Source organism: Ursus americanus, chromosome 8 (genome assembly GCF_024610735.1).
Source record: "Ursus americanus isolate L20-20 chromosome 8, mUrsAme1.1.p, whole genome shotgun sequence".
NCBI lineage: Eukaryota > Metazoa > Chordata > Mammalia > Carnivora > Ursidae > Ursus > Ursus americanus.
This window is the reverse complement of record NC_142134.1, coordinates 30558290-30702468: the sequence shown is the minus strand read 5'-3', so window position 1 is coordinate 30702468 and position 144179 is coordinate 30558290. Positions and strand designations below refer to the sequence as shown.

Here is a 144179-nt window from a genome sequence, read left to right as displayed (position 1 = left end):
CCGCACCCACATAAACAAAGCCTGAAACTGTTCCCTCATCAGCTCAGTAGCCTCTGCAGCCAACATCTGCCGTGACACCTATGTTTATAGTCATAGCAACCGCACCATGTCAAAAGGATTATTTCACTGTCACAATTCATTAAGGGCAAGTCTTGTTATGAAAAAATTCAGGCTTATATTTTTTTTCAACTTTATTGAGGTGTAAAATTCACCTTGCATAACTGAGAAGTAGGGACTGCTTCACAAATTTGTGTGTCATCCTTGGCAGGGCTCATGCTAACCTCTGCATGGATCCAATTTTTTAATATATGCTGCAGAAACAAGCACCAGGCTTGTTTGGATTTTTATTTGGAGTATTGTATTTTTTCAGTAATTGTTTTGACATTCCTTAGATCTGAAAAATCATCAAATCCAAAATTAATAAACTAATATGCTCTTTGAGAAAAACAGATTTTCACATTATTTTAATTGTTCCTTTACACTGAACAGAGTTGATTTTTTTCTTAAAACAGTGTGTGTTGTTTTAATTATTGCATAATTATTATTTTAATTTTCTGGCAATACTAGTTCTCTGTTCTAATTCTCTTCTTCAAATATTTCTCAGCAATTACCTTCTATATAGTCTTTCAGATAAAACTTTGAATCATTTCATCAAGCCCCCTCCGCCTTAGGATAAAACCTCTAATTTATTTCTCTCACCAAAATATATTCCAGATAGTCTTGAGTTAAATATAAATATGCAAGCCAGCACCAGAAATAATTAGAAGGAAACATAATTGTTTTCTCTTACCTCTAGGCAGAGAACTTTCTAGGCATAAAAAGCAAAGGAAGAAACACAAGATGAAAAGATTGATGGACTAGATCTCACTATTCTTAGCCTTCCCCCCTTTGCCTGGATTAGTTTTACTAGCTGGGTAATCTTGGGGAAGATACTTATCCTTTCTGTGTCCTTTGTGCCCACATCTATGTAGTTGAGAAATGAACTCAGTCATGGTGAGTTTATGGAACACCAACTGTATGGAATAGCATACATTAAAAACATGCTGAAGAAGCACATGGATAAAATGTAATCTTTAGAAGTAATGTGGTATAATCATAAGAATAGACTTTGGAATTGGACAAACCTGGCTTGTAAATTCTGCTTTTTCCACTTGAGTAGATCTGTGACTTAAATACGTTGATAGCAGTTTAAAGGGTTGCTTTGAGAGTTAAAAATAGTAGAGGCTAAAGTACCAAAATAATAATTTCATTGCCCAAAACAGTAAGCCAATCATTCAAATTCTAATACAATCCAAAAACCACCATTCGTGTCCCTAACTCAATCAGTTCCTCCCAGATCACTCATCTGTCTTTGTTTAATTTCTCCCCATAACAAGGTTATTAGCATCACAATCTACTCCTAAAAACCTGTAAACCAGATAAGAAAGTAACTTACAAAGAAGGAGAATATTTGCAATGCATATGACCAAGTGTTAACGCCTTTTATATTAAAAAAGACTCCTAAAAATCAAAATAAAAGATTAGTATGTTCGGTAGAAAAAAATGAGTAAGTAACTAGCAATTCATAGAAGATATACAAAGGATGAAGAGAAAGATGTTAGTTTCATTTGTAATTAAAAAATGCAAATTTGGGAAACCCGGGTGGCTCAGTCCTTTAAGTGTCTCCTTCAGCTCAGGTCATGATCTCAGGATCCTGGAATTGAGCCCCATATCAGGTTCCCTGCTCAGCGGGGAGTCTGCTTCTCCCTCTTCCTCTGCTCTTCCCCCCACCTGGTGCTTTCATGCTTGTTCTCTCTCAAATAAATAAATAAAATCTTAAGGAAAAAAATGCAAATTAAAATAAGAATATACTATTGTTTAGCAATCAGCATCAGGTATTAAAAAGTCTGATAATACTCAGTATTGCAGACAGTGAGGGTAAGTTTATAAACAGGTACAACTTTTTTGGAAGGTAATTTGATGATATATTAAAAAATCTATCTTAAAAACATAAGTTGTTTTTAGCCATACCACTTATAGGAATTCAACCTGAAAATAGCAGAGAGAAACATAAATATTTATATACATGAATGTTCATTAGGGCATTATTTTGTAATAACATAAAAAAATAACCTAAATTTCTGTCACTTGGGTGAATGGTTATATAAATATGTAATTTCCATCTGTTTGACTATAATACCACTGCTAAAAATCATGACCTGGAGGGCCATTTAAAGAATGAAGAAATTCTTATAACTAAGCCTTAGATGGAATAGAAAGCATATAAACTATATTTCTTAACACTATTCCAATCCCGAAAGTAAACCACTTGACTACACATACAAACACACACAGAAAAACAAACACAATAAAGTAATGTACATGAAGTTTAGATTTTTTTTCACTTCCGATTATCAGTATTGCCTGAAGTTTCTGCAATGAGAAGTTATTTACAATTTATAGGTTAAGAACAAGCACAGTTTCTTTTTCTTTCAAAAAAAAATGATTATTTCATATACACATGATTTTTTTCTTCTATTTTAATTCATTTTAATTTATTTTTTTCACATGCTTACAATCAATCAATAGATAAATAAGTGATAATTATTTTATTTCTAAGAAGACCTTGGTGATGAAACAATCCATTTTTGTAGCCTGAGTGCTGTAGTGTATTTAAAGACAGAATTTAGGACACGAGCACAATAAAAGGGCTTAATAACAAATCAACAAATGCAAAAATATTATATCAACAATACAGATGGATGATCTGGTTCCAGCTGGGTAAGCTTTTGTTTAGACTCAGGCTCAGGCAAAATCACCACTCTTACTAAAGTAAGCTGATGTACCAAGTCCTATCCTCCACCCGTCCAGACAAACAAACAGATAAAAAAAGGGTTTGGAATGGAAAGAGCAAGCCCAGTTTATTCACAGTATTAAGTACTGTTCAGTGAACTCTCTGCTCATTTAAATAATGCTAATTAGAGTAGGAAATGAGGTAGAGAGTCTAGGAACAACTTAAGGAAATGTGCAGGCCCTACACAACCAGGACGTACCAGCATTTCACCTCCTGGACCAAATAGTGAAATCACTCGTAAAATCAATACATCTATGGTTTTTCTCAATTCTTATAGTCTGTGATGTTATTTGTTGTGTCATAACAAATGAATTTGCATATATGCAGGAAAGCCCTGTATTCTCATTCCATTCTGAAAAATATTTGACCAAAGTGAAATTAATAGAGAAAAAACTTGTTGTTGACTAGTTATCATATAAAGACATAGCAAAACTGCTACCAGATTGTAATTTAAGTTGTGGTTCTTATGGGAAAAATTTCTTATTGTTACCCCACAATACTGCATGATGTTCTGTATGAGAGAAAACCCCAACGCAGGCAGCATGCAGCTCAGGCAACAGCACTCTCAAATCTAATTCTCAAGTGCTGAGTCAACAGCTTCGTGTTGATAAAATTTTCAAATTTGGTCTGTTGGTCCCAGCATGACAGCATTCAAACATTTTAACAATGTTCACATTAAAAACTGTGGTCACCTACATAATTGCTCTGGGAATTTGCATACTAATCGTACCGCTCTCTGAAGCAGTTGCGAAACTGTTGATGTATGTAGTTATTTTTTAAAAGCCGCAAGAGAGTAATTATAAGGATGGGTGGATGCATATAGTTTGGAATTTTAACTCAGAGATCCCTATCTAGAAATTCCCTGACGATGACACTTTGTCAGAGAGACAAATGCTTGTACATATACAGAAGAGATTCCAAAGCTTAGAGAAGAGAGGGTGTAGTCACCTCAAAAAGAATCAGGGTGATGTTTTGGTGGCAAAGCCCTGGGGCAGATGCTGAAAACTGGTATTCCTCTTTGGCTTTCCTCCCTTTGTTTTTAGTCTTCTAAATGCTGCACGGACTCATTCATAGTAAAGCCTGAAAATTTGAAATTCCCTGGGAATGAAATTGAAAAACTAATAGTTTATTGGGGTGCCTGGATGGCTCAGTTGGTTAAGCGTCTGACTCTTGGTTTCACTCAGGTCATGATCTCAGAGTGGTGGGATAGAGCCCCATGTAGAGCCCTGTGTCTTGCTCAGCAGGGAGTCTGCTTGTCCCTCTCTCTTTGCTCCCCCCCCCCCACACACTCACTTTCTCTCTCTCAAATAAATAAATAGAATCTTAAAAAAAAAAAGAAAAATTAACATTTTCATTTTCAGAAAGCAAAACATCTCATTTATATAGAGAAGAGGCAGTCATTTTTCAGTGGATTGGCAAAAGCTTTTTTCTTTTTTGTTGTTGTTGTAAATTTCCATGATTTATTATTTGTGTATAACACCCAGTGCACCATGCAATATGTGCCCTCCTTAATAAAGCATTTATTCTTACTTGGAAAAGACTTCTTAGACATTGTTTGGTCTTTTCTATTCTTTTAGGTAAAACAGTCAAAGTTTGTTGTGATTTAGACATCTTTTCCCCTGCCATTGGAGCTAATGTCATTGACTCATTTCTAAGAAAACACCATGAAACCCTCAGGTGAGAAGTCGCTAGCTATTATCAAGTTGAGCAAGTTTTAGAACTAGTAATGATGTGGTTTGAAGTGGTGGGGCTCTGAGCCAATGGCCAAGAAAGAATTCTTGAGACATCTTCAGTGCAAAAAGGTGGGTTTATGAAAGCACAGGGAAAGGACCCATAGATGGAAAGAGCTATATTATAAGTGGAGGGGTGACTGATTATATCTCTCAGAGTTGGGGGAAGTAAGGGCAAGGAAAATTTCCAAAAGGACTTTCATATGTAAAGAAGACTTACAGGATCCTAGAGGCCTGGCTATTATCAAGCTAAGGTTGTTTTTCCACTAGCAAAGCATTAAACTTAAGACAATTGGGAGTTTCCTGGAGAAATGTTATATTCTGCCTGCCTCAAGTATTTGTCATTGGGCTGCAGGTTATAAGGAAATTTAATTTTATCTACGTTTGCTTCTGCCTTCTCCCACATCAGTAACATGGAGAGAAAATTCCTGAAGTATGAGTCAATCTCGCTTGCTCTGAATGGGATTTAAACTGTGTAACTACTGTAAGTGCAGTCTAATACAAGGCAGAATGAAAAAAAACTGGCTTTATAGACCAACTAGTAAGCATTAAACTGGATAGAATAGAGCTTCTTCTAGTCGGATGTAACTATACGAGACCCTAACAGGTAGAAAACTCATTTGGAATGGAGTCATCCTTTGAATGATGAGTTCATGCTCAAGGATTCATCTAGACAAGGATTCATCCAGACTTTACCCTTTAAAAACTGATACGGTCCATAAAGTTCCTCAAATATGATTTAGTACCCATCTCTCCCCCTTGGTCTGTAGAGCCCAGCTCTTTGGAGGTTCTTCTCTACCCTGCAGACTAAATTAGACTTTTCCTTCTCCTAGCTCCCAGAGAACATCATAGATTCTTCTATTATAATCATAGTTAATACATACAGTGCTTACTATGTGCTAAGCATTATTCTAGGTTATTTAGATATATTAATTCATTTAAACTTCAAAGTAACTTTATGAGGAAGGTTCTAATATTATCCCCATTGAGCACACAAATGTTACTTCAAATGTCGTTCACCTAGTAAATTAAAGAGCTGGTTTTGAACCCAGGCAATCTGGCTTAAAAATCCAAGCAATTAACCATCACTGGATTTTAACAGTATTTTTACATGTTTAGGTCATTGTGATCTGATTTATAATAAGAAGTACATATTTGCTCTTCTTCCTCTTCCAGGCACAGAGCTCCTAAAACTCTTGGAATTTCCTAAGCGATGAGAGCCATAAATATGTCTTCTATTATGTTAATGAAGTGATTTCTGGAAAGTCCTGAAGTCCCATAAGGGTGGGGCTGGTTTTCAGGGGAACCAATGCTGTGAGTAGAGGTTTGGACCCTTCAGTCCCTCCTACTGACCTTCACAGAGGGGAGAGGGGCTGAAGATTGAGTCCAATCACCAATGGCTAGGGATTTAATCAGTCATGCTAAGTAATGAAACCCTTATTAAAACCCAAAAGGACAGAGTTTAGAGAACTTCCAAATTGCTGAACCAGTACACTTCCCTGTCGACTGTGCCTGGCTCCAAACTCCCCAGGGACAGAAGCTACTTTGTTCAGGACCATGCCCTATGTATCTCTTCTTCTGGCTATTACCCTTTGTAATTAACTACTAATCTAGTGACTAAATTGGTTTCCTGAGTTCTGTGAGCAGCTCCAGAAAATTAATCAAACCTGAGGAGAGGATCATGGGAATCTCTGATTTATATCCAGTCGGTCAGAAGCACAGGTAACGATGTGGACTTGTGATTGGCATCTGAAGTGAAAGGCAGTCTTGTGGGACTGAGCTCTTACCCTGTGGAATGTGATACTATCTATGAGTAGACAGTGTCAGAATTAAGTTGAGTTGCAGGACACCCAGCTGGTGTCTGAGACCTGCTCGGTAGTGTTTGGATTCAGGGAAGTTCCACTCTCAGATTCTTTGCTTACGGCCACGGGACAATGGAGAGTACATGAAAGATAGTGAAGGACATTTAAGAAGCCAGGTCTGGGAAGTGACACAAATGGCTTCTGTCCATGTTCTATTTACCACTTCATATGGCTGCAATCCAGCTGATCTGATTTCAGGAGACACTCTGAACTGTAGCCTTCCCATATGCCCAAAAGAAGGAAATAAGATTAGTGAGCATCTAGCCAGTCCTCCTTCCTGGCCACTTATTATCCCTTTATTCATCCTCCCACACATGAAACAGTCACTTCCATCACTAACTCAAAACCTTTAATCACTAACTGCATCAACTCAAAATCCACAGTGCCGTGCAGTCCTTCCCATCTGATCCAGATGTGATGCCCCAGGCTCTGGAGACCAATGAACTAAAAAGACAAGGAAGTCCTCCTCACCCAAACACATATCTAATTACAATGGTGGAGTAGGAACAAGATAACCACAATCAACGCATCCATTTAGGAGAATAAGAAACGCGGCAGCAACTGGTTTGAACCAATTTTGAAATCCCACTGGGCAGATACTGCCCTGGGGTAGGGGAAAATCTTGATTAGGCTCAATTATGTTTTCTGGGGAGAACTCCCATTATCCAATGTTCTCAACCTCTGGAAAGCTCTTCCTTGTCCAATATTTTCCTTGACTACATCTGGCATGGGTATTGGGCAGTAAGCCCTTTTTAGAGGATGTATAGATTGAAGAGTCTGTCTACTCCTGCAGGGTTGAGGATCTGCATATTGTTTTAAATCCTAACATCACAAATGTTTTTTATTGCACTTTCTTAGTTTCATTGGCAAAAACATTTCTTCAAAATTTTAATAGTTTCAATCTGTGGCCAATCAATTCCATATGCCAGTAGCCACACTAATAGTCTTTTTCTAGACATGATTCTGCAGTCTGATTTGTGTTGTGGCTTCACCCTATGACTTTCTTTTTACTTAATGGCAGCTACCTTGAATCTATCTTGAGCAAATTAAGGACATACTCATACTCATACTCTGTTCTCTCTTTCTTTCTTATCATTTCTACTTTTCAGTTGGCCAATTTTCTCCTGGAATCATCTCTTTTTTTAAACTATACTTTGACAAATGAGCAAATAGTCCTAAAAACACTGCTAACATTTGGTTTTCCAAACTCTTCCTATAGAGTTTACAAGCCCAGCTGGCACATGGTCTGCATTGTAAGGAAAAGCAGGTAACAAATTTACTGAAAATGTTGCTACCACATAACAGAACTATCCAGTAACTATTTCTTCACTCTCCAGAGCCAGTAGCTGAGCTAATGCCACATATTTTAGGTTTTTGTTATGGTAGTACCTCACTTCTGTTACCAATTACTGTGTCAAAATGAGTAAAGATCACTAGCAGCTTTAGCAATAAACCCTCATATCAGAGGAGCATAATACAACAGAAGTTTGTCTCCAGTTCATAATGTGGCCCAGGTAGCTCTTTCAGGTGACTCTACTCCAAGTGATGACTCAGTTTTGGATTCCTTCCTTGGTAAAGCTCTTCCATCACACTTTTAACCACTTGAACAGAAAGAGAATTTGAGATAACAGAAAATACATATATTGGACTCTGCCCCCAGTTCCTGGCAAAGAGCTCCGAAAACCCTTGTAATTTCTTAAGTGATAAGAATACTAGGAGCAACTCTTATTCTAATATTTGTCTTTGACCCCATCCCTGACACAAGGCTCCTAAAACTCTCATAAATTCCTAAGTGATAAGAACACTAGGAGGTTTTTTTTGTTCTAATGAGGCAACTCTGGGTGGACTCCTAGATGGCTTCCAGATGGTGGTTGATCATGGGGAAGAACAAGCCATGATTAGAAGCTTAGAATTTTCAGTTTCATCCCCTCCCATGCCCTCTTCTTTAGAGGGGGAGACGGGCTGGAAATTGAGTTACTTGGTCATGCCAATGTGAGGAAGCCTCCATAAAATTCTCATAGTGTGGGGTTCAGAAAGCTTCCAGGCTGGCAAAAACCACATGGGGGAATGATACACCCCAATCCATGGGGATAGAAGCTCCTGTGCTCAGACATGACATTCTCACACCGCACCCTATATATCTCTGCTTATACCCTTTATCATATCCTTTAATAAACTGGTAAACACAAGGAAGGTTTTTTCTGGGTTCTATGAACCGCCCTAGCAAATTAATCAAACCCGAGGAGAAGGGTGTTGGGACCCCTTATCTCTAGTGGGTTCGTCAGAAGCACAAGTAATAACCTGGGCTTGCAACCAGTATCTGAAAGGGTAGGTAGGGTGGGTGAGCCCTTAGCCTGTGGGATCTAATGCTGTCTCCACATGGGTAGAGTCAGAATTGAGTTAAATGGTAAGACACTTAGCTGGTGTCTCAGAGAATTTGCTTGGTTTTGGGAACTCTACACATTTGGTGACCAAAATGTCAGAAGTGAATGGTTCTATGTGAACAATAAAGGAGACTCATAAAAAAGAAATACACAAAGGGAAGAAATGGATTTTTCCTTACATATGGGAAAAAAAAAATCCCTTAGGTTTTCCCTTTAGAGAGTATGTACAAGATTGGGGAGACATTTTAGTGGCTAGCACTGGAAGTAGCAAACATCATGTTCACTCATTGTCCATAAACCAGTCACTTGGCCCCAGACTAATGACAAGAGAGGCTGTCAAATGTGAGCTTCCTGTGTGCTTAGTAAAATGAAAAAGTATTGTTCAGCGTGTAGCCGATGGATCTTTGCAAACTATGATGGGAAGAAAAAGCCCCAGACTTAGAGCAATTATATTTGAATCCCGACTCTTAGTTCTTACTAAATGTTTGATTTCAGCCAAGTTAATTAATATCTCGTAATCTTTGTTTCCTAATATGTAAACACTATTCATAAAATTATAAGGTTATAGAGATATGTAACTCGATTCTATATTTTATTGGTCAGGGTTATTTAACCAAGTAAAAGAAGCCAACTCTAATTTAGGCAAAAAAGTAATTTATTGAAAGGATTTTATGTAACTAAGAGAATTGCCAGAAAAGCTAGAGAACCACATTCTGAAACAGGGAAAGTACAAAGAATACTAGGCAACCAACCACAACTGAGACCATGGACCAAGGGCCATGAGGGTGCTGCTCCCACCACTGGTGAATGTTGGATGCCACCACTTGCACAGCCACCCACCTCTGGCACTGGACACCATCTGCCACACTGGGTGGGTGGGTGCAGCTAATTAGTTGAGCCCAGATCATGTTCCTGTGCCCTAGCTGAAAAGGAAGATGGGATATAGAGTACATGGGCTTTAGGGCTTCTGTCAAAGAGGCATATCGTGAAGAGTTCCCTAAGTATAAAAAGGGAATTTGCACTTGGGGCCAAGAGAACAACAAAAGATAAATATTTACTTCAGACACTTACTGAGCTATATCTGGCGATTTCTGGGTTCAAGGGACACAAGTCAATGAAATAGTTCCTGCCTCTAAAAAGCCGTGTATGGAAGTGTTTTATGAATTGGAAAGCCCTCAGAAATTGAAGATCCTGATGTTACTGTAATAATTTCAATATCCAGATTATACTAATAGATTCTGGAGATATTTTTATAGACTTACGTTGAAGTGCCCATCTAATTTCAACATTACCTTAATCTGTTCAGAGATATAAGAACCTCAAAATTTGACTTCATATGGACAATACTATTTTTAACTAATAGCTTTTGATGAAGATTAGCTGATAGCAACTCCAAAGTTAAAAAATACAGTATACATGAATGAGTTTTGTAATTTCTCTTTATCCGGTGAAACTGTAGTTCCTGATCTAGCTGAAGAATTGCCTGTATTTATATGGACTCATTTCAAACAACTTAGGGGAAAAAAGGCAAACAGAATAAAAACTAACGTTGCTCATCTTCTATTGTAAATAGAGACTTTGAAATTTCAGATGTTTCATTAAAGCACATTTTACTTTTCTACGTTAAGAGATAAAAGAACTGTGGATCTCTGAAGAGTATTTCTCCAAAAAGAGAACAAAGGAAATGCCTCTCTCCCAGAACTAAATTAGCAATTAACATTCAGTGAGTTGAATGAACTTGTAAAAGTAAGTACTGCAGTCATTCTTAGTTACCCTGCTTATTGTGGCAATGAACTAGGGAGTTCGCGACTTAGCCTGACCCAGAGGGATGGATCAAAATGGGGGGTTGAACCAAATCTCACAAACTCTACTTCTTTGGAAACAAATCATAAGGAGGAGGTAAAAACAATCAGCAACCAGCAGGCAAACGCTAAGCAAAATAAGCAGGAGCTTATAGGTCCAACATGATCAGGTCTGAAAGGGTAAGCTGGTTCATCTGTCTTTGGATTTCAAAATAGTCATTTTTGCAAAGTAAAATCATTTCAAAATACAATATGTATAAAAGTTTCCATGAAATAACCAGAAAAAATAAACACAATTATGATGAAAATAGAGAGGAAAGCAGCAGCAGTATCACACTTTACAGAGTGACTACAAACCAATTTACAATAATAATCAGTTTCATTAGGTAATATTTCTGAATCTATTCCTTCTCAATCCACCTAGTCAGAGAAATAACTAACCTAACCTTGTTCACTAGTTAGAAGATGAAAGAAACAGATGACAGCTGAATTGTAATCATCACTGAGTATATAAGTTTTTTCTTTCTCAAATAGTAATGTCTATATTTCCTCATCCCCCAAAACAAGCGCAGCTTTTTTATAAAAAGAACTTTTTGAAGCACTTTAATCAGCAGCCAAAGACATTCTTTAGATTCCCTTAGGTGCAAATTTGGCATTTTACCCCATAATGAACATTCACTCCACTATCAATTAAGGAGTAATCGGTGATATTAAAACACATTGAGTATAGTTAAATATTCTACATGGGAGCATAATATCCTCTTAGTCTTTACATTCAACAGTTAAGAAAATATTATTTCAGCCATTTCCTCTAATAAACTGTGCCGTATATTCAATTGCCTTCTGTTTCTTTTGTGTTTGTTTAAGGGAAACAAGACAGTAAGGATACAGAGCACAGGGTAAGTGCAAGACAAATAATTTTGAGAGGCACAGAGCTCCAAAGATAATCCTCTTCCAAGGTTATTAATGACAATTAAAGAAAGATAAAATGATAGCTTCGACTGAAATAATTCCTAGTGACAACACATTAAAATCTATTAGTGCAATATTAAGACTCACTTACACCAATTAACAAGATAACTACAAAGGAAATTCCACTTGAAAAAAAAATCACCCTATTTGTCATGGAAAATGATGACGATTATGAGGAATATGGTACATCATTTCCTTTTTCTTTTTGGAGTTTATTTATTTATTTGGGAGAAAGAGCATGAGCAAGGGGAGTGGCAGAGGGAGAGGGAGAAGCAGACTCCCCGCTAAGCTGGGACCCCAATGCGGGGCTCCATCCCAGGACCCTGGGATCATGACTTGAGCGGAAGGCAGACACTTAACCGACTGAGCCACCATGGTGTCCCCATTTCCTTTTTTCTGTTCTACTGTGTGTTATTATTTTTAGATTATCAGTTTCACAGAATGGAATTAATCACATTCTCCATTTCATTGCACATTATCAGCATCTGTGCGATGCTTTTTTTTTTTTACTTTCCAACTTTTACTATTTTTTCCATTCATCTACCATCTTTATCTCTCTGCCACCCTTGTGTATATAATATATGCCTTTCCAGTCAGTCATTTCTGTTTATTTAGACACATGCGTATCCTTAAAAATAAATGTAGTGTTGTTTTCTGGTTGTGAGCATTTGATCTCCTTAAAAGATATTCCCTTATAAATCTCATATTGTTTCTTTTTTTTTCCACTTGCCATGATATTTGAAGATTCACCTAGCTATGTATTAATATAGAACATTAATTCTGAGTGCTGCATATAACTTAATTATATGTCTGTCTCTCATTTCACTTCCCATTCCTTTCCTGATAGACATCTAGGCTTCCTCCATTCTTATTACCAAAAACAGTGCTGTAAAAAGTATTCTTAGTGACGACAGGTTCAAGAGACCTGGGATATAACTGCTACATCATATAGAGTGTATAAATGTGGTTAATTTACCAGTACTTTCAGGTTGCTCTCCGGAACGATTGCACCAGTTTACTCTCCCTAAAGCTGTATGGAAGGTTTCTTACTTCCCAACATCCTCACCATGACTTAATGCTATCAGACTTTCTAATTAGTGTCTTAATTTGCATTTTTGTAATTAGTGGTATGGGCAAATATCTTTTCAGTTGCTTATTACCCATTTGGGTTTTCCTGTTTGTTTTTATATCCTGTTACGACAGTAGAATGCAGATGTAATGGGTGCTGTTAGTTATTTGCATCTTCTTTCCTTCCCTGATTAGTGTGAACAGAAAATTATCTAATTAATCTTTTAAAAGAAAAACCAGCTCTGGATTTTTATAGCAATCCTTAGCACATAGATGCTCAATATATATCGAATGAATGATGAATAAAAGAATACATGACAAATGAATGTCTTTTCCTGGATAGTAAACACCTGATGGCTCAGTGACACAACATGGTTATGCAGACCGGTCTGTTGGAAGCTGTGGCTCTGCTGAGATCTACTGGGCTTGGCTCCAGCTTGCAGTTCGGTTGAGGTCTGTGATGAGGGGAAACTTTCCTTTAGATTTTAAAAATACTTTGCTTAATAGGTTCCAGGTTTAAAACTGCCTTTCCTTAAAATATAGGAGAGAAATGGTACAGAACATTTACGACCCAGGAAACCTAACAAAAAAACTTGCAAGCTGACTTTTCAGGAAAATATCTTGAATAGGATCATATTTGATTATTTTATCTTCTTTATTATAACTTAATATCCCCTACTTAAAGAGTCTGACTTCCAATGTAAAGAAGACTCCAATATTTCAAATTGTTTTACTACAGACTGTTTTAATCTCTCAGGAATATAACAGCTACGCAAGATGGGTCACAAAAAAAGGAAACAAGCAAAGCATGTTTCAGAAATTCCTGTGAAAGTTATCAAATGTGAAGGCATATTGCCGCTCTGCCAGCATACATGACCATACCAATTGTCAACATTTTGACGCAACTCCGTATCCACTGCTAAATCGGCTCTACCCTGAACCCCTACCCACTGCCTCTCCACTGCCCCAGCCTGTCCCAAATACATTCATAATCCCCACGGGGAAAACACAGCCAGAGCCTCCCAGAACACGCTCCAGCACTTTAGCTGGTGTCTGCTCTGATTGGTCAGTGCTCCATACCATACTAGATATATTTTAAATATCACCTCTGATTGTAGGAAATAGCGCATATTCACATGTACAACTTGAATTGTAAATAAATTCATGGTAGGGCTTTTTTGGCCTTTGTTCCTCCAGTAAATACACACATATACATATGACACATGTGACACACATGCTTACTCTATGAAATCTCTGGGGCAAAGAAAACAGTCCAGTCTTGTTTTTCCCTAAAGCTATTTGTTTTAAAGATGCCTCCAGCAGTTTCTGTTCCAAACACAATGCAAAGCTTTGCTTCTTCTGTACTTTCCACTCCCAGTTACCTTCTGAATTCATTCCTTTTCTTGATCAAACACTTCTTCCCACAGTATTTTCAAATATTTGCATCAGCCTTCTGAGGCCTTGTATGTCTTAAAATAACTTATTCAGCCTTACATACAATGAATTAGATAACAAATTCTAGCTTCTAAGTTCTCTTATTTTAACACTTTCTCTGTGCTCTTTCCATCTGGATACTATTATTCTTTAATCTTTCAAAATTCATAAGTCACTATGCCTTAACTTTTCTGTTTTTTAGTACAACTTTGTAACTTCCTAATTCCTTCTGGTAATGTTCACTGACCCGGTATTACAGCTTACTAATTTGTTTTTCAAGTGTATTCACTCTGATAAATAGTATCCACAATACAGTAAAAAGGTGTAGCCAACACTGTACTTACTGTGTTATTTCATCTAGTAGATTTTTCATATTCAGTATTTCCAATTAGTGCTTCATAACTGATTTTCCTGATTCATGTTTCCATTTTTTTTGCTTTAGTTCTAATATTATTTTTTATTCTTTTCAAAAATCCTTGTTGCGTCTGGTCCATTCATTTGGTTTCCTCTTTTAAAGATTTTTCAGTTTGCTTACTTTCTTTTCATAGTACTTTCATTCTTCTTTTGTTATTTTTTTCCTGTGTCTCTTAGGATCCGGAGTAATATCTAAATGATTTAATAACCAGATAGCATGGACACCAACTAATCCTAATAGAATGTTGAACATACTGGAATAGATAGATGCCCATGTAACTACCTGATATAGGCACTTTGCTGAACGACAGCCCAGTTTGGAGCTATCAGCTATCTTTACTGATATTAATAGATTAATATCTTTAGAATGCAAAGTTTCTTATACCAAAAATCTCTGCCAGTGACCCAATTCTGATGTTGATCTGTTATAAATCGGTTGGCAACATATTTTTGAAATCTTCTCCCTGAAACAATTGAAATATAATTCACATTTTATTATGAATATGATTTTTAAGATTATAAAATGTTTAAAATGTTAAAAGTTAAAATAAAACATTTTCAAGAAAAGACTGAGTTACAAATATTCTGTTTATCATCCCGGGGTATTCTTTTTATTTCCAATTAGATGACCTGACACAATATCCAATTATAATCATGGATTACTTTACATAGAGTTTTTATATCAAAATTTATCAAAACAGTGTTGAGCTTTATTTGATACTACAATACTTACTGTTCTCTTTTAAAATATTTGGCTCTTGGGGCTCCTGGGTGGCTCAGATGGTTAAGCGTCTGCCTTAGGCTCAGGTCATTATCAGGTCATGATCAGGTCATGATCCTGGGATTGAGCCCCGCATTGGGCTCCCTGCTCACGGGGAGCCTGCTTCTCCTTCTTCTTCTACTGCTCCCCCTAATTGTGCTCTCTTGCTCTGTCAAATAAGTAATAAAAATAAAATCTTAAAAAAAATAAAATAAAATATTTGGCTCTTAACATTCAAGTGTCAGGATATCTCTTCCTAGGAACTTGCCACTAGATGGAGAGTGATGACCACGTAAGGTCTTGTAACCAGTCCGCCTTTAAAGGGAGCTGTTGAAGGGTAATGCGTATGTTTAGAGCTTTGCCTTCATGCAGCAGAAGATTAATATTCTAGTTTTAAAGGCGAATTTAGACAAGTTTTTTTCCCCCTCTAAATCACTAAATATGAATAAAACAAGACTTCTTTTTAATTCCTCCTCTAAATCTTCCCATATTTATTTGGTTAGAAAAGGGGGAATTCTTAGCTCCAGGAATAGTAAGTAATTAAGTAAGTAATCAAATCAATCCGCACATCAGTTAATCTCTTAACATTTCAGTCTAGATGCTGAACATGCTGCCTGCCAGAAGAAAAAGACATACAAACTGTTGTCCTGACAGGCTGAGGATTCCCCCAGAATTCATCCAGCCATATTCATCAGGAAAGGACAGAGATTCCATCAGCAGATTCCATCAGCAGTTTCCAGCAGATGGAATGACAGCTGTCTGTTTGGACCTTTCAAACCTCCCTGAATCAAAGCGCTCTTTCTTACAGAGCTTTTCTCCTTCCAGGGCTCTTACTGTGAGGGGCAAGACATTCAGAGGCTGGACCCATATACAAGTAACCCACAGACCTCATAGAACTATACTGATAGATATGCAGACATTTATAATTCACATCTAGCATTTGCACCAAAATTGAAGTGGCTGCCTCATAATCAAGTTACATAATCTTACTTTTACGTTAAAGCCTACAGGCTCGACTAAGTTTCATTTTAGAGATAGTAAAAGAAGAAAGTTTCCTTAATCCTTATTTGAAAGACATACTATCTATGTACCAATACAGGGCTATGGTAAGAGGCCACTAGATCTTAAAGTTACTTATTTAACTAGCAACAAATATGTGTGGATGAACAAAACAAATGTTATATTTCTCATCATTTGAGATAATGAATAAACGCATTGTTGAGAAATATTGGGGGAATAGGTAAAGACTTGGCTGTAATTCACCTATGGTAAGAATTAAAATGTTCAAACTCACCAGCAAAAAAATTTCTTAGGGTTTTTTTGTTGTGTGTGTGTGTGTGTGTGTGTGTGTGTGTGTGTGTGTGTTTGTGTGTGTTTTAAGTAAGTTCTACTCCCAACATGGGGCTCCAATTCATGACCTCAAGATCAAGAGTCATGTGTTTCATCTACTGAGCCAGCCAGATGCCCCTGAAATTCTTAGTTGTTTTTTTTAATAAAATATTTTATTTTTTTATTTACCAGAGAGAGCGAGCGCGGTGCGCACAAGGAAGGGGAGCGGCAGGCAGAGGGAGAAGAAGGCTTCCTGCTGAGAAGGGAGCCTGACATGGGGCTTGATCCTAGGACCCTGGGATCATGACCTGAGCTGAAGTCAGATGCTTCACAGACTGAGCCACCCAGGTGTTCTGGAAATTCTTAGTTCTTAAATGATGTGTCATTTTCCTTTTTCTTTCTTTCCCTTTTTGTTTTGTTTTGTTTTGGAGAGAGAGAGAGTGTGCAGGGAGGAGGAGGTACAGAGGGAGAGAGAGAATCTCAAGCAGGCCCCACGCTCAGTGCAGAGCCCTACATGGGGCTCAATCTCATGACCCTGATATCATGACCTGAGCTGAAATCAAGAGTCAGATGCTGAACCAACTGAGCCACCCAGGCACCCTGTGTCATTTTCCTTTTTAAAAGTACAAATATGGGGCAACTGGGTGGCTCAGTCTGTTAGGCCCTCAGGCTCCCTGTTCAGTAGGGAATCTGCCTGAGATTCTCTCCTTCTCCCTCTGCCCTTCCCTCCCCCATCCCGGGTACGCTCTCTCTCTCTCAAATAAATAAATCGTTAAAAATAAATAAATAAAAAAGAAAATTACAAATGCGTTAATCATGATTGACAATATGGAACAGAGATGGCTGTAAAGAACATAAACTGTTGTAAATTTCCGAGAGGGCAATTTTGCAATAATTATAAAAAAAAAACTTGAACAGAATTCATATTGGTATACTCAGAGATTTCACTTATAGGAATTATAGGAATTCAATTTATAGGAATTTCACTTATAAGAATATAGGATTTCACTTACAGGAATTTAATTATTTATCATAGGGAAAGTATGTATCAATCTAAAATCAAAATTGAAAGAATGGTTAAATAAGTTATGATTCAATGCTCTACTTCCATATCAGTCTATTTCTAATATTCTTCCTGGCCTTTGAGGTTGGAAGGTAAAAACTACATTTACCAGATGCCTTCAGTGTTAGGGTGGTAGATGGGTTTGCGTCCCCCAGTGAGGGACACCAGGTTCGTGGAGGCAGGACTTGCAGCAGCGGCTGTTTTGGTTCTGTTGGTCACCACTGTGGTTTGATGACTTCGCAGGGGCAGTGCTGCCGCCAGAACGCGGAATAAGCAGGCCAGGGGAAGTTATCAGGAGTTCACTTAGTTCCTGCCATTCCAAGAAATTTACACCATCAAATACCCAGTAATAAATTTTTGCTTAAACTAGGTAGGACAGTCTGCAAGTGAACCCCATATCCAATAACTCATGTCATATGATGGAATATGACACATCAATTTAAAAATCACATTGTCGCAGGATTGTTGAGCTCACGGTGGTCAAGAAAGAACTCTTGAGACATTTTACGGTGCAACTTAGTATATTTAAGTAAAGACTGAGGACCGGATCTGCACTTTTGTTATATGAAGCTGGTGGTTATATACTTGATGTTCAAGGGGGAGGGGAGATGCAGGGAACATTAGATCATAAGTGTTTGCTTCAAATTTCTACTTGTAAAACTACTTTCGTAAGATTTTTCTGGTGCTTGTCATTCAGCTGCCTATTAGCTGTCCGTGCGATGTACAGAGAGTCATGAGACCCTTTCAGAATGTAGCAGCCAGCACGTATTTGATCCTTATCGGAATTATACAGGCTTAAGGTCAGCCTTCTGGGCTAAGGGTGAACATTTTTCTGCTTCTATCCTTCACCAACATTGTCAAAATTAAGATTTGATGATCTACAAGTGAATTTCTAACTTTTTTTTTGCTGGGTCAATTTATTTTCCACTGATTTATAATTTATCCATCATTACTTAGGCCAAAAACTGTTTTCTTAAAGGGCCTCTGTCTTTGAGAGCAAACACTTAAATACATGTAATAAGTTCAATCTGGTTGTAGGGAAAATTACGAATGATTTTTTAACTCAGAGCACTAAAATGATTTCCTTTCTGCTATTTACCTTAAGCCACGATTGCTGTTCTACCCAGTTTCCCTCAAAAGCATTTGTTTTTAGGAGTAATCCGGTTAATCATTTAGCCTGTCCTTCAATCTTCAAAGAAATCTGGCTCAAACTCACATAAATAGTATAAGTTCTGTATATCTCCTGCTTCCAATTGTTCAGCTAATTTTTGAGAAGAGATGGAAGGAAGGTGGGAGGGTGGCTTTGTTTCGGGTTTGTTTTTTTTTTTTTTTTGGTTGTTTTTTTTTTCCTGAACAGTTAATCTAGTGGTCTTCTGTTTGTTGTCCCCATTCTTTATAATAGGGTAAGGGAACAGTACAGAAATGTCTTTCCCTCTGATATAAATTACACTACTTTCCTTACCTGTGCCAAATTAATTAAAGAGGTCGTTAGACTGAGGTGGCTCTAAATGCCCTGTTGGCCCAGGTAAGCAAACCAAACCTTAAGCTTGTAAACGCCTCAATGTTACTACATCAAAAGCTAAAGACAACTAACCACAAACAGCTAACTAGGCTTTAAACTATAACCAATCAATAATTTCCTTACTTTGCTTCAGCTTTTTCTCTATAAAACTCTCTACCCAACTCCTAACTACTTCTGGTTTGGCACTACCCAATTTGCATTGATTTTTGCTCAAACTCAAAATTTTTAATATGCCTCAATTTATCTTTTTAATAGCAGATGGAAGGAGCACAGTCCATCTTAGTTTTAAATATGTTTTCTACCTCCATTCTACAAGATGACTCAGTCATCATTTTTTCATTTGAAAAACTTGTAAACCTGAGACCACACCAATATGTTCTGTATATGTTTGTAGACATCTTTGGGATAAAGACTATACAATGTAGATGAAAGATAAAGTATATCATTCAGAGGAAGGACTACAATACAGTTTATAAAAAATGCCGCTTTTTTTTTTTTTTCTTCAACCTCTAGAACTGACGGGAGTTAAGAGCTAATTTTATGAGTCTCCCTCTTACCCTACTTGGTCTTCCCAGGCTGCCCTGACTAGAAGGCAGTTTGGTACGTAGGCTCATATGGGATTTAAGATTGGTTAGTTCCGGGTTCAAGTTTGAGTTCCTCTACATACTTTCGTTTGGCCAAATATGTTAACCTGTTTCAGTGTCTTCGTCTTTAAAAATGGGGATATAAGAATTCCTTCCTCAAAAGGTTATTATGCAGATTCAGTGAGATAATGCATGCAATTAAATTTTATCATTTAAGAGTATAAGGTCCTGGGGGGATGTAAGTTGTGAAGAAATTGGAAGAAATTGACCCAAACTGGATTTACAGTCCTTCAATCCTGATTCCTCTTTTATAATCCTTATCTCTACTAATACATCTTTTAGATGCTTGTCAAGAACAGATATTATTTCCTTTTCTGAGCTAAGTATAATTTGGTTCTTTTAAAATAAGCAATGAGAAGAAAATTTCAGAGCAGCAATAATGGTAGAACATGTTACATAGGGATTAAATAAGAAAATGCATGGAAAGTGGAAAATAAACTAATAGTAACAAAATAAATCTCTGCCTATTTCTAGATAATGGAAGCAGTGAGAACTCTTCTCTCTTTTGAACTAATTAAGTATCTAGTCATGCCCCAAGAGCTTGACCACAAATTGTGGGGAAAACTTCATGTCCTACTCCTCTTCCCTCAAAAAAACAAAGTGTGGTAAAACTGCCACCAGTCATAACTGCAAGAACAACCCGCAGCGGTGCCTTCAGCTCAGATCATGATCCCAGGATCCTGGGATCGAGCCCGCATTGGGCTTCCTCCTCAGCGGGGAGCCTGGTTCTCCCTCTCCCTCTGCTGCTCCCCCTGCTGGTGTGCTCTCTCTCTCTCTCTCTCTCTCTCTCTCTCTCTCTGTCAAATAAGTAAAATCTTAAAAAACAAACAAAAAGCATCACCACCGGTAATACTAACAATAACTTCCATCTTTTGAGCACTTACTGCTGTGTGCCAGATACTTATGTGCTTTACTTTCTAAATGTGGCACAGTCGCTCTCTGAGCTAGGAATTTTGGTCCACATGTACCCCCGGAGATGAAGACACAGAGTAGAAAGAGGTTAATTTGGCCAATAGCTCCTAAATGTCAGAGTCTAGATTAGAAGAGAGAGCCTGATTCCAGAGTTCCTGAAGAGAAATAAAACTTGCAGAGTTGGGCAGCCCACAACCCAAATTACTAGATGCATAGAAGCTAATAGGCTTATTTTAAAATGTAAATCCAATCATGTTATTCTTTTGAATCATTTGAGATGCCAGTTAAAAGGGCAGATTACCAGGCCTATATCAAGCTTCTGAATCTGATCTCTAGGATTAGTACTAGGAATCTGAATTCTCAATAAATTTTCCTTAGGAATTTATACACAATACAAGATGTGACTTTGGAAACTCCAGATCAAGAGGATCAAATTCAAACTTTTTATTTTGGAACAAAATCCAATATCTTGAGCCTACCACAAAATAGATGTTTAATAAATGCTTGTGGGGAAAAAATATCCCAAGGAATCAGGGAGGGGAAGAGGTGGAGAAGGTAGGTCTGACTGCTTAAATTCTAGATAAAATTAAGGCTTAAGACAGAAATAAGAAGAATAGACTAGATACCCTACAGAAATTCTGCACATATTAATTCCAGTCTGCTTTCTGCTTTGTTTTTCTTTCTCCAAAATTGATATAGCCCTTGAAAAACAAATGCAATGATTAACTGTCAATTAACTATTTCACTTTTTATTTTTATTTTTATTTTAAAGATTTTCTTTATTTGAGAGAAAGAGAGAGAGAGAGAATATAAGCAGTGGGGAGGGGTAGAGGGAGAAGCAGACTCCACAGAGCAGGGAGCCTGATGCCAGGCTGGATCCCAGGACCCTGGAACATGACCTGAGCCGAAGGCTTAGAAGCTTAACCAACTGAGCCACCCAGGTGCCCGTTAGCTATTTCACTTTTTAATGCCTTTCATTCTTTCCCTCTTTTTATCACACCTTTCTCTGCTTACATTGGCATGTGAACTGGTTGTTCTGGTCAAATCGGTTTGGATGGAAGCATTAATTTATAGGAGCACAGCTTGCTTTGAGGTCCTTCAAAGCCATGCATAGTCACACATGAACAAAAGTAGTGGCTGTGGGGCGCCTGGGTGGTGCAGTCGTTAAGCATCTGCCTTCGGCTCAGGGCGTGATTCCAGCATTCTGGGATCGAGCCCCACATCAGGCTCTTCTGCTGGGAGCCTGCTTCTTCCTCTCCCACTCCCCCTGCCTGTGTTCCCTCTCTCACTGGCTGTCTCTGTCAAATAAATAAATAAAATCTTTAAAAAAAAAAAAAAAAGTAGTGGCTGCACATCTGTATTCCAGTTAGCCCACAGCATTTTTTAGATGTTCCTGGAAATTTAGCCTGAACACTGCTTCAGAAAGACTGGCACAATTTAAATCCAAACTTACCCAAGTAAGAAGTCTCCTAATGATGGTTTTTGAAGAGCAGTTTCAGACTCACAGTAAAATTGAGAGTAAGGTACAGAGATTTCCCATGTACCCCCTGCCCTCACACATGCAGAAAGCCTTCCTCATCAACATCCCCCACCAAAGCGGTACATTTGTTACAACTGATGAACCTATGTTGACATTATCACACAGAGTCCATAGTTTAGATAAGGGTTCATTTTTGGTATTGTACATTCTATGGGTTTGGACAAATGTACTTATCACTATAGTATCATATGGAGTAGTTTCACTGCCTTAAAAATCCCATGCTTCACCTATTCTCCCTTCTCCCACCTCTAACCCCTGGCAACCATGGACATCCAGATGGCTACCAGAATGAAAAGGTGCTCAACATCACTCATCATCAGGGAAATGCAAATCAAAACTATAATGAGCTAACAACTTACACTTGTCAGAATGGCTAAAATTAACAACACAGGAAACAACAGATGTTGGCAAGAATTTGGAGAAAGGGGAATCCTCTTACACTGTTGGTGGGGATGCAAACTGGTGTAGCCACTCTGGAAGACAGTATGGAGGTTCCTCAAAAAGTTAAAAATACAACTACCCTATGATCCAGCAACTGTACTACTAGGTATTTACCCAGCAACTGTACTACTAGGATACAAAAATACTTGAAGGGATACGTGCACCCCAATGTTTACAGCAGCATTATCAACAATAGCTAAATTATGTAAAGAGCCCAAATGTCCATTGGCCAATGAATGGATAAAGAAGAGGTGATATATACATATATTATGGAATATTACTCAGCCATAAAGAAGAATGAAATCTTACCATTTGCAATGACATGCTTCACCTATTCCTCCTTCTTCCACCTCTAACCCCTGGCAACCATGGATCTTTTTACTGTCTTCATACTTTTGCCTTTTCTAAATGTCTTCTTTGGAAAAATGTCTATTCATGTCTTCTGCCCATTTTTTAACTAGATTGCTTTTTTTTTTGAGTGTTGAGTTTTATAAGTTCTTTGTAGATTTTGGATAGCAACCCTTTCTCAGATACGTCATTTGCAAATATCTCCTCCCATTCCAAAAGATGCCTTTTAGTTTTGTTAATTGTTTCCTTCATTGTTCAGAAGATTTTTATCTTGATTAAGTCCCTATGGTTCATTTTTGCTTTTGTTTCCCTTGCCTCAGGAGACATATCTAGAGAGAAATTGCTATGGCTGATGTCAAAGAGGTTACTGCCTATGTTCTCCTCCAGGATTTTGATGGTTTCCTTTCTCATATTTAGGCCTTTCATCCATTTTGCATTTATTTTTGTGTATGGTGTAAGAAAGTGGTCCAGTTTCATTCTTCTGCATGTGGCTGTCCAGTTTTCCCAAAACCATTTGTTGAAGAGACGGTCTTTTTCCCATTGGATATTCTTTCCTGTTTTGTTGAAGAATAGTTGATCATATAGTTATGGGTCCACTTCAGAGTTTTCTCTTCTGTTCCATTGATCCATGTATCTGTTTTTGTGCCAGTACCATACTGTCTTGATGACCACAGCTTTTCAACATAACATGAAGTCCAGAATCATGATGTCTCCAGCTTTGCTTTTCTTTTTCAAGATTGCTTTGGCTATTCAGGGTCTTTTGTGGTTTTAGGATTGTTTGTTCTAGCTCTGTGCAAAATGCTGGTGGTATTTTGATAGGGATTTCATTAAATATCTAGATTGCTTTGAGTAGTATAGATATTTTAACAATATTTGTTCTTCCAATCCATGAACATGGAATGTTTTTCGATTTCTTTTTGTCTTCTTCAACTTATTTCATCAATGTTCTATATTTTTCAGAGTACAGATTTTTACCTCTTTTTTAGGTTTATTCCTAGGTATCTTATTATTTTTGATACAATTGTAAATGGGATCAATCCTTGGTTTCTCTTTCTGCTGCTTCATTATTGGTGTATAGAAATGCAACATGGGGCCTGGGTGGCTCACTCGGTTAAGCGTCTGCCTTCGGCTCAGGTCATGATCTAGGGGTCTTAGGACTGAGCCCCGCAATGGGCTCCCTGCTCAGCAGGGAGTCTGCTTCTCCTTCTCCCTCTCTCTTGTGATCTCTTTTGCTCTCACTCTAATAAATAAAAATAGAATCTTCAAAAAAAAAAAGAAAAGAAATGCAACAGATTTCTGTACATTGATTTTGTATCCTGCAACTTTGCTGAATTCATGTATCAGTTTTAGCAATTTTTTGGTGGTCTTTTGGGTTTTCTACATACAGTATCAAGTCATCTGCAAAAAAGTGGAAGTTTGACTTCTTTCTTGCCATTTTGGATGCCTTTTGTTTCCTTTTGTTGTCTGGTTGCTGAGGCAAGGACTTCCAGTACTATGTTAAGTAACAGTGGTAAGAGTGGACATCCCTGTCATGTTCCTGACCATAGGGGAAAAGTTCTCAATTTTTCCTCATTGAGGATGATATTAGCTATGGGTATTTTGTATATGGCCTTTATGATGTTGAGATATTTTCCCTCTATCCCAACTTTGTTGGGGGATTTTATCAAGAATGGATGCTGTATTTTGTTGAATGCTTTTTCTGCATTTATTGAGAGGATCATATGGTTCTTACTCTTTCTTTTATTAGTGTGGCATATCACACTGATTGATTTGCAAATATTGAAGCACCTCCGAAGCCCAGGAATAAATCCCACTTGATTGTGGTGAATGATTCTTTTAATGTACTGTTGGATTTGATTTGCTAGTATCTTGTTGAGAATTTTTGCATCCATGTTCATCAGGGATATTGGTCTGTACTTTTCTTTTATAGTGGGCTCTTTGGTTTTAAAATCAAGGTAATGCTGGAAGTTTGGAACTTTTCCTTCCATTTCTATTTTTGGGAACAGTTTGAGAAGAATAAGTATTAACTCTTCTTATTTTTAAAAAGATTTTGTTTATTTATTTATTTATTTATCTATTTATTTATTTGAGAGAGAGAGAGTTTGTGAGCAGGGGGGAGGAGCAGAGGGAGGAGGAGAGAATCTCAAGCAGACTCCCCACTGAGCATGGAGCTCAACGAGGAACTCGAACTCACAACCCTGAGATCATGACCTGACCCAAAATCAAGAGTCAGAGGCTTCATCAACTGAGCCATCCAGACACGCCAGTACTAAGTTTTTTTAAATGCTTGGTAGAATTCCCCTGTGAAGCCATCTGGCCCTGGACTTCTATTTTTGGGGAGATTTTTTTACTACTGATTAAATTTCTTTGCTGGTGATTGGTCTGTTCAAGTTTTCTATTTCTTCCTGTTTCAGTTTTGATAGTTTATATGTTTCTAGGAATTTATCCCTCTCTTCCAGATTGCCCAGTTTGTTGGCATATAATTTTTCACAGTATTCTCTTATAATTGTTTGTATTTCTGTGGTGTTGGTTATGATCGCTCCTTTCATTCATGATTTTATTTATTTGGATCCTTTCTCTTTTCTTCTGGATAGGTCTGGCTAGGGGCTCATCAATTTTATCAATTTCTTCAGAGAACCAGCTCCTGGTTTCATTGATCTGTTCTATGGGTTTTCTTTGGTTGTTGTTGTTTCTGTATCATTTATTTCTGTTCTAATCTCTATTATTTCCTTTCTTCTGCTGGCTTTAGGCTTCATTTGCTGTTCTTTTTCTAGCTCCTTTAGTTGTAAGGTTAGGTTGCATATTCGAGATTTTTCTTTCTTCTTGCAGTTGGCCTGCATTTCTATATACTTTGCCCTTATGACTGCTTTTTCTCCATCCCAAAGGTTTTGGACCATCAGGTTTTCATCTGATCTGCTGCTTGGTCCACACTATGGTCAAAAAATTATTAGCTTTAAATATTCATGTATTACTTATAGCTTCAGCCAAACAGAGAAAATGATTCCCAGTCTGATTCCTGAATTCCAAGTCCTGGGGGAGGTGACTTGGAACTTATTCCTATTCCTACTTCACTCTCCTTAGCTGTGGCCAGAAGATAACTGTAACATTATACAAAAATGGCTAGCAATAGCTGTGTATCTGAGGGGCGGTTAAGGGCAGTTGAGTGCTGGAGCAGTCATAATGACCTACAAGAGCCAATTGTTAGATTTTCAGAAATTCTGGAAGCTGGTTGTTAAATACAGGGATTATTAAAAATTAGATTTATATAAAGTGATAAGTATATTATATTAAAAACAAAAGTAACAAATTTCAAAACTGGTCACTTCCTAATTTTTTCAACCAAAATTTAATATCTATGTTCTTGAGTTTATCTACATTTACATCTATTACATCTGCAGAGTGGAAATAATATATATGTTACTGCATACTTCTCAACTCTGTATTCAGTATTGTGATGTCACATTTACAGCTTGAAATAGGTCATGGTGGGAGTATTAACACCAGAGAAATTGTCAAAAACTACAAAGAAGGTTTTTTTCCTTTTGGAGAACTGGTTGTTAAGTATTTACCAGCTCACCACTGGTTAAAGGAGTCAAAATACCCTTTACTCTACTACTTATTACTTCTGTAGTAGAAGATGAAGTTCCTTCAAACTGGCTATAACACAATTGATTCCAATACAATAGTTTCTTCTATGATTTTTGATATTCTACTCAAGTTACAAAAAAACTGAGTATGTACCCTGGTTAGCATGATTTAAATTTAATTGTTTATGAAGCTTCAAAGACACCCACATCCAAATGTATTCTTTATGGTAGAATTCATTCTTCAAATGATTGACTTACAACAATTTTTTAATATCATCAGTGGCAGTAAAGGATAGAGGTTAAGGGCACAGGTCCTGGAATCAGAAAAGGCAGGTTCAGACTCTAGTTCTGCAATATACTAGCCATGAGCTTCTATCTAGCAAACTGTAAAATAAAGGTTAAATGATAGTGCATGTAAAGCATTTTTTTATAGTGCTTGGCACCTAATCATTAGTAAATTTTGAATTGTTGTCTCAGGACAGTATTGTTCATGTATCAATTGTTTTCATATCTAGTTTCCCTAACACTCCCAACACACATGTACGTGTACAAAACTCTCACCCATGTACTACCCATAGCCTCGGTATAATGGGCCTGTACTCAGTTTAGATTTTCAAGTTAGAATCTCATTTACTGAAAAAAAAAAAAAAGCATTTTTGATTTTGTTTTCATGTTTGCATTCAACAAATAATGGTTGAACAGCTCCTTGTTTAGCACTATAGGAGGATAAAGCTGTCGATCACATAAGGATCATACTTTTCTAATTTTTCAAAAGATTTTAAAAATTGTTTACCATTTATTTTTATAAACACTTTATAAAGAACTATACCATTTTGGCACTTGAAGTAGATGCATCCCAATTTTGGTTCAAAAAATAAAAAGGTGGTTTTAAGGCTAAATTACTGCTCACCCAGAGGTGACTATGCGTTTGGATACAAGTAGCCACAAGGAGAACAGCAAGTGTCATAGGACTATAGAGCAGGCAGTTGTCACTTGAGGCAAACCGGGTGATATCTCAAAAAAAAAGTGATACTAAATAGTTTTTCTTTATACGAGGTATACATACTTAAAGAACATTTATTAAAATTAAAGAAAAGTATAAAGAATATGTCAGTTAGGAAGCATGATGGATTCCTTATACAGAGCACGGAGGTACCCAATACATAGACTTTTAGGCAAGTGCCACAAAAAATAAATAAATAAATAAACAACTGGAACATAATTTAGGATACAAAAAATAGCTCTGATTATTTCACAGGTTTTACTGACTTAATCACAAATACCTCTCAGAAGTGGAAATTACTTGTTTCCTTCTCTTAGAATCAATCCATCATTATGGGGAGTTAGGGTTGATTTTTTTTTTTTTTTTTTTTTTTTTTACTTTGACTCCTCTTCATCCCACAAACAGCATTTTTGCCTTCTGTTCTTGACCCCATTGTCTTTTTTTTTTTTTAATTCACGGCCTCTGGTTTATTTATCTGTTTCTGCCTACTTTACCGTTTTTTTTTTTAATTGAGATATAATTGACATATAACACTGTATTAGTTTTGGGAGTACAACATAATGATTTGATATATGTATATATTATGAAACGATTACCATAATAAATTGAGTTAACATCCATTACCACATATAGTTACAAATTTTTTCCTAGTGATGAGAACTTTTAAGCTCTCTCAGAAACTTTTAAAAATGCAATATGGTATTATTAAATATAGTCACCATGATGTATATTTCATTCCCAGGACTTATTTATCTTCTGACTGGAAGTTTTTACCTTTTAATTACCTATCCTTAGTTTGCCTAACCTCCCATGCCTTGCCTTTGGCAACCATCAATCTGCTTTCTATATTTATAAATTCAGCTTATAAATTTTTTTGAATTTTATTTTTATTTCTTTTATTTTTTATTTTTTTTTAAGTAGGCCCAGTGTGGAGCCTAACGTGAGGCTTGAATTCGTGACCCTGAGATCAAGACCTGAATTAAGTTCAAGAGTCAGATGCTTAACTGACTGAGCCACCCAGGTGCCTGGGGTTCAGCTTTTTTTTTAGATTCCACATATAAATGATATCATACAGTATTTGTCTTTCCCTGTCTGACTTATTTTATTTTAATTAGCATAATGTCCTAAAAGTCCAACCGTGTTGTTGTACATGGCAGGATTTTCTTTTATACAGCTGAATAATATTCCACTGTACACACACACACACACACACACACACACACACACACCATATTTTCTTTATCCATTCATTAATCCATGGACACTTTGGTTGTTTTTCCACCTTGGCTATTATAAATAATGCTGCAATGAACATAGAGGCACAGATATCTTTTCAAAATACTATTTTTATTTTTTTCAGATAAATAACTAGAAGTGGAATTGCAGGATCATATGGTAATATTAATTTAATTTTTTGAGGAACCTTCATACTGTTTTCCATAGTGGCTGCACCAGTTTGCATTCCCACCAACAGCGCACAGGGGTTCCCTTTTCTTCACATCTACCCAACACTTGTTATCTTTCTTTTTGATGATATCTGTTCTAACAGGTGTCATTGTAGTTTTGACTTGCTTTCCTGATGATCAATGACGCTGAACACATTTTCATGTACCTGTTGGCTATTTGTACATCTTCTTTTGGAAAAATGTGTGTTCAGTCCTCTGCCTATTTTTATTGGATTGCGTTTTCTTTCTTTTTTCTTTTTCTTTCTTTCTCTTTCTTTCTTTCTTCCTTTTTTCTTTCTTTTTTTTCTTTCCCTCTCTTTCTTTTTCTTTCTCTGCTCTTGAGTTGTATGAGTTTTTAAATATATTTTGAAGGTTAACTCCTTATCAGATATATGATTTTCCTATTCCATAGGTTGCCTTTCACTTTGTTGATAGTTTCCTTTACTGCACAGAAACTTTTTCAGTTTGATGTAGTCCCACTTGTTTTTGTTTTTGTTGCCAAATCCAAAAAGTCATCGTCAAGATGAATGTCAAGGAGCTTACCCCTATGTTTCTTCTAGGATTTTTATGGTTCGGGTCTTACATTCAAGTCTTTAATCCATTTTGAGTTGATTTTTGTGTATGGTGTAAAATAGGTGACCAGTTTCATTCTTTGGCACATGGATATCCAGTTTTCCTAGCACCATATATTAAAGACAGTATCCTTTCCCTGTTTTGTTGTTGTTGTTGTTTTGTTTTGTTTTTCTTTTTTAAGAGTAACAAATGTTTATTCAGAAATGGATAAATAACACAAAGTCTCCTTCCTTATTGCCTCTTCCTCTCCTTTTGAACAAAAGAGACACAGATGGGAAATGTAGGAGAGTGATAGGTAGAGAGGGACACAAGACAGACCACATTCTCTTCTCCGTTTCCCATGATGACATCCTGTTGAGCAGAGGAGAAAAACAAGCTTCAGCCCCCAATGTATCATACGGCTATCCAGAGGACAATGTCCAGATGGCCAGGCAGCTGCAGCTGGACTCAATGAAACTCTGTAATAAACAGAGTGGCCTGGCATGGGAATAGGATGGGGAAGGGAGGGTAAACCATGCAAGCAATGTATTCACTGTCCCTTCTTGAAACAAAATCCAAGCAGTGATCCAACTGCCCCCAATACCTGAGAGACCCGGTCTGACTGTTCTATGGGTGCTCTCTTTGGCCAAGAGGGGGAAAGAGTAGGAGGAATGTCTTCCAGCTGCTAAAGAGAACTAAATTTGTACCCATTCAAATGGGAAGAAGGGAATAAAGGGGCATTTTTTTTGTTTTTAAAGAACTAAAAAATAGAGCACCATCAGGCCCATTCCTTGGATTTCCCAGACCTGGGCAACCTCAGAGCTGGAGGACTGAGCTGGGATTAAATCCTGGGTCTTTTCTGCTTCACAGAATTAATTCTGTGGAAACATAAGTTTCTAGGTTTTTCTTTGCTGGGCTAGCCCAAGCAGGTCATGAGAGGCTCTTAGTACCTCAAGTCCCTTTTACTTTTAGGCTTCTGCCTTTCACAACACTTGCTACTGGTTTTGTAGCACTCCCTGAATCCTGCTCCCCAACTCGCTCCAGCTCTGCCAACCTGGATTCCCATTACAGCCCCAACAAACAAGCAGGAGACTGAGAATGACACTGGGGAATGACACTGGCATTCAGGGGCTGTCCTTGGGTTCTATAGGCTCTATCTCCAAGTACACTCTATGGAGCATTTGGGCTTCAACATAGGAGTTTGGGGGAACACAGTTCTACCCATAGCACTACATTAGGCTAGAATGAGCAAATTAAGGGTGGAGTTATCAGAAACCAGATAAGATATCTATATAGTGTTGACTGCTAGGAATTGGGGCCATGGATAGAGGGACAAAGCCAACCTCTGGTAATCCTATAGGGAGGGAATCATGAAAATCAACAGTTAACCCTCACTTTCTTCCTACTTTCAGATCTGCTTGTGCCTCCCATTGTTTGAACTCAACGAAAACCATGGAAGCGAATCAATTGGGCAGTCTATATGAATCAGCTTTCTAAGGTACAGAGCAGGGCAGAGAGTGTGAAAAATGGGTCAGGGCAGCCAGAGATATACAGCTCATTCCTATACCAAGATGCTATCAAGAGAAGGAAAAGGGGGGGGGGAAGCAAAAAAACCCTAAAAGACTAAGCATTTACTTAGAAGAAACTTACCTACTCGGTAAGATAAAGATAACAATAATGCCTCATGGGGTTGTTGGATGGATTAAGTTAGGTAAAATATAGCCAGCATGCAGATTACTTGCACAGTCAGTACTCTGTAAATGCCAGCTACTGGTATTATTGAGAAGTAACCAGAACAACTTTGGAAGCCCAGAATTCCTTAAATATCCTAGGAGTAGATAATTATTTTTTAAAAGCTCTGTTTTTTTTTAAATACTTATATTTTGAAAATCTGTTTCCTATTTCAAGAATTGAACCAATATAATTTTGTTAAAGGAGGCAAGGCTACCTTCTGTGGTACACAAAAAAAAATAAAGGAAACTTGATCCAGAAGAAAAGGTTCAGGTACCTGGTTTCAAATCATAAGATTAATACATTTCCAAATGTAAGAATACCCGGTAATATTTAAGTAGTATTCTTACTTTTAGTGACTTTTTTCAATTTAAAAATTTACTTATTGTTATAATAAATAGTTAACTCACAAGCTGAGTGGTGCAGAATACATTTTTAAATATGTTTAATGATTTCCATCAACGTATTTTTAGATCTTTATAAACCTACTTCAGATGGGTTCAGGACATTCCCTCTCTAACCTCTTGATTGTGTTATTTTATAAAAAGATCTCATCCTTGGGAGGCATGAATGAAGATTATTTTCAGTTACTGCTTAGCTCTGATAGGATAATCACGGATTAGGGAAAATGGCATTTTGATATCTCCTCATTTTTTGGGGGGGTGTTTCTCTTGCTCTTTCTCTAAAATTATTAAAGAAAATCTCAGATATATTTTTAAGAAAGTAGAGAGGAGAGTATGTCTGTCTATGTAGGTGTCACCCGTTTTCAACTTATAAGCAGGTGTGTTTCATAACTAACCCCCACATATAACCCCTGCTCTTATCTAGATTATTTTGAAGAAAATTCTAGATACCCTTTCATTTCATCTGTAAATACTTTAGTATGTGTCATGAAACTATAAGAATTCTTTTTTAAACATAACTTACAACTAAAAAAAATCAAAAGCAAGTTTTTAAAATCATCATTCACTCACTTTTTGAAGTTTGTTGATAGGTATATGTCAGTATGAGTATGTGTTTGTATGTGTACTCATGTATTCAAATAAGCATCTAAAGAAGGTCCAAGGTACTAGTTTCATAGAACTGCTATAACACAGTACTGCAGCTGACTTAAAGCAATAGAAATTTATTCTCATAGTTCCGGAGGCTAGAAGTCTGAAATCAAGGGGGTGGACAGTGTCATGCTCTTTCTGAAACCTGTAGGGGAGAATCTTTCTTTGGCTCTCTTAGCTTCTGGTTTTTGCCTATTATCCTTGGAGTTCCTTGGCTATATCACCCAACCTCTGTCTCTGTTGTCACAAGTTTCCTTGTGTGCCTCCATCACTATGTCTCTTTTCTTCTTGTAAGAACACCAGTCATACTGGGTTAAAGGCACACCCTACTTCACTATTACCTCATTTTAATGAATTACATATGAAACAACACTGTATCCAAATAAGATTATATTCTGAGGTGTTTCAGGTTAGGTCTTCAACATATTCTTTTGGGGACACAATTCACCCTATAACATCCATGTACTATAATTGGCTTATTTTTTTTACATTGCTTATACGTTTACTTTAATGTATAGATTATTCACTCCTGTAGTTTCCTACTGCCTGGCTTTTGCTAATGGTATTTGTATGGATTGCTTAAAATATTCACCTGTGCTTTGCCTATTTCCTAGAGCATGATTTTTCAGCATTAGCACTACTGGCATCTGGGTAAGACAGTTCTTTGTTGGTGGGTAGGGTGTACGTGTGTGGGGGGGTGCAGTTTTATAGACTTGTGTGCCTTATAGGATGTTTAACAGCATCCCTGGCCTCGACCCACTCTGAGCTACTCGTACTTCTGTTGGGCCAACCATAAATTTCTCCAAAAATTGCCAAATGTTCCCTGGGCACAGAATTATACCTGGTTGAAAACCACTGACAAACGTTTTCCTGGGTTTAGTGTTTTGGCAAGATTATTTCGTAGATAATGTTATGTATTTCCATCAACAGGCATATAAAATCTGATTGTCTTTCTGATACATAAATTAGCAGCCTTTAATAATGATTGCCTTGATCTGTATTTCATTAATAGCTGTAAAATGGCAATGTCCTAGTTTTATCATTACTTCACCCTGGCCATGTATTAGCTGGAATACTTCCATAGAGAAACTTTCCTTCAACAACTATTTGCTTTGTAACCCCAAGATACAGTTCTAATTGGAAAAACAAGATCAATGATGATTTCTCTGTTTACCAGTTTTCAAAATAACTTGTTCCCTAGCATCATCCAAAGAGGACTGATGGTTTTTTTTTTTTTTTTAACTATTATGGAATTTGTGGATTGAAACATAATCTAATGCAGTTTTCTCTTTACAGATGCTCAAAATGTCTCATATCTGGTTATTGGGAGCCACTTTAGTTAGCAACTCTTCTGAGTCATTTTGACAGGATCCTAGCATTCTTTCATCACCACTTTCTGATATGACAAGATGTCCTAGGTTCATATTGTATCTTTGCATTCCCTTTATCAATATTCTTCAAAATTTGGGACTGAGTCTTATTTACTCCTCACCCTATATAACCTTTCCAGGGAGAAAGATTCCAACTACCCTCCCCCCACAGTCCCCAGAATCCAGACAAATTTCAATCAGTAATATTTGCCAGGGTAAGGCAACTGAGAGGGGTGATGGAGGCCATGTCTCATCGAAAAATGTTAATCAAAGCATTACACTTCAACAAAAACACACAAACACAGTGTTGGTTCAAGATCAGCAGGCGCCAATTTGCAACCTGTATTATATAACCTAGCCTTGGCCTGATTTAATGTTGAATATTGTGGAAAATATGTTTCAGAGACTCCAGATTTTATTGTCGTCCTCTGAGGAGTGCTGATCACTTTGAACTTGTGTATGCTTGGTTTTACATTTCATAGGCATGAATCTTTAGAGAGGCCAAGGTGTTTTCCCTTCCTGTCCTACAGTGGGCTCAACCTCAAAATTCTGTCTCGTCTCAAGTATTGTACTGCTTTTGTTTCAGGCTAGGTCCTGATTATGCCCTTACTCCTAAGATATGGCCTGTTCTTCAAACACTATCTCAGTCATTTGTGCTCTCGTTATCTGGGCTCCAGATCATTGGCACTCTCCTTACATCCTTGACCATATCACGGCCTCTTTCTCCTTCAGAGCCTTTGTATGTGCTATTCTCTGTCTGGAAGACTCTTACCTCCAACTTTTACTAGGTATCAGTCTCAACTTCACCTCCTTAACAAGGCCTTCACTAGTTTTTCCACATAAAAAGCTCCCCTCCCCAATCCTGCCTCACCATAACAGCCTCTTACTTGTTTCTTTCATAGAATTCATCATGATTTTTAATTTGTTTACTTATGCCTTATCTCCCTAACTAAAATATAGAGTTGAACTCCTTGAAGAAACTAGATTCTATACTAAATGAATTTAACCCCAGAGCCTGTAATATATTTGGACTGAATAGGAATTTAATAAATATTAGCTGACTGAATTAATAAATGAGTAGAACATTATATAATGCTTTTCTTGATTCAGTCTTTTCTTACCTAACCATTGAATATCAACCTGAATCGAACCAGGGCGGCTCTACCACCTAGGACCTTTTTTTTTTTTCCTGAAAAACATCCTTCAACACACCGTCTTTGCCCTTTCTCCCTTTCACCTAGACTAATAATAGTCTTTCAGTTTTCAAGTAGGCTTAATTTTCCCTTCACCAGAAAGCTTTCTTTGACTCTATTCTGTACCCCACCCCCCAGTCTGAGTGATGTGCCCCTGAAAGTTCCAATTATATTCTGAGTTTATTTGAGGCACTATTATCAATTGGGTGGGGGCTGGGGGTAAATTGCCTGGGCTTGAGCCATGTTACTACTACTCATGACCTTGGGCACTTTAATTTTGTATTACTTCACTTTCCCTTTATGTAAAATAAATCTAGTAATATAATCTAATTGGTTTTTTGAAGATGAAATCAGATTGTATAGGTCAAATACTCAGAACAGTACCTGGCACACAGTAAAAACACGCAATTATCAGCTATTACTATTACACACGAATTTTCTGTTAATTTGTTCCTTCCATATATTATACTGGAAAATTCCTTAAAGGCAGAAATACTGCTGTTTACTCTTCATTCCTAAGCATCTGATACATAGCTGGGTTTTGTATTACCTGTTTTTCCTTCCTCTTTCTCCTGCAGGCCCTCCTTAAACTCTTTCCGCTGATTTTAGCTAGGTCTCAATTTGTTACAATGGCCAGCACACTCTAGACTATTTGTCTTTCTTTGAACATGCTGTTTTTTATATAACAATGTTACCTTTTCTTCCCTTCAAAATTTCCTTCCTTTTTAAACTCGGTTACCGAACAGTGAAGCAAAACGACATTTTCATTCCTTTGGACAATGAACTTTCTGAAAGTTTCCTTGCAGATTTTACCATATTGTGTAGTTAGTCACTTTTACATTTTTGGTCACTTCTGTAGTTGCAGTTTCTCAATACTCTGTTAATCAACTGTGTACCCCAGCGCCTCGATAAATGTTTAAACCAAATTTGCTGTTACATAAATTACAAAGCTATACTAAAATACAATTGAACTTCCCCAATTAACAACAAAACTAGTACGCTTTTGTGACAAGTGAGCGGGCTGCATCCTGCGATGCCTTTGGCTAAGCCTAGGGCACCAACTAAGAAAGGGTATCTGGCAACCAGTACAAAGTGGCGGCTGCAAAGGGACCGGCCCAGACTTATCCTAAATCTCCGGTTTCCAGAATCGGATTAGGAGTTCCACGGAACAACCGGAAGCATTTTTTTCGCTGAGGAAGGTCCGTCAGTAGGCTTTTCTGGCGAGAAAATAAGCTGTAACTTCCACGACCCAATCACTGAAAACGAGACTCACGCGGGGTACATCCGGGATGTGGGAGACGGAGCGACGTGCTGACGTTATCACGTTTCCCTTGACCGCCCCGCTTCCCCGCCCCGCTTCCCCGCCTCTCTCCGCACTGTGACGCTCCCAGGGAGGAACGGAGCGTAAACAGCGCAGGGCATTTCGGGAGCTGGATTGTTTCGCGCAGGAAGCGGGCTCCATTTTAGCGCCGCCCGCCGTCGCCATCTGTTTCCCTTCCCTCCCCTTACCCCCTCCCGTCCCCAAACCCCAACGGGAAGGCTGGGCCTAGGGCGCCAGAGGTTGCAGTGAAAGGAGGAAAGGAGAAAAGGGAGAAAGGGAAGAAGCGGGAAGAAAGAGCGTGAGTCGAGAAGGGTGAGCGGTAGAGGCCGAGGTGCGAAGCGCGCAGCCCAGCGGCCGGACTGACGGACGTGCCCGTGCTACGGCTGCCGCGGCTGCGGCGCCCGCGCGAGTCGCGTCGAAGCGGCGGCGGCGGCAGCAGCAGCAGCAGCAGCGGAAACAGGAGGGGAGCAATGGCGGCCGACAGCCGGGAGGAGAAAGGTTAGTGCGGAGAAAGGTGACGGGTGGAGGCGACACTTTGGAGTGGGTCGGTGGAGCCGTGGTCGTTGTTGCTGGGTGGGGGTTGGGGAGGTTAGCTCGTCCCGCGCGGAGCCGATCCTTCCCATCCGAGACACTGGACTCACTGGAAGAAACTAGGCCTGCCCTTGCGTCCTCGATCTCCGTTTGACCTAGCACTTCATCTCGCCTAGGGTTGGTTGGTTGGTTGGTTGGTTGGTTGTGTGTGTGTGTGTGTGTGTGTGTGTGTGTGTGTGTGTGTTTAATCCTATTCCCCTCTTCACTTTACGTTTAGCAGTCCTGGGCGCGGCTGAGAAGGCCCGTTCTGAGTGGCAGGCCCTTAGGTTTATTTCCTGGTAGGATTATGCGGATGTAATGCGTATTTTCAGAACGACTCCTTATTTTAGGCAAAATTTCGAAAACCATTAATGCCACCATCAAAACGATGGCAGTCTAGTAAGTGACCATATTTAAGAAGTTGTATCGGTGGATTAGTAATTTCGAGAAATATCTACAAGTAATTTATGGCTTTTCCTGTTAAATAGGCAAAGTGGCAAGAATTGCCCGTTTAGTTCCTCGAATACTTATTTTGGAAAACGTGTTTGAAAAGATACTTACATGATTTAGGATTGGCAAAAAAAATCCTGGCCACCATTCTGTTAGAAACACATTGTGCTAGTACCCAAAGGGTACAACCGGCAACAAACTGGTGTAATTTATAGAGAGCTGGAGGAATAACATTACAGCGAAATGCAGGAAGGAGTGATGTTGGCAGAATAGAAGGAATGTCATGTCTCTTGAAATGCCGCCCTCCCAGGCCCTACAGATACTAAAGAATATCCTGGATCAGTACCCGTCTGGAGAGTAGTCTAGATTAGATCCTGTCTTTAGGGTTTTCTCTCACTTCAAGATTACCATGATAGTTTCGGAAAGGTTATAGTTGATAAAAATATGGCACAGCTGCTGCTCTGTATCTCACAGATCTGTTCTTCTGTGTGGCTAATTAACTTGGAGGTGGGGATTTGTTAAATGGATTCTAGGGTCAAGTTGCATTAGGCCTATGATCTCTTTAATTTTTCTCTTTAAGAGAAAAAAGAGCCTTCATGCTTCAGTAAACTGCTCTAGGATAGGGACAAGCTTGGGAAGTGGTGTGTGTGGGAATATGTTTAAGATATTGCTGCTGTGTTAAAGCAATTCAACCATTAGGTTGTAGTTTGATTTACCTTCCTTAAATCTTAAAAACAAAACAAAACTCTCCCATTTTGAGAAGTGCTAAAGGGATGTAAACTTCAGGTTACATGGTGTTAGTGACAAAAAGAAACTGCTTTTAATTTGTAGTAAAGTCAGTTATTAAAATAGATGATTTTAATCAATAAAAATTAATTAAGTCAACATTTGATTGTATCAGAGTGTAAGCTGTGAGATGTGTGTATGGGAGTGAGTGGTGGGTGAAGTAAACCAAATTACAAAATGAGTAAAAGTCAAGTACTTTCCAAGAATTCATTGTTGAAATGAACATAGTTGTTAAGTCAGTAATAGACACAGTAATGTACATTGTGGAAGAAAAGTAGTTTATGTTTTAAAAATTGTTTTAGAAATGGATGTAGTGATGAAAGTGCAGTCCAAATACATAAACCTTGTAACTATTCTTAGGGACTTCTAATGCCACCTATTAGCAATACTTAGGATAAGTTGTCCAACTTTTGAAAGATCTCACATTTGTATAGTTTTAAAAAATTAACTTAATTTCCGTAGTTGAGTTTTTTAAAACCTCTGATATAAGTGTTTATTTTTACAGTTTAGATCAAAGATTGTGTCTAGCTTATGGGGAAAGCTAGCAAATACAAACCTAGTGGAATTGCTTGTGGTGTAATGAGATTTGTAGAATAATGCATTTTGCAAATAAGGAAACTGAGGTCCAGGGTGTCTCACTTACTTGATCGTTGTCACTCATCTAGAATAATAGCCAGAATTAGAATACCTAATTCCTTCTTCCTTTTCATACTTCAACAAGGAAAAGTGGGAAGTGGAGTACTTATTAGTTATATGAAACATTATGAACCTATGTAAATTGCCAACTCCCTCTGATTCCTGTGATTATATGTCCAAAAAGTGGATTTAAAAGATACTGGAATGTTGGTGGTGTTAACTAATGTTAGTTTTTCTATATGAGGAATACATATCTTTTCTATTTTAAACACTTTGTATTCATTTTATATTTTAAGCTCTTATGAAGTTCTCTCCGAAAAAGTGTGAAAGTTTAATATATCCAAAATGAGGGTAATGAATTACCACTTTCATAAGTACCATGTTTTCTACATTACCAGACTGAAAGCTCCATCAGGGCCAGGAGTGTGTGTCTCTTGTTCACCAGCTTCTTGGTGAACAGTTAATCATGACTCAGTGCCTTGAATAAAAGACTTCCAAGGTTGGACTTCATTGGTAACTAACTATGAGACATTTGCTTTTGCTGTTCAAAGCTAAAAGTTTTCTCAGTTTAAATTGTATGTGTACACACACATATAGGCAAGTACATATAAATATGTACACGCAGTTACATATACATACATGTATTATATGTACATAGTATAGCCCTCACTATAGTAAGTCCTTAGAAAAATGTTAACTTTCTTGGTCCATTCTAATGAGGGCTTTAGAAAGCATAGAGTATATATTTGATAATCCAGTCGATTTGTTTTACCCATAATAGAAATAGGATAAAGAATTAAATGTTCTCCTTAGACTTCAAATTGTATGCTTATTGGAGAGCCTCAAATTTGTGTGGGATGGGAAATGCAAGTCTCTACACTTCATTTAGGGGAATGACACTTTTGAATGACAAAACAGTAACTGAGACTGGTCTAATGTAAAATGTAACAGAAGGGGAGGTTCCAGAATTCTTGGTTCTTGTCAAAATCCATTAAAACTATATTAAATGAATTAAAATAAAAGATATAATGTACTTTGGTGTTCTGTTTTGTAAAACAACGTGTAGTATATTTACCTGCCCGGTTTTCTTTGTTTAAATATTCTAGGTCTTAGTTTGTTGCTGGACCTTCAAGTAAATACTTTGTATCTCTTGACCCAGAAGCTTTGGGGTCCTAAACAATGGAGTGTGTCTCAGATAAAGGTTAATTTTCTATACTGATATCCTGGGAGTTAAGGTTTGTGGCCTTCCTGGGCCAGGAATTTCAAGATTAAAGCATAATTCTGGTACAGTGCAAAGAGCACTAAAATTGGATTCATAGTTGTGAGATTTTAGTGAAGTCACTTCAATTCTGTGGGCTTCATTCTGTAATTCTTGTTATATACCTAACCTGATGGTTCAAGTACTTTGAAAGCTAGTTAGATTTCCAGTTTCCCATGATTATCTAAAACAAAAAAAAAATCCTCCAGTAGAACAATAAAAAACAAGTCTTGTTACTCCTAACATCTTGACAGTTTTTGAACAGGCTCTAAAGACAGTAATTCTTGTTTTTGCCTCCTGTACCCCGGATCTGTTCCTTTATTTCAAAACTCAGTTTGCTAATAGTTTGTGATGATAAATAAGATTGTGCTAGCTTACATCAGTGATGATAATGAAGTCCACGTACATTGTGGATCGTGAACAAAAAATATTTCACAGATTGCACTTCCACAGAGGAGTCAAGCTAGCAACAACCTGCATTTTTGTTTTGTTTTTGAGGCAGTGTTTAAGAAGCTAGTCAGTTCCAAATGAAAATCTGAGTTTGGGAGTCCTCTTGAAACTTTGGAAGATTGGACAACATGGTGCTTGAATTTTGTTAAGGCAGTTAATTCCCTAGAGTTGTGTAGGATTGTCCTCCTTACCATTTCTACTCTTGCACAAAGTACCATGCATACTAAACTTATTTGCAGTTATTTAATATTGTTATTCAGGAGTTACAGCTTACATGCATACTAGGGTCAGGCAGATAAAGTACTTGTTTAATAGTTAATGGTAGGTATTAAGTTAAAAAAAAGTAAAAGAGCAAGCATGGTCTGTGTGCAGGCAGTATTTGTAAATACACGTTTATCAGGCATAAACCCAGATTGTCTCTTGCAAAACCGTGACATGTATTACCTTCTGTGTACCAGGACTGCTCCCACTGGTTGCTTTCAGGTGAGAATTTGGTTCCTTAATGACCTAATAGTCCTTTTAAAAAATGCAAGGTGTGCATTTTTGTATTGAATCCATGGAGTTTTCACAACAGTGCCCGAGAGCTAGATTCATACTATAAATTGTTAGAGTATAACTTTTGGATTAATTTGAATTTTAGCTGTAAGTAGAAATACTGTTTAATGAATAATTTTGTGTTTCGTTTGAGCTAATTCATTGTGACAAAATTCATTTTGTTGTGGCATCTTAAACAGTTTGAGTTTTTAAAATAATTTTCAAAAAATACAGTATTTTTTATTTTATTTTATTTATTTGAGAGAGAGCGTGAGAGAAAGATCACGAGCAGGGGGCAGAGGGCAGAGGGAGAGGGAGAAGCAGAAGCAGACTCCCCGCTGAGCAGGGAGCCTGATATAGGACTTGATCTCAGGACCCTGGGATGATGACCTGAGCCAACCGCAGACACTTAACCAACCGACTGAGCCACCCAGGCACCCCAGTACTATATTCTTTATATAGACTTATCAAAAAACTACGTGAAGTGCTTTATCTCATAGAAGTAGTATGCTAGAGTTATTTTTGTAGTACATGAGTTGTATGTTCATAGAATTCTTCTTAATCTGTAATTTGCTAACCTTTGTTTTACTGTTAATATTCTTAGGTCGGGGTGCTGCTGTCAAGCTACTATGAAAGAATTGAATATATAAAATATACAGAATAATAATAAATGAATAATATACAGTGTTTATTTTTAGGACAAAGAGTGATTTAAAGCTCTATTAAAAATTAAGTTTATTTAAGAAAATAAAAATTAAAGTTATTAAGGTACTTTAAAGAAGGTCACTCTAGAGAACTAGTGGGTGTTATTTTATTTCTTAGAATTATTTTTTTTCCCAAAAGGGGTATGCCAGTGATGATTAGTCTTCAGCAGCAGTAGCGTCTGAGAATATTAATATCTACTTTCTTTATAATTCATTCTGGGTTGAAAAAATGAATTGAAATATGTACAAAGTACACTTTTTCTAGCCAATGAAAGAAGTGGTCAGAGAAAGCAGCATAAGTTAGGTTTATAACCCAGTCTGTAAACTCTCACATTTTAAAACCATATTTTAGTTTTTAAAAATACACCTTAACATTTGTAATTAAAACCCTTAAGTTTATGGGACACCTGGGTGACTCAGTCGGTTAAGTGTCTGCCTTCGGCTCAGGTCATGATCCCAGAGTTCTGGGATCGAGCCCCTTTCAGGCTCCCTGCTCGCTGGGGAGTCTACTTCTCCCTCTGCCCCTCACCCCACTTGTGCGCTCGCTCTCTTGCTCTCGTCTCGCTCTTGCTCTCTCAAATAAATAAAATCTTTAAAAAAATAAAATTCTTAAATTTAAACAAAACTAAATAGATGGTAATAGCTTTGAAAACACTACTAAGTATTTGACACTTCTTCCATCAATTAGGTAGAGTCTACATCTCCTCTGTTTGAACCTGAGTAGACTTTTGTGATTGCCTCTGAATAAAATACTGAACTGAGCTGCTGCCTGGCCTTTTCTTTTTTGGGATGTACATATTTTAGAGCCCTAAGCCACCATGTAAAAAGTCTGCCTACCCTGAAGCTGCCACGGTAGAGAGTGACCACAGAAAGAAATGCCCTGGAAGTCTCAGCTGTTTTGAATCTTCCCAGTGTAGGTGCCAGCCAGATATGTGAATGAACAACCTTCAGGTGATTCTAGCCCTACCCACCATCTGACTGGAGCCACATGAGAGACCTTATTTGAGCCCCAGAACCATAAACAATAATAATAAATCATGATACTGTTTTAGCCACTAAGTTTTGAGATGGCATGTTTTATAGCAATAGATAATTAGAACATGTATGTATTTATTCTGAAAAAAAAAAAAAAAGGATTTTTGTGTTCTGGATAAGATTTTGTATATCATGAACCCTAGTCATTAACACAAGGTTTGTGGCAGACAGGGTTTATTAGAATTTGATAGTGATAGGGAAAGGCTTATAGGTTAAAAACTCATCAGGAGATTCAGATAACTGCACTCCTGTTCCTTTCCCCAAACACTGATCTTTTTATTCTAAATGCCACTTAACCAGAAGTGAAGAAACTGGATCGCAGACTGGGACCTTCCTGAATATAACCTAGCTCTTAAACGATAACCTGGATTTTCTTCCAAATCCAGATCTTCTGTATATTACAGTAAATATATAAGGGGTTTCAGTAATGGAGAAAAGTAATTTAAAATGTCATTTATTTTAGGGGTTGACAAACTTTTTTTAAAGGTTCAGATAGTAAATAATATTTTAGGCTTTGTGGGCCACATAGGGTTTTGTCTTATGTTGTTCTTTGCTCCCGCTCTTCTCCCTTTTTAAACACAGCCTTTAAGATGCAGAAGCCATTCTTATCTTGCTGGTCAAATAAACCACAGGCTGAATTTGTTCTGTAGGTCTTTGTTTGCCACTATTGTGATAAAACCATAGTTAAGTTATTGACGTCATGAAATATAATATGGATAAAAATGTGTAGAACATCAAGTGAGGGTGTACTGTTTGATCTTAAATTTCAAGATGCTATAATGTCAGTCATACAGAGCTGTCGGGTGCATTAATTTGAAATTAACTAGTGTACCTGACTTTTTAATAATATTTTATATTTTTGTTGTTTCCTTATACTTTGTTTAAATGTTTTTCTAATGTTCCCCATCTAATTAACTCTAGATTTAGAAAACCTGAACTGTAGGCTTGTACTCATCTGTTTCTAGACACATGAATTTGGTCACCTTGTACTTTTGAGCTTCTGTTTATCTGTGAAGTAATGGAAGATAAAACATACTTTAGGTATTTCATATATATATATATATGGTGTATGTGAAAGTGGCAAAATGTTAAAAAAAAGTTAGCATTGGTTAATATTTATTGTTTTAAAAATTTATAGCTGCTTATTAAAACTGCAACCAGTCTCTGCGTTTGGCTAATACAATTATTTGTTAAGGCTTTTCTAAACAGTACCCCCTCCCTTTTTAAATAGGGAAACCATGATTTAAACAAGCATGAAATTTAGATTGATTTAAATTAACCCTCACAAATCCTTTATTCTGTGTTAGATTTAACACATATAAAGTGTATAATTTCATGTAAATATTCAAGCTTTTGGGTTGATATTTCTAATATAGAGCTAGTGATTTCATGAAAAGATTTGTGTAGCACTATGTTTACTTAATTGCCTATTTCGTTGTGGTAGGTTTTTTTGTTTTTGTTGTTTGGGTTTTTTTTGTTTATTTATTTATTTTTATTCAGAACTGTAGTTGATTCTGTGAAGATCTGTTGGTTCCACTTTTTACTGACTAGAGAGCTATAAGTAAAAAGAAAAACAATCCATATAGTATATATATTCATTTTAGAAAAACAGTAAAATAACACTGTTAACCACCTAAAGAAATCAATTGTTATGTCATTCCAGCATATGTAATTTTTGGTGTCCTTTTTTTTTTTTTTTTAAGATTTATTTATTTATTTGAGACAGAGATAGGGTGCATGCATGCGTTGTGTGAGAGAAGCAGAGGGAGAGAATCTTAAGCACACTCACAGCTCAGAGCCCAGCACAGGGCACAGTCCTGTGATCCATGAGATCGTGACCTGAGCTGAAACCAAGTGGGACTCTCAAAGGACTGAGCCACTCAGATGCTCCTAGATGTTCTTAAGCAGAAACTGTCTAACTCCAAACGCTGAGGAAGATGTGTTCTTAAATAGCAACTGTGTCTGACCCCAAATCCTAAGATGTTACTTTTTCTGTATCCTATGTAATCTTTTTTATACCTGCATTAAGTATTTTAGTTCTCTTCAGTTACTGATTTCTGTCCCCATTTGGAGATATTTTAGTCTCATTTATCCTGTTTATAGACCTCAGGTCAGGTTAATTAATAACCCTTGCTATAATTTTGAATGGGCTTTGCTTTTTGGCTGGAACCATAAATAAAATTGTCCTGTCTCCTCAAAGTTCGTGACTTTGTATTTCCCTTTACCACACTTTAAATTTGGAAAGATATTTTTGGTATGAGAATACTTAGTGTTCAAAGCATTTATCATTAGCTTTGTGTATTATTTTTTAAAAATCTTTTTTTTTTTTAATTTTTAAAAAATATTTTATTTATTTATTTGAGAGAGAGTTAGCAAGAGACCATGATCAGGGGCAAAGGGAGAGGGGAGAAGCAGACTCCCTGCTGAGCAGGGAGCCTGACAGGGGGCTCTGTCCCAGGACCCTGGGATCATGACCTGAGCCAAAGGCAGATGCTTAACTGACTGAGACACCCAGACACCCAGACACCCATATAAGAAAAAATCAGTTTAAAGTAGTGAATAATTGCATGTATTTCTAGGACTTATTTTGTCCTTTTGGATATAAGCGGGGGTAGGGATGCAGCGAGAAAACTGTTACAGGTTTTTGCAATCATTCAGTATGTCAATTACAGCCAACAGTTCTCTTGTCTGAATGAGTTAACATGTTTCATAGTTTATACCAGCGGCCTGAAATATTTTTGATTGTGTAGTACAGAAGTACTTTTTTTTTTTCTACTTTTAATGTTACTTTGATATTTTTTGGACAGAATAGCTATAAGAATAGTACAATTTTTTTCTTTTTCTTTTCTTTTTTTTTTTTGCCTTTCAACCACATTCCACAAATGTTAACATTTTACCACATTGTTGTTCTTGAATTCATTCTTCCTAAATTTCTCTGTGGACATAATGCATATGCAGACACACTTTTTTTCCTGAATCGTTTGTCAGTTGCAGACATGATACGTCTTTGTCCCTAAATACTTAAGTATGTCTTTCTTAAGAATTAGGACTTTTACTTAATGATAGTACTATCAAAATTCAGGAAATTAACAGCGATATTTACTATAACCTACAGACCTTATTATAATTTCACTAGCTTCCCAGTTATGTGCCTTTTTCAGTTATGTCTTTTTATTCTCCTTTAATCTGGAGTAATTTCTTACTGCTTGTAGTTCATGACCCTTCATTTTGGTTTATTTGATGTTTTCTCACATATAGGTTCAGAGTTTGTGTTTTGCATAGGAATATCACAGAATTGTTATGCCTCATGCCAAGTGGTCTTTGATATTGATTTGACTCACTGTGGTTAAGTTGGAATCATGTTTCTCCCCTGTAAAATTATTTTTTCTTGGTAGTAGGTATCACGCGGAGTACACAGTCCTTCGTGTGTGTGTGTGTTTATGTTACACATACGCATTTCTGTAATTTTTTGTGCACATTTTAAAGCAGTTAGAAAAATTAGAAATTAGAAGATGAGATACAGATATAGAAATTCTTACCTTTTTTTTTTTTTTTTTTTTGGTACTCCAGTATATCCTTTCATACCCTATGGGGTGGGTATATACTACTCCTGGTTTTGTAGACCAGAAGTCTGTAACATGGCTTTCACTTTGTATGGTTTTACAGAATTAATCTCGTGTCTTGATCCTGAAATAAAAGGTCTTTGAGGGTTATCTTCCTATATTTATGTAGACCCAATGTAGTAGTCAAAGATAAGTGCTTAGTGATAATGATTTTTCCCTGTTTTTAATTTTCTTGCTTTCAGATGGAGAACTTAATGTTCTAGATGATATTTTGACTGAAGTACCAGAACAGGATGATGAACTGTATAATCCAGAGAGTGAACAAGATAAAAACGAGAAAAAGGGTATGTAATGTTTTTAAACTTTTATTAAAATAAGTGTAAATAGAGATTTAATTTATTAAGAAAGCGGCTTTGTTTTTGTTCTTATTCTTTGAGTCTGTTAACACCAAAAGTACAATCATAACAAACTGCGGTACCCAATTCTATATGAAAAAAGTGATCTGTTTTTTTTTCAGATGTGTGAAATGTCTCATACATGAATTTATTCTGGTATTTGCAAGCTATGTTTATGATTAACATTTCAGAAGACATTTTAAAGAAATGAGCCTTTTTTTCCTCTTTGATACGTATTATCTGTTAATCTTTGGTGAAACAAATGGAATGTCTAAAAAACATTTATATTTCTTTAAATTGTATTTTTAAGGATCAAAAAGAAAAAGTGACCGAATGGAATCTACTGACATTAAGCGCCAGAAGCCTTCTGTTCATTCAAGACAGTTGATTTCTAAGCCACTGAGTTCATCTGTTAGCAATAACAAAAGAATAGTTAGTACTAAAGGAAAGTCAGTTGCAGAGTATAAAAATGAGGAATATCAAAGATCTGAAAGAACCAAGCGTCTGGAAGCTGATCGGAAGATTCGTTTGTCAAGCAGTGCTTCTAGAGAACCTTATAAGAGTCAACCTGAAAAAACTTGTCTCCGGAAAAGGGATCCTGAAAGGAGGACCAAATCCCCTACACCAGATGGTTCTGAGGTAGTAAATGTTATTGCAGATGTAAAACAAAGCAGTTCTTTTTGAGGCTTTAGAACTATTTATTCACTCTGACCTTGTCTGTTATATGACTGCTGATTCCCTTTTTCTTTAAACATCAGAGAATTGGGCTTGAAGTGGATAGACGTGCAAGCAGATCCAGCCAATCTTCTAAGGAAGAAGTGAACTCTGAAGAATATGGCTCTGACCATGAGACTGGCAGCAGTGGTTCTTCCGATGAGCAAGGCAACAATACTGAGAATGAGGAGGAAGGGGTGGAGGATGTGGAGGAAGATGAAGAGGTAGAAGAAGATGCAGAGGAAGATGAAGAAGTGGATGAAGATGGAGAAGAAGAGGAGGAGGAAGAGGAAGAGGAGGAGGAGGAGGAGGAGGAAGAAGAGGAGGAAGAAGAGGAATATGAACAGGATGAGAGAGACCAGAAGGAAGAGGGAAATGATTATGATACTCGAAGTGAAGCTAGCGACTCTGATTCTGAATCCGTTTCTTTCACAGATGGATCTGTCAGATCTGGTTCAGGCACAGATGGATCAGGTACTACTGTTTGTATTTATATAAGTTTGTCTTTAAAAAAAAAAAAGGCCTGATTTTATTTCTGAACATGCTTAAATTGAATTATAAAATATTTTTAGATGTGGGATGTTAATAAGATTGTCTTGGGATTTTTTTTCATAATTATATTCTTTTGAGTAATATAAATACATTTGAATGAGATTTATGTATCTTAGGAAGTGTGTTTCCCAGGTTCAGATTGATTGTATTCTAAATGAATACGAGTCTGATCATTTCTCTATATGGCAATGTATTTCAGGTTTTAATGTTATAAATTCTTAGATTTTCATACTAGTCAACAGCTTATTTAAATACCGATGTCTGATGTACTTAAAGTATATTGGTATAGAACCTGTCTACTAGGTATTACCGTATTTCTATTTTAAATGCCTGTAGACTGTAGATTTCTATCATATGGTAAGAGAAATCTTGACTTTTTCTCTTGGGAGTGCACACTGTTTTTCCAGTTCTGTACTTTTGGGTTGACTGACTTGGGCAGGATCTGGGTGTAAAAAGGCTGGGTGTAAAAAGTACAAGAGGTAGAAAATAAGAGTTTAAGATTCTTGTGGGGAGATAAGTTATAAAAGCTGTCTTGGGTTATTCCTTCAATACTACATGTCCTACCACTTTATCCCTATCTGATCTACGAGATGTAAATATAGGAATGGTAGGTAGTTCCAGTCACTAGGCTAAGGAGGGGGGAACCCTCTTTTGAGGGAAATTCAGAGTGTACAACAAGGAGAGATCAGGGTACTTAAAAGATCCATTGCCATTTTATGATGGTTATGCATACTGTCATGGCTGTCTTATGTCTGGATGCAGCCAGATCTGCTATGTATTCTTAACAACTAAACTTTGGAATAGTAAGAAAAATTCTATTGTTTTGTTATATAGGATCATTACAACTTTATTATTATAAAATTTTATTTTTATAGTACATTGTTAGTAAATCATATTCTCAAAATTGTATAAGTGACAGAGCAAATGGCCAGCTATTTTCTATTTTTTGGAGATTGGTAACTGAAGTGCTTTCAACCTTTTGCACACTGGAGTTCTAGGTTTGGGAGTTTAGAGAGGCTTTTAAAGGGGGTTAAAGAGAAACTGAGTAGATGAGTAAGTTGAGTTTGATATAAAACTTTGTGGAATCTTTTTTTTTTTTAAGATTTTATTTGAGAGAGAATAATCAAGAGAGAGCACAAGCAGGGGGTGGGGGCAGAGGGAGAGGGGAGAAGCAGACTCCCCCTGAGCAGGGGGGCTCAAAACCAGGACCCTGGGATCATGACGTGATCTGAAGGCAGAGACTTAACCAACTGAGCTAGCCTGGCGTCCCAAACTTTGTGGAATCTTTAATTGTACTTTCCCATCATACTTTTTGCAAACTGATGGGATTATATATCTTTTATAATTTATAGTAATGGATAGAGAATAAAAAGTGCATTGACAATATGAATGAATGTTCACTTACTGGATGAATGTGTGAAACATCCATGGGATAGGGGATAGTTTATTATAGGAATCTTCTTTTTGCTATCTATGTTAGAAACAATATTTCTTATTTGTCTTATTTAAGTCAAACAAGGGGGACTAATTTAAATGGATAGGACTTAAAATAATCTGCATTTTTAACAAGCTCCTAAATGATGCTGATACTGTAGCAAGGTACTTGATAATACTTCATATTTTTGTGGATAAGACGTTTCAGATTAAATGGCAGCCAGTAGTTTCATGAACCTGGATATCAGAACTGTTTATTGAAGAATTTATTGTTTTAAAAGAGATATCTGGAATTCTTATTTGCTTATTAAAGGAAACTGGATTTTCCTTGGAAGATCCCTTATGTGGAACATGTTTTAGAGACTGTGTTTAGTGTGCAAGAAGTTATTATTTTTAATCATGGAGTAGTTTTTCATAAAAATGTGTGAAAGAAAAATGGTGCATTTGGAACTCCTTAATAGATGTCTCTCTCTCTCTCTATATTTTTTTAAGATTTGTTTATTTTGAGAGCGCAAGCACGTGCAGGGGTGGGGGGGGTAGAGGGAGAATCTACCGCAGACTCCCTGCTTGAGTGTGGAGCCTGATGCAGGGCTAGATCTCATGACCGTGAGATCATGACCTGAGCCGAAATCAAGAGTTGGATGCTTAACCCACTGAGTCACCCAGTCGCCCCAGGAGATGTCAGTTTTTAAACACAAGGGATCATGGTTTAGTTTCTGTGTTATGAATTTTCTTGCTTCTAGTTTATTTTACCTTATTTTTTTTCTCAGAATTTTTAGTAACTTATTTATAAAAATGGCACACTTTGGTGGTCACTAAAAGTTTATGTGTTAGATGACTCTCATTGTTCTTTTGACCTGAGAATAATAGTTGGGAGAGGAGATCATAAACTTAAGAGCAGTGGGAGTTATTTATTAAAAAAACATGAAAAATCCTTGGAGATTTCTAGTGGTATTTATTTTAAAAGTTGAGGAAGTTTTCTCTTAAAAAAAAAAGTTGGGCAGGATCTTAACTTGGCTTCTTTTTTTTTCTGTATCATGTTAGCGAGAGATCCTTTTAGTACTTTAAACTATAAAATACTGTTTTTAATTATCAACAAAAGGTGTATTATTAGTGATCAATTCATAATGCTTTGATTCCTCCATGTTGAAAGAGAAAAGATGATAAACATGCTAGAATTTTTAAATAAAAAATTTAACAGGGTTTTACTTTTAATCTTTGTAAATGTCATATTCATTGATTGAATTGGGTTTCTGCTCAGTGCTAGGCACTAATATAGGAATGTGTAGTCAGGGAACAAAACACATGTATGAGAAAGAGATTTAGGACTTGACACAACCTCCTGTTTCTCATCTCTTTGGGTGAGGTTTTTCAGTCATTTTATACTAAAAGGCTTCAATCTATTCACTTGAAGTCTTTTATAGTTCACCCTGAGGAAAAGGGTTCTTAAAGCTTTTGAAAGTTCAGAGGTACCTGGTGGCTCAGTTGGTCATGCGTCTACCTTCGGCTCAAGTAATGATCTGGGGTCCTGGGATTGAGCCCCCTGTTGGGCTCCTTGCTTAGCAGGGAGTCTGTTTCTTTCTCTCCCTCTGTGATCTCTCTCCCTCTTGCTCTCTTAAGTAAATAAATAAAATCTTAAAAAAACTTCGAAAGTTCAGGTATTATTCAAAGCAAATGAGCCTGGGAATAAATACGTAGCTGGTTATTTGAGATATCATGGTTGCTAGCTTTAAATGGGCTTGGCTTTGTAATTGTGCCGATATATGCTTCCCTGCTCTTCTCTTTCAATTCTGTGTTAGGAAGATCAGCATCACTTACAAGCTGCTTGTTATGTCTATTTGAAGAGACAGCAGTATATAATAAAGGGAAAGATGCTTAAACTAAAAGAAAGGGAACGTAGAATGTCCTTGGAATTTTCCATCTTCAAACTAGTTAGACCTGGACTCCCCATTTAGGAATAATAATAAAATATCTTTTCTGTTTGCTTAATAAGAAGAGAGCTCAGGGCTTGTACTTTCACGACTTGCATTTGAAACTAGGTTCTGCCATCCAGGAACTGTGGGACCCTGGCCAAGTTGCCTAAACCACTCCTCTTTTCTATAAATGAGATTAATGTGTCTAAGTATTTCATGAGCTTGTTAGGATTAGGGAGATAATTTAGCTAAATCTTTTTAAATTGGTAGCTGTTTATAGTCCTATAATAGAAAATTGTATGCAGGATCATTTTTTCAGCTTTTCTGCTATATTGATAAAAATAAATGTGTGCATTTTCTTTTCATATTTATTCCTTCTTCTAGTTGAAAAGTAAAAGAATTTACAATGGTATAATTAAAATACCAATAAACAGAGACAGGAGAGCCTAATTCCATTTTAGGTGTTTGTTTGTATGCTTACAAAGTTCCAAATTAAGCTTGAAATTATTCTTAAATAACCGGTAATGCAAACCTCTTCTGTCCACCAAAGATTTTTTTAGTAGAAATACATAAGCTATTGGTAACATTTTAGGAATAAATTTTAAATTGAATTTGAAAAGAACAATAGTAATCCAAGAGGGAAATGGTCATGAAAAATGAAATTGAAGACACAAAAGCAAGCAGTGGCAACCAGAAAAGGAATCACTAACTTACTATAGGGTATTATTATTATTTTTTTTACAGTTGAAAAGCTTTGGGTTCTGGGATTTGTCAAGACATCTAAAAATCAGAGTTGGAACTGTAATGAAGAATGATAGTAATTAAGAATGATAGTATACTTTTTAGAGAGAGGACTTAGAACAGTGGTACCTCATACATAGAAAGAAACAGTATTTTTGACTGAAATAAAAGTTGTGTTTGCTTTGCAGATTTTTCTCCCTCTTGGAAAACTTTATTCAAGACTACCTTTATGTATAGGATAAGTGGTTCTCAGTTATGGCCATGTGTTTTTAATTTGATTGAAGTTGGTGGGAGAAGCAACATGTTTCTGTTTTTTTGAACAGTGTCTTTGAAATGGAACACCTTTTGAGGAAATTGAGGGATCAGGGGAGAGATTAGCAATGACTAGCACTTAGGGATTGTGCAAAAACCGGGCACGTGATATATTCTTGTTCGAGTACCTGTACCTATATTGTAATGTTTTTAAAAATTTTGTTTGAATTCTTTTTAGATGAGAAAAAGAAGGAAAGGAAGAGAGCTAGAGGAATCTCTCCAATTGTTTTTGATAGAAGTGGAAGCTCTGCATCAGAGTCCTATGCAGGTATCCTCATTTTACTTTTATTTGTGATCGTATCTGACTGATTCTGATGTAATTTGCTGTAGAAAGTGTGGAGGCTGTAGTTTAGTGTGAACTTGTTGATGTTCATTAGTATTGATTTTTGGCATGTTCAGTGTAATAATTCTGGAGGAAACTAAGCTTTTTCTTATTATTTTAATCCTGTTCTGTTACTGCTTAAGTGGAATTTCACTTTTTTTTCCTTGGAAGATGATGATTCAGTGACTAGTTTTCTGAGTGGGAAACTGTTCAAATATACATATTTTAAAAAAATCCAAACAACCCAAAAAACAAAACACTCGTACACATTGAGAAGTATTTTTTTTGTGTGTGTGGGTGCGCCAGGAAGAATAATTTGTCTTGAATGAGAACTTTATGTGACAAGACTGTAGAAATTTTGTCTTATCTCTATTAAAGCTCAATCTGAACAAATGTACTTTGGCTAAATACAGGTTCAGAAAAGAAGCATGAGAAATTATCATCTTCCGTTCGTGCTGTCCGAAAAGGTATCATTTAAATTTGAAATTGTTTTCATTGCATGCTGCATAAAGTCATTATTTTGCCTTATTAGTTCTCCATTAATGGTTGGTTTTAATGTAGTAATGTTCTGATATATTAAAGAAAAAAATGAATAATGTAGTCTTAAAAGGGACAGCTCCACATTTACTTCTTTACTGCATATCTTTTAGAACAATAGCAAACATCTCAGGATATTTTATAGTTTTGGACACAGTGGATGGTATATATATTTTTAATAGCATAATGATCTATTTAAGTGAATAATCTGGTAAAAGAAATTATGAAATAATCTGGTAAACTATTTTCATATTTAAATATGAATCTGATATATCGGAACATCACTAGATTAGGTTTAACTTCTTGCAGAATGCTGGTGCTTTTTCTTAGCTTTGCTCTATTACGTGTTGTGGCTTAGCTTTCCAGGTCGAATGGGTGATGAATTTTAAAAGTTTAGCTGGGTTGTGGAGGGCTAATTTCAGTACAGCTTACACCTCTGTGATAATGGCCTCTGGCTAATCAGTTTGGATTTTTTTTTTCAGATCAAACCAGTAAACTCAAATATGTCCTACAGGATGCAAGATTTTTTCTCATAAAGAGTAACAACCATGAGAATGTGTCTCTTGCCAAAGCTAAGGTATTAGCATCAGTTCTGTTGAAACTATCCCAATTGTGAAAATTTTAAATGGAAAGGTGGACTTGAGTATCTTGATTTTCATTAAAGCTTTAAAGATCCATAGCACAGTTGCCATTTTAGGGTCTGCTTTGTGGCTGGTTAGGCAACCTAATAGTAATTTGAGTTTGAATCTTTTAAAGATGATTTTAGAAGTCAAAATATTTGATATTGAAGAATATGTATTTTTATACTTTGTACCGTAAAAGAGTGTTTCTTTTGATTTTTGTGTTTCTATATATTCAGTTGCTAACTTACTGTACTAACACTTCTTTAAATGTTTCTGTAATTAACCTTTTTTTTGTTTTATATTCATGCTGGTTTTACACCTTGAGATCTTGAGAAGAAATCATTCTTTTACAGAGAGTTTCTTTTATTTTTAGAAGTAACATCACTTGACTTTAGAAGAAAAGGGAAAGAGTTAGCATAAAGGCCCACCCAAGGCTTTACAAAAATGTTATGTCCAGTTGCTGTAGGATGTTGTAAGATACTAATTTTCTGTTTATGTTTTTGCTACAAAAATACATCTGTTAACACCATTATAAAATTTTTCTTTTCTTGGTTTAAAATGAGTCATTACAGCTTCTACTGATTTTTAGAGTTAATTTTTCTAACCATATTTTTGTCAATGTTAATAGTTTAATGTTTCTCACATTAATGATTACCCATCAAACTTTATAAATGGAGGCTATATACCAAATAGCTGTGTAGTGGAAGTTTATTCTGTTCCTCCACTAGAGTGAATTTAGGGAGAAGCAATTAAGCACTTATTAATGAGTGAGATCTAGTTTGTATGAGCAGATTGAACTGAATTAGAGCTTCTGCCTTACTTTACCATGCTATTTCTTCTAATCTTTTCAGGAATAAGTAATAGATTAAAATGCTTTAGAAATTAGTAGCTTTGTTCTGGCTCTGTGTACAACACAGGGCTCTTAAACTATTAATGCATACAAATTTGAACTTACATAGAGAAAATGAGAAATGCTAGGAATTGGACAAATTCTTCGATGATGGGTTAACTAATAATTATTTAATTATTTTGGTTAGGCAGGTTTTTGAGGAGAAAAATGTAAATATTGTGATTCACCTTTAAACAACATGTTTTTACCACAGTAAATGGTTGTGATATTAAAATAATTGTAGGTGATTGTTTCTGTTATGTAGAATTCTAGCTTATAAGATTTGACACCCTCCCCACCCCAGGGTGTTTTCTAGTTGCTTTAATGATTTTGTTAAGGTTGGGAATTTTCTCCATATTTTTCCTGAGTTTTTAATAAATCAGTACGTTATTTTGTCAGTTGTTAAATAAGACCTTTCTTCCCTATAGCTTACTTTGAATTTAAAGTACAACAGTATCAGTAGCCTTGGTCTTTTGCAAATACAATTGCAGAGATGAAAGATTTGCATTAATCTCTGTCTGTGATCTTCATGTTATTTCTGTAGGGTGTTTGGTCCACGCTGCCTGTAAATGAGAAGAAATTAAATGCTGCATTCAGATCTGCAAGGAGTGTTATATTAATATTTTCTGTCAGAGAGAGTGGAAAATTTCAAGGTAAGAGTAAAAATAATTTGGATATATAAAAACATCATTTATATTAGCATCTATATTTTATATTGTGATTTCATTCCCTTAGGATTTGCAAGACTTTCTTCAGAATCACATCATGGAGGATCTCCTATACATTGGGTGCTGCCAGCAGGAATGAATGCTAAAATGTTGGGAGGAGTTTTTAAAATTGACTGGATTTGCAGGTAAATTATACATTAGTGGAGATAATGAAATTTGTCTTTGTTTTGAATAGACTACCTACCAGTTGGGAGTAATGTTAAAATTCTTTTAATTATTATTCTCTCTTTTTTTTTTGGTTTCATTCCTAAGCTGATATGGATGCAAAAAATTTAGCAGTGTTAAAGTAAAAATACATCAACATGTTTTGCTTGTCTTGTCCGCTGTCTTCATAAATACAGGATGTAAAGGGCAAAGGTTTATTTAGTCAAGAGCTTTTAATGTATTCATTTGTTCTCTATATTAGTAATACATTGATAAGTTTGTCATGAATTAGACAGTTGCCTGAGATGTTACCTGGATAGATCTATATGATTTTAGTGATTTAATATGTTATTTAGTAACTGGAGTAGGAAATTAATAGTCACTCTTTAACTTGGCTGACGTTTTGGAGGTGACTAATTCAGTTGTGAACAACTGCTGTTTCTTAAGGAAGTTAGCAAATCACGTTTAGTTGGCATTATGATGTTTTGAAACTGATGTAATTAAGATTTAAATATGTTTATTAGAAAAATAGACTCATTTTGAGCACTGAGTTATTACCACTATTTTTACATTCTTACTGAATGATTGTGCATTGTTAAAAAATGATTAAAGAAGTTAATTTAAGTGATATAAACTTCATTTAACACTTCATGAAATGGTCAGTGTCCTGTGGAGAACTGCAGAATGCGGCAGAAGGCAGAAAGCTCTTATAGGATAAAGAATAAAGAATAAGGAAGAGACAAATAGAAAATGTTTGGCTGGATAGGGCTACGTTGTCAACCTTGTTTGGGATGAGAAAGCCCATACTGGGGTGGGTTGGTGTTTGGGGATTGGCACTTACAGGGATACAGAAGTTAAATCTAAGCTTCAGTTTGCTGATATTGGCACCTTGGGCACAAGTGGTTACATCCTGGACATAGAAAGTTATTTTAACATAAAAAGTTATTTTAACATAGAACGGGTGCTTAACTGACTGTGCCACCCCCATGCTGAGTTGAGTGAACTTTATATGACATGCACACATTTATTGCCTATAAAATTAATTTCAGTAAAAAAAAAAATTACCTGCAACAGACCATATGTATTTCTTTTAAGTTAAAGTTAGCTTAGGTGTTGGACTTTGATGGAGATGGAGGAATTGGATAAGAATAATAAGAATGAAAACTACTATTCATATTCTGGAAGGCAAACTAGCTCAAAGAAGAGCATGGAAACAGACCATTGGGCTGAGGAGGTGGAAGGGTGGGGGGTATGTGAGTGGGATAGGGAGCCACCTTTTTTTATGAAGCAGATGATAAAGAGAACAAAAGACAAAGGTGAATAGTAATATGGGCCAGCCTAAGGAGTTAAACTTTTACTTATGGGACAGTGAAGGACTAATGAAGATACACGGGCAACAATACAGTTAAAAAGAGTGCATTAGGTTGATTGTTGATACTGTAGCAAACAGCTGTCTGCATGAAAATAATATCATTATTCCTCATCTCATCATTACTTTGTATAGGGAATAGGTTAAGTAAATTGTGGTTTGTTACTTAAATGTAGTATGCGGAAGTAACTATCCATGTAACAACGTGGAAAAACTTAACAAAAAAATTACATAATTATAATGTTGGAATGCAGTGTTAGGATAGTGAGACTATAGGTGATATTGCCCTCTCCATTGCACCCAGGGTTTTTAAATATAAATTTATGGTTTAGAAATTAAGGTTGTAATTAAGTTACACTTAAATTATAATCAAATTAAAATCATAAAATTAAAAAATCTGGTGGCACTTTATAGGGTAAACAGGGTGCTTACTATTTCTTGGCAGAGATAAACTGACATATTTATTTATTTGGATGACTATAATTGTAAAGGCCCAAGAAGTTTGTTAGTCTCTGGTTTTATGATTTGAAACATTGGTGTTACTGGAAAATATTTGGAGATGATGTCCTAGGATTAGGAGACAAAATAATTACCCAGTTTTAGACTTGTTGCAGCAAATTTTGTTTTGAATGTTATTCGGTTAACCTTCATTTCCAAATTCTTGATAAGGAAATTTGTTTATTTCAGGAGGTGAGCTTAATTTGTTCATATATTATTGTCTTTCTATTCCTTTTCATTGACTTATTGGCTGTTTACTAGTTTGAAATGTGTACACCAACAGAAGAGGTGCAAACCCAGAAGTCGATCCTACTAACATTTTGTATGAAATTTTGGGTAGTAAAGTTTCTTTATTGTATTTAAGTTAAGTTTTAGGTGTACCTGGAAAGAATATTCTTTTTTTTTCCTTTTTTATGATTGATTTATTTCAGAGAGCGCAAGAGTCAGGGGACAGAGGGAGAAGGGAAGAGAGAATCTCAAGTAGACTCTGTGCTGAGCACAGAGGCTGACATGGGGCTTGATCCCACAACTCTGAGGTCAAGACCTGAGCCGAAACTGAGAGTTGGGTGTCTAACTGACTGTGCCACCCCTGTGCTCTGAATGAATATTCTTTTTTTTTTTTTTTTAAGATTATTTATTTCAGAGAGGGAGCACGCACACATATGCAGGGGGAGGGGCAAAGGGAGAGGGAGAAGCGGATTCCCTGCTTGAGAGCAGGGAGCCAGAGGCCAGACTTGATCCCAGGATCCTGAACCAAAGTAAGATGCTTAACTGACTGTGCCACTTAGGTGCCCTCTGTAAAAATACTAATTATAACTTTAGTTTTTTTATATAACTTTAATTTTGAAAATACTCATCACTTATGTTCAAGAGTAGTTTTATAATACTTAAGAGTTCTGAGGGGCTTGTAATTATTTATTACATTGATCCTTCCTTGGGATAAGTCTCTTGTACTCTTTAAGTTTTTTATATAAACTGAGAATTACATTTGACTCAGTTAAAAGTATCAAACTTTATAAACAATTAAGGCTTTGCTATCAGTAACAGTAACTGCTATCAGTATTTTTCTTTTCAGATACAAAAGTTATGATAGACTTATTTAAGCACCCTTTGGATTTAATAATAATTAGACATAAGTTTCTTTGGGTGTGGTCCCTAGCTTACTTGCATCAGTAGTATCTGATTGTTAAAATTCAGAATCTTGAGATACTCTCCAAACTGATACATTTCTAATGGCTCAGGTATTTTGTAGACACACTGAAGTTCACGACCACATGGTGCCATGTTGGGCAGATAGGAGAGGAACCACAAAAAGTGACTTATTTAAGTTGTCACTGGGAGTTAGTTCAAAATAAGGTTGTACTCTATGAAATATCATTCATCCAGAATTAAATCTATTGACAATATTTTATGGTCCTCCCTTTAATGTCCATTCCAGATAACCCATTTTCTCTCTTTTTTTTTTTTAGAATTTTTCCATTATTCCTTTTAACTTTAATAACCTGACACTGTCCAGTACATAAGAACCTTTGTATGTTTTTTTTTTTTTTTAATTTGTTTCTACTTAACCAGGCCCCTTAAATCAGTGAGTTACTTCCATGTTCTCCAGAGTACCCACAGTAAAGCTAGGGCTTCATCATTACATGTGTCTGTTCAAAAGGTAACTTTTAGGATGCTTATTCTATAATTGTGATGACCATGGTCCTGCAGTTTCTCTTAACATATTCTGAGTCTTGTTTTGCTTAGGGCCTCACAGTTCTTGGTTTTTTTCTTGGTAGACATTTGTCAACACAGAAAAATATCTCTAGAATCTAGCTAGTTAGAACCAGTGCTACCACAGAAGATTAATCCCCAAGTGAATCAACCAGTTCAACATATGGTTTTATTTTGGACTTTCAGTATTCCATTGCTAATATTTAAATAACATAACTTTGTGCAGCAATAATTTGTCATTTTCCTATATTTTGGTGGGTTGTAGGTTATTTATTCCTTTCCTATATAACTGTTTTTTTAACTGGAAGTTTAGAGCGAAAATCTAAGAAAGTATTAAAGCACAAAGAATTGTTAACTAGATAGAGATTTCCCTCTGGATACTTTAGAGTTTGGTGTAGACTTATTAGTGATAGTCTTCTTTTTTTCTTTTAACTTCTGATAGTCTGAGAAGTTAAACAAAATCTGTATATATATTTTGTATATGTATACATTCTTGAATATTACACTAAGAATTCAAGCTCTTTAGTAATACGTAGTGGGCATTTCCATTACTGATAGGCCACTTCCCCTGTATGTTCACATCACCATCACCACAGAGCATGCCACCTTGTTACTTTGACTTTAGATATACATTTCTTTTTTTCCAAGGTTTAAAGAAGTTATAAAATTTGAGCATTCTGTATTCATCTTTAAGAAAATTTGTAAAAGATTAGAATAAATGCTTATGTAGCTTACTCACTGGATCAATTTCTTGTTTGTGTTTTTTCTTCTCCATTATACCTTTGCACAAGCTCTCTCATTGCTTCCCTTCCTTAGCTCCTGACATTTGGCTTTTCTTGGGTCACTTTTCTTTGAGGCATATTCCATATGCTACTTCTGGAAGCATTTTTTGATTATTTTCTTTCTATAAAATAGATATGGCCATCCATATTAAAAACAACAAAACTTGTCTGTTCTATTTGTGGTACCCATTCTTTTACCAAAATAATTGTGTGTGCTCGTTTTTTCTTTTTTGATAGCTGTGGAAGAAGACTTAGGAATGCAAGCAGCTCCTTTTTTTTTTTTTTCAAATAGACTCCATGCCCAGCATGGAGCCCAATGTGGGGCTTGAGCTCACGACACTGAGATCAAGACCTGAGCTAAGATCAAGAGTTGGCTGCTTAACTGATTGAGCCACCCAGGGACCCCTCAGGCAGCTCTTTATTTTACTCATCCTTGTATGTCTTTGGACTGAGCAGTTTTTATGTGTACCATAGATACAATAAATAGTTCTTTAAAGCATTTATTTAATTTGGCATTACTCACTTTAATGCACACATAGATAAAACCTTCTCAAATGCTGTTATTTGATTATTTCTTGACAAGTAGCAGGTATTTATTGCATGTCATGTTTGTATTCAGCATTGTGCTAGATTGATAAAGAATATAAAAATATAGGATATCTTTTTTATGTTGGTGAGACCATTTTGCCCTGTGGCTCAGAGCATAGAGCCAGGGTTTGTTTAAGTTATATAGGTACTGCACTGTAATGTAAGTGAAGTGCATAATTAATGTGTGCAGATAGATGAATTTATAAGTAAACATTCGTATTGTCAAGAGCCATTCCATGGGTAGTAGGGAATATTGCCTTACTGAAAGGGGGAGAGCTGAGGCCTCTGCTTCTCCCTCTGCCCCCCCCCCCCCCCCCCCGCTCATGCTCTAACTCTCTCAAATAAATTAAGATTTATTTTAAAAAAGGTGGAGGTGACATTTGAATCTGGGAGAGCAGGCCTGAACGACAGGTAGAGGACAGTTTAATTTGGTATTAATGGTCTGATTAAAGTTCAGCTCCGTGTTGATTAGTTAATAAAAACAGTTCTTTTGAGTACACAGAAGCAAGAGATAGCTAAACGTTTTATATATAGTTTCATTTGCACACTATTGAGAACAAGTATGAAGTATAGGTAGTGATACTGTTTATAAGCTGAAGAAACTTGGCCTCAGAAGTTAAGAGCTGGGATTTAAACCCAAACTGTCTTGGTTTCTAAGCTCATGTTCTTAAGTACTATATTATTTTGCTTTTTTTTGAGAACACTGGAGAATGTGGAAAGAACACATCTCTAAAGGGGCTACTCTTCTCTGGGGAATAAGTGCTACTAGTCTAAGTGATTCTTTAAATTTTAGTCACATTTAAATCAAGATTAACTGCTGAAGTTTAGTATAAGGTCCCTAAAGGATTCTGCAAAAGAATATAATTGACATTACTTTGTATTTAGGCGTGAATTACCCTTCACTAAGTCAGCTCATCTCACCAATCCTTGGAATGAACATAAACCAGTAAAAATTGGACGTGATGGACAGGTTTGTTGTTTTAATTGATTATTTAAAACACACACATTTAATCAATCTTTTTAGAGATTTTTATTGAAGGACATTTCTAAGCCATTTCTGAAAGAATTCATGTGACAGATTAAGGGGAAGTATTCTTATTTAGAATTCATTATTACTGTGATTTTGACCATTTAATAAGACCTCCATAAATGTTGAAAGACAGGCATCTTTATATGGTATTTTCATTAATACAATTGAAAAAACTTTTTGAAGAGAAATTCTGGTCCTAATTTTAAATTGTTTTTCATTATATTATTATTGCACTTTGTATTATTTTCGACATGCCATTATAACATCTTCATTGAAGTTTTCTGAATAGAAGGAAGCTGTATAAAAAGTATATATACTCAGGTTTTCAAGTCTGCAAATGAAATTAAAAGTGTGGTGGTTTAAAACAAACCCAAATCTTTGACCCTCATAGTTTCTACACATAACTTTGAACCAGAAATGGTGTGCTTTCATTGCTCATAAATGAAACTGTTGGTAGTTGAAAATAAAAACTCATTTAAAAAAGTCCAGACATTAGTATCTCTTTGTTAGTTAATCTAATGTATTTTAGTGTATGTAGCAGTTCCTAATTATCAAAGTTGTTGGCACACACTAACATGTTTTTCCTCTGCCGATATTTTTGTATTTGCCAAAGAAATATTCCTTTATTTGTAGAGGACAGTTGTCACGGAGTTTTAAGCAATTACATTGGCGTATTAAACTTTGGAGAGTCTACATTTGTAGTTTTTACCCTTATATAAATAAATGAAACACTTCGAAAAGGTTTTTTTCAAAACCTTTCAAGGAAGTTTTTGGAATCCTGTATGATCATCAGCCTTGAGAAGGAAGTTTCCAAGTCAGTCTGTTTTTGTTCTCATACTTAAGGAAAATACAACAAGTCTGTTGAAAGTTTCTCCTGTTTTCGTCTTGTAAATTACTACTTTCCTATTCTAGGAAATTGAACTTGAATGTGGAACCCAGCTTTGTCTTCTATTTCCCCCCGATGAAAGTATTGACTTGTATCAGGTCATTCATAAAATGCGTCACAAGAGAAGAATGCATTCTCAGCCCCGATCAAGAGGACGTCCATCCCGTCGAGAACCAGTCCGGGATGTGGGAAGGTTAGAAACGTTCTTTGGACTGATAATAGGCACATGTATCAGAATAACATGATGGAGGAATGTGATTCGTCAAAAGTTTGTCCTGCGGTAAAGAAGAAAGAGAAAATCCTCAAATCAAGCTGCATGGACTAGTTTGTGGCTTCATTGAGGATTTCACATGGTCACCTTGGTCTCAGTCATTTTTCAAGAGGAAAATGGGGATCTTTCCTTATGCAGAAAAAAATTATTTGCTAAAGAGTGATAACCAGTTTAAATTAGATAATATTCTGATTATACAATGTATACAATTGAAATTAGGTAGGCCTTTGTTGCTAAGAACAGGCTAGAAAGGAGGAAGAGGAGGAAGTCTTTATTTGCAAAAATTGTTAATATTTTGTAAAAAGCCTTTTCTTTCAGGTGTGTCTCTGGATAAGCCTTATCAGATATGGGACTTTTATAAAGGATCACTAATGTTTTTTCAGAAGATGACGCCTCATTTAGAGGATAAAGTATTTTAAGTTATCTTGATATTCAAGAGGAGCATTATTGGGACTGTTTCAAATTTTATCACCGTGATGTGTTAACCCCATTGCCAGATATTCTCTAACATGTACCCAGTGAATTCACACATCTTGCTGAGCTTCTGAAAACAATAGGTTCTTTCCAAAGGGGATCAAGTGGCCCTGGGAGACCCGGCAACAAACCGAAAAGAAGGGCTGTTGCTGTGTCTGTTTACAACTTTTCCAGATGCTGGCAGTACCTGTGGACTTAAAAGTGTTTTTTAGAGGATCGTCATGGTTCTTGATCACTACTTTATGAACTAAGCAGCATTTTCCAGGAAAAGGGGGTTTAACTTGTTACAGAATTGGAGAAGTCTTTGCAAAGGACTGATTTAAGCCCTTCCACCCAACACCTTTCCCTGTGTAGATTTGCATACAGCTAAACCTAAAATATTCTGCTAAAGACTGTTGGATGTATGGTTGATGGGATGAAACCTTTGGTTAAGTTTCCTTTTGGTGGAAACATCCTGTGGTAGGTACAGATAATCCAACAAGAGTCCCCATTTCTTTGAGCTTAAAAAGGACACTGTCGAGTAGGTAGGAGGAAACCTGGCAGAGCCCCCTTATTTTTGGCCTTAAAGGACTGAACACCAAGATGTCTTTTGAAGTTTTAAGCTAAGAGGTTTCCAGTGCAATACAATATATACAAGTGAAGTTTTTACCTCAGTTTTGCAATGGACTGCAAACTATACTTATTACACCACTACACCTTCTCTCAAGCCTGCCAGGGCCTCCATATATGTATGTGGCTTACAGCTTAAAGTCAGTAGTTGGACTACTATATGAACTGTTACTATCATGTTTTATACCGGTCGTAAATGCACTCCCCAAACTACAAGAAAGCGGTATGTTTATTTTTTAAACCAGCTTTTAATTTTCTTAGTCTTAATTATTGTAGATGCAAACTGTTTTTATTTTGTTGGGGGTTTGGGGTTATTGCGCTTTGCAGTTTGAGTGAACTTGTGTTGGAAAAGTTAATGAAAGCAGTTGATAAAGAAATAGCTGGAAAACTAGTGATGCCAGGTTGTTATAGAATTTTTATTTGACATTAAGGGTAAAGAGATATTTATTACCAAAAAAACTTGGAATTTTTGTTTTTATTTTGTGTAGTTCTTTATCAAATGCTAAATAAAATGAAGTGTATTTATGATGTATTACATTAACCATTGAGATTTATGGGAGACCGTAAAGAGCAGCCCTCTGTAGACAGTAAAATTTCACCTTCTAAAGAATATACTTTGAAATTGTTTTATGAACTCTGTTAAAACTGCCCCAATTACTTTCCAGTTTTATTTTAAGGCATTGTCTCTAGAAAAAAATTCCCTTAATTCTAAATGTTATTAACTATAGAAATTAGTTTTTCAAAGTAGTAAGATTTTCAAAACTTTCCTGTAAAGTCACTTTAATAAGTTATCATATTTTCTGTATGTTCATGTGAAAAGCATAATTTTGTGCAAAGCAAAAAGAAATAAGAAATTCTTAATTTTGTTTAGACTTCTTCTAAAATGGTATTAATAAGTTTGAATATATAGATTTAGAGTTACGTCTTGTGTATAATGATGATAGTTTTTTTTATTTCCTTGCTTTTTCACCTGAATGGAGACTTTATTTGGGAAAGTGTTTTGTTAAACTGGATATTTACATTAGTTTGAGGGCCGCTCATTTACTTTTGTTTAGAGTACTAAAATTTTATTTATTTTGAGCAAACTACTCTTTCCAAGTTTTTCATCATAGTATGAGGATTACAGAGAATATCTATTTCCAGCAATACATTCAAGGATTGATTTATAATAATTAGAGGAATTTAAAATTTAGAAATTTTAAGATTTGTTCCCCAGAAATTAGGATGTTACTTTAAAGGAAATAATGGGCTATTCTTTGTACTTACTTCTGTCAGAAACTCTTGCATTGCTGTTTGTTCTCCCAGCAGTTTTTGGTTTAATTTCTAATGTGTCTAATTTGTGTAGGCGTCGACCAGAAGATTATGATATTCATAACAGCAGAAAGAAACCAAGGATTGACTATGCCCCTGAGTTTCACCAGAGACCAGGTTAATATTTTATAATCCTGCAGATATTTGACTTAAAATTATGAAACAACAACACAAAAACATTTATTGTAATCCTGCAGTTCTAAAAGTGAGAAAACTTTAGAACATGACTTCTTAAGCCATAGGAAATTATCAGTAGTTGTCACATAAATTCTTCTGCTTTGTGAAGGCTATCTAATCCATTTTAGTGTGACTCATTATCATAATCTGTTAATTACCCAGTGTTGCTAATTTATAATTATTTCACAAATGGAAACTGCACAAATGTTTTAAGATTAAAAGTGGTTAGGGAAAGCTGTGATCTTACACTTTATTACGCTTTTTATTTCCTATTATACTTAGTATCTTATGTGGCATATAGCTTTAATTAGACACTGAAGTTATACTATATGGTTTTAGAGAGGAATGAGAAGTATTTGGTCTGTAATCTACACAACAGCTTTTCAGCTAGTCTTTCCTTTACACAATTAAAAAAGGCAAACTGTGTTTAAGAGAAGATACTTATTTAAAACAGCAATACACTTATAAAAATTAAGCAATTTGAGAATTGGTGTTAGCATTACAGCATTTTTACATAACAAGTGGCTTGATAAACCTCTTTCTTCTTCAAAATGGGATAGTCCAGAGAATGAAATTAGTTTTTCCCCAGTAACATGGCCACGCAAATGTTTTTACATTTTAATTTGCTGAGTCCTTATTAAAGAAGGGGAGAAAGAATATTTCTTTTTTCACCATGGTTCTTTCACTTAAAATGTATAATCTTCATTTTTGTGGCTTTTGCAGTTTTGTTTTTCTCCCCCTTAAGTCTTCTGCATTTTTTAAAACGATCTGGTTGACTTAGCAAAGCTTGTGTATACTTACGGTGGAAGGTAAACATTTGTTTTAAGGAAGTCCTTTTACAGTGTCCTCAAGATAATCCCTCTGCCCTTACTTTCCTTATGGTGCAGAATGAAGAAATTTTCTATCTAGAGAAAATTGGGGTGTGGATTTAGAAGATTCATATGAAAACCTCTCTAGCAGTTTATAATTCTGTGATATCAGTAAGTTATTTAGTTACTTCCTAGATTATTATGTAATCTGAGAAGAAAATCTGAAATGGAATAATACAATAATAGCATCACTTAATAGCATCACTGTGTTTCATGGGAAGAATTGAAATGAGTGGTAAGGAAGGTTTAATTATAATGCCATAATGAAAAATATAAATTTGATTTACTAAAATGCTTGATGTTTGAACAGGGTATTTAAAGGATCCACGATACCAGGAAGTAGACAGGTAAGTTGGGTTCACTCTTGCTTAGTTTTAAATTACATTCTTGGAACTAGTTTATGAATTACCTGAATTTAGTTTCACAAATCTTATTCCCAACAGACGATTTTCAGGAGTTCGCCGAGATGTGTTTTTAAATGGGGTAAGTATTTTATTTTATATGTTTAATGTTCATAAAACCAGGATCTATTTACTTTATAGTTCTGGGTTTGATTTTTATTATTGACATTAATATTTTTCATTTTAGTCCTACAATGATTATGTGAGGGAATTTCATAACATGGGACCACCACCACCTTGGCAAGGAATGGTTTGTATTCTTTTTTTGCAAATTGTTTAATTTCATTCGCAGTTTCATATATTTTGAATGCTTATTTGGAATTGGATTGTTACAGTTACCCATTAAGAGACTTAAAATATATTAATCTGCAGTGATAAATAGTTGGGAGGCTATTTTTAAAACTAAAGACTAATGAATAATTTGATTTGTGTTAATACAGGTTTAATTCATAAGTGTTATGGTTTATTATTATAGTGCCTAGTATTGCAAACTGCCTGGGTTCACATGGCTTCCCTTCTCAACTCTGTGACCTTGGATAAGTTTCATAATACGTTTCTTACTTTTTCTTATCTGTAAAACTCAGTGGGCATTTGTTCATTCTTTGGCTCATCAAATTAATAGTACCCATTCTGTGCAGGGCACTCTGCTTTACGCTGGGTTGGTGAATGAAATGGACATTGTGCCTGTCTTTGTATGGTTTGAAATTTAATGAATATCAATGTTGACCTTATGGGAGTGTGGAGAAGATAATTTACAAAATACGTGTGAAGTTTAGCATAGTGCTTGATCCCAATACTCATTAAATTCTTTCTATAAAATAAGGTTAGGGGCCCCTGGGTGGTACAGTCAGTTAGGCGTCTGACTCTTGGTTTCTGCTCAGGTCGTGATCTCCAGGTCATGAGATTGAGCCCCACATCAGGTTCCATGCTCTGCATGGAGTCTCCTTGGGATTCTTTCTTCCTCTCCCTCTTCCGCTTGTGCTTTCTCCTCTAAAATAAATAAATAAATCTTTAAAAAAAAATAAGGTTAATTAAATCTTGTACATGATTTTTTTTCCTGTGCATAATTTTTATTTTTTTTTCTTTCTGTAAGAAAACCGAATATTAGAGTATCTTTTAAGGTATTGAGGATAGCCGAAGCATTAATTCCTGAGAAATAAAAAACTTGGAAGTTTAAGTAGTACTTATTGTTCATTTTTTTTTTTTTTTAAATGCTGCCTGTAATGTGGTCTCTTCATCTGACTTATTTCACTTAAGGTACTGTATACAGATAGATGAATTATAAGATTGCTTTCCTTTAGATTCTGTGAAATTTTTAAAAAGTCAAGAGTATTATCTTGGTGCTAACTAGGAAAATAATCTTTGGTTTGCCTTTAACTCATTTTATAATGGTATTTAAAAATTCAGTAGGTCCTGGAGGATATTTTAAGGGTAGATGTTTGCATGGTGGTTAAGATGGTTGATTCTCGAGCTAGGATGCCTGATGCTGTGTCCCAGATCCACCTCTTTACTAGCAGTGTGATTTTAAGCAAATTACTTAACCAGTTGGTGGCTCAGTTTCCTCTTTCGTAAACCAGAAATACCGGTACCTATCTCATTGGGTTGCTGTGAGAATTACTTAAATAAGATGTATAAAGTGCTTAGGACAGTGCCTAGCTCATTGTAGGCATTGTATAACAGTTTGTTGTGTTCTATTAGTATTTAAGTGATATGGTATGAAAGTGTAAGCTGTTAAATCTTAAAGGATGTATAATTAGTTCATTATGCACACACCTTCAAGCACATAAAGAAGATATTTTGAAGAACCTGAATGTCATTAGAGTAAATGGATCGTAAGATTATTGAATTAATTGGGATAGGTCGTTTGGAAAGGAAAATTCTAAGAGTGGTTTATTTACAAGGATATTTGGTAGATGTTTATGGAAGTGGTTTTCTTTTTAGGCTCCTTATCCTGGAATGGAACAACCTCCACACCATCCTTACTATCAACACCATGCTCCACCTCCTCAAGCTCATCCCCCTTACTCAGGACATCACCCAGTACCACATGAAGCAAGATACAGAGATAAGCGAGTAGTAAGTGCACGAGAAGGCTCAAGTGTGAGGGAACTACTTTGAATTCTGTTGATAATTTAAATTTGGGGAGACTATATCATGTTGAATGGTGGACTGTTTCATGTTCTTACTGAATGCTGTTGTGAGTAATTCACAACTTGTTTTTATTAAAAATGACTAATCCCTTTGGATTATTTAAATAGACTATATTTCTTTTCACTGATCAAGTAGATTGCTCAAGTTGAGGCAACTTCTACTTGTAACTCTTAGGTAATATCATAGGGATATCGTATACTAGGATATTTTCTTTCCATACAGGGGTCTTCAATTATAACTAATTATTATTACAAATAGGTATTTCTAAGCTTTCTGTATATTTGGACTTTTCATAGGATAGATGGTGTGTATTATGTTAGTTAACAGGTCATCTCCAGTCTCATTTAGTTATTTGTTTCTCTGCCAGATTTTGACAGTTCACCTCTGATTCTTAAGACAATGCTAACAAATGACAAACAGATGTTAAGAAAGGCAGATGAATAATCGTCTTTTAGTAATTATTGGTTCTAATAATTTGATACGGTTGATATGAAAAGCTTTTTTTGGTCACTTTAGAACAGGATGAATAAAAGGCAGTCTCTAGTTTGAGGTTACTGGGTTTTCATTATACTGGTTAAATTGAGATTATTAAATGGTTGGTATTCATTTTTTTCCCCCAATAGTACTTTTAGTTTTTGAAACTGAAATTGTCTTCTTGTACTTGTTATTACAGTTCCTTTGTGTATAAATTTGATATTCCTAGAAAGGTAGTTTGGTTGTTAGAATGTACAGGTTGGACATCCCTGCCCTCCTCCCTGCCCCCATACTTGACATGATGAGTTTTTTGGCTGGACCAAATAAACATTCTTTATCTTCCCACTTAGTTGAAGAGCATGCATATTTGACAGGGCCAGTCAGAGTAGCCCAGCCTGTCTTTGAGATACTTTTATTTATTTTTTTATTCTTGTAAGGATACTAATTCTTCAAAATCAAATCATTTTAGGATCTTTAATATTCAATGAAACAGTTTAAGAATCCTAATTGACTAATAGACTTTTTTTTCAGTCACACAGGAAGAAATACATGGCCTATGTATGATGAAATCTTAGTTGGCTAGATGGGTTGTGGTGTTTTTAAAAATGCCTTTTATAAATAATAATTTTCAAAATAGGAATTCTTTATAAGATTCTTTTAGTAAAGGGTACTTGTCCTTTTTATGTAATTCTTCAGTTTATATATATAATGCTAATATAATATTCATGTATTCGTTGTATGTGAGAAGTAAGGTGGAATTGTGTTTTTGAACCTTATATTCTGAATATTTGAGCTGACTTTTTGAAAAAAGACCAAGCTTAAGTAAGTAAAGGTGAGTTGAGATCTAAGAGTAGAAAGGTAGAGCAGAGAACCAACAGCTGCTTTCAGCTCGGGTCGTGGTCCCGGAGTCCTGGGATCGAGCCCCGCATCAGGCTCCCTGCTGGATGGGGAGTCTGCTTCTCCCTCTGCTCCTCCCCCTGGCTCATGTTCTCTTTCTCTTTCTCTCTCAAATCAATTAATAAATTGATTAAAAAAAGCTAGAGCGGGGATCGAGCTTTAAGTAGCCACAGTGACAACTTGGACCTCACTTGGACAATTGCTCATCTTACCCTCTCTCGTCCTCCTCAGCCTTTTATGTATTATTAGGTCTGTGTGGACTAGACTTCGCAATCTCCATATTTTCTTAAAATTACATCCTGTTTCATAAGTTTGTCATTAACAGTTGTTGAGTTTGAAAGAAAATCTGGAATGTAAGAATTCCTGATTTTACCATAAGAGGGCAGACTTGGTTCAGGTTAGTTTGTAGAATCAGAGAAGGAAAAAAAGTAGGGTTCACCAATTGCAGAAAAACATTGATGATGCTTAGCATAGTTGGCATCAGGCTTGTATCCATGATGGTTGATAGTCATCAACAGGTGATTACTTTGGCCTAAATCTTATTAAAAAGGTTGGATGGAAAAGTCATTGAGGTTATATAGCAGACTTCACGAAGTGAGTTTCAGCAAGATTTGAATAATTTCTGTTGTAGGTGTCTAGTAAGACGTCAGAATCCTTTTTCTAAGCACTGTCAAAATTGTTTTATGAATTAACGCCTTAGTGTGTTTCTCTAGATTTTCTCTACCGTATAGTAACTACAATATAGGGACTCTTAAGTTCCATTTTTTTTTTTTTTAACAAATCTAACCCATTTCTTAACCTTTTCTAGCATGATTATGACATGAGGGTGGATGATTTCCTTCGTCGCACACAAGCTGTTGTCAGTGGTCGGAGAAGTAGACCCCGGGAAAGAGATCGGGAGCGAGAGCGAGACCGCCCTAGAGATAACAGAAGAGACAGAGAACGAGATAGAGGACGTGATAGAGAAAGAGAAAGAGAGCGATTATGTGACCGGGACAGAGACCGAGGGGAGAGAGGTCGATATAGAAGATAATGCGCTTTTGGAAGCACTGATTGTTTAAAGATAAAAAAATCTTGTATTTTTTTTTTTGTGTGTGTTTACAAGTAGTAAATTTATTTTCAGCGGTCTACTTAAAGTTCATTGTGTAGAAGGGTTTATTATATCCCTCTTTGTTCCAAGCATGCAGTATAATAAGAACTGGAAAAACTCAAATCCTCCAAAAATGCACAGTTGACAGTTTGAGCTGACACTTCTATTGGAGCAGAATGGAACAGTCCAAGAATGTAGATATTGATTCATTCTCCATAAATGTTCATCTACTTATAGTGTGTTCATCCTAGAGTTATTTTTTGTTTGTTTTCTTTTTTTTTTGGATCTTGATTGATGACTGCCATGATACTTTGCTTTGATGTGTTTCTAAATGTAGTTGCACACGGTTCAGTAAAAATAATGCTGCTATCGAGTATGCAAATATTGAAGTATGATGGTTTGACAGTATGGCAGTGTTGTAGCAGCCTCTTTGTTTCTCCTTTTCCCTCTTTTTTTAATCTTAAAAAGTCACTTTTTATTTTTCTTCAGTCTTCAATAATGAGAGCAATATTAAGAAGACATTGCTATCTAATTTTTAATCTTTTTAAATAAAAAATTCCTATGTTCAGTAGCATGGTTGATGCTGTCGTTTAGCCTTCCCCTCCAAACTGTATACATTGGCTTGGAATGTTCACAACTTGCGTGTGTGGCAGCGGAAGATAATTCCCATATTCTACATTGCTACTGTTTTGTATAAAATAAATTGGTAAAGATTGACACTTACCTGTTGTACTTCTTTCTTGTCTTGATGCAAGTTTGCTTTCTTATGCATTAGTGGACTTAAAATAATGCTGTGTGTTTAGGAACTGTAGGAACCCTGGTCCCCCCCCCCTTTTTTGCATATTTTAGCAGGAATGATTGACCTAGGCCACTTATGTTAAAAGTTTAGTTCTATTTCTAATATAAGAATTAATGGTACATGATGGAATTATATTGTATTTGGTTAAATATTTATTCGTCTGATAACATTTTTGGATCTACTCTGGTCACAGGATTGTTTCCTTATTTCAGGTTTTCTGTTGTTTTCATCTTCGATAAGTGAACTGCTTTAAAGATGTTTTTCTATTTTACTTTTAAAATACACTTTTAAATTAACCTCTTACAGTTACATAGTTTAAGTTAACCATCAATCCTTCCCACTGGTAACAAGCTATATAAAATAGAGGGCCACACAAGAATATAGTTTACAAAAGACTTTTTTGCATTTCAGTTTCTTGAGTTATACCTAAAATTTTGGCTTTTATTAAGTCGAATATTTAAACATTTGGGATATTTAAGTATATGACCACTTTTTTCATATAGTGTCCTATTTACCTGGTAGTCTGTACCAAGTCATGGTCACAATTTTAAGTTTAATCTGTGTTGGTCTGAAAAGGGGAATGCAGGAACTTCACTCTTAAAAGATACTTAAAACTATCAGTTTACTGCTTTTATATTCTCCCTGGCATTTAGAATATTTTCCGTGCACTCATATTTAGTAGATTTATTTACCTGTTTCAGAAATAAAGCCTAACGATTTATTTTAAATGTGTGCAGTGTGGTAGAGAAGAAAGAACATTTAACTGTGTGTTAGGAAACCTGGGTTCTAGTTGCAGCATTGCCTTCAGTTAGACTGAAAACAGTCGATATGGGGAAGTCACTTCACTGATGTTTGTATTTATCAGTAAGTTGTAGAAGTTAATAGCTAAGGGTTTTTTTCCCCCGGAAAACTTCTAAGGTATAGAGAAATCACCAAAAGTGTTATTTTAAGAAATAACCAGTTAAACAAAATTAGGTAATATTAAAGTCATTTTCCTGAAATAATAGTAATAAGAAATTGTAAATCATATTGAACAGTTAGTATGTAAAAGTACTTTGTGCTTCCATTACTGACTTATTTTATCCTCCTGTAACATCCCATTCCTATTTTTATAGATGAGGAGACAGGCCCAGAGAGATTAAACTTGCCCGAGAGGACAAAAGTAGCAATCGATGAGCAAGTTTCCATCCATATTTTATCTAAAATTTTTATCTAATTTGGTGTTTCCAAGGAAGCCACTTCATCTATTTTGGAAAGAAGTAGAACATAAATTAATATATGTTTAAAACAATGGTCCTAGGTTCTACTAAGGATATTAAACATAATTTTCTTCAAGCTTACTTATTAAGGAGAGGTTTTTCCTGAAGTGTCCAGTCACTTAGAAGTTAACCTATGCTTTGTATTTTGAGTGTTGAGAAGCTTATTAACTGTCTACTTAATTTATTCTAAAAAGCTAAATGTATTACGTTCTTACTAATAGACATTATTCTGTATACTATGTTAGCTCATTTAATCCTTACAATAACTTTTCTCCTGATTTTTTTTTTTTTTTTAGTAAGAAAACTGACAGGAACATGGTATAAAAGATTGCTTTATAATTTTTTCTCCCCTATGCAGAGGAGTCAAAATAATAGATTGTAAAATTGAAATGTTTGATTAGCTAATTGAAGACATAACAGTTTTTCTTACTGCGAGAGGCGTGGTTTCTTCCATGGACTCTATGATGTTAATTCTAAAAATATCTGCATCAATAACATACATTGTACCATATGTTCAAGTCAGAAACAGAAAATTCAGTTATTTGAAGTTTAGAAATCAGTCTGGGGTTTTATTATCTGGAGTAAAAGTTCAAGGGAGTGAAATTAAATTCAGGTATGTCACTTCTCTTTTGGCTTTGCTTTCCCTCTAAAATGGCTTTATTTTTAGTTGTTTGTAGTCTAAGTGTTCTAAAAATGTCCATCACTACCTCCAGTCTTCTATTATCCATATACTTACCAGTGTCAGAAGGGGAGAGGCCAGTTTTCCACTGAGTTCTATATCAGTTCCTCAAAAGGACTAAATAGCTATGCTAGTTTTCATGGAGCCAGCTCCGATCTAATGTGTGTTCAGGGAAGTGGATTTCTTTGACCAGTCAGTGTGGGAGGCAAAAGAGGCAGGTGATAGTAAGGTCAGCTCCAGGGGAATTACATCAGGAAGGACAGTTTCCAAATTACAAAGTAACAGATGACTGATCAAATTTAATGCATGATCTCATACAGAACTAATATCTGAATGTCTGACTTTTCACTCACTGAGAATATTTTGTCATAGGCATAGCTTCCTTCTGGATATCTCTTTTCATCCTGCTGTAGAATGCATTGGTCACTTCTGAAGGACATAGATCCTGCTTTGTCATACTATTAAAATTATCCCAAGGGATGTTGGATGTTTGGAATAAGGAGGAGGAAATGAGAATTGCTCCCAGCATTTCACTGACTATTCTAGAGTTTCCTGACCTCAAGGTAAGGGTGACTGACACATGAATTATTTTATCTTGATTTTTAAAATTGATATGGATAGAAAAAAAATATCTAATGCAATTTGATATACTTATTAAAAATGAGGCACGTGACATTATTGGGCCAAACATTTTTTTTGTGGGGTGGGAGACAAGCTTTTAGACGTCAAATTCATTGTAATAGGAATAGGAATCTTTTTTTTTTTTTTAAGATTTTATTTATTTATTCGACAGAGATAGAGACAGCCAGCGAGAGAGGGAACACAAGCAGGGGGAGTGGGAGAGGAAGAAGTGGGCTCATAGTGGAAGAGCCTGATGTGGGGCTCGATCCCATAACGCCGGGATCACGCCCTGAGCCGAAGGCAGATGCTTAACCGCTGTGCCACCCAGGCGCCCCAGTAGGAATAGGAATCTTAACAGCTTAAATTACAGTCATCCAGGTCATCTAATTTTTTGCCTCAAGAAGTTCTTGTTTCTAAATCTCACACTTTTGTGTTTCCCTTTCAGTTTCTTCTTTCTGTGTGTCTCTGTGTGGCATCTGAAAGACTGTTCAATCCTACTAATGATACTCAGGGTGTAACAGGTCAGTAAACTCTTGTACTAGATTTGACTTCCACGGATGTCACTGAAAGGAACTTTGTTTTTAAATTATATGGCAAGAAGACAGGAGGCTACAGTTAGCCTCTCAAAGTTCTGAGGGACTCAGTAATTCTGAAATGTAAGCTCAGTTTTTGGCTGAAAATATTAAATTGGTTGGCAGATAACTGGCTTGCAGAATCTAAAAATGCATATTTCCCGGTTCATTTGCAGTATTGAGAAGTGGATGAGAATTTTGGTACAAAATTAAGACTTTTTTTTTTTTTAAGAATTTATTTATTTATTTGACAGTGAGAGCTCACAAGCAGCGGGAGAGGGAGAAGCAGGCTCCCTGGGAGCTGGATGCAGAGCTTGATCCCAGCACCCTAGGATCATGACCTGAGCCGAAGGCAGACACTTAACTGACTGAGCCACCCAGGGGCCCTGATACAAAATTAGACTTAAGTGGTTTTTATGGGAACATTCTCTTTAGATGAAAGAAGTATTTTCTGTTTATTTTATAGCTTTAGAGAGTTTTTAACTGAAATCTATGAGGATAGAATGTTCTTGGAATTAATTTTAAGCTCACAACATTAATTTTTATTTCTGTGTTTTCAAACTTTAAATGCATATGAAATATATACTATATACAGACTTCCTTTTGGGGGTTTTGGGTAAGGTTAAATCCTCATTTTTGTCATATCTTATTTCAAGATCACATATCCATGTTCTGTTATGTAGAAAACCTCATGCAAAAACTGGGGCTGTTATACTTTGTAAGTAGACATCTTTAGAAACATACATTGTAGTATAGTAGCTATCGTTACTGCCACGAGGATACACAGTTTGAGAGTTTGAAAACAGACCCCACTGAGTTTTTATTAATAAATTTTAAATAATGATAATGGTGAATGTTATTGATTTCCAAAGGCCCCCCATTCTTTTATTCATCCTAACAGTTTTTTAACTATAACTTAAGTGTCCTGTCCCACCATAACCCATGTGATTCAGGAATAGCTGGCCCCATCCTCAGAGTAAACCTGATTGACCTATATTAGTTTATTCCCCTAGGAACTCCTAAATCAGTCAGGGCATGGCATTCCTTTTGCCAGGGCTTAGCTTAGAATTGAGCAGTTTACCATACATAGATAGGCCAGTGAAATGCCATGGGAGTTTTTCTGAGGATTTCTGGGAAAGACATTTACTTGCTCTCTGGAGACAGACACTAGAAGAATACTTTTTAACCTCACGAAACTAAATTATGTAACTCTGAAGCCTGGAATTGTTACAACTATTTTGCCAACTTCGGGAAACTGTTTTAAGATAAATTCAACAAACAAGACAAAAGCAGAATTATCTTGCATGATAGAATAGAACTTTTTTTAATCTTCGAGGAACTTTTCTTTTTCGCTGGACCTTGAAATAGAAACCCTGCAAGTATAGTCAAGGATTTGGGAAGAGGTCATAGATCTGAGTAAAATATAGAGGATGAGGGCACAGCATCATTAGGGACAAACAGATTATGTTAAAGTACATTTCAGCTCATCCAGAAGTCATACAGGGATATGTTTTATAACTGGACTCATGAGATCCAAGTGTGGATATGGAGGAAAGGTGCTCAGAGCACATTGGGGTTGCCTAGTAAAAAATATGGTAAGGGTGGAAAAGTGAAAGGGAACTTTATGATGTGACATTTAATCATCACATCATCTCTGGTGGGTGCTTTGAGCCTCATCGTTTTTGTTTTTTTATTTTGAGCCTCATTGTTTTAACTCAATAGCCCATAATCATATTTTTTAAAATTTATTGAGGTATAATTGACATACAACATTATATTAGTTTCAGGTATACAAGATAGTGGATTTTGACATTTTATACATATTGCAAAATGGTCACAAGCAAAGTTTAGTGTCTGTTACCTTACAAAGTTAATGCAATGTTATTGACTGTATTCCCTGTGCTGTACATTGTATCCCCGTGACTGCTTTTTATAAAAAGCAGTGCTGGACCTTTGTACTTAATGGCCTTCACCCATCTCCCACCACTACCTCTCTCTCCTCTGGCAACCACCAATCTGTTCTCTGTATCTGTGAGTCTGGGTTTTGTTTGATTTTTGTTTTAGATTCTACATAACAAATGAAATCATGTGGCCTTTGTCTTTCTCTGTTAGACCTGTTTCACTTAGCCTAATACCCTCAAGGTTTCTCCATGTTGTTCAAATGACAAGATTTCATTCTTTTTATGGCTGAGTAATCTTTGTGTGTGTGTGTGTGTGTGTGCGTGCGCGCACGCATGCATGCATGGATGTATCCTGTCTTTACCCATTTGTCCACCGATGGGCACTTAGGTTGTTTCAGTGTGTTGGCTGTTAAGTAGTGCAGTGAAAATTGGGGTGCATATATAACTTTGAACTGGTGTTTTCATTTTCTTTGGGTAGATACCCAGTAGTGGAATTGCTGGGTCACATGGTAGCTATATAATTTTTTGAGGAACTTTAACACTGTTTTCCGCAGCGGCTGAATCAGTTTACATTCCCACCAACAGTGCACAAGGGTTCCTTTTCTTCTCATCCTCACCAACACTTGTTATTTCTTGTCTTTTTGATAATAGCCATTCTAACAGGTGTGAGATAAAACTTGTGGTTTTGGGGGTGCCTGGGTGGTGCAGTCGTTAAGAGTCTGCCTTTGGCTCAGGGCGTGATCCCAGCATTCTGGGATCAGGCCCCACATCAGGCTCCTCCGCTAGGAGCCTGCTTCTTCCTCTCCCACTCCCCCTGTTTGTGTTCCCTCTCTTGCTGACTGTCTCTGTCAAATAAATAAATAAAATCTTAAAAAAAAAAAAAAGCTTGTGGTTTTGATATGCATTTCTCTGATGATTAGGTGATATTAACACTTTTTCATGTACCTGTTGGCCATCTATATGCCTTCTTTGGAGAAATGTCTGTTCAGATCTTTTGCCCATTTTTTAAATGGGCAGTTTTTAAAACTTGAGAGAGTGCACACGGGCGGGGTTGGGGAGGGGCAGAGAGAAAGGGAGAAGCAGTTTCCCCACTGAGCAGGGAGCCCAACTCAGGGCTTGATCCCAGGACCATGACCTGAGCCAAAGGCAGACACTTAACTGACTGAGCCACCCAGGCGCTTTTTAATTGGTTTCTTTTTCTGCTATTGAGTTGTTATGAATTCTTTATGTATTGTGGATATTCACCCTTTATCAGATATGTGATTTGTAAATATTTTCTGCTGTTCTGTAGGTAGCCTTTTCATCTTGTTGATGATTTCCTTTGCTGTGCAGAGGCTTCTTAGTTTGATAGAGTCCCCCTTATTTTTGCTTTTGTCGCGTTTGCTTTTAGAATCCTATCTAAAAAATCATCGCCAAGACCAATGTTAAGGAGCTCGCCACCCATGTTTTCTTCTAGGAGTTCTGTGATTTCAGGTCTTAAATCCATTTTGTGTTAACTTGTATATGGTGTATACCATTCTTTTGTATGTGTCTGTCCGGTTTTCCCAACACCATTTATTGAAGAGACTGTTCTTTCCTCATTGTATATTCTTGGCTCTTTTATTGTAAATTAATTGACTATATGTGCATGGGTTTAATTTTGGATTCCGAATTCTGTTCCCTTGTTTTGTGATTTTGTTTTTTAAGTTTGTTCCATGCCTAGCATGGAACCCAACATGGGGCTTGAACTCATGACCCTGAGATCAAGATCTAAACTGAAATCAAGGTCTGACTCTTACCTGCCTGAGCCACCCAGGCATCCCACCAATACCCTACAGTTTTAATTACTATAGCTTTGTAATGCAGTTTGAAATCAGGGAGTATGATGCCTCCAGCTTTGTTCTTTTTCCTCAAGGTTGCTTCGACTATTCATGGTCTTGTTTCCATACAAATTTTATGGTGGTTCTTTTATTTCTGTGGTATGCCATTGTAATTTTGATAAGAATTGAATCTATATATTGTTTTGGGTAGTACGGACATTTTAACAATATTAATTCTTCCCATCTGTGAGTACAGAGTATCCTTCCGTTTATTTGTGTTGTCTTCAGTTTCTTTCAGCAATGTCTTATAGTGTTCAGTACACAGATCTTTCATTTCCTTGGTTAAATTTATTGCTAGGTATTTTATTCTTTTTGATGCAATTTTAAATGTGTTTCTTCTCTTTCTGATAGTTCATTATTGTGTATAGAAACACAACAAATTTTTTATAATGATTTTGTAGCCTCTTAACTTTACTGAATTTATTAGTTTTAACAGTTTCCTGAGAGCATCTCCATAGGCCTGTAGAAGTGTGCCAGACCAGAAGGCTGGCCCTTAGGGTAAGCTCCTGGAAATAGGCCTCTTTCTCAGAAAGACTGAGGATGTGCTTCTGTCTGCTGTCTTTGCCATACCCTTGGAATGGTAATCTGCCAAGAGTTGCCTTCCCAGTTGTTAGTCTCATGGGACCCAGGAATGCAAGCCCCATAGGTCTCCCAGGGCCAAGTGATCAAGGGCTTCCCCTGAGTTGCAACCATAAGATCAGGAACACAAGATGTAAAAACTGGGAATCAGAGGAGTATAAAAGCTTCCCTCTGGGGGATTCTGGCACTCTGAGAGTATGAAGATGATGAGAGGAGAGGGGGGGAAAGTGTCAAAGGTGGTTCCCAGCAGTCTTACTCTCCTGAGAGTATCCCTTTCTGGCCAGTGCTTTTAAGGTTAGCAAGTGAGTGTCTTTCACATATGTTTGGAAGCTTTTCAGATAGCTGCTTCTGCGCTAGGCCCTGTAGTAAGTGAGTCTGCACGCGAACCCTTTTAAGAACTGTTTCTCAGTTCATTATAGTCCTTTAGGTCTTGGCGGACATGAGCTCCATTAGCTTCCAAACCATATGTTTTGGGGGTCTTAAAAGTTGGGGTGTCCAATTTGGAGTACTAAGCCATTGCTCTTCAGCAAGAAGTTTCAGGGTTGTAAGTTCCCTCCCAGTTGTGGTTCGCTGCACTGGGGGTGGGGTTTATGGTGAGAGTGGGTCTCAAGCTCTCCTGTTGGTCTTAATGTGGCCTCTCTCTCATTTGCCCAATGTAAAGGAATTGCTCAGCTAGTTTTCAGGTCTTTCTCAGAGGAAATTATTACATATGTAGCTGTAGATTCCATGTGTCTGGGGGAAGAGGCAAGTTAAATTCAGGATCTTTTCTACATTACTGTCTTAAACTGCCTCCTCTAAAAACACTACCATCTAGTCTTAGAGCTTCGTTAAAAGTGATAGGCAAATCTGAATTAGTACAGATTTTGAAAGTATATTCAATACAGCATGTCAGTAAATTTACATTAAATTCAACAAAAATGTATGAAACATTTTCAGTGGGATACTTTTGGGGTATAAAGAGATGTAAAAGACAATCTCTGCCTTCAAGGAGGTTAAATCTTACATGGTGATAAAATAAATATGCAGGGAGAATGTGAGTTTAAACTCAGATGATGAAGCAGGATTGTTTGGGGAAGTGGGTGAGATTTAGAAGTGGTATAGATGTAGGGGTGGGGTGTTGGAAATGGGAGAGGATTATAGTTGAAAATGTATTCAAAGCTATGTTAGAGCTAGATTGCTAGGAATTATTTGCTGGGTTTTTTTTTTTTAATGTGAAGTAATACTTTGGAGAATTCTGCAAGTACTGTAATTATCTATTGAAATTACAACAGTAGTGGATACCCGTTGAACAAATATTAAATCAAAAAGTACATAAAATGTGATAGTCTCATTTTCCAATCTAATCTAATTTCTATGGGTAGTGTTATCAGTTTGATATTTATTATTCCAGGCTTTTAAAAAATATATAATCATCTATATGCTTTGTTTTGAGATTCTTATTTTAGAAAACAACATATATACTTCTTCAAATAGCTTTTTTGCACTCTACAGTGTACCATGAACATAATTCTGAGTTCGTGCATATTGAATGCCTTTTTTTCTTTTTAATGGCTTCATATTTTCTAATGCATGTACCAAAGTGTCATTATCCATTTACTTATCCTTGGACAGTTAGAGAATTTTTAAATGTTGTCATTACAACTATGCTGTAATGAATATTCTTGTACCTATATTTTAACACTTAAACTATTTTTTGTAAGATGGGGGTCTTGAATAATATGGTTTGGTCATTTTACATTTTGATAGGAATTGTCAAGTCATTTCTTCAAACAGTTGTACAATTTACTTAAACAGTCTCTGAGACTTGCCCATTTAATATATTCTTTTACCAGTACTGGAATATTTAGAGCCCTTAAATTCCTGTCAGTCTAACAGGAGAAAAACACTATTTCATTATTTATAAATTTGAGCATCTTTTCATAAATTCATTTAACCATTTGTTTCTTTTCATGGCAATTGCCTTTTCCTAGTCTCTGCTCATACATTTGTGAGTACTTTTTTCTTATATTTTAAGCATATGAATAATACACATATGAATATTAATGGTTTGTGATATGTATTCTCTACTAATGATAGGTTGTCTGCTTATGGTATCTTCATATAAAAGTTTAAATCTTTCATACAGTTAAATACATAAGTAGTTTATTTATGGGCTCTTGATTTTCAACCGTTTTCACTGCCAGTTTCTTTTATATATTTTCAAATTTTAAAAGTTCTTTTTTTTTTAACATTTAAATCTGTAATATTTGATCTGAAATTTGTTTTTGTAGGAATATGGCTTTGGTATATGGCACTCTCATTGCATATTGTCCCAACACCATTTATCATTGAGTTATCATGTCTGAATGATTTTCCGAGCCTCTTTTATCACACACTGAATATATACACCTGGTTCTGTTACGGATGCCAGTCTGATCTTTGATCTACATATCTATGTCTGCACCAGGGCCACGGTGTTTTATAACTGTGGTCCACTCCAGTGTGTATTGTTCACTTTTAATTTTTCTTTTATTTTTGTGCATTTAATATTACTCCATAATAACAGTATAACATTTTGTGCCTTTTAAAAATATTTTCAGAATTTTGAAATAAATTCATTGAGCCCACTATTTGGAGAGAATAGTTTAAATGTTGAGGTTACCCATCCAGGTACATGGTAGTTCTTGTCATTTTTTCATGTCTTTGTTTCTGTTTTTAAGTAAATCTTTATATTTTTCTTCCAGTATGTATTACACATTTTTCATTAGGATTATTTTTATTTATGTTTCTGTTGCTGTTGTGACAAATTCTATAATACCTTATGATTGATTTTTTTTTCCTCTTAGGAAGTATACTGATTTTTATTTATTTAAAGATTTGTTTGTGTATTTTTAGGAGTGGGGAGGGAAGGGGCAGAGAGACAGAATCTTCAAGCAGACTCCCTGCTGAGTGTGAGCCTGAAGGGAAGTGGGCCTAGATCTCATACACAACCCATGAGATCATGACCTGAGCCAAAATCATGAATCAAGATGCTTAACTGAGATACCCAGGTGCCCTGGAAATATACTGATTTTTGATACTGCTCTTATATTTGGTTATTTTAAGTAGTCTGTGATAATTTTCATTAGTTGTGTTTGATTTTTCTCAATACTATACCACTCACAAATGATGACAAATTTTCTGCGATCCTAATTTTATTATTTTTACATATTTTTCTTTTAATTTGGCCAAGCTTTCCAGTATAATACTGAATAGTTAAGATTAACAACTAAACATTCTTGTCTAGTTCTTGACTTTAATGATAATACTTCATTGAGGAAGAGGAAAAAAAAACTACTTAGCAAAAACTTAAGAATTCATACATGTGGTATGATCAAATGGTATCTGTGGGCTTATATTGAGAAAGAAGTATCTTCTGATGATCAGTCTTATTTAACCATTTCAGTTTTTGTTTTTGCTGATAGTTGTCACATCTCTAAATAATAGTATATAGCTGTTTCAAAATTTATAAAGTTTAGATAATGTATATACATTTAATACATTTACCCAACCCTTATAAAACTTCGCCTCCTTCCACATCAGCCACATTTTTAGTCTCAATTCCTCCACTGAGAAACTGTGACCACCATCTCTTTTTTTAGAGAAAGCTTCACTTATCTCTTCATTTTGTAAGATGAGGAAATTGGTTCTTCTGTCCTTCCACTTACCTCTCTACCTCCTGCCTTCAACTAACTACTCTAAAATATGCTGCTGGTTTTACGTGATCAAGGTTAATAATATTTATATTGTTTTGTAACTATAGTTAAAGTTTCTGTCATTTGTAGATTGATTCTTAACACAGTACATAAATATCATTTTCTTTGCTTTGTATATTGCAAGTATTATTCACTCCAAAGCCAAATAATACTGTTTATTTCTTTATGTGTTATATGTCATGACACCCATGCTCCTGAATGGATGATAATCCTGCGGTAAATTTTAATTGGATTTCTTTTCTCCTCCCACCCCCCCACTTTCTTCTTCCTCTTTTTCCTCTTTCTTTACCTCTTCCTCCTCCTCAACCCCCCTCAATAGCCCTCCCCCCAAGTAATTTTCTTCATCATGTCTTCACTTTTTCGAGTTTCTCAGTCATCTTCTCCTCCACTCATTTTTAACTAAGAGGGCAGCCAGAGCCATGTGTCTTCCTTTTCCAACCTGACTATAGGACTTGGCACAGCAAATCCACTGTGAATCCACTGTTTAGTGATTCCAGTTTCTTTTTGTTTCTTGGTTTAGAGTTTTGTTTTATTGGAGTAAATTCTTCATATAACTGCCTGAGAAAGTTTAATAGTCATTAGTGCTGTTTACCATGTATTTTTTTTTCCCCTGCACACACCACCCACCTTCCAGGCACACTGTAGGTTTGTATGTTTGTATGTTGTATGTTTCTGCTGCCTAAAGTGAACTTGCTTTTTTCAGTGAAAAGCCTTTTTTCTTATGTAAGAGTCACCAAAAATGTTCCAGATAGTGGCAGTTCTGTCAGCCAGGTTTCTGGGGTGAGGATAATTTGACACAGAACTTTCAATGTAACTGCAGTGGACATGGAACAAGAGAGAGAAACACCTTTATTATTTTAAGATTGGAAGATTTTTGGGTTATTATTGCAGCATAACCTAGTATATTCTGACTGATGTAGGAAGGATATGTGAGTTCATTTTAATTCCTAAAATATTTGAAATCCTATTTACTGAATACTTGATAGCTAATTTGGAGAGAGATAAAACTCTAGATTAAAAACACTTTTCCCTCAGAAAGATAAAGACATTGATCTGTTGTCCTAGCATTTCTTGCTGCTGATGAGATGCTGGGGGATGTACAATTCCTGTTCCTTTGCAGATAATCAAAAATTTTCCCTTCTTAAATCTTTTAGGATCTTGATTTATCTTCGTTTAAAATTTCATAGTAATGAATATTTTGTGCATCCAGCTTGGCTTTCCATTGGCTGTTTCTGAAGATCACATACATTTCTACTCTAGAAAACTTCATTGCATTGTTTTGCTAATTGCTGCTTTTTACCTTCTCAGTTATTTTTTTCTTCTGTTTATCTTACTTGGACCGCTACCTAGGTGAATATTCACTTTCTCTCATTTCTCACATTTTCTGTCATCTTTGTCTTTTGTTTATACATTCTAAGAGATTTCCTTATATTATGTTCCAACATGTCTTTTGTTTTCACGTACTTCAAGTTCAGCCACTATTTTTATCCTTCAAGAATGTCTCTCTTAGTTTCCCCCAGAAAGCTGCAGTTAAAAAAAGGGCTTGTGTGTTAGTATTTTGTTCCTAGAACGGATCCTATGAAACAGGAGGATGGGAAAAGGAAAGTGACATAAGGAAGGATGGAAAGCTAATACCAAGGTTCATTATCAACCTGGTCACTGCTGTGGAGAATTGGTTCTATCCTGCTGGGACCATCTAAAGTGTATGTAGAATGTTTCTTAAATTAGGCCACCTAAAAAATGGTGGAGGAGAGAATGTATTATAGCTCTTGTCTCCCCATTTGTCAAGGGTTGTGTATGGTGCTAAATAGTTCTCTGCTGTATTTGGATGTTCATGTGGTAAACATAGTTTCTCGTAGGTGTCCCACACAGTGACATGAGAGAGACTCTGGGGCAGAAAGGATTGTGCAGGACAGCTGATAAATGACTATCTGGTTATCTCTTTAAGGAAGCTGGTTGATAATGCAGTAGCTGAAGGAAAACAAGGGTGGTGGTAGGATAGAAAGCAGTGAAGAGGTGAGGTGGGGCAAAATGAACGATAAATGTGGTCTACATTTTGCAATGCTCTTAACTTTTGGTGCCCTCTATTAAGGCCCATCAGCGACAGAGTTTTCAATATGGTGGCCAAGTTCAGCCTTTACAAATGGGTGTTAGTAAGAACAAGCTTGGCGTTCTGAGGGAATAATAAGTATTTATCATCTTCCTCCTCTATTACAAATTTCATATCTCCTCTCTGGGCCAGCATTTTGGCTATTTGTTCTAAATTATTAGTCTGATGGGATGACATGAGCCTTCATCCTCAAGTTACCTAAGCCTTCTTGGATCATGGTTGCTGCAAGTACGTGCTTAAGCGTTGTCATTAGGCACTGAGTTCCGACCTCTGAATTTTTAGGCATTCTTCTTCATCTCCTGGATCTTCTAAAAATCCCTATTTCTTTCCTATTATGTAACTGTGATCCTTAATGAGGATAATTGTCAGTGTCAGTTGTCCCCACTGACAACTATTTTCTGTCTCACTGATATGAGGAGTCCAGAATGACCAAGTCATAGCTTTAGTTGAGTGGAAACTTTGCTGTGTTCCCTGATAGATTTTTCTCTACCAACCTACCCCCAGAAGCAGAACCCAGAAGAAACCGGGGATTCAAGATTTTGGGGCTTGTTACCCCCACCCCAGGTCTCAAGGTTCCATTCTTTTTCTATCCAGGCCCTGACTTTGGCGTATGAGGCCCGTTGGAAGTTGCGAGTTGGGTCGTCTTTGTAGCTCTGCTATCTTTGCAATTCTAAACGTGGTTTTCTGCTTCAGAAGAGTCTAAGCACTGCCAAGGAGAACTGATTTCACAGCCTGTTTTGATTTGGTATTTGTTTAAACTGAGCTGTCATTTTCTTTTTTCAAGCCTTCTAAAACTGTTAGTCATTTTCACGCTATATACTATGCAATTACCGTTGTGCCGTACAGTCCATAAGTCAGTACTTTACCTTCCCCATTCTTTACTCCCCTGTATGAATCAAAAATTGTGATTTTACTAAATTCTAGGAGTTGTCACCCTTGCACATGTCATCAGCAGTGAGATGAGTCTTGCCAGTTACGAGTGAATTGTCCAATTCCCAAGTCTCATCTTAATAGGTCTGCTTTTAAGGCCAGTTCTGGTACAGATGCTCTCAGTCTGTGTTCTCCTCAGAGCCTGAGATAGGGATCAGAATGCAGTTTGAGAAATCCAAGGACTCCAGGAGTAAAGGACAGGGAAAGGTGAACCGGAAGTCCAGGGAAGGGAGAAAAGTCAGTACCTGTGTATTACAAAGTTGATCATCACTGTGGACAATTGGGACTTAATCCCACTGAGACCTAGTAAGCAGCTGTGGGGAATATACCCACAAATGACTACCTGAGGGATAGGAGAGAGCTCCTGTTAAACAGACTGCTAGATTATACACATGTGAGTGTATGTGAGTTCGTTCAGCAGTTTTATGCAGTGGTGTCAGAGATAGTGCAGAAAGTGAGAGATCTGTGCTATTAGGTTATAACTGTACGGAAGCTCCTTGTCACAGCGAAAACTGGAGAAGAAAATGGGGCTGAAAAGGTATGAGATGGGGCATAAGAGGTGTGAAATATACAAAAGCACTCCCTTTTTTCTGTTTTATATTATTATATGGATGAAGTATTTTTGATATCTGAAGTTACTAATACAGTTAATCTTTCATTTTTAAAAATTCTCATGTCTGTTGCAAGGGTGTGTGTGTGTGTGTGTGTGTGTGTTTATTTTAGCCTTACCCTGCCACTTACTAGCTTTCTCCAAATGTTTGCTAATCTTTGTTTAAATTTAAGGATGAGGCAATAGAATGACTCAGTGGGATCTCTTTGTACCAGTGAAGGACTTGTTAACTGGATGAGTTTTGTTTTTTTAAGTTTATCCAAGACTTTCATTTTTGGCCGACTTTGACTTTCATGCTAAGAATGTATATATTACTAGGCATTACCTAAGGGGACCTGTAAATGTCAGAATGAGAAAGGCTTTATTTAGATGTGTTACATTGATTCTAGTTACTTTATTTCACCCTGGGCAATTTATTTCTTTTAGAAAAGGACCCAGATTTTTTGGTGGTGGGGAAATAAGGAGGGTGGTAGAGGTAGATAGGGTGTAGGGACCACAGTATAAGTGTCTAGCTTCTAGACATTTATTTTTCTTACACCAGGTTCCAATCCAGGATCATATGTTGCATTTAGGTGTCAACCTCCTGAGTCTCTTTCAATCTGAAACAATCTTTTGGTCTTTTTTTTTTTTTTTCGTAATTTCAACACTTTTGATGAATTCTTGGCCAGTTATTTGATAGAATGACCTTCAGTTTTAGGTTTGCTTGATGTTTCTTTATGATTAAATTCAGATTGCACATTTTTGGCAAGAATACTGCAGAAGTGATGTGCTCTTTTCACTATCATTTTCTTAAGGCATATGATGTTAAGGTATCTCATTAATGGTGATATTAACTCTGATCACTTGATTAAGATGATGTCTGCAGGTTTCTGCACTATAAAGTTACGATTTTTCCTTTTGAAATTATTTTATGAGGAGATACGTGGAGACTATGTAAATATTCTGTTTGTCATCATGCCTTTGCCTTCTAATTTTGGTATCCATTGATAGATAATTCTTGCCTAAAACAAATATTACTGTCGTGTCTGCCTAATAGTGATTTCTGTATCCATAATTTCTTCTATATTATTAATTGGAATTCCAGCATAAGGAAGAACTTCCCCTTTCCTATACTTATTTATTTTTGTTTCTTTCAGTATAGATTTATGGATATTTCATTTATCTTATGGCTCATGATCTATAACTATCATTTTTTATTTTGTTTCTCAAATTATTCCAGATTTGATTCATTGGAGCCCTCTCCAGTTGCTTCGTATTTCCTTTTGATATGATCCCATCATTTAATATACGTCAAGATGATTCGTGCTTATCTTATACTTTTCTTGCTCCATAACTAAATCAGTCATTTGTCTAGGAAGCTATGGTTCCTATTATTGAGGTATAATACCTAGAAATTAAGATCTGGGTTGGAGGTGTGCTCATTGTTGCTGGAATGTTACTGCTAATAGGCCCTTCTTAGCAGAGAGAGTTGAAAAATATATGTATGTACAGTATAACTTTTATTGGCAGTTGAAGAAGAAAAACATTTTGATCATTCTAACAAAAAGGGGAAAAGGAGAATGCAGTGAGAAAAAACATGGTAATTAAATGTTAAATTGTTACAGGTAAGTGCAAACTAGTATTTTAATTTGATACATTCATTTTCACTTAATGTAATACATTTACAGTAATTTAAATACGAATTAAGTAAACTGACCTATTAAGAAAGATTCTCAGACTTTTTAATCCACCTTATATTGCTTAAAAAAGAAAAATAACTAATACAAGATGACCTAGAATTGTTTTATATATTTGTGTGTATTTAGCCAGTACTAAGTAAAAATTAATGTAATACTATTAATACCAAAGTAGAATAAAAGATGCAAAATACAACATGTGATAAAGAGAAACATCTTTATGGATAGAAGTAATTCACTAAGAATTAACACATAAAAAGTGTAAGATTTTAGTATACCTCAGAAACTGATAAATCAAGCAAACAAAAAATTCGTATGATAATTGTTTTGGTAACAAAAGTTGAAAGTCCCTTATTTTAGCAACAAAAGTAACAAGATTCATCAGTTGAATTCCGCAGCTCACAGAAAGTATATCCATTCTTTTCAAGTGCAGATGAAAAATTTATAAAATTGCACTTAGGGTAACAGATAAAATCTCAACAAATTCTAAAGTATCTCTATAAAACAACTCTTGACTGTAGTGCAATAACATTTTAAAAAATCATTAAATGGGTATACCCTTTCCCCAAACATAGACATTTAAGAGTACCGTTGAGTGTAGTAAGGTTATCTGCCAATTGTTAGCATAAAAGGAAATACCATAAATAGATGCCTATTATAGTAGCTTTAAAAAAGTGGCTTTGGGGAAGAATCAAAAAAAAGATAAGGGCCTTAACAGTAGGCATCAAAATTTACTCTATCTGTAGAGTGCAGTGACTTCAGGCTAAAACAGTAAATTGTAATGAAACTTGTGATCCTGGCAGGCTTCAGCAGAGGCAATCAAAAATTTTTGTTTCATTCCATTCCAGCTCTTGCAACCTGCTTGTACTCATTGTGATTGATCAGTCTTAGCTCCAAAGGTCATCTTCTCTTACTTAGGATTTCTGATTAATTTTTACCAGTTTATATCATTTTCATTGACCTTATTTCTTTGCCAGTCACTCTGAGCCACTGTCATCCATGCCCCCAGAAATCTAGATTTTTTCCAGATAATTTATCCTTTACAGCTTCTCGTCACCAAAAAAGTCAGTAGAAAAACACCTCAGTAGAGAATGAGTGCAGTACATGCAAACAACAATAAACCCGAATAGACAAAAAACATACAAAAGATGGCTAATGAGATAAAGAAATTAGGGATTGCCAATTAAGTCAATGAAATGCATTTCCATATATTTTGAATTGGTAAAATACATATCCACCATAGGAGAGACACCAAGTAACTGATAACTAGTGCTGTTTGAACAGATTTGTTTGATGGCTGTTTGAACAGATTGGTGATGGGTGCAGAGATGGTTACACGTGGACCCAACAGAATGACTCCCTCTGACCACTACTGCACTAGCAACTACTGATAACAAAGAATCTAGCCTGCTAGTGTGTCTATTCTGATTATATATTTGGAGATCAGTGAGGCTACAGACTCAATGGGCCTCATCTTTGAGGCTGAACTTCCCGATACCCCTCATTTCACAAACTTCATTTTAAAATTATTCATGTGAGTTTTACCATGATCCAGTGCTCAAAGGTACAAAATCTTTGGGATGCTAACAGATGAGAAATTTGGAATATCATCTGCTGTGCCAGTTTTCAATTCATTGTGTTTCAGCTTCAGATTCAGCTTTGTGATACTGAATCTGAACGCTGTCCACATTTCTTTGCTAACTGGCTAAATGTCAAGCTTCATCAGTAGATGACATAGGGGTGACTGCATGGTGTCAGGGGGACCTATCCCTTTAAAGGCCTCACCTTTCTTTTTTATTATTCAGTAATTTTTGTGACTTTTGTTGGATTTTAAGAACATATTTAAAGAAGGTACTTAAAAGCCTAAAGATATACTAAAAACTACAAGAACACTAGTAGTATATTTTTATTACTTATCCTTTAAATAACATTGCATTCTATTTGGAATGTGGAAATTAAAACTCCTGGTTGCACAGTTCCTGACATAGGTGGACCCAGCTTCTTCCTGCATTATTACCAGGATTAAATTCATAAGCATTTGAGTTTTGTCTTCGACCTCTATGGTGCTTACGTAATTCTGATTATAAGCAATATATTTGAAATAAACAATACTAGCACAGAGATTATAAAGATGAAAAAAGTTACATCAGTTCTGTCATTCTGTGTAACCATGTGGAGTTTTTGTGTTTAAATTTTTTTGGACTTCTTAGACATTTGAAACCTGCTAGAGTCAATCTTGAAGAAACAAACACATGGATAGTATTGCAGTTTTTGGAATTTATAATGGGATTTTTATGACTTTGCTAAATGTATCTTTATCTTTACATCTTTTCCTAACTATTAAGTATTACATTGCTTTGTGTGAAACTTTTCAAAATTAAAAGAAATGGGAAATCTTGATCAGCTGTGATTGGACATAGGTTTATGTATCTGGCTGTATGGTCTAAGGATTGCAGAGATCAATTTTGACAAAGTCATTACCTTATTTGTAGAAGTTACTTCATTAAGAAAACAAGTAGATTGGAATTCAGCTTGGGTTGTACATGCAGAGCTTCGTTATGCCTCAGGCTAATGTGTATGTGTAAGGTTTCTCTCCTCTCACCTCATGCCTCACTGTTTTTTAAAAAAAACATTAATGTAATTAAAGAACATTAATGCATTACTTTTTTCTTCTTTGTACTTTGCTATTTATTTTTTACTTTTTAGTGACATGATTATACCAAGTTTAGTAAAAGAAAGTATTCATTGTTTCCTTTCTGGATATTATTATTATAATTAGTTTCATCAGTGATTATTGCTAAAAGTAATTTTGTTGTATAGAAGAATGCTATAAATATCTCCTCCATATAATAAAAAATGCTGAGTATGCTTCATTTCCATCCAACTGTTTAAAATATATCTCTTGTCAGGCAGAAGAGCTGCTCTTGGTTTCTTTTTTGTTTTTGTGGTTTACTTTGTAAGTTGTGTTCTGAGTCTAAAGGCTCTATTACCAATATTTAAAGGCAAGCATTGGAGACCTTTTTTCTGTTTCTTATGCATGGACTTCAAAAATTGTTGCACACGATATTTGGCTCTTTATGCCATCTGCAATTTATTTTTCTATGGGATGTGAGAAAATCAATAAAAAGGTTATATAAGTTTCTGTTTTGATATCCTCTGTGTTCCACATATTAAAGCAGTTGGAAATATCTGACTTGACAAGGTAGGGCCAAAAAATGGGAGATTATTGTAGGAAGAGGGAAATCTAACGTTATAATCCAGAGGAATTAGACTAAATCCTGCTGGGCCCCACCTATCATTACTACTCTCCTTTTATTTTGTGTCTTGCTATCCAGTTATAAAGCATTGTTCAATAAAGTGAGAACAGGAATTCAGACATATCTAAGGCTTTGTGTGGAAAATATCTGTAGTCCTTTCAACCAAAGATTTTACTGGTTGCATAGCTTTAGGTAGGAAGCCAGTTAGAACCATTCAGAATTCCTGTAACAGGAAATTTACAGGAAAGAATATTTTGTATTTCAAGAGGGTTGTGAACTATAAACACAAAGGACTTGCCTAAACAATGTGCTAAGATTTTTGACCAAACTTTAACTTTTCTTCCATCTGTACTTGGGTCATGGCTTGTGTCCTTAAAGATGGCCCCACCTCCCATATTGAGTCTTTGCTCAAGAAAATGTGTTCCTGCCAAACAACAAAACATACATTGTCTGACTCACCTTGCCAAACCATTTTCAGTAGTTTTCCATTTATTCCTTTCTGTAATTTTCCATTTCCACATAGCCCCCTAGTCCCTTTTTTGTTCCTCTTTTTACTTCTCCACAGTTCTTTTTTGTTCCCTGTCTGCTCTCCCGTTAAAAACATCAGTCACCTTTGTCTTAGTTGGAGTTGAACTCAACTGGAATCTCTCTCCCCTACTACAGTAGTATGGATAATACCTGTCTTGCCAACCTTTAACAAGTGTTCAGCTGTTTTTCTTTGTCAGGGGCACATGTATTCTATGTATTCTATTTGATTTTACTTATACAGCAGATATTTCTGAAAATGCGTGGTAAAAACAATCAGGCTTCTTAAGTCACAGACTAAAATTCTAGTGAGTCTCTTTTTTCAGTTATGAAATTATATATGTCAGTATTAAAGTAGAATTATTTGAGGATTTTTAAAATGAGAATTATAAATGGAATATAATACATCTTCACAGGTAGCACGTCCTCTTTGGTTTGATGAACAGAATTGAAGAATCTCAAGAAGAATAGTGAGGGAAGTAGTTGTCAAAAAATACATAGGGTTATTTCCCCCTTAGGGTAGAATGGATAAACTAACGCAATATATTTAACCAAGAGTAAAATATTTGGGTGAGACATAGGTCTTATAAAATGGAGGAGAATCTGCCACAACTTGATCCACAGTGTTTGAATTAAATGGAGTGATCTTATGCTTGCTAGCTTACTATGCCTACTATGTCTCAAAAGTCTATTCCCTTTTTTTCTTTTCTTAAACTTTCGACAACAAAACAAGCAACATTTTATGACCAGGAAGGTAACAGTTGCCACAGAGGCCAGTAGGAACCCAATCACATCCAAAAAGTGGTACTGGAACCAGGTGAGCTTGTAAGAAGCTGGACGTAGGTGCTTGGCTCCTTTGTGACGAATGACAAATTCAATCGAGAAGACTGCTCGATCCAGAGGTTTTATAAGCTGATCCTGATGAATGGTTTTTAACCACATAGCATTCTCTTTATAGCTGAAAGAAAATCAAATAATTTACAGAACGAAGTAGAAAAGATAAATGAAATTTTCATGTGGATGGTAAAAATGAATGCCACATAACTCTGGAAAGAAAATTCTATTTTTCTTCGAGACAATTATAGAGATCTTTATGGGTTGGAATTTGTTGAATGTCTAGGACTTCAAGCGGTGAAGAAAAGAAGTTGGGAGATGACAAGTATTTCTAGTTCAGAATGTGGAATGAGTTAAGTCCAAAAGGTACAAAAAAAAAAAATTCCAAATACATGATTTTGACATGCAAATTTCGAATTATCCAGTAAGGAATTGTTAATAGATCTGGGAAGCAAGTTTCAAAATACTATCATAATCCAGAGAGAGGAGACAAGTCCATGTGAGGTTCAGGGACATGTCCAGGCAGAGCTGACCAAGTGGTGGTATTGACTTGATAGCAATGAAGTAGTGGTACAAGTGTGGAATGGATTGTGTTGGTTTGAATCTTGACTCTGACACTTTGTGTGCTTTTTTATCATTTCTGTTTCTCAGTTTTTCATTTTTGAATGGATAGGAATAGTACCTTTCTTCATGTGATTATTTTGAGGAATGATCTATTGATTTTTGGAGTTGTCCCTATCATTTGGAGACTCAGTTTGTGTTTGGTGTTGTTTTTCTCGTTAGTATTGTCATTTTAGAATCTGGAGAGTGCGCGACATTTCACTTGCAGGCATTGCCAGTTGCATTTGTTTCTACTGTTGAAGTGATTATGGACTAACAGACAAGGATGAAGGATTAATAAGAGGGCTTTCAAACCTTAAATCACAGAGTGTTATAGCACTGTAACAATAACCATGCAGGTAGCTTCTGTCCCTGTCCTGTGAAAACCACAGTGAGAGCACCACGGGGTTTTTAAGAGAGGGAAGTGATCCTGAAACATGTTTGTAAAACAATAGGGAACAACTATAATGAAGAAGTTACTTAATCTGTACAAAGAACTTAGTACAATGTGTACCAATATCATAAGCATTCAGTACGTATCAGCTAATAAATTTTTCCTCATTTTTAGGGCACAGTTTTACATTATTAAGAATTAAAAAATGTAGAAAGACATCTGTTTTAGAAAGATACGCTTTTACATAAAATTGCCAAATGGAAGATATCCTTAAAAAAACAAAATGTGCTTCTCATGGTGCTTATTTAGGATTAATAATAGTTGGGCTAAATTAAAATTAAGTAACAATGCTTTTAAAATGCAGATGTCCCCTGTGATATTATAACCAAACATTCACAAAATTTTATTTCTAAAGTCATTATGAAACAAAAAGGGGAAATATATACTTAATTATGATATTAGTAATAATAGGAAGAATATAGCAAATTAATGTTTATCCTGAAATAATTTGGAAACCAAATATTTCTGGTCCAGAAAATTTGGCTTTTAAACAGGAATATTCCAATAGATCTCTTCCAAGTCAATTACTTTTTGATTTTACAGTTCTATCAAATAAAATAAAAACAAGCATAACCAAAATTACTAAGAATATAACTGCATTTATAAGTAGTATTCACAAAGTTTTAATTGGATAAATTTGAAAGTTGTAGTTATTTATCATTTATCAGAGATGGGATAAAAATATTAGCTTAGAAAATTTTGGAAGTGTTTAATGGAAATTCAAGATAGCATGCTGGGTTACAGAAATTAAACCATTTTAGAAGAGTTTAAAACAACAGTTTTCATGCTGAAAGTCATAATTGTGCAGATTAGTACTGTGAAACATTCTTGGTTCCCTGCTTCAACTTCATTCTCAATGCTTCCTTTTAATCTTTCTGTTAACCGTTTTGGTGAGAATTTTTAATGATTATGTCAGAAATTTCTTTACTATCCTAAATCTCTTACAAACTTTTTCTCTAAAACCACCAAGAAAACCTTACTCTGACACTTACAATGGATTATTGATGGTGGTCTTCAAAGCACTGAGCAAATCTTACTCATAATTATTTTCATATCAGGGCTCATTGCTGCCTGCCTGGATTTCATATGAGCATATCTCTAGAAATAGTATTTAGTGAAAAAAAAATGTACTTGCAAAGGATCATTAATGACCGTCCTCTGTGCATTGAGCAGGTCTGAACTTGACATTGTGTTCAAGTTCAAGGTAACAGCTGCTCCCTTGGCCTTCATGTTTGCGGATGTTATCAGGTCGATTTGCAAACAAAGGAATGCCCACCATAGGGATGCCGTTGGTTCCACCATGAGTTATAAAAGCTTTGTTTTTTGGATGACCTAGAATTGAGTGAATTTCACTAAAATAATTAATTATGTTTTTAAAATGAGAAATGAACACTATAATGCACTGAATCTAGAGGCAGTGTTTTTTTTAGATAACGGATTATTATACATGTGAAACTGTATTTAAATTGCTTTCAGAACTCAGAGCAAGAAACATGTAAGTCTGCTAGAGAGGTAGATGAAGACTACATTAAAGAAGTGGTGTGTCACTTGAACTTCAAAAATGAATACAGGATTGGCAGGTGAACAAATAGAACATTTTGGATAAAAAGAAACAGTATGTGCAAAAAGAGGGGAGCATGTTAGAAACATTCTTTTAATGAAATAGTGAAGTCATTGAGTCTTAAGGGTTTCAGGGCAGCAGGAACGGTGTTGGTGGTGGCCCTGGAGCCAGAGGAAGGAAAAGCTACATTTAATCATAAAATGTATTATTAATGAAAAACATTGTAGATTTTTTTCCTATAGAAAATGGAGAATCACTGGCAATAGAAGAGCTGTTCTTTTTCAATAGCGTTTGAAGTACCCCTGCAAGTAGGAGAAAGAAAGGTATAAGGAGAGAATTCAAAGACAGCTACAGTTTAGGATGTTATTGAAAAATTCAGCTGTGAGAACTAATTATACCTGAAATAAAGGTATTTTGATTCTGGCCATAAGGAATGTGACTGTGTGTGATAAAATGCCAACTTTTATATTTTTTCCTTGTTTTTCCTAGGTCTAGAAATAATACAAAGAACTTAAGTTTTATTTGTTAGTATTTTAATAATAAATGTTCAATAAATTCATTTTTTGTTGAACTATCACTCTGCTCAGCTGTTATCAGCTGTTACTCATGTTTTCAGTAGTTGTTCTCCAGAGTCATACCAAGGAGGTCATTCTGGGGGATCCACTTATACAGCCGAGTATTGGGTCCTAAGGTTTTTGGTTTTTTGCCATCAAATCTCCATAGAACCTGTTAGGGTAAAGAAAACACCTATTCCGCGAGTTGAACTTCGAAGTTACAGCATATTAGAATTCTAGACAGATTTAAAGACATCTAGTTAAATGCCTTCCATATGACAGCTGAGGAAATGAGGACAGGAGGTGTTAGGTAATGAGAACCAATAAAATGCTGATGTAATAGAAATGCTCATATAACATCAACATATTTTTTATGTTCAGATATGGAATACAGTCACAGCATTTCACACATTGTGGCACAGACAAATCATAGTGGCATAGATTATCAATGACAAATTCAAATAAATTGTTAGGCAATCATGATTCTAGTGCAGGAAACAGTGGCAAATTAATCTACACATTTTATTTTGCTATATATACTAGCTCTTGTTTTCTAAACTTAAATATTAACCTGTATTTCTTTTTGACTGTTACAGAAGGGAATTTACATATATCCTCTTGTTTCTCAAGTTTCTTATACTGGAGTTTTACATCTTTTGATGTACAGAAAGGCTCATCTGTGCAGTCAGGTGCTTGTAAAAATATTTGCGTTTTCTTATAATTTATTAATAATTAATTCTGCTTAGGAGGTAAGTATAACTCTTTTAGATTACAAATTGTTAAGCACTACAAGAAAAATTTCAGTTGATAATTTTTGACATGAACGCAGAGTGTTAATACTATTGCTAGGTTTGGAAATTGTTTTGATTTAGAAAGAGCTTGTTGATTTATAAATAACAACGTGGCTGTTGAAAAAAAATTCCAAAATCGGAATGCCAGAATTTATTCAGCTGACTTTTAACACTTCAAAAATGAGGCACATAGCATTGCCTTTGATTGCCCAGCACTGGTTAATATAATTTATATATATGCCAGTACCAAAATCTGGTGCCGACTTTGAAATTCCCAAGCAATCCCCATAAACTGGATCATGATTAACTTTAGATTCTCAGCAAAAAATTAACATAGGTGATTAGGTAAAGATTCTGTCAGATAGGAAAAGGTGTTTTATAAGTAAAAACTTATGGAGGAGGCATCTGAGCCCAGGTCACGCCAGTCTTCCTTCTGCTTGACTCCTTTTTTTCCCTTCTCCCTCCTCAATCAGGAGCAATAATCTGATTGATTAGAAGCAGAGGCCATTTTATAATGCACAGGGTTCACCTTAAGGACAGGACCCATCTCCACCCTTTATCTTTTATCTTCCTGTTTCAGACTTTGGATAGGGCCCATTCAGCCTGGGCAGACCAATTTTTCTTACTCTGAATCATTGTGGCTGGCTTGGATACAGATGTAGCTTGGTGAGCTCTGGCCATCCTTTCTCTGAATAGCATCCTGAAAAGCACACTGAATAGGCCTATCCAAAGTTTAGGGGAAATGAAAGAGGCCAGGATTACATGGGAAGTGCAAAAAACTGCATGATGCGTTCAGATTTTTATCAATATTGCTTAACATTGTGCTGGTACAGCTACTATTAAAGTTTAACTTTTTCCTGATAAAATCTGTAGTGTGTACAGTGTCCTCAGGAATCCTTCATTGAAAAGGAACAAATGACAAAGCAAAATTTGGTGATTTTTGTACCTGCCTGCAATACCATTATAATACCAAAATTTCATACTGCACCTCTCATATGTGTATATCACAGTTTTAACGTCCAAGTTACTGTCAATATAAGATAACCTCTGTACTACTTCAGCATCTGCCATGTATATTTTGGTTTTTAAACTGATATCTGAGATAAATTATAGGTGTAATAGTTTACCTTTTTTGCAGGAAATGTTTGTAATCAAAACTTTTAGAGAGTTTGACTCATGAAGTAGTTGTTCACGAAAAGCTATTTTACCTACCTTTTGTGGAATCTGGGCAAGGGCTGATGCAATCACATTGGCTCTTTCTTCTGTCATGTTACTGACTATCGACCCCAAAGTGAAAACCACAATACCATTTTCTCCAGAGCTCTGAGCAAACTCTTACATTTCCTGTGAAGAAGGAATTTGCTCCATCACAAAAGAGGAACAGCAAAGCAAACATTGTTGAAAGGATTACTATAAACAAATAGAAAAAATCAAATAGAATCAGGAATTAAAGTATTTTAATTTTAAAATACATATAAATTTTACCATCTTGATTGTACCTAACTGTACAGTTCAGTTAAGTATATTCATTTTGCTATCTCCACAACTTTTTTATCTTATAAAACTGGAAGTTTATACTATTAAAAGAACTCTCTATTTCCGTTTTCCCCAGCCCTTGGCAATCATCATTCTGCTTTCTGTTTCTATGAATTTGACAAGTCTAGATACCTCATGTAAGTTGAATTGTATAGTATTTGTCATTTTGTGACTGACTCATTTCACTCACAACAACTTTGTCCATGGTTGTGGACATGTGACGTGTTGTGATGTGTTGAATTTCTTACCTTTTAAAGGCTAAGTAATATTCCATTGTCTGTATTTACCTCATCTTGTTTATTACTGTATCTGTCGATGGCCACTTGGGTTGCTTTGGCCTCTTGGCACTTGTTAATGGTGCTTCTGTGAATATCAGTCTGCAGATACCTCATCTGGATCCTGATTTCAATTCTTTTGGATATATACCCAGAAGTGGGAGATCATATGGTAATTGTTTTAATTTTTTGAGGAAACTCTTTATTGTTTTCAGTAATGGCTGTTTTTTTTAACAGACCTAATCCCTCAGGGCCTTGGGAAAGAGATGTGTGCATGAGGTCAATATCTTCTATTATGTATATTTGTGCAAATGAGTGTGTGTAGGTGAGACATGAAATAGAGCCTGTGCACAGTAGTGGGGGGGATACTTTTAGACAATAATAGACGATATACCGAGACACTCTGTCAATAACGTAATTAGTTACTACTGCAGATTCTTGGAAGCAGGCCACACAGCGGGATCTTAAGTTAGCTTTAATTCTTATGTTATAGTTCTACTGAATCATTTGTGTTTATTCCAGGCAGATTTTCTGGAGTGTTATTTTAGTCATTAGTATTTCATTTCTCTATAAGCACTAAGAAAAGGTTACTTATGATTAAGATAACTTTATATCTATCATTATTTCAGACGTATAATCCTTTATACCTTATGTTAAACTTTGTCAAAGTTTTCCAAACTCTCTCCCTAAATTACTAATTGCTGACATTGAAGAGTGTGGTATTGTAGTTTGGAATCTCTGTGAAATCATTCTACGAGTCTTCTTTATAACCCAGAAATACATTGTGAGGTTACCTTTTTTGAGTAACAGTTTTGTGGGTTTGTTTACATATGATACCCTTTGCCCTGAAATCATACTGTAAAATTGATGGCTCATTAGAATGTGCTTTGTGTAACTGGCAGTGAAAGGCAGGGCCCTGGTCATCACCGCAGTGAGGGCCCCAGGGAGCACTTGCACCACAGTGGGAGAGCTGCAGCAGGGCTCTCACCAGCAGGGCTGTGGTCACCCTCCTGTGTAGCTCAGTTCAGACTGTATAAAGGTCCTGGTGAAGATGTGTTTGCCGGGAATTGTTTCAGAGTCATTCTGTCTTGTCCCTGATCCATGCCAATTAAAAAATATATATATTACTTTCTATGCTAGAATAACTCCACATTGTTCAGTGTACTACTCTCCTTCCAAAGGGGAAAAATGTAGAGGAGCTCTCCTGAATACCTGATCAAAACCATATGCTTATCCTTTTCTCTGTTCCCTCCCCTCCCCTCCCCTTCCTCTCTCCTTCCCTTCCCTTCCCTTCCCTCCCTCCCTCCCTCCCTCCCTCCCTCCCTCCCTCCCTCCCTCCCTCCCTCCCTTCCTTCCTTCCTTCCTTCCTTCCTTCCTTCCTTCCTTCCTTTTTTTAAAATTGATTATTCTTTTCTCTCTGGAACATAATCTAGTTTTCCAATGTAAAAACTATACCTTCTCTTCCTAATCGTTGTCATAAAACTAATTTTCAAAATCATTTTTACAGAGAAAGGAACCAGTTTTAACTTCAGTGGTCTTGTAGACTGTATTTTGTAGAGCATTCTTCAAAAGTGTAATTCCACCCTGATGGCATTAATTTTACTGATACTGAATTTTCCTATGACTCACATAGTGCATCCTGGTGTAGCATGTGTGATTCCAGTGACCTGTAGCAACAGTTAACAGTGTTTTGTTTCATTGGCCTAAAGCTTCTTCATTCATGCTATAGAAGATGGTTCCCTATAGTATTATACTAATATATTCTCTACAGATTAATCACTGATATGGACTGGTTGTGCCCATTCCCTGACATCCTTATGAAAATAAGTTTATTTTAAGAAAATTTGTGGAAGTATAAAAAATTCAAAAAAGGAAATAAGATTTACTCATGCTATCTGGGGATATGCCTGGTTTAAAATTTGTATGCTTTCTTTTTTTTAATTGACATATATATGATATATAACATTGTGCAACTTAAGGTGCACAACGTGTTGACTTAAGACATTTATATATTGTAATATGATTTCCATCATAATTATAGCATCTCTGTTATGTCACATAACTATTAACTTTTTGTGGTTAGGATAATTAAGATCTAGTCTCTTAGCAAGTTTGAGGATTATAATACATTATTTTTGTATTCACTATACTGTACATCAGCTCTCTAAGATTTATTACTGCTGGTTGCAAGTTTGTACCCTTAAACAATATCTCTCCTCTTTCCCCACTTGCCAGGGTGGTTAGCCCCTGATAACCACCATAACCATTCTCTGTTTTTATGAATTTGGCTTATTTAGATTCCACATATAAGTGATATCATATAGTATTTATTTTTCTCTTTTTGAAAAGATAAACAAAATTGACAAGCCTTTAGATAGACTAAGAAAAGAAAGACTCAATCAGAAATGAGAGAGGAGACATTATAATTGATAGTACAGAAATGCATAGGATCATAAAAGACTACTATGAATAATTATATGCCAGCAAGTTAGATAACCTAGAAGAAATGGATAAATTCCTAGAAAAACACAACCTACCAAGACTGAATAATGAAGAAGTAGACATTTGAACAGACCGATAATGAGTGAAGTGATTGAATCAGTAGTCAGAAACCTCCCAACACAGAAATTCCCCAGGAACAGACAGCTTCACTGGTGAATTCTACCAAACATATAAAGAAAAATTAATGCCAGTCCTTCTCAGATTCTTCCAAAAACTTGAAGAGGAGGGAGCACTTCCAAAATCATTCTCTGAGGCCAGCATTACCTTGATACTAAAGCCAAATAAGGACACCACACAAAAGAAAATTATAAATCAATATCCCTAATGAATATAGATACAAAAATTCTCAACAAAATATTAGCAAACTGAATTCAAGACCATATTAAAAGGATTATATACCATAACCAGGTGGGATTTATCCCTGTGATGTAAGAATGGTTCAACATGGAAATCGGTCACAGTAATACATCACATCACTAGAATGCAAGACAAAAATAACATGATCCTCTCAATAGAGGCAAAAAAGGATTCAACAGAATACAACATCTTTTCATTATAAAAACCCACAACATATTGTGTATAGAAGGAACACACCTCAACATAATAAAGATTATATATGGCAAACCCGTAACTAACATATTAAGTAGTGAAAAACTGAAAGCTTTTCCTCTAAGATCAGGAAGAAGATAAGTATGCCACTCTTGACACTCTTATTCAATATAGTACTGGAAGTCCTAACTAGAGCAACTAGGCAAGATAAGAAATAAAAGTCATCCAATTAGAAAAGAATAAGTAAAATTGTGGTTATTTGCAGATGATATGATTTTGTATATAAAAAATTCCTAAGACTCATCCAAAGAGACTGTTGGAACTAATCAGCTAATTAAAGTTGCAGATATAAAATTGACATACAGAAATCAGTTGCACTTTTATACACCAATAATGAAACATCTGAGAAATAAATACTATCCTATTCTCAAAGCATCAAAAACAATAAAATATCTAAGTATAAATTCAACTGAAGGGAAAAAAATATATTTAACCAAAGATGTGAAAGTTCTGTACAACAAAAACTATGACTTTGTGGGGAAAAAATAGAAGACACAAATGGAAAGACATCCCATGTTAATGGATGCAAAGAATTAATATTGCTAAAATGTCTACACTACCGAAAGCCATCCATAAGATTCAATGCAATCCCTACCAAAATGTCAATGACAGGGGCACCTGGGGAGCTCAATTGGTTAAGGGTCTGACTCTTGATCTTGGCTCGGGTCATGATCTCAGGATTGTGAGATGGAGCCCTGTGTCGGGCTCTGTGCTGAGCTTGGAGGCTGCTTAAGACTCTTTCTTTCCCTTTCCCTCTGCCTCTTAACCCCACTCATGCTCTCTCTCGCTCTAAAAATAAATAAATAATAAATCAATGACATTCTTCACAGAAATAGAACAAACAATCCTAAAACTGGTGTGAAACCACAAAATACTGCAAATAGGCAACACAACCCTCAGAAAGAAGAACAAAGTCAAAGTCATCACACTCCCTGATTTCAAACTGCATTACAAAGCTATAGTAACTAAAACAGTACGGGACCTGCATAAAAAGACACATAGACCAGTAGAACAGAATATAAGAGTCCAGGGGCACCTGGGTGGCTCGGTTGAGTGGCCAGCTCTTGATTTTGATTCAAGTCATGATCTCAGGGTCTTGAGATCAAGCCCTGTGTCAGGCTCTATGCTCAGCGAGGAGTCTGCTGGAGGATTCTTTCCCTCTGGCCACTCCCGCAAGTCACGTGTGTGTGTGTGTGTGTGTGTGTGTGTGTGTGTGTGTGTGTGTGTGTTTTCTCTCTCTCACTCTCAAAAAAAAAAAAAGAAATACAAGAGTCCAGAATCAAACTTTGCATATATGGTCAACTAATATTCAACAAGGGAGCCAACAATACTCAATGGGGAAAGGATGATGTCTTCAGTGAATAGTGTTAGGAAAACTGCATATACATGCAGAAAAAATGAAATTGGACCCCTATTTTACACTACTCACAAAAATTAACCCAAATATATCGGAGACTTAAACATAAGATCTGATACCATAACACTCCTGAAAGGAAACATAGGGAAGAAGCTCTTTGACATTGGTCTTGACAGTGATTTTTTTGGACATGAGACCAAAACCACAAACAACAAAAGCAAAACCAACAAGTGGGATTACATCAAATTTAATAGCTTTCACACCGCAAAAGAGAGAAGAAAATGAAAAAGCAACCTACAGAATGGGAGACAACTTTTGCAAACCATCTGTTGGATAAAGGGGTTAATATAAAAAATATATAAGGAACTCCTACAACTTAATTACAAAAAACAATCTGATTAAAAAATGGACAGAGGAACTACATAGACATTTTTCTAAAGAAGACATCCAAATGGCCAAAAGGTACATGAAAAGATGCTCAACATCACTAATCATTAGGGAAATGCCAATCAAAACCACAATGAGATAACACTTCATGCCTGTTAGAATGGCAGTTATTAGGAAGTGGTAGGTGTTGGCCAGGATGTGGAGAAAAGGGTATCCTTGTACACTGTAGGTGAGAGTGTAAATTGGTTCAGCCCCTAATGATAAACAATATGGAGATTCCTCAAAAACTAAAAATAGATCTACCATATAATCCAGCAATTCCACTTCTGGGTGTATACTCAAAAGAGAAAAACAGGATATTGACAAGATACATGCACTCCCGTGTTTGTTGAAATATTTACAACCACCAGTGGAAACAACCTAAGTGCCATTTGTGACCATATGGATGGATCTTGAGGACATTATGCTAAAATTTGTATGTTTTCATTCTAATCTTTATTCATATAAATCTACATTGTGACATTTGTTTTGAAAATTTTAATCCTAATTGTTTTCTTTTTTCATCCTACAAGAAAATTGTGATTTTGTATTTATCATTTTGCCTGTTTTCAACTAAATCTCATATTATAGCTCATTAAGTGTAATTAAGCATTCTTTGATTAAACCTATTATAATGGTATGATATACACGAATATAAGTTATTTAATCATTACTTAATTTTGGATATCTAGATTACTTCCAGTGTTTACTTTCATGAAAAATTGCCTCAGGTAAGTTTTGTACATCTCGATTATTTTTCTCTGTATAGTTTTATGAGTATATTATGAAGCCAAAGCCTATAAAGCATTTTTAAGACTCTTGATGCATTTTGCCAAATATCTTAATTCTTTAAAAAGGGCACAAAAATTTTCTGAGAACTTAATGGAAAAGTAAGTACTTTGGAGAAACCATTTCTTTATATAATTCTTAGCAATCACTGACATGGGTTCAAATCTTGTTTTTACAACTTAAGAACAACAGCTACTATTAGTAATTATAATACTGCTGTTTATGCTTCTCCTTGTCCTCTTTTTCCCTTCCTATTGACAGTTACTTTTTTGAAATTGAATGAGGAAATCTTTCAAGAGTAAGGTTAGATAACATAGAACTTTGCTAATCTTATCTCAGTCTTTGAACCTTGTGAAAGTTAGATAGCCTAAACAATTCGCAGTCAAAAAGTACATTGTGTTTTACCCTCAATTAAGATACCAGTTTTATGTTGCCATCACTAAAGAGGTAAACAAAAAGGATCTCTTAAGGGATCATAAAATCGTCCACTAAAGGTCACTTGCTTCTTATTTATGTCCTAACGGTATATAAATTTAGGGGTGCCTGGGTGACTCAGTTAAGTGTTTGCCTTCAGCTGAGGTGATGATCTCGGGGTCCTGGGATTGCTCGAGCCCTGTGTTGGGTTCCCTGCTCAGCAGGGAGTCTGCTTCTCCCTCTCCCTTTGCCTCTCCCCTCCTTGCCCATGCTCTCTCTCTCAAATAAATAAAATCTTTAACAAAACAAAACAAAACAAAAACAAAAAACAAAAAAGAGCATGGCCATGTAGAAAAGTGTAGGAAGCATTTTACCTGCATCACCCCATCCTCCAGTCTGGAGTGGCACAGCACCAGGAGGGAATCCTTCAGGGTGGGGGAAAGGACTGCAGAGAACTCCAGTAAGCCTCACAATCATCAGTTGTTTGCAGCTTTTGCAGCTGAGGACTTACACAGTCTTCACCAACACTGCTTCCAGCTGACAGAGCTGTCAGGGCTAGAGATGTCATGGTGATGAGACCTGGTCCTTGGGGCCCCATTATTACTGTGCTCCACGGTGGGATGGGGATGCCACAGTGCCTTGCCATCTATGGGACCAGAGCTGCTGCTGCTGTGTGCGCTGCTCCCAAGTCCCAAATTGATACCTGCCATACCTGCAGTCATGATGCTACTGCTTTGCACCCTACACTGTATTCTAAGTTGTGGCTGTGGCCAACAGTTACCTAGGCTGAGCTGCTGCTGCTGCTCTACACCCTGTTCCTGGATCCTAAGTCGTGGTTTTAACCTTTCATTGCTGGGGCCACAGTGCTGACACTCTGAGCTTCACCCCTGGATCCTAACTCAGGTCTTTGACCTGCCATTACCAGGGCCATCCTGCTGATTCTCTGCACCTCACCCCCTGGGTCCTGACATGTGGCTTTAATGGGCTATCACCGGGTATGTGCTGCTGCTGCTGCTGCTGCTGCTGCTGCTGCTGCTGCTGCTGCTGCTCTAGGACTTTCTGGCACCAGAGTTGGAACTTTGATCCACTATCCTCAAGCTGTGCTGCTATAGTATCCACTGCTGAACCCTTGTTCCATGACCATACCCCTGCCCCCCTCCTTGGGCCCAAGTCACTGAGGCAAACCTCAGACACATACTCCATTTCCATAGGAGATCAGCACATGCTTGCATCTCAGACCAGCACCACTGTGACAGCAAATGCACCTGCATGCCACAACCAAAGCAATGTAGTATTTCTGCATGAGCCTGAAACCAGGACCTCAGCCCTGCTAGCCATTCTGAATGCCAGCGCACCAGACCTGGTGCCAAGAGGGATTTCCTTGGTTAGAACTGCCGTGCGCCCAAAAGGGGACCAGTAGGACCCAAGCAGACTTCACCTTCAGTGACCCAAAACCCCTAGCTGCCACTGCCACCTGCAGGACCTCTGTAGCCTTAGCTACAGAAGACCCTTGCAGTCCTTGCAGATTTGACCTATGCTAATGGAACTGCACAGAGACTATGCCACTGTGTACTCCCAGGAGCAAAGATACTACACTCTACACATCCAGGGGCCTTGAGGCAAACTTCAGGTGAAAGTCTTTCCCCCCAAAAGTCCAACAATGCTGAGAAAGTGCAACCTCTAGTGCACAAATATCAACACAAGCCTTCAGAAACATGAAAAAGGAGGGACACATGACACCCCCAAAGAAACACAGTTTTTTGGTAACTAATCCCAAAGAAATGGAGATCTGAAAGTTATTAGAAAAAAATATGAAATAATTATTTTAATGAAGCTCAGTGAGATTTAAGAGAACATAGAGAAACAGTTCAATGAAATCAGGAAAACAATGCATGAACAAAATGAGAAGTTGAACAATGAAATAGAAATCATAAAAAGAACTAAACAAATTCTGGAACTGAAGGATACAATGGATGAAATGCAAAGCAATAGAAAGCTTCACCATCAGGCTCATTCAAGCAGGAGCAATAATCTGTTAATTTGAAGACAGATGTCTTGATACCTGATCAGAGTACAAAAAAGGAAATAAGAATGAAAAGTAGTGAAGAATGCTTATGTGAATTTTGGGGCACGAAGAAGGAAGCAATATTCACATTATGAGAATCCCAGAAGAGAGAGAGAAATGGACAGAAAACTTAAAGAAATAATGGTTGAAATTTTCTGAAATCTGGGGAAATATATGGCCATTCAAGTACATGAAGTTCAAATATCCTCAGATAGATTTAACACAAAGAGATCTTCATTGAGAAGAATTAAAATCAAGCTCTCAAAAATTAAAGATCATTTTGTAAAGCAGCAAGAGAAAAAGGACTCCTCACACACAAAGGAACCCCAGTAAGACCATCAGCAGACCAGAAGAGAGTGAATGATGTAGTCAGAGTGTTCAAAGAAAAAAAAACTGCCCACCAAGAATACTTTACCCAGGGACAGCTGGGTGTCTCAGTTAAGCCTCTGCCTTGGGCTCAGGTCATGATCTCAGTTTCTGGCTCCCTGCTCAGTGGGAAGTCTACTCCTTCCTCTCCCTCTGCCCCTCCCCCCAACTTGTGCTATTTCTGTATCTCTCTCTCTCTCAAATAAATAAAATCTTTTTTAAAAAAACATATCTGCATCAAACTAAATCTCTCCTACACAGCAAAGGAAGCAATCGAGAAAATGAAAAGGCAGTCTACAGAATGGAAAAAAATATTTGCATATCTAATACTGGATAAAGGATTAATATCCAAAATATATAAAGAACTCATACAACTCAATAGCAAAAGAAGCAAATAATCTAATTAAAAATGGGCAAAGGACCTGAATAGACATTTTTCCAAAGAAGACATACGAATTGCCAACAGGTACATGAAAATGTGGTCAACATCACAAACCATCAGGGAAATGCAAATCAAAACCAAAACGAGGTATCACCTCACACCTGTATTATCAAAAAGACGAGATTTAAGAAGGCAGGATGTGGAGAAAGGGAATTCATTTTGATGGGAATGTAAATTGGAACATCCATTGGTACAACAGTGTCACAGTTCCTCAAAAAAATTAAATGTTGAGATGCCATATGATTCAGCAGCCCCACTTGGGGGTATGTATCCAAATGAAATGAAATCACCATTTCAAAGAGGTATCTGAACCTCCAGGTTTATTGCAACATTATTTACAGTAGCCAAGATATGGAAACAACCTAAATGTCCTTTGACAAATGAATAGTTAAAAATGTAGTACATATACAAAGGAATGTTATTCAGCTATAAAAAAGAAGAAAATTCTGCCATTTGCCACAAGTCACAACGTGAATATATTTGGAGGGCATTTATGTTAAAGGAAATAAGCCAGGGAGAGAGAGAGATATCTGTGTTTGGTATCACTTAGGTGTGGAATCTTAAAAAAAAAAAAGGAAAGAAAGAAAAAAAGGTTTTATAGAAAGAATAGAATAGTACTTGTCAAGGGCTGAGGGCAAGAGCAGATGGACAAATGTAGGTCAAAGGGTGAAGGAAGAATAAGCTGAGAATATAATATACAGTGTGGTGACTATAGTTAGTACTACAGTGTTGTGTAGTTGAAAGTTGCTCAGAGTAGATCTTAAGCATTTTCACACACACACACACACACACACACACACACCCCTTTATGTGATGGATGTGTTAATTATCTTGATCTTGGTAATTATTCCACTATATATATATATATATATATATATATATATATATATATATATATATATATCTCAACTCATCATGCTGTATGCTCCATATATATACAATTGTATTTGTCAATTATTTCTGAATAAAGTTGGGAAAAAAGAATTAGAAATAATTATACACCTGAATCACCATTTCTTGGATATCAATATTCAGAGATTTTTGTTGTGTTTTTTTAAAAACTGACTTACCATACAACTGGCCAACTTAAAATATACCATTCAGCAGTTCATGGTATATTTGCAGAATTGTGCAACCATGAAAATAATATCATTTTCATCATCCCCCCCCAAAAGCCTATTGCCTTTAGCCATTACCCCTCGACTTCAGCATTTCCCCAGCCATAGGCAACAACAAATCTTTCTATCTCTATAGTTTTGCCTATTCTAGGCACTTCATGTAAATGAAATTGTACAATATATGGTGTTTGTGACCTCCTTCTTTAAATTAGCAAAATGTTTTGAAGGTTTATCTCTGTTGTACCATGAATCAGGACTTCATTCCTTTTTATTGGCAAATAATATTACATAGGATAGATATACTACATTTTGTTAATTTATTAGTCAATAAACATTTCTGTTTCCTTTTTCTAATTTTTGGCCATTAGTAATGTTTATTAACATTAATGTACAAGTTTTGTGTGGACATGTTATCCTTTTTCATGGGTATATATCAGGAAGTGGAATTGTTGGTTCATATGGTAGCTCTGTGTTAACGTTTGAGGAATTTGCAAACTGCATTCCAATGGCTGTACCATTTTTAATTCCCAGCAGCAATATATAAGGATTTTAATTTCCCCATATTCTTGTGAACACTAGTTATTATTTGTCTCTTTGTTTACAGCTATGCTACTGGGCATGAGGTTGTACCTTATTGTGGTTTTGACTTGTATTTCCCTGATGCCTAATGATGTCGAACATTTCTTTTTCATGTGCTTATTAGCTGTTTGTATATCTTCCGTGTAGAAATTTCTCTTAGATACTTTGCTCATTTTTTTTAAATAAGCAAATAATTTATTCAAAAAGAAAACACACAAAAAATGTCAAAACAGGCGGCAAAACTTTCAGTTCTTATAAACTGGTGAAATTTCAACTACTCTAACTTCAGGTCAATTTAATTTGTTAATCCATCTAAACTGAGAAGATCATATTGACTTTTTTTATGATTTACTAATGGATAAGCAGTATCACTTTTTTTATAATTTTTTATTATGTACTTTGCTCATTTTTGATTGGATTATCTGTCTTATTATTGAGTTGTGGGAGTTCTTTTTGTGTTTTCAGACAAGCTTGTTATCAGATATGATTTGCAAATATATTCTCCAATTCTGTGGGGGTTTTTGGTTTGTTTTGTTTTTCTACTTTCTCGATGGTATCTTTTGAAGCACAAAGTTTTAATTTTGATGAAGTCCAACTAATATAAATTTAATTTGGTTGCTTGTGCTTTTAGTGTTATACCTAAGAAACCATTGCTAAAACCAAGGTTACAAACATTGCTGCCGTGTTTTCTATGATGAGCTTTTAAAATTATTATTCCAAGTCTTACATTAGATTTTTGATCCATTTTGAGTTAAATTTTTTATGGTTTGAGGTAGGGGGGTTCAACTTCATTCTTTTACATGTGGATAATTAAAAAAGAATTTATTCTGGATTATAAAATCTATATGTCTATATAGATTGATGTATATGTCTATCCCTATGCCTGTAACACACTCTCTTGAGTGCTGTCGATTCGTAGCTGGCTTGAAATCAGGAAGTGACTTAGATCTTTAATTTCCTTTCACAATATTTTAGAGTTTTCAATAGTATGAGTTTTGGATTCTTTTGTTAAATTTATTTGTATTTTATTCTTCTTGATAGTATTGTAAATGGAATTGTTTTCTTAATTTCATTTTGGAGTGGTCATTGCAAATATATAGAAATGCAGTTGATTTCTGTATATCGATCTTGTATCCTAAAAACTTGCTTAGTTTATATTTTGATCTAATATTATTTTAGTGGTGCCCTTTAAATTTTCTCTACATAAGGTCATGTCATCTGCTAATAGAGATAATTTTATTTCTTCCTTTCAAATTAGGATTTATTTTATTTCACATTCTTGTCTAATGTCTTAGCTAGTACCTACATAACACATTGAACAGAAGTGAAGAGAGTGGCTTTTCTTGTCTTTTTCCTTATCTATGAAAGAAAGCATTTAAGTCTTTCATCAGTAAGTATGATGTTGGCGTGGGTTTTTTGTAGGAACTTTTTTTCAGTTTGAGGCAGTTCAATTCTATTCCTAGTTTATTGAGTATTCTCTCGTGAAGGTTGTTGGAACTCATAAAATAACAATGAATTTGTTTGCATTTATTAAGATGATCATGCAGTTTTGTCTTTTATTCTGTTGGTATGTGGTATTAAATTAATTGATTTTTCAGACGTTAAAGCCACTTTGCTTTTCCGGAATTAATTCCACTTTTGTGTGTGTGTATATTCTTTTTTTATGGTTAAGGATTTAGTTTGTTAACATTTTGTTGAGGATTTTTATGTATATTCATAAGGGATATTGGTTTATAGTTTTCTTGTGATATCATCATTTTAGTATCATGTTTTATTTAGTATCATGCATTTTCTCCTTTTGTATTTTTTGGAGGATTTTTTAAAAGAAATGAGGGGCACCTGGGTGGCTCAGTCAGTTGGGTGTCTGCCTTTGGCTTGGGTCACGATTCCAGGGTCTTGGGATGGAGCCCTACATCGGGCTCCCTACTCAGTGGAAATTCTGCTTCTCCCTCCCACTCTCCCTCTGCCCCTCCCTCTGCTCATGCTTTCTCTCTCTCTCAAATAAAAAAAAATAAAATAAAATATTTTTTAAAAAGAAACTATATTATTTTTTCTTTAAATTCTTGATAGAATCATTCAGTGAATCCACCTGGACCTGGGCTTTTCTTTGTGGTAGTTTTTTGGTTACTAATTCAATCCCTCTTTTTGTTGTTATAGGTCTATTCAGATTTTCTGTTTCTACTTGAGTTTATTTCATAATTCCTGTCTTTCTAGTGATTTGTCCATTTCACCTAGTTACTTCATTGGTTGGCATACAAATTATATTAGTATTCTCTTATGATCCTTTTTATTTGCCTGAGGTTGGTAGTAATATCTCCAGTCTCATTTCTTATTTTAGAAATGTGAGTCTTCTCTTTTTTTGGGTGTCCATCTAGCTAAAGGTTTATTAGTTTTTTTGATATTTGGAAAGAACCAAATTTTGGTTCTGTTCTTTTGCTTTATTGTTATTCTCTATTTTTTGGTATTCCAATTCTACTAGCTTTGGGTTTTGTTTGCTCTTTTTTTTCTAGTTTCTGTGTTTTAAAAATCTGTTTTCCAGTTTTACTGAGATATATTGGCATATAACACTGTAAGGTATACCACTTAATAATTTGGTATATGTATATATTGTGAATTGATTACTATAAATTCAGTTAACATTCCATCACCTCATATAGGTATAATTTTTTTTTCTTGTGATGGAAACTTTTAAGATCTACTCTCTTAACTACTTTCAAATAAACAATACAATGTCATTAACTGTAATCAACATGCTGTGTATTACATCCCCAGATCTTATTTATGTTATAACTAAAATTTGTACTTTTTGACGACCTTCACCCATTTCCCCTAAACTCCAGCTTTGGCGATCACAAGTCTGTTCTCCATTGCTAGGAGTTCATTTTTTTGATTTCACATATAAATGAGATCATACAGTACTTGTCTTCTCTGTCTGATTTATTTCACTTAGCATCATGCCCTCGAAGTCCATTCATGTTGTCATAAATGGCAGGATTTTTCTTTTTTATGACTGAATAATATTCCTGTACACACACACACACACACACACACACACACATACACACACAAATACCATATTTTCTTTATCCATTCATCATTGATGGACACCTAGAATGTTCCTATGTTATGAATAATGCTGAAATAAACATGGGAGTACACATACCTTTTTGAGATAGTGATTTCATTTCCTTGGGTGGCTGGGTCATATGATAGTTCTATTATTAATATTTTAAGGAACCTCCATAGTGTTTTCCATGGTGGCTGCACCAATTTACACATCCCCACCAAAAGTGTACAAGAGTTTCTTTTTCTTCATATCCTTGCCAACACTCACACATATATGGTCTCTTGTCTTCTTGATAACAGCCATTCTAATAGGTGTGAGGTGATATCTCATTATTTTGTTTTGCATTTCCCTCATGATTAGTGATGTTGAGCATCTTTTCATATACCTGTTGGCCATTTGTATGTCTTCCTTGGAAAAATGTCTATTCAGTTCCTCTACCCATTATTTTAATGGTTTCTTATTTTGCAATTAAGTTACAGGAGTTCTTTATATATTTTGGATATCAAACCCTTAACAGAAATATGATTTGTAAATATCTTCTCCCATTCTATAAATTACCTTTTCTTTTACTTGATGGTTTCCTTTGTTGTGCAGAAGCCTTTTATTTTGGTGCTGTCCCACTGGTTTATTTTGCTTTTGTTACCTTTGTTTTTTTGTTATTTTTTTTTCTTTTTAAAAGATTTTATTTATTTATTTGACAGAGATAGAGACAGCCAGTGAGAGAGGGAACACAAGCAGGGGGAGTGGGAGAGGAAGAAGCAGGCTCATAGCGGAGGAGCCTGATGTGGGGCTCGATCCCATAACGCCGGGATCACGCCCTGAGCCGAAGGCAGACGCTTAACTGCTGTGCCACCCAGGCGCCCCTTGTTACCTTTGTTTTATGTGTTACATCCAAAAAATTATTGCCATGATCAATGTCAAGGAGCTTATGGCCTGTATTTTCTTCCTCGAAGTTTTATAGTTTCAGGTTTCATATTTAAGTTTTCAATCCATTTTGGGTTAATTTTTGTGTATGGTGTGAGATAGGGGTCCAGTGTTTTTGTTTTGTACATGGCTGTCCAGTTTCCCCAACAACATTTATTGAAGAGAGTGTCCTTTCCCTATTGCATATTCTTGCCTTCTTCGTCTTAAGTTAACCAACCATATATGTGTGTTTATTTCTGGGCTCTCTCTCCTGTTCCATTGGTCTGTGTGTCTGTTTTTATGACTGTATTATACCTTTTTGATCCCTATAGCTTTGTAATATGATTTCAAATCAGGAAGTGTGATGCCTCTAGCTTTGTACTTGTTTTTCAAGATTGCTTTCATTGTTTGGGATCTTTTGTGATTTCATACAACTTTTAGGATTGTTAGTTCTATTTCTGTGAAAAATACTATTGGAATTTTGATAGGGATTGCATTGAATCTATAGATTGCTTTGGGTAGTTGTGGACATTTTAACAATATTCTTCTAATACATGAGCATGAAACATCTTTCTATTTATTTGAGTCTCCTTCAGTTTCTTTCATCAGTCTCTTTAGTTTTCAATGTATAGATTTCTCACCTCCCTAGTTAAATGTATTTAAGTATTTTATTCTTTTTTTAAAAAAAGATTTTTATTTATATGAGAGAGAGAGAGTGAGCACAAGCAGGGGAGGGACAGGGATAAGCAGACTTCGCACTGAGTGGGGAGCCTGATGAGGGCCTCAGTCTCACGACCCTGAGCATCAAGAGTCAGATGCTTAACTGACTGAGCCACCTAGGTGCCCCAGTATTTTATTCTTTTTGATGCAACTATAGATGGAGTTGCTTTCTTAATTTCTCCCCCCCTTTTTTTGTAGTTTTATGGTTTTACTAACATAAACATTCACATAAGCTGTCTATTCACTTTCTTCACTGTGCTCCTGGCATTGGGATTGATGACTCTGATGGCCAGCTGGGATGCTCTTTTCACAATGACTTTGTGGTTCTTGGAGGAGACATTGTGAGCAATCTCTGCACAGCAAGATTTGTTCCACATCAGCAGCACTTCAAGCTCCTTGATGTTGTGGACTAGGAATTTCCAGAAGCCACTGGGCAGCATGTGTTTTGTTTTATTATCGCTCCCATAACCAATGTTGGGCATCAAGATCTGGCTCCTGAATCTTCTGCACACCCTATTGTCAGTGCCTCTTGGTTTCTGCCAGTAGCGCTTAATTTTGACATATCGGTCTGACTGGTGCTGGCTTAACTTCTTGGTCTTCTTTTTAATGATCTTGGGCTTCACCAGAGGTCTGAAGGCGGCCATGATGCTGAGTAGGAGATGGCTGCTGCCTTCTCAGGCGGTGCTGAGTAAGAGAGCTTAATTTCTCCTTCTGATAGTTGATGTTACTGTATAGAAATGCAGTTGATTTTTGTGTATTGATTTTGTGTATTACAACCTTACTGACTTCATTACTTCTAGTTTTTTTCTCATTGATGCAACTTTATTGAAGAAAAATCAGTTACTAAGAGTTGATCACTCATCCATTGATAACTTGCATCATTTATTCAGTGCTATATTAAATAGTGTATTTAAAGACAAATTAACTAGTAGCTCCAAGCCTCCTCTAACAATTTAAATGAGAATTACAAAATGTTTGAGACCCTATTTTGGAATACAAAGGGTGTTTGACTTCCAATTTCCATTCTCTGTAGAACAAGAACAGGTCATTCTTTTATTGACATGCATAAAGTACATCACATTTTCTGTTCTGCTGATGCTATAAACGCAATACCAGTTTTCCAGCCACATCAGTTATGAGCATAAAGTATATCATGTAACCTCAAATTAGTAACAGTAGAAGGCTTAAAAAACACTGGGTGCTAGAATAATGCTGCTTCCTATGATGTGACAACTGAGCATCCATTTCCCTCCCCCTCACATGATTTCTTCAGCGTGTTAGAGCAGTGAGGAGTGGTTTTAGTCTCATAACTAAGAGTGAAGCTGTTGGCCACATAAAAGACATGCTCTATTTTTTTTTTAAATTCTGAATCTTGGGCAACTGTTCTTTTGTAACTAATTTACAGTTTCTAAAAGCAGCTATTGTCCAAAGCTGGAAGAACGTAAGCCTTCTCAGATAAGCATGTGAATGAATGGAGGAAGGTGAACAAAAAACAAAATTTAGAAAGATGAGGTCTGATAGGGGAGCAGTGGATAAGAAAATCAAAAAAGGAACAGTAATTTAAAGTTTATTCCAGCTATAATGCAAGTTATTCTGACTTTAAGGTAGCATGACATGACATAGTTCTGAGTCCATTCCCAACATATTCTGTTGTACTTCTCTCTGTTTTATAGATCCATGCAATCTCTGGTACTAAGGGGTCGTCTGGGTTTGGATCACATAGCAATGAAGAAATGGATAAAAGAACTTTAGAAATAGTTAAAGCAGAAGACCATTGTGAACTTAGAATATGAAGACAAATGCTGCCATTACTGTTGCTATTTGGATGATAAATTCTTGTTGCAAATGCAACCTTAGGTGGTTTGAAGGTATAATCTGTAGGAAAATGAATTATCAAAAAGAATACACTGCCTTGATATGAGCTGTCATTAGGTCCCATAATTGTTGCTTGCCAATGAAACATGAAATCCCCAACTGGATCTGCAGAATATTGTGCTGGTGAGTCATGGGCCAAGTCACCAAGTTCCTTATTAATCCGTTTCAGTGCCATAGTCTGTGCTTTTTGTCTGGCTCCTCATTCTCTCGTTGTGTACACAAAGGTCCAGCCAAAACTCTTGATTATTTGGGGCAGCAGGGAAGGATTGTCTCTTCATCTCATACTGGCTCTGACAGACACAGGCGCAGAGAGGCTGGGTCCTCCCTCAAGCTGTAGCCTCGGCCTCCTCCCTGAGGGAAGCTGATACCTCCCCATAAAGGCTCATGCTCAGGACACAGCCCTCATAGTTGGTTTTCTTTTCTTTTCTTTTCTTTTCTTTTCTTTTCTTTTCTTTTCTTTTCTTTTCTTTCTTTTCTTTTCTTTTCTTTTCCTTTTTTCTTTTCTTTTTTCTTTCTTTCTTTTTTTTTTGAGTCTTTACAGTTTTCTATATATAATATTATGTCACCTGCAAATAGAGTCTTAATTCTTCCTTTCCAATTTGGATGATTTGATTTGATTTTTTCTTGCCAGTGACCTGGAAAGGACTGCCAAGTCCTGTATTAAATAAAAGGGGCAAGAATGGGTATCCTTGTCTTACTCCTGGTTTTAGAGGGAAAGCTTTCAGTTTTTTACCTTTGAGTGCCATCTTAGCTGTGGGGTTGCCATATATGGCCTTTATTAGGTTGAGGTGTTTTCCCTCAGTACCCACTTTGTTGAGAGTTTATATCATAAGTGGATGTTGCCTTTTGTCAGTTGTTTTTTCTTGCATGTATTGAGATGATCATATAACTTTCACCCATGATTTTGTTGAGGTTGTTGTTTGACTTGCAGATGTTGAGCCATCCCTGGAATAAACCCCACTTAATGATGGTATGTGATTCTTTTAATACATTCCTCTACTTTATTGTTAAATTCAGCTTGCTAATATTCTGTTGAGGGTTTTAGCATCTATGTTTATCAGGGAAATTGGCCTGTAATTTTCTTTTTTTGTAGTGTTCTTGTCAGGTTTTGGTTTCAGGTTAATGCGGGTCTCACAAAATAAGTTTGAAACTGTTCTCTTTTATTTTTTTGGAAGAGTTTGAGAAGAATTGGTATTAATTTTTCTTTAAATGTTTGGTAGAATTTGCCTGTGAAGCTATCTGGTCCTAGATTTTATTTGTTGGGAGATTCGATTACTGATTCAGTCTGTTTACTGATAATTGGTCAGTTCAGACTTTCTATTTCTTCATGATTCAGTCTTGGTGGATTACATGTTTCCAGGAATTTTCCCATTTCTTTTAGGTTATTCAAATTTTGGCAACTTTTTCATGGTAGTCTCTTATGATCTGTTCATATCTGTGTGGTATCAATTGTAATGTCTCTTTCATTTCTGATTTTATTCATTTGAGTCCTTTCTTTTTTTTCTTCATTAGTCTAGTTTTATGTTTTCTATTTTATCTCTTCAAAAAAATGGCACTTAGTTTCATTGATCTTTTCTGTTGTCTTTTTAGTCTCTATTTCTGCTCTGTTCTTTATTTCCCTCCCTCCCTCTACTAATTTGGGTGTAGTTTATTCTTTCTCTAATTCATTGAGGTGTATAGTTAGTTTTTTTTTTTTTAATATGGGATCTTTGTTTTTAGGTGTTTATCCATATGAACTTCCCTCTAGAACTGCTTTTACTGCACCTTATAAGTTTTCTTGTTTTATATTTGTATTTTCATTTGTCTCTAGGTATTTTTTTATTTCCTTTTAATTTTTTCTTTGACCTGTTGGTGGTTTAGTACTGTATTGTTTAATCTCTACATATTTATAAATTTTCCAGTTGTCTTTTTTGAATTGATTTCTAGTTTTATAACTATGCAAGGAAAAAACTACAGTCTTCTTTCTGTGTTTCTCCTTTACTTGTACACTACTACCACGCTCACAACACTTGTGACACTTCTGGCCACTAAATGTGTGGGTTTTGTTTTTTTGGGGTTTTTGTTTGTTTTGTTTACCACATCAAGCAATTCTCTGTGACATCACCTGGGTGTCCTTGAATTTAACTCAATTCTGACACTAGCTACCTGGAGACAACATCAGATCTCGCAGGTTAAGGGCTCTTGTCTCGTGAGATGCTACTTCAGATGCCAATTACAAGTAGTACATCCTCTGGTTACCTATAACTTCTGTTCAACTTGGATACCAATTGGAAGTTTTCATGACCTCTTCCCCCTTGGTTTTGATTATTTGCGAGAACAGCTCACAAAATTCAGGGAAACACTAAATTACATTTATCAGTTTATTAAAGGATATGAAAGGCCACATAAGACAAGGTCGAGGCGGTTTTGGAGATAGCAGGCTCTATATCAGTGAATTTGGGGTATACAACCCCTAAATACATGGATATGTTTTCCCATCTGAAAGCTCTCCGAATCCTGTATTTTGGGGATTTTTATGAAGGCTTCCTCACATAGGCATGGTCAATACTAATTCCAGTTCTAGCCCTTCTCCCCTCTCTAAAGAAGTGGGAGGTGAGGTTAAAAATTGCAAGCTCCAATTATGCTGTGGTTTTTCTGGTTTACCATCTCCCCCCCCCCCCCCCGCCCCGGCCACATCCAGGAGCCCACCTAGAATTACCTCATTAGAATAAAAGATGCATAAAAGATGCTCTTAGTACTCTTATTGCTTAGGAATTTATGAGTTTCAGGAGCCCTGTGTCAAGGACTGGGGTCAAAGACCAAATGTTAGAACAAAAGATGTTCCTAGTGTACTTATCACCAAGGAATTTATAAGGATTTTAGGAGCTCTCTGTCAGGAACTGGGAGCTGAAACCAATATATGTATTTCTTATTGTTTCACAATAAAACACTTCTGACACTTTCAGCCACCAAATCAGGGAAGTTGTTTGATATGATTTCAGTTTTCTTAAATTTATTTAAACGTTTTTGTGGCCTAACATATGATGTATGTGAAGAATATCCCAGAGCCAGGCAATCAAGTTTTATATCTCCTGTGCACCTGCCACAGAAGCCAGCATGGCAGACATGTGTACAAGCTCATTCCAGTGAGACAGTGGTGATCTGGAATGGGTGAAAGTGTGAGCGTGAAAGTGGCACCCACTGGACTCCAGGGAGGATTGCAGTCTGTTGCTAGATGTGTGCTGAATTTGAAGCCTACTCCTTGGGCAGGAGCTTTTAAAGTATGCAGTGAGGCCTCTTTCAGGGAAAAACTGGGAGATGGGCATTTCTCCCTGCTGCCTCTGCTGAGCCCTTAGGGGCTAGCCAAGTTAATAAAACGCCCATTATCAAAGGCCGAACATGAGAGTGAAAGCAACCAGGTCAATATTTTTAAAGGTCAAGAAGAGAAAACAGAATTTGGTCATGAAATCAAAGGCTTTCAGATAGTTCAATTTTATAATAGGATGCAGGTAGTGGTTGCTATAATTTTAATTCCACAAACATTTCACTGAAAAATGAGTAAACTGGATGCAGGCCATCATCTTGCCATGTCCTTAGGTAAGGAGTGATGCTAAGGCTGGATCCACAGTAAGAGCCAAGGAGAATTAGTGGTCTATCAAAACTAAATGGATGGGTAAATCATTTTACACAATTTTAACTATCTGTAGTTTCTCTAGCAAAGGACAAAACTACAAAATTCACCAAAATTAAGTTAAAATATTCTGAGGATTTGCACAATAATAATGATGCTGTGAATAGCCTTCTTAATGTTCTTGTGTCCATGCCCAATGTTTGAAACACAGTTAAGCTCAATAATTTTTGGAGGGGGATGACTTTTGATTTGGAGTAATAAGTTTCAATAAATACCCATACGGTTTGCTTTTTATTTTATTTAATTATTGCCAGTTTTTCTGTTGGCATGACATATTTCTAACTCTCAAACAGGCAGTAAACCCTTGAGAGCAGAGTTTGATCTGAGAAGCTAAGTTGTGAAAAGTCATTTTGTCAGAGGAGGAGGGGAACCTTACGTCACAACTTCTTGCTGGAATAAACTGGAGGAGTCCCATCTCTGAGGCATACCTGCTTGAGGCCCCAGATACAACTACTCCTTTTTTTCCTTCTTCCCTCTTTTTGCACACTTCCGGTAACAAAAGAGACAACATTGGGTGGTGACAAATACAGCAGTTGCCACACAGGCCAGCAGGAACCCAATCACATCCAAAGAGTGGTACTGGAACCAGGTGAGGTCATGGGAGGCTGGCCTGAGGTGTTTGGCTCCTTTGTGGCGCATGACAAACTCGATCCAGAAGACTGCTCGATCCAAGGGCTTTATAGGCTGATCGTGGTGGATTCTTGATAATGTCATGGCATTCTCTTTGTATCTAAAGGAGAAACATAAAGACAGTGACATTGAAAGGAAGCTAGTTTGCCTAATCCTGTGATTCCCATGAAAGGTTTTTGAAAAGTGTCATACAAATGATTCAAGATAAATGTCATAGAATTATAGAAGTGCTACGTTTTTTGTTTGGGTCCTCTTAGGAGATTTGGGTTTTAAATTGGAAGTTTCCCATCAATGAATATTTTAAAAAGTGAAAGTGGAAGTTAAGTTAGGATAGTTTAATCTTTTCTAACAGAGAAAATGATAGGGGTCATTGTGACAGCTATAAACGAGATGGTGGGAATGCACCATATTTTAATTTCCATATTTATGCATTTCTGTTGCATATATACATAAAAGTGGATTTGGTGAAAAGAAGGTTCATGTTTGATAATGATTTCTTTGTTGGCTGAATTATTTAGAAGTGTATTGCTTAATTTTCAAAGTTTAGATATTTTTAGTTATCTTTTGGGGGCATTATTTCTTTTTTGGGGTGATCATTTCTAACTTAATACTAGTCTGACTGGACAATATATTCTTTATGTTATGTAAAATTTCAATATTGTATCTTGGTTTATTCCACAGTATATGTGGTCAATTCCATTAATAATTCTATATGCCCTTGAAAAATGTGTTTAAAATCTGTTCTTTTTTTAAAGTTTTTTTTTTTTTAATTTCAGTTAGTTAACAGACAGTGTAACATTAGTCAGGTGTACAATATAGTGATTCAACATTTCCATACAACACCCTGTGCTCATCCAAGTGCACTGCTTAATCCCAATCTCCTATTTAACCATACCCCCTCTGCCCCTGGTAACCATCAGTTTGTTCTCAGTTAGTTTCTCTTGTTTCCTTCTGCCTCTCTTTCTTTCTCCCCCCCCCCCCCCCCGCCTTTGTTTGGTTTGTTTTTTAAATTTCACATATGAGTGAAATCATATGGTATTTGTCTTTCTCTGACTGACTTATTTCATTTAGCACAATACACTCTAGCTCTCTCCATGTCGTTGCAAATGGCAAGATTTCATTCTGTTTTATAGATGAGTAATATTCCATTGTATATATATATACACATCTTCTTTATTCATCAGTCAGTGGACCCTTGGGCTCTTTCCATAATTTGACCATTGTAGATAATGCTGTTATAAACATCAGGGTGAGTGTATCCTTTTGAATTAGTATTTTTGTATTCTTTGGGTAAATAGTAGTGCAATTGCTGGATCATAGTTCTATTTTTAACTTTTTGAGGAACCTCCATACTGTTTTCCAGAGTGGCTGCACCAATTTGCATTCCCATCAACAATACAAGAGGGTTCCCCTATCTCCACATCCTTGTCAACACCTATTGTTTCTTGTGTTGCTGATTTTAGCCATTCTGACAGGGGTAAATGTGTTCTTCAAATCTTTTTTGTACTTATTATTTTGTCACCTCTCTGTATATTATTGAGAAAGATCTTTAAAAATATCCTATTATAACTACAGATTTGTTTATTTTGGTTTTTCCTTTTGTCTACTTTTACTTTGTTTACTTAGAGGATATATTAGAAGGTATTACCAATTAATAATTTGTATTGTTTTGAAAGAGTAACCTACTTATTATTATGAAGTATTTTTCTTTATTTTTTCTCATGCTTCTGATCTTTTATGTCTGATATTAGTATAGCTACAACATTTTTCTATGATTACTGCTGAAATAGATCTACCAATGTACTTACTATCTTCCTGTACACTATTATTTAAGCATGTCTTGTAAACAGTATATATAGTTAATTGTTGAAATCTTGTCTGACAATCTTTGTATTTAAATGAGTTTAGATTTACTGGAAGTACTGACATATTTACATTTGCCTCTATTACCCCATCCAATATTTTGTTTTCTATTTGCCCAAACTGCTTTAAATGTATATATATTTTCTATTCTTATCTCCTTAAAAGTATTTTTAAATTCAATTGCACTACTGTTTTCTTTTGGTAATACATTTTTAATGTATTCTTTAGGTGATATCCTCCTAAAATTATAACGCCGATAGTAGTAACAAAAATGCTAAGTTGATGGTTGCCATGTTAGGCACTACAAATGCCACGACATTATTTTCCTTTGGAGTATTGAAAAATTTAGTTATTAAAGAGTTATTTTATCAAAATTAAAAAGTTTTCTGCTTGAAAGGACACCAATCAGAGAGTGAAAAATCAACCACCCAGAAAGGAAGAAAGTATTTGCAAATCAAATTTCTGATAAGGTATTTGTATCCATAGTATATAAACAATTCTTACAATCCAATAATGAGAAGATAAATAACTCAATTCAAAAATTGGCAGCTAAAACTAATATAACATTGCATGTCAATTTTACTTTAATAATAAATTTAAAACATTTTTAAAAATCCATATGATACATAAAAGAAGCCAGTTACAAAAGACCATTAATGGTAGGTTCCATTTATATGAACATCCGGAAGGGCTAATCTATAGGGACAGAAATTTGATTAGTGGTTGCTTGGGCAGGGAGAATGGAAAATGACTTCTGAGACATATGGGGTTTCTTTTTAGGGTGATGAAAATGTTCTAAATTTATGTTGTGGGGATGGTTTCATAGTTTTGTAAACATGCCATATATATCTTTGAATTTTATACTTTTAACAGGTGAATTATGGTATGTAAATTACATTTTATTACAAAATCTATTCAAATAATGATAATCAATTTTTGAGCAAAATGAGATTTATAATTTCAGAAATTCTAGACACTGCATTGATATAACCTATGATATTTTTTCTAATTCATCATTCTCTCCTATGGGTTCTATCATATTTTATAAGAAGTGTCCTTTTTACAATTACCTATATTACTTTACATTTTTGTTGTAGAAAATTGTTGCACTAGTTGCCTATTAAATCAATGAGGTTAAAATGAAACTTTGAAATAGATGGTTGAAAATAATAGTAGATTTAAGATCAGTTAATCACATTGCTAATTTCAAAATTAGCCTCAAGAATGGGATGAAACTCATAGTCACTGTTGACAGAGAACCTATCTATAAGTTCTATCTATTGAAAAAAATTGTAATACTCATGAAGGGTCATTAGTGACTGTCCTCAAAGCATTGAGCAAATCTGTACTAGACATTGTGTGGAAGTTCAATATGACAGCTGGTTCCTTGGCCTTCATGTGGGCAATGTTATCAGGTTGATCCACAAACGAAGGAATGCCCATCATGGGGATCCAACATAATTTTAGATGAAGAGACATCTAGTAAAACCCTTGACATGACAGATAAGGAAACAAGGACAAGAGATGTTACATAAGGAAAACCAATAAAATACTGATGTAATAAGAATACTCATATTACATGTACTTTTTTTTTAAAGATTTTATTTATTTATTTGACAGAGACAGCCAGCGAGAGAGGGAACACAAGCAGGGGGAGTGGGAGAGGAAGAAGCAGGCTCCCAGCAGAGGAGCTTGATGTGGGGCTCGATCCCATAACACCAGGATCACGCCCTGAGCCAAAGGCAGACACTTAACGACTGTGCCACCCAGGTGCCCCTATGTGTACTTATTTTCATATTCAATTAAGTATAAATGCAATCATAATGTTTCGTGTTTAGAGGTTAGACAAATGAGATTATCAATGACCACTTAAAACATATAAAACATTTTAAGGTAGTCATTATAATTCTAGTCAAAAAAGGTAGCAAATTACTAATGATATGTCTATTTATTTTAACCATTTATTATACTAGTTCTCATCTTCCAGATTTAATATTATGCTGTTTAATTCTTTTTGATTGGTGGGGGAAGTAGCTTGCTTATATCTACTTGTTCCATAAGTTATTTTATTAAGAGTTTTACATCTTTTGATTTACAAAATCAATGCAATCAGTTATTTGTAAGAATGAAATAATTCTGATATTTAACAACTTATTACTAATAAATTTCTGCTTAATAAGTATGTTTAGCTTCTTTTATATTACTAATTATTAATGACCACTTCCAAGAAAAATTTCAAGTGGTAATTTTTAAAATGGATCCAGTGTCATCAAAATAATTAGGTTCGAAGATTCTTCAAATGTAGAAAAGAAGAACCTATTGTCACTTTATAAATAACAGCGTAGCTGTTGAAAAATATCAAATATTGTGATGATACTTTTATTTAACTGCTGATGTTTCAAGGATGTGCTATAGTGCTTTGACAGCATTGATTAATATGGTTTCCTATAGCCAAGCCATTTCCAAGTGCAGTGCCAAAATTAGGTATAGATTTTGGAGTTCCCAGCTATGCTCATAAGCTGGATTCTAATTTATAAGTGGTTAACATCTATTTGCTACGCGAGTATTAAAGTAATTTCAGGTTCTCAGCAAATTAGGGTAAGTAATAAGGAGAAAGCTATCCCAGTGAGAAAACTAAAAAGTAGTTCACAAATACGCAGAGACTCCAAGCATATTCTGTATATGAGAAATAATTTACAATTATATTTTATAGAGAAGGGGCATCTGAAACTTTCTCATGCTAGGCTTGCTTCCCGTTGATTCCTTTTTATATGCCCTTTTCCTTCTTCAATCAGGAGGAGTTAATATTCTCATGGGTCAGAAACAGAGTCCTTATTCTGATGGTTTAAAGCACAGAGTCTCCTTAAGGGCTAGACCTACCTCTTCAGACTTTAGCAGGACCAAGTCCACAAGGCCGGTTTTTCTCTTTTTTTTAAATCATTGGGGCTGGATGAATACCTAGACATAATTTGGTGAGCGCTAGGCCATCCTTTCTCTGAACAGCACCCTGAAAAACACACTAAATAAGCCTATTCCAAAATTTATGTAAGAGAGGCCTGGATTACTTGGGAAGCCTAAACTGCACAGTGCCTTTCAGAATTTTATGATTTCCTGCTTAACACTACTGTTAAAATTAACTTTTTTCTGAGAACATCAGTGATGTAGACAGAGCCTTCGAAATCCTGTAAGGAAAAGGAGCGAATGACAACAAAATTTGGTGATTTCTGTACCTGCCCGTGATACCATTATAATACCAATTTATCTGAGATAAATTGGCTATCATAATACCAAAAAGTAAACACTTTTTACTTTCATGCAAGAAATTTGTGTAATCAGACCCTTTACAGAGTTAACAGACACATTAAGTAGTTGTCCACTATTAAGGTACTTTCTCTACCTTTTGTGGAATCTGGGCAAGGGCTAATGCAATCACATTGGCTCTTTGGCTCTTTCTTATGTCATGTTATTGACCATCGACCCCAGAGTAAAAACCATACCACAATACCATTTTCTCCAGAGCTCTGGACAAACACTTCCATTTCCTGTGGGGAAAGATTTGTTCCATCACAAAAGAGCAACAGCGTGGAGAGCACTCTTGAAATGAGTGCTATGAACAACTAAATCATGTATTATTAGGAATTATTAGAGTCGTGGCTTATTTTTTTATTGTGGTAAAGTATATATAACATAAAGTTTACCATCTTAACCTTCCTACGTACATAGTTCAGTAGTGTGAAATATATTCACTTTGTTGCGCATCCAATGTCCAGAACTTTTTCATCTGGCAAAACTGGAACTTTTGCCCATTATACCATAATGCCCCATTTCTCTCTTCACCATTCCCTGGCAACCATCATTCTACTTTCTGTTTCTATGAATCTGACTAGTCTAGATTCCTCATAGAACTGGTATCATACAGTATCTGTCTTTTTGTGATTGGCCCATTTCACTTAGCATAATGTTGTCCTAAGGTTCATTCATATTGTAGCACGTGTTAAGATTTTCTTCTAAGTTTGAGTGTTATTCCACTGTGTGCATATATGACATTTCATTTACTAATTCATTCATCAGTGGACAATTGGGTTGCTTCTACCTTTTGGCTCTTGTGAATAGTGACGCTATGAAGATGGGTGTGCTAGGAGCACCTGGGTGGCTCAGTCGTTCAGCGTCTGCCTTCGGCTCAGGGCGTGATTCCAGAGTCCTCGGATCGAGCCCCGCATCGGGCATCGGGCTCCTCTGCTGGGAGCCTGCTTCTTCCTCCCCCACTCGACCTGCTTCTGTTCCCTCTCTCGCTGGCTGTGTCTCTCTCTCTCTCTGTGTCAAATAAATAAAATCTTAAAAAAAAAAAGATGGGTGTCCTAATTGCATTTCTTTTTGAATATATACCTGTAAGTGTTATTACTAGATCAAATGGTAATTCTATTTTTAATTTTTTGAGGAGCCTGCATTCCCTTTTCATCAGTGGATATTTATAAGAGGCCTAATCCCTTATTTCCTTTGGGAGTATACAATTGATATGAGATTGATTTCCTTTATCATGTGTATTTGTGCAGATGTGTGTGTTATATTTATAATGTTATTAATGACTAACAGATTCTTGTAAGAGGCCACACAGCAGGATATTAACTCACCTTTAATTCTTTATGATTGTAGTTGTATTAAACCACTTGTGTTTATTCCAGGTAAATTTTCTAGAGAATTGCTTTTGTTTCATCATTAGTACTTTATTTCTTTGACAATGAGCATTAAAAAAAATCATATTGTGTTTGGGATGACTTTATATAATTTTTCTCCTAACCTTAACCTTTGTCAGAATTTCCCAGGCTCTCCTCTTAAAACACTCTCTGAAGATTGGAAATTAAGACGTGCTGTCATTCATGAGTCCAGTATTACTTTTGGAATTTCCATAAAATAGCTCTAAGATTCCTATTTATAATCCAGAAATTTATAGTAACTTACTTCAATGACAATATTTTTGTCTTCTTTATGTATAACACCTTTGTCCTGAAATCTTACTGTAAAATTGGTGTCTCATTGGAATGTGCTTTGTGTAACTGGCAGTGAGGGGCGGGGCCCTGGTCATCACCACAGTGAGGGCCCCAGGTGGCCCTTGCACCACAGTGGGAGAGCTGCAGCAGGGCTCTCACCAGCAGGGCTGTGGTCACCCTCCTGAGTAGCTCAGTTCAGACTAGATAAAGGTCCTGGTGAAGATGTGTTTGCCTGGAATTGTTTTGTAATTATTCTGACTTGTAGTCCCAGATCCTTGCCAATTTAGGAATATTTATTACTTTCTATACTAGAATAATTCCTCATTGCTCAATGTACTCTTCTACCAAAAAAAAGAAAGAAAGTGAGAAAGAAAGAGAGAAAGAGAGAAAGAAAAGAAAGAAATATATAGGAGCTAAAATTTCCTAGATATCTCGTCAAAACTACACTTATCTTTGTTTTTTTTTTTTTTTTCCTTCTGGTCTTTCTGTTTTAAATTCATTATTTGTTATTTTCTCTCTGGAAAATAATGATTAATCCTTCCAGTATGAAGAGTATAATTTCTCATTATATTTATTGTGTATAGCTTCTCTTAAAAGCTTTTTAAAAATATATATAGAATAAAGAAAAAAAATTTTCAAACTTTGACCTTGCAAACTATACATTATCCAGAGAATTCTTCAAAAACATAATTCTAGGGATGCCTGAGTGGCTCAGCTGGTTAAGCGGCTGCCTTCAGCTCAGGTCATGATCCCAGAGTCCTGGGATCAAGTCCCACATCAGGCTCCTTGCTCAGCTGGAAGCCTGCTTTTCTCTCTCCCTCTGCCGCTCTCTCAAATAAATAAATAAATAAAATCTAAAAAAAAAAAAAGTATAATTCCACCCTGGGGCGCCTGGGTGGCTCAATCAGTTAAGTGTCCCCGTCTTGATTTCGGCTCAGGTCATGATCTCAGGATCCTGAGGTTAACCCCCACATCAGATTGTGCCCTCAGTGGGAAGTCTGCTTGGGATTCTCTCTCACCCTCTCCCTCTCCTCCCCTTCCCCCCCCACCCCACGCACACACACACTCTCTCTCAAATAAATAAAAAAATATTTTTCAAAAATGTATAATTCCACCCTGATGATATTAGTTTCACATGAAAGTACACCTACTAACTTTGGGCATCCTAGTAATCTCTGGGAGTCAGTAACCTATAGTAACATTTATAGTTACCTATGCTCAATGTTTTGTTTCATTAGCTCTCTGCTGATAGCCTTCTTCAACCATGCTGTAGAAGATGGTTCCCTATAGTTTCCTATAATCTTCCTTTAGGTTCATCACTGACTTGGACTAGTTGTTCTCATTCTATGACATCCTCATAAAAATAACACAGGCTTATTGAAAGAATATTTGAAAAGTATGAAAAAGAATAAAAAAGGAAGTAAGATTCACCTCTAGTCTCCATCCAGGTATATCCTTGATGTGAAAAATACATGCATTTTTGCACAGTTTGATTATTTTTCTCTGTATAGTTTTATAGATTCATATTATGAAGTCAAAACGTATAAACCTTTTTAGAGAGAGAGCGCGTGCATGTGAGTGAGGGGGAGAGGTGGTGGGAGAGGGAGCCCAGTGTGGGGGTCCATCTCACGACCCTGAGGTCATGACCTGAGCCAAAATCAAGAGGCAGTCGCTTAAGTATCACCCAGGCACCCCAAAACGTATAAACATTTTTAAAGAATCTTCTTGCAATTTTGCCAAATGCCTTATTTCTTAAAAGGAAAGTACAGAAATATTCTGGGATCTTCATAATTAATGGAAAGCAAGTAGTTAGTAAGAACAATTTATTTTGTATAATAAAGAATATGGACAGGCTTCATGATCACTGACTTGGATTCAAGTCTTGTTTTGCAACTTAACTACAGCAGCTACTGTTAGTGATTATTATGATTATAGTAATTATTATGATTATACATCTGTTCATCCTTCTCCTTGTCCTCTTCCTCCTCCTCTTTATCCACTCCTACTGACATTGTCACCTTCTCTTAGTGTGATGGAGGACATCTCTCAAGAATATGTTTAGATTGAATAGAACTTTCACTAATCTTACTTCAGCCTTTACCCTTGTGAAATTTTCCACAGGTAGCCTAAATAATTTGTAATCAAGAGAAATTGCATTAACCCTTGAATAAGATCTCAGTTTTATGTTGCTGCTAATCAAATGATAGACAAAAAGGATCTCTGAATACTTTAATAGTTCAGTAAAGGATGCTTGTTGTCAATGTCTTAAAGATATACTATCAGTTTAAAACATATAGATTCTCTCATAAGGAATATCATTCTATATACTAACAGTGTTACACTTCGTAATTTTAAATTATGGGTAGTTTTCAGATAGAAGTGGTAGAAATTTAATAAGTGTGCAGAATTTATGGTCCTTATTATACATGCAATGTCCATTTTCTCTTTGATTATTTTGACATTATGATGTTGAGAATCGTGTTCCCTATGGAATCTTTACTGAGATTGCATACAGGCTTGGTATATGGCAGAGAACTCTTGCTCCAATAAGCAAATCCATTTTATGCTCTAAATGTTGAGCTCTGGTATCAGAAATGAGGAATTATTTAAATGCTGTAAAGAAGGCAAGTAATTTTGGGTTTGGCTGCCAGTATTGTTGGGGCACACATAATATTGTCGAGGAATTGTCTTCTTAAGCTAGAATACTGGTGAAGAGCCTTAACTCTTACCAAAAAAATGTGAGCATTTCAGCTTCCTCATCTGGTTGTCAAACTACACATTTACTCTCAAGTACCGTACAGAATATCTGCTCTCTGCAACTTTGCTAGAAAATACAATCTTTATTTTTTGGAAACCAGTTCTTATTCAATGAAGAATCATATCAAATTGGGCTGACACATTTTAGATTTTTAATAATACTCCTAATAGTAACAAAATCATGACAATAGTTAATATTACCTTTGTATCACTATGTGCCAGAGACATTCTAAGAATTTTATAGATATTAAGTAATTTTTTCACTGAAAAGAAATATGAGGCCAATATGTAAAGAGTAAGCATAGCCATATCTTTAATGTCTGGTTTTTCCATCATATTGCCTGCACTCTTGCAAAAACCTTCTAAATGATTCTCTTTCTCATTCTTGCCCCTCTGCAATCCAATCCAGTGACGGCATCTTGAATGCTTTTTGAAAAAGGAAATCTGATCATATCTTTCCCTTTTCACACTCCCTTTTCTCCTTTCATTAGCTCCCTAATGCCCTTAGAAGATGCTTCAAAATCCTTATAATTATTTTTCTCTAACATACTAGTCCAACATCACCTGCCTCTTTATTCAGCCTCTTCTACTAGACAAAACTAGATAAAACTTCTTGGAACCGCCATTATTACTTTACCCGATTTACTTTTCTCGGGAACCGCCATTATTACTTTACCTGATTTCCTCTCTCCCCATCCCTTCCTCTTATAACTACACATCCTTCAGGTCTCACTTATCAGTGATATGAGATACTTTCTAGGATTCCTGCTAGATGTTCTTTAGTATTGTGGTCTTTCCTTATTATAATACTTTTCACACAATTTTTATCACATGCTTATATTCTGTCTTTCCAAGTAGAATGTCAGGTGTGTGTGGGTGGAAATTGTGTCTACAGTGTTCTGTGAATATCCAGCACTTACCTCTAAACTATGCTAGTCACTTTAAGAATATTCTTTGAATGAATGACTGGTACTTTCTTACGCATTGAATAATGAAGACCTTAACTGACCCTATTCCCAAAGTCTCCAGGTATATGTTATTTTGCAATGATAATGAAATTCACCTTATTGTAATGGTATTGAAATATTTATATTTTAATTAGATCATTTTACCCAGCTTCCCATATCTTTCTCGCTGTAATCAGACATTCTAAATAAAGAATACAGAATCATTTCTACTGAAAACGAAGAGTAAACAAAGCAAAACAAACAGAAATAGGTTACTGTAGGCAGGGGTTTAGCAGGTTTGCCATTGAGTCCTCCAACAAATTGAAAATGTGGTAGGAGTGTGTGAGGAAATTCAAAATTCCAGTAGGTTCAAATGAGCCATATTTCAACTTTCCTCATTAACTCAGATAATGTAGTAGGTCTTCTTGAAGGGAAAAAAGCAAGCAAAACATAGAGGAAACAGGATATTATAATGTGAATATACCAGGTTATTTTCTGAAAGGAGCTTGAAATAATTTAGCCAAAGGTGTTTAAAAGTGTCTGTGGTTTGCCGATAAAAATATGTAAATGTATATATCATTTATAAATATATATAAAAGAAAAAGTGCAGTAGACTTTAATCTCTAATGTCACATCCATACATTCAGAATCATGAACAATTATTCAGCCTAAGCCACTAGATTATTTAACATGCATTTGTTTACTCTGTGCAGCTGCAAAAGTAGCTAATGCAAATGTAAAAACTGATTTCAACTCCTCAATAATTAACCCTACCACACTCATGGAAGCACTTTTTCCTAGAGTACTCTAGTCTAGTTTCTATAATTTAGCAGGACATTTGATCCTAGCTTTCCAAAAACATTGTGAGGTTTTTGAGAGTATGCTTCCTACTATATTTTGTTCATGTTAAGAGCTTAATAATACTTCTGCATTAGATAAAAATACTTGCAAAAATAGCTGGCAATTGTCATAAAGTACGGAAATAGATGTGTTCACCCTTAATTTTGGCTCATTTTTCTTTAATGAAAAGACATAATTTTGAAAAAATATAGACTAATAACATACTTCATACTTCAACAAGATTTGTAAGTACTTAGTTAAGGAACATGCAATCATTAAAAACTTCAAATTGTAGGTTCCTGAGTCTGGGGTAGAGCCTCTGTACCTTTCACTTGTGAAGGAGTCCTTCATAGAATATGGCAAAACAGTCTAATCTAAACAAGGAGGAAACAATTTCCCTCAATGCTCCATAGACAGTTGTGCTAGAAATATGTAAATCCTAAGTGTACGTCTGCTTCGATACAGTTCATGAAATTTCTAATGCCTTCTATTAAAGATGGAAAAAAAAGTATAGTAAAATTTATATGTAGAATGACTAAAGAGCACAGAGAATTTTTAGGGTACTGAAACTACTCTGTACAATACTGTAGTGATGAATACATAACATTACAAATTTGTCCAGACTTATCAAATGTATAACCCCAAGAAGGAACCTTAACATCAACTATGGACTTTAGAGGATAATGATCTGTCAGTATAGTTTCATCAATTGTAATACATGTCCTCCTCTGCTGGGGGATGTTGATAATACAGGAGGCCATGCATGCGAGGGGACGGTGTATAACGTGGATCTCTACTTAATATTGCTGTGGACCTAAAACTCCTTCTTAAAATAAAGCCTGTTACAAACAAATAAACAAGAATGAATATGTGATTGCTTAAAGAACTCCTCAGTGCTTCAATTCGTGGTTTATACTCCTTGGAATGTTCCGTATTAGCAATGGGCCACAGGGTTTTAAGTGACCTTATAGTTTAAGCATTCCATATATTTGTGAGATTGAGAGATCATTCTATATTTTCATCTCATCATTTCACTTATAAAAGACAATTTCCTTTAACTTTATACAAGGTCACCTTCCTAGGCACTTAGAATTAAGACTTCATGCTACCAATTAAAAACATGACTTACCTAGTACTTTGCTGTAAAACCGATTCCAACTCTTCTCATTAAATGTTTGGAACTTCTCATTGAAAGTCAAAATAAAGCACATATATCATATTTTTCACTCTCTCCATGAATGTCATTTGATCACTTAATTCTGACATAGTAACACATACATAGGATGGAGGGAAAGTAAGTCCTCCGCTATACTATTCAAATGCATAGCCAGGAGAGAAGCGAAGACTGTACACTTAAAGGTGTTTTAAGTAGGTCCGCCAGCAGCTCACCACAGGGTCCAATAGTATCTGCAAGAATGACATCGAACCTTGATTCTTGTAGTTACGAGTTTCTTATTTAAACTCTGCATCTTTACAGAGTTTATTTATCAAGACAACGAGAACATTTCCAAATGGCTTCTTGTATTAGTGAAAAACTGTGTCCAAAATGTATATTTTGGTCGATCACATATCCATTTATGGACCAGTTGCATTATAGAAACTTCAGTATCATTTTTAGTTAAAGATGTAAGATTTATCTCAAATTTAATAGCAGATTATTTGTTGGGATCAATAAGAACAGAAGCTGAAGATGTCAGAACAGTCACTTCATGACCTCTCTGGACAAGTTCATCCAGGATTATCTTTGTATTGATCCAGTGGCTGTATTCTGTGGGCCACACCAGCACCTTTCCACAACTCCCAGAGCTGAAGTAACAGCTCAGCTGTAGCAGCAGCAGAACTGAAATCCTTTCTATAGACATTCTGCTGCTTTTCAAATTCCTCTTCCCTGTTGTCACTACTTGTATTTATATCAAAGGAGAAATCAATCAGGAAGTTAAAATATAATTCCTATATCTCGAAGTAAATACATTATATAAAAAGTGTTTTTATGGCAAGTGGAGAACTTAAGATGTAAAAGGTAGATGTAAAATGTTGTGTGGACATGTTTTCCTTTCTCTTCCATTTATATCTAGAAGTAGAATTGTTGGGTCATATGATAACTGTATGTTTGATCTAAGAAGTGACTGGAGCAATGTGAAACAATTCCCACCAGTAACCTATAGTGATTTCAATTTTCTATATCTTGCCACCACTTATTATTTGTTTGATTATAGTCATGTCTGTGGGGTTGAAGTCATATCTTATTGTGGTTTTTGGTTACCTTTTCCTGATGCCTAATAATGTTAAACAACTTTGCATATGCTTGTTGACCACTTGTATATCTTTCTTGGGAAAAAGCCTATTTTGAAACTTTGTTGATTTTATTTTTAGAGTTTTTTCTATTTCTGACTTTTTATTTGATTAATGTTATTTGTAAATTTAAGTTGTACAGTGTGTTACTTTGATAATTTATATGTTTTAATATTACTGCCATTAAAGCATTATTATGACATTACCTCATTATAGTATAGATTTATTGACTATATTCATTATATTCTACATTAGCTCTCTATGGCTCATTTACTATTCATTACAAGTTTGAGCCCTTAAACACCATCGATCTTATCCCTCCACCTCCCCTCCCTCAGGAATGACCATTTTGCTCTTTTTTTAAACAGCTGATTTTATAAACTGCCACTTTACTGAAATCATTACTTAATTACAAAGGTTTTTCATGACTTCTTGGGATTTTCTATTTTTAAGATCATATTATCAGCAAATAGTGATAATTTTGCTTCTTCCTTCTCAATTTGGAAGCCTTTTATTTCTTTGGCTTGCTTAATTGCTCTAGAGAGAACTTCTAGTACTGTATTGAATAAGAGTAGTGAGAATGGGCAGCCTTGTCTTATACTTGATCTCAGAGGAAATCTTTTCAATTTCTCTCCATTGATTATAATGTTAGCAGTGGATTTATCACATATGGCTTTTATTATGTTGAGGTACATTCCTTCTATACTCAATCTGCCAAGTGTTTTTATCAAAAAATGTTATTTTGTCAAATGCTTTTTCTGCATCTATTGAGATAATCAAGCGTGTGATTTTTATCTTTTGTTTGTGATGTGATGAATTGCATTTATTGATTTATGGAGGTCGAACTATCCTTACATCCAGGGGTAAATCCCCCACTGATCATGGTGTATAATCCTTTTAATGTGTTCTTGAATTCAGATTGCTGATACTTGTTGAGAATTTTTGCATCTACATTCATCAGAGATATTGGTCTATTCTTTTCTTATCTGGTTTTGGTAATGTTGGCTTCATAGAAAGAGTGAAAATGTTTCCTCTTTGATATTTTGCAAGAGTTTGAAAGGGATTGGTAGTAACTTTTTAAATGTTTGCTAGAATTCATCTGTCTGGCTCTGGAGTTGCTGTGTTAAGAGCTTTTTGATCACTGACTTAATGTTTTGATTCATTATTGGTCTCTCTTGTTAACTTTTAAAATTGGATTGTCTTATTATTGAATTGTATGGTTTTTCATATAGTCTGATATAAATCCCTAATGAGATATATAATTTGCAAATATATACCCAATTCTGTGAATTTTTTTTTCACTTTCTTGGTGGTGCCCTTTATAGAATACAAGTTTTAAATTTTGATGACATCCAATTTCTCTATTTTTAATTTGGTTGCTTGTGCTTTTGGTGCCATATCTAAGAAACATTGTCAAATCCAAGATCACAGTTTTAACACTATGTTTTTTTCCTTAAGAGTTGTATAATTCTAGTCTTATATTTAGATATTTGATCCATTTTGAGTATTTTTTGCATATGGTTTAATGTAGGATGTCCAACTTCATTCTTTTGCATGTGGATAATCAGTTTTTCCAGAAGAATTTATTTAAAAGAGTGTTCATCCCCTTGTCGAAAATCAATTAGTCATCACTGTGTGAGAATATTTCTGGTTCTAAAATCTATTCTATTGATCCATATGCTTATCTGTATGCCCATGTCACATTCTTTTGATTACGGTAATGTATAGTTTTTTTTTCTTCCAAGTTTTTATTTAAATTCCAGTTAGTTACCATAAAGTGTAATATTAGTTTCACATGTAGGATTTAGTGATTCATCACTTACATACAACACCCAGTACGGTGTAGTTATTTTTAAATCAGTGTAATTCTTCCAGTTTTATTCAAAATTATTTAAAGATTGTTTGACTATTTTTAGGTCCTTTGAATATGAGTATGAATGTGAATATATGAATTTTAAGACTAGCTTGTCAATTCATGTAAGAGTCAGCTGGGATTTTGATAGAGATTATATTGAACTATATATTAATCTGTGTAGAATTGCTATTATAAAAATGTTTAAATCCATGGATATGAGAGGCCTTCCTTCTATTTAGAAATTTTAAAGTATCTTCCTGCCATGTTTTGTAGTTTCCATAGTATACATTTTGCACTATCTTGTTAAATTTATGAAGTATTTTGTTCTTTTGATGGTATCGTAGTGGGACTCAATTTCATTTTGGATTATTTGTTGCAGTTTTGTATTGTATATTTTCCAATGAATTCCCAGAGTTTTTCTCCGTATAAGATCATGTCATCTGCCCATTTAAATAGTGATATATCTTCCTTTCCAATGTGAATTTATGTTCTTGCCTAGTTGTTTTGGTTTGAACCTTCAGTACAATGCTGAAGACAAGTGGTGAGAATGGATGTCCTAATCTCGTTTCTTATCTTAGAAAGAACGCATTTAGTCTTAACCATAAAGTATGATGTCAGCTGTGGGTTTTTGTAGATGCCTCTTATCCATTGAGGAAGTTCCCTTTTATTACTAGTTTACTGAGTATTTTTATCATGAGGGTATTGAATTTTGTAATAATTTTCTGCGTTTATTGAGATAACCATGCAGTTTTTGTTTTCATTCTATTGGTATGGGGTATAATAATCATTGATTTTTCAGCTGTTAAAGCAACTTTTGCATTCCTGGGATAAGTCCCAGTTTTTCTTGGTGTATAATTCCCTTTGTATATCACTGGAATTGGCTAACTAGTATTTTGTTGAGGACTTTTGAATTTATATTCATTAAAAGATATTGTCTTTAGTTTTTTCTTGTGATGTCTTTATGTATTGGTAATATCAGGGCCTTATTGAGTAGATTGGCAAATGTTTCCTCCTTTTCTATTATTTGGAGGATATTTTTGAAGAACTGATATTAATTCTTTAAATCCTTAGAATTATCACTGAAGTCATTTGGGCATGCACTTTACTTTCTAAGTAGTTTTTTGATTGCCAATTTAATATTTTTTTGTTATAGGCCATTCAGATTTTCTTTTTAATCTTGAGGCTGTTTAATAGTTCATCTTCTCAGGGGCACCTGGGTGGCTCAGTTGGTTAAGCATCTGCCTTTGGCGCAGGTCATGATTCCAGGGTCCTGGGATCAAGCCCCGCATCCAGCTCCCTGCTCAGCAGAGAGCCTGCTTCTCCCTCTCCCTCTTGCCTGCCACTCCCCCTGCTTGTGCTCTCTCTCTTTCTCTCTCTGTCAAATAAATAAATAAAATTAAAAAAAAAAATAGTTCATCTTCTCTGCACTGGCATTGGAGTTTCTGTTGCAATGTGTTGAGTGGGTGATGAAAGAGTGTCATTTTTCAAACGCTATAGGTCCTTGTTGATCTTTTTTTCTAAGTTTTTTATTTAAATTTCAGTTAGTTAACATAGAGTGTAATATTAGCTTCAGGTGTAGACTTTAGTGATTCAACACTTCCATACAAAACCTGGTGCTCATCACATCAAGAGCCCTCCTTAATACCCTTCACCCGTTTAACCCATTCCCTGCCCACCTCCCCTCTGGAACCATCAGTTTGTTCTCTGTAGTTAAGAGTCTGTTCGTGGGGGGGGGGTGCCTGGGTGACTCAGGGGTTTAAGCATCCAACTCTTGATTTCAGCTCAGGTCATGATCTCAGGCTCTTGAGATCAACCCCTGCGTTGGGCTCTGTGCTAGGCATGGAGCCTGCTTAAGATTCTCTTCCCCCCCCCACCAACCTCCCTCCAACTCCCCTCTCTCTCAAAAAATAATAGTCTATTTCCTGGTTTTCTTCTTTTTTCCATTCTTTCTGTCTTTAACCATGTCTTAGCAAACAGTATAAATGTTTATTTGCTGTATGTTCTTACAATTCCCAGAGACTTAATTTTTTATGGTAAAATCCATTAAAAAAACCTTTAAATTCCAGTGTAATTAACATACAGTGTGATATTAGTTTCAGGTGTACAATATAGTAATTCAACTATTCTTTTTTTCTTTTTCTAGTTTTTATTTACATTCCAGTTAGTTAACATGCATTGTGATATTAGTTTCAGGTGTACAGTTTAGTGATTAATGAATTACATACAACACCCAGTGCTCATCACAAGTACTCCCTTAATACCCATCACCTATTTACCCATTTCCCCGCCCCCCTCTCCTCCAGCAACCCTCAGTTTGTTTTCTGTAGTTCAGAGTCTGTTTTCTGGTTTGCCCCTCTCTTTTTTTTCTCCCTATGTTAATCTGTTTTGTGTCTTAAATTGCACATGTGAGTGGGATCATATAGTATTTGTCTTTCTCTGATGTATTTCGCTTAGCATGATACTCTCTAGCTCCATCCATGTAGTTGCAAATGGCAAGATTTCATTCTTTTTTATGGCTGAGTAATATTACACTGTATACATATACCATCTCTTCTTTATCCATTCATCAATCAATGAACATTTAGACTCTTTCCATAATTTGGTTATTGCTGATAATGCTGCTATAAACGTAGCGGTGCATGTGTCCCTTCAAATCCGTATTTTTGTGTCCTTTGGGTAAATACCTAGTAGTGCAATTGTTGGATCATAGGGTAGTTCTATTTTTTAACTTTTTGAGGAACCTCAGTACTGTTTCCGAGAGAGGCTGTACCAGTTTACATTCCCATCAACAGTGCAAGAGGGTTCCCCTTTCTTCACATCCTTGCCAGCACCTATTGTTTCCCATGTTGTTAATTTTAGCCATTCTGACAGTTGTGAGGTAGTATCTCATTGTAGTTTTGATTCACATTTCCCTGATGATGAGTGAAGTTGAGCATCTTTTCATGTGTCTATTAGCCATCTGTATGTCTTCTTTGGAAAAATGTCTATGTCTTCTGCCCACTTGTTAACTGGATTATTATTATTATTATTGGTGTTGAGTTGTGTAAGTTCTTCATACATTCTTCAATTCTTCAATTTCTTTCATGAGTGTTCTATAGTTTTCAGAGTACAGATCTTTTACTTCTTTGATTAGATTTATTCTTAGGTATGTTATGGTTTTTGGTGCAATTGTAAATGGGATCGAGTCCTTGATTTCTCTTTCTGCTGCTTCATTATTGGCATATAGAAATGCAACAGATTTCTGTACTTTGATTTAATATCCTGTAACTTTGCTGAATTCATGTATCAGTTCTAGCAAATTTTTGGTGGAGTCTTTTGGGTTTTCTACATAGAGTATCAAGGCATCGGCAAAGAGTGAAATTTGATTTTTTCCTTGCCAATTTGGATGCCTTTTATTTCTTTTTATTTTCTGATTGATGAGGCTAGGACTTCTAGTACTATGTTGAACAACAGGGGTGAGAGTGGGCATTTGTGTCATGTTCCTGACCTTAGGGGAAAAGCTCTCAATTTTTCCCCATTGAGGATATTAACTGTGGGTCTTTTGTATATGACTTTTATGATGTTGAGTTATGTTCCATCTATATCTACTTTGCTGAAGGTTTTAATTAAGAATGGATGCTGTATTCTGTGAAATGCTTTTTCTGTATCTATTGAGAGGATCGTGTGTGGTGTATCACATTGATTGATTTGTGAATATTGAACCACCCCTGCAATCCAGGAATAAATCCCACTTGATCGTGGTGAATAAATCTGTTAATGTGCTATTGGATTTGATTTGCTAGTCTCTTGTTGAGAATTTTTATATCCATGTTCATCAGGGATATTGGCCTGCAATTCTCCTTTTTAGTGGGGTCTTTGGTTTTGGAATCAAGGTAATGCTTGCCTTGTAAAATGAGTTTTCAAGTTTTCCTTACATTTCTATATTTTGGAACAGTTTGAGAAGAGTAGGTATTAACTCTTCTTTAAATGTCTGATAGAATTCCCCTGGGAAGCCATCTGGCCCTGGACTTTGTTTGTTGGGAGAGTTTTGATTACTGATTCAATTTCTTTGCTGATTACAGGTCTGTTCAAATTTTCTACTTCCATTTTCAGTTTTGGTAGTTTGTATGTTTCTAGAAATTTATCCATTTCTTCCAGATACCCACTGTGTTGGCATTTAATTTTTCATAATGTTCTCTTCGTTGTATATCTGTGGTGTTGGTTGTATCCCTCCTCTTAATAGTAATGCTATATTAAGAAGAGGTCTAGACTGTCCAGAGCCTGGTGCTTTAGGGAGTGTTTCTGGTGTATGCTGTGTGCATTCTAAGCTACAGTTATTTTCAAAATGTAACATTTGTAGCTTCCCATTTTTCAAACCTATTTAATTGTAATATTGTCACAAATGTTTAATTTTTTAAAAATGTAGAAATATCATTCCAGAGGTCTTTCACTGCGTAACAACATGCCCTCATATGCAGGGTCCTACAACATCAATAATCTTTTTATTATTAGCTCTCATAGTTCTGGGTGTCAGCTGGTCTCAGCTAGCAGGTTCTTTGGGTTGGTTTGAGTTTTTCAGGGGGTTACAGTCATATAGTGGCTGAGGTGTAATCATCTGAAGGATGTTTATTCACACATCTAGTGATAATTTGGAAATACTCAAATTGCTGTGGAGCTGGAACAACTGGGATTCTAAGGAACCTCTTTGTAATGTCTCCACCACTTGGAATGTGGCACAGGGTTCTAAAGTGAGTGGACAGAGAGCAAGGGAGGGAAAGAAGGTGAATGAGAAAGAGAGAGACAAAGAATGTATTGCCTTTTCTATTAGAGCCTTGAAAGTTAAGCTGCATCACTCCTGCTGCATTCTTTGTGCTGAGACCATGTAAGGCCTGACAAAGTTCAAGAAGAGACATGATGAGAGGATTCTCATAGTTTTTGTAGTCATGTTTCAAAATCACCATAAATATAATCTTTTTGAAGCCAGCAGAGGTCACTAAGCTACTGTAAAATTCATGAAATATTGACATTAAAAACAAAGTAAAATAGTTAAGAATTGTGAGTTTAGATCTTCACCTCTCTTGAAATTTTTAATAAACATTCTACCATATTTATTACTATATATTTTAGATGAAAGATTTCTTAAACATGAAACAAGGGCCCAAACTTGTAACAATAGATGGTATATAAGATTTTGGTCATTCAGGTATTCTGATTGAGATTAACCTGAATGACATTACTGAACTGATAGCACACTATCAAAATCTTGGAACTTGTTATCTTGAACCAATATGTTTATTTCATTAACAGATTTTTTGTTCAGTATATTAATACATGAAAACCATGTTGTGAAATGTCAAAAAATGAGGACATATATAAATGTCTAAATTACCATCATTTGACATTCTGTGTATTCTTTCAGAATGTTTCCTTTGTGTTTATACAAATTTATATATATTTTATTTTATTGCCAAAAGAAAATATCATGCTTATGTTTTTTCCTGGAACTTGTTGATTTAGCAATGTGATGTGGGGAACATGCAACAGTAGTGCCTGTAACCAAATCTTCGCTAGAATTCCTGTACACATCATGCCTTTCATTGGAGGTGTGTTTCCTGATAGATATTTCGGTACTTCAGGGAACATACTGTACATAAATATGTGCGTGTGTATTTCTACATGACTGATTCCTCGATGTAGAATTGCAAGGTTAAACAGTATGTTTACATTTTATTTGAAAGCATCATTCTGCATTATCCATCATACAAATTGTTTTCTCAGATTCTTTTTTCCTTTTTTGGCAGAAGGCGATTTCTTTAATTTGATAGAGTGTTCAGGTATAGTAAGGCAATAACATGCAATATTGGTGAAACAGTCAAGTTTTTCACTGAGATTGGGAAGAAGATAAGAATGATCACTATTTCACTTCAATTTGATATTGTATTTGGGGTTCTGGCCATAAAGTATAGCCAAAAACCCCAACGGATTGAGTAGGAAAAATCGGGCAGTGGGAGGGCAGAAGGGTAGGACTTGGACTCGAAGATTCCAAACCAATCCAAACCACAGTTGAAAGTTTAGAAAATGTTATAGGTGTACAACATAAGGTGGCCCCGGAAGCTAATTTTAGGGGTACAAAATCAGCCATTTATAAGAGAAACTGACAGAATATAAAGGTAACAATGTCCTTATCTTGCTGAACTGTAATTCTCTCACTTTGGCATTAATTCATAATATTTACTGGAATGACCAACTCCCAGATAATTAAAACAATTTTAATTATTTAAAACACTTACTTCTGTAGGATATATTCTACCACTCGAAGTAGAAACAGAAGCCAAAGAATGCCTTACTGGACAACAAGCTCACCTTAGGTGTAACTGATCCAGGGCTCCGGAGCCACAGAAAGCTTCACAGTGCCACCAGTCAGTCACAGTGCGCTGCTCCCTGCCAGCTGCATAGTGGGACTGCGGCTTCGCAGCTCAATACAGCAGACGTGTCCTCTGAAGGCATCAACGAGGAACAGGCTGCCACGTTAAGAGAGGCCCAGGCCTGCAGTGATCCCTCAACCCTTGCAGAGCTTGCGGACAGCCGAGGACCCCAGCATGACTCCAAGTCCCCAGACATGGATCAGCACGGTTGATCACCGTCTTTGCTGGAGTGGTTGGGGGGATACGAAGCAGAGGCAAGGCCCACTGAAGGAGTGGTGGGCTGCGATGTGACCCTCTAAGCGCAGGGCAGCGGCCCACGGCAGACGCCACGTGGCCAGCACACAGGAGACGTACACCAGGTAGCGAATGTGCGGGTCCTCTGTGCAATGGGCCTCACGTCCCAGGCGCGGACTAGCTCTAGCGCCGACCTGGCGGAAGCAGCCCGTGCAGGGCATGTACCGTTGGCCGAACTGAGGTGGCCCAGCCAGGCTGGGGCTGTGCAGACTGGCTTGGCCGTGGGGTGCCAGCCCTGCGGCACTTGGCGGCCCAGGTGGTTCATGCCTACTGCGTCGTAGTCCACAGGGTCCAGGGGGCCTGGGCTGGGCTGCCGAGGCCCGGAATCGGGTCAGGGGCGGCTAAGCGCACGGCCGCCCGCAAGGAGCCCGGAGGCGTCTCCAGGTGCCGCTGCTGGGCACGCCCGGCTGAGACAGCGCTCCCGCGGGCCTTGGGGCCCACAATCTCCTCCGCACCGGGCGTCCTTCTGGGCCGCAAGCACCCGTCGTCAGACCCCCGCCACCAGCCTCTGCTTCAGAGAGGCCAGATGCTCCTCCTGACGGGCCACTTGGGCCTACGAGGCGAGTACTTCCTCCTGGTAGCCATGGCGGCCTCTTCCCTCTCAGATTCTTCTGTTTGAGGTCTCTTCTGTGGGAAACAACTTCTTGACTCAATTTACATTTTCCTGAGAATTCGTACCTTTTACTGCTTTTCTTATGTTATTGGCCATTTTTACTTCTGTGAATTGCCCGTTCGTATCCTCCATTTAGTTTCCTCTATTGTTTTTTTGTTTCTCATTTGTCATATTTCTGGCTCTGCAGTGATTCCCTACCTTTATCTGTTACGTGTGTTACAGGATCGATTTGAGGAAAATTAATTAAGCCTACGTGCTTGGTTTAACAATATTTTATCTACTGCGGCACTATAGTGTGTTTCGTTAAAAATGTGTCAATTATCTAGAAGAGTCGTGTGGAAAATTTGGTGATAAACTTTTCTGAGAATTCCTCCGCGCATCCAAGTTTTAACTTGTTTTGCAAACAAATTCAAGCCTAAGGCTGGAGAATGTTGTGAGACTTCAGTGATCGTCTTGTTGACCAATAAAGACAGGTGTTTTTCTCTCATCTGAACGACTTGGATCATAAAGGGATTCCCTGATATGTAGGTTTCAGGAGGGCCTTGAGAATGCTTGTAGTTTGATTCCCCTATTTCCATAAAATTTACATATTTTTGTTTTCTTTGCATTGTTATTAATTATGGTCAGTCATCCTGTACCTAGGTTTCAGGAAATGATTGTATTCTTTTTTTTCATGCTAAAGGATTTAAGGTTTCCTTATTATGTTAATGGAAAGGATGGAACAGCAAGCTGGCTGCTGAGGGAAGAGAAAGAATGAGGCATGCTCAACTAAGCATGGTTCTAGGGAATGATCATTACTTCGATTGCTTTCAACAAAGACGTGGAATTGCTCACCATATCTGTAATAGCTAAGAGATGATGTGCCTGGTTTTGAAAGAAGTAGACA

General features: G+C 36.1%; 1 protein-coding gene, 1 non-coding gene and 3 pseudogenes across 5 annotated transcripts; 1 reads left to right on the top strand and 4 right to left on the bottom strand.

The window, feature by feature from the left end:
- Positions 1-224: 224 nt before the first annotated feature.
- On the bottom strand, positions 225-327 carry LOC123775916 (U6 spliceosomal RNA). The gene has a single exon (XR_006775201.1). It is a non-coding gene; the product is annotated as a U6 spliceosomal RNA (small nuclear RNA).
- A 36090-nt stretch (positions 328-36417) lies between these two features.
- Positions 36418-71915, top strand: YTHDC1 (YTH N6-methyladenosine RNA binding protein C1). 4 transcript variants are annotated; one of them, XM_045771485.2, is made up of 17 exons: positions 36419-36810; positions 46541-46642; positions 47004-47332; positions 47452-47881; positions 52538-52627; positions 53095-53148; positions 53701-53795; positions 55275-55383; positions 55466-55583; positions 61438-61522; positions 62495-62661; positions 65168-65250; positions 66490-66526; positions 66623-66662; positions 66768-66830; positions 68522-68656; positions 70911-71915. In XM_045771485.2, the coding sequence occupies exons 1-17, from the start codon at positions 36783-36785 to the stop codon at positions 71133-71135; spliced, it is 2190 nt and encodes a 729-aa protein (XP_045627441.1). In that variant the 5' UTR covers positions 36419-36782; the 3' UTR covers positions 71136-71915. The 4 variants fall into 4 exon arrangements, with proteins under 4 accessions (XP_045627442.1, XP_045627441.1, XP_045627440.1 ...); XM_045771484.2 differs by having other exon boundaries at positions 66599-66662; XM_045771486.2 differs by lacking the exon at positions 53095-53148 and having other exon boundaries at positions 36418-36810; positions 66599-66662.
- A 20051-nt stretch (positions 71916-91966) lies between these two features.
- Positions 91967-133697, bottom strand: LOC123775901 (UDP-glucuronosyltransferase 2B31-like; annotated as a pseudogene).
- Positions 114490-114909, bottom strand: LOC123775899 (large ribosomal subunit protein eL32 pseudogene; annotated as a pseudogene).
- On the bottom strand, positions 115807-116315 carry LOC123775898 (ubiquitin-conjugating enzyme E2 D3-like; annotated as a pseudogene).
- Positions 133698-144179: the final 10482 nt, after the last annotated feature.

What these genes read in the sequence shown, in the direction of transcription:
- YTHDC1 (XM_045771484.2), top strand. Translation starts at nt 36,783, where the DNA reads ATGGCGGCCGACAGCCGGGAGGAGAAAG. An exon ending in AAAATTGACTGGATTTGCAG is followed by an intron (nt 55,584 to 61,437) that starts GTAAATTATACA and finishes CTTTGTATTTAG; the next exon opens with GCGTGAATTACCCTTCACTA. An exon ending in CCAGTCCGGGATGTGGGAAG is followed by an intron (nt 62,662 to 65,167) that starts GTTAGAAACGTT and finishes TAATTTGTGTAG; the next exon opens with GCGTCGACCAGAAGATTATG.